At 46.5% G+C, this 135967-nt stretch overlaps 5 protein-coding genes across 8 annotated transcripts in view; 3 read left to right on the plus strand and 2 right to left on the minus strand.

Moving 5' to 3' along the window:
* Positions 1-14300, minus strand: part of ABL2 (ABL proto-oncogene 2, non-receptor tyrosine kinase) — a gene marked incomplete at its 3' end in the record, with an annotated part of 45266 nt that extends 30966 nt beyond the window's left edge. For all 4 annotated transcript variants that reach the window (XM_082003226.1, XM_082003225.1, XM_082003224.1 and 1 more), the window contains exon 1: positions 13691-14300. In XM_082003226.1, the coding sequence (XP_081859352.1) occupies positions 13691-13865 (175 nt within the window). In that variant the 5' untranslated portion in view covers positions 13866-14300. The remainder of the gene's footprint in view (positions 1-13690) is intronic.
* Positions 14301-33749: 19449 nt separating this feature from the next.
* On the plus strand, positions 33750-58675 carry SOAT1 (sterol O-acyltransferase 1; the record flags this gene model as incomplete). Its single annotated transcript, XM_082002918.1, has 15 exons — positions 33750-33873; positions 42054-42112; positions 48140-48288; positions 48382-48441; positions 48892-48999; positions 50741-51023; positions 52199-52277; positions 52986-53067; positions 53777-53822; positions 54993-55122; positions 55506-55603; positions 56092-56190; positions 56691-56826; positions 57630-57775; positions 58619-58675. 15 exons carry the CDS (start codon positions 33750-33752, stop codon positions 58673-58675), a joined length of 1656 nt encoding a protein of 551 aa, XP_081859044.1.
* A 3693-nt stretch (positions 58676-62368) lies between these two features.
* Positions 62369-83036, plus strand: AXDND1 (axonemal dynein light chain domain containing 1; the record flags this gene model as incomplete). The annotated part of the gene is made up of 23 exons (XM_082002729.1): positions 62369-62396; positions 64357-64541; positions 66101-66186; positions 67313-67369; positions 67489-67594; positions 68331-68452; positions 68967-69107; positions 69544-69648; positions 70276-70396; positions 71002-71103; positions 71673-71725; positions 72693-72756; positions 73154-73456; positions 73547-73568; positions 76138-76351; positions 76959-77052; positions 77740-77948; positions 78529-78625; positions 79522-79632; positions 80464-80607; positions 80748-80876; positions 81880-81971; positions 82835-83036. The coding sequence occupies 23 exons, from the start codon at positions 62369-62371 to the stop codon at positions 83034-83036; spliced, it is 2787 nt and encodes a 928-aa protein (XP_081858855.1).
* A 4115-nt stretch (positions 83037-87151) lies between these two features.
* Positions 87152-94051, minus strand: NPHS2 (NPHS2 stomatin family member, podocin; the record flags this gene model as incomplete). Its single annotated transcript, XM_082002651.1, has 8 exons — positions 87152-87430; positions 88160-88238; positions 89059-89114; positions 89830-90033; positions 90904-90986; positions 91295-91367; positions 92238-92341; positions 93775-94051. 8 exons carry the CDS (start codon positions 94049-94051, stop codon positions 87152-87154), a joined length of 1155 nt encoding a protein of 384 aa, XP_081858777.1.
* A 1862-nt stretch (positions 94052-95913) lies between these two features.
* TDRD5 (tudor domain containing 5) lies at positions 95914-112544 on the plus strand (the record flags this gene model as incomplete). Its single annotated transcript, XM_082002730.1, has 12 exons — positions 95914-95921; positions 96483-96721; positions 97764-98168; positions 98965-99092; positions 101305-101355; positions 101509-101729; positions 102612-102818; positions 104442-104508; positions 105467-105667; positions 106927-107175; positions 109140-109289; positions 111505-112544. The coding sequence occupies 12 exons, from the start codon at positions 95914-95916 to the stop codon at positions 111814-111816; spliced, it is 2238 nt and encodes a 745-aa protein (XP_081858856.1). The 3' UTR covers positions 111817-112544.
* Positions 112545-135967: the final 23423 nt, after the last annotated feature.

The following is a 135967-nucleotide window of genomic DNA, read 5'->3' on the forward strand; positions in this document are numbered from 1 at the left end:
TACTCATGCCTCTCGCTTATCTGCGTGATAAAACACTGTCTTCCTTTTATAAACTTACTACCCTTCCAGTGGGGGGAATCTAAATAAATAGCATTAGCTATTAGAAAACAGTTTTCTTAACTGCAGTGATTTTTACTCATGTCAAGATCTCATTTTTTTAATATTTAAACAAATATGGTACCTCCATGGGGAGAAATAATTTTCTTCAATTCCTGCATGCCTGCATTCCTGGCTTTAGACCTGGCATCTTTTGTCTGTCAAAGGCAAGGAACTGGGGAACAAACTGTTTCACCAAGAGCACAGAAAGTCCAATAGGAAGACACTGTGCTAACAGGGCAAGAAGGAAGAGGGCCAAGAAAGCAATAAAACACAAGGAAAAAACAGGAAAATTAAGTTATGCAAACAACAGGATAAAAAGCACACAAGAATTAGAAGGTCCTGTACATTGAACACCACAGAAAGGAACTGCAGGGGCAGAAAGTAGACTTAAGGCAAGGAAAAGTAGAACATCAGGATATAATAGAAAATGCCCACAGTACAGGGTTGAATGTTACATAGCAAAGAAATAGCATAACAGAAAGACTGGACTAAGCTGCTTTGCTATGATTTTTACCTGTTCTTCAGATCAGATATAGCTCAAAATAAAAATACAGGCAGCTGAGTAAGAACGCTAAATGCTCATAGGAAAGGAAATAGTTGTTCTTCCTAATTTGTCACCAGCACCAATTCCTGCACATTCAATTCCGTTTCCCTTTAAGCTTCAGAAAACCACACTTCACGTGGTATTCACCATGGAACGACATATCTCAGCACACAGGATTGTTTTCTAATTTCTAAAAGCACAAGAGCAATCCCTGGAATGGTAACCTTCAGTTTGATGACAGGAAGCACTGCTGCACCAGAGCAGTTTATTCTATATACTGAAGCCTGCTTCTCTATTAGCAAATCAAGATGACAGTAATAGCTTTTATGGCTTCAAAAATTACAAGCACACCTCCCTGCAGGCTCAGGGGGTGGAGCATAGAGAGTAACTGTGTGAAGAGTGTTTTAATCTTTCTGCAAGAGGAAATAATGGATGGGTGGATGTAATAAAGCCAGATGCCAAGGCCTGAAATACACATAAGATCTCAACAAATAGTAACAAATTAGGAAAGTGCAAGGGAAGAAAAAAGGAGAGCTATAGCATACCAGAAGTCATGCCTTTGCTTTTACATGATAGTATGCAAGACAGGAAGTCTGGCTTGGTTGTATTTTAAACAGATTTTCACATCTCCTTTCGAGTAGTCTGTTTTAGGGCTGATTAATGTGTTTCTTTTAATGTGGCCTTTCATTGACTAGTACTAAAGGGAATGATAAGTGACTTTTGGAAAAAACACAAATGCATCCCAATTTACTCTTAACTACTACCCCACAGCTGAGCAGTCAATGATGAACACAACAGTAGTGTCAGGTGATCTTATTTTTTGTATTTACATGCCTAAACCCTAAACACCAGGTTTAGGATCTCTTTGCAGAGATCTTGTCTCCCAGCCAAAAACCCAACTGCATGAATGCTTACTGCAGTTCACTCTTCTGTTCGTATCGCTCTACTGCCAAACAACCAAACACAGTATATTAAAGTTCTCTATCTGTTGCTAATTAACTGTAGCTTCAGTCTCTTTATGGAAGTTTGATAAATAACATTCAGCAAAGCACACAACGTTGAGTTTACATTTCAAGGCAGGTCAAACAATTAACACAAACACTAACCTTCTTTCAGACCTATTATCATGACACAAGTGTTTTGAAATACAGGCTAGAACCACAACAAACACATGTTTCTCTAACAGCCTACACAAAGAGACATGACTGAACATTTAGCCTACAGACAGCTTTTCTGTGTTTATGCAAAAGTTAAGTCTAAACACCTCTGTAAAACATGCAAGCATTATTGCCATTTTACAGATAAGAAGGGCACAGAAGCAATAAGAAGTGTCTCTTAATTTGAGGGCTCAGACTACCCAGAAGAAGTATCAGATTTAATGTCTTTTCATGCATGAAAGGTTGTCTGCCTGCTTACACATAAACAAGTTGGAAAATCTCTCTTATTGGCAGATGAAGTTATCTAGGATAAAGCCCAAAAGGAACAAAACAACTAAAAAGGAAGCAGTTCAGGTCTTAAAGGCAAAGCAAAATAAACATGTATTCCCTTAAAACTTAAGACAGCTACATCTGCCTCTTGATATGTGGATCTTGCCTGCTTTCATAAATCAAGTTACTTAAAACACTCTTCACTGTAACACAGTAACGTTGAAAAAAAACCCAACACCCTTCACTTTTCCTAACAGAAAAACCTTTTAGCAATGGATAAATTTAGTCAAAGCGTTGTAGCACCCTCTCGTGGTAGGCTAGAAAATCATGTTCTCTGTAAGTAGCTGCAATTGATCCTTCTACCTTCTTACTTTAAAATTCACACAGCTTTCTGTGTTCTGCCCAGACTCCCTCGCTAGCTAGTGCTGCTCAGCATGAGATTTGTGCTCTTTCATACTCACCTGCTCCCCGCTGACAATGCGGCACGCGTTTCAAAGCCTGCTTCCCTGCTCAAAGATAACAAGGTGAGCTTTCTGTGAAGAGGGAAAGGCTAAAGAAAGCAGAAAGGCTGTCTAAGAGGTTCCTTCTAGTCAAGTGGTATTCTTGTTCAGGAACAAAATACTTACTGGCAATGCCTCATGCATACCAGCTGCAGTGTAGTTCTGTAGCAGCTGATGCACAACAGAAAACACTAATAATCAGCACCTGGGGATACCATTCCCCCATGTGTGAAGCAAGAAAACTAGCACAGCTCACCTGAGTCTAAACATCCTATAATTATGTTGCCTTAAGGCATGCCAGTTTCCATAGCCCACAAGGCAAGTGAGTATAATACCAGGGCTAAGTCCATCCACCTGTGGCTGAGCAGGTACTGAGGCCAACTGAGCTTTTTTCTAGAGCTAGGCTGTACATAGAAGCAGTTATATGCTTTGCCACCAACACCTAAAATGAGAAAAACATTTTATTTAGCAGAAACACTAACAAGGCAGGCAGAAAGTCACTGCACCTCTACTATCATGGTGCAAGCTCATGTGTTGATAGACACATACCAAGTGTCTTATTCAAATTTAGCTTAACCATCTGACAAAAAAATAGATGGAAGCTATACAGACTTATTCGCATCAGAGTAAGAAAGAATTAGAACTACTCTCCAAGACTACAGGCAAGCTTAGGTTTGACAGACTTAGGCATGTGGGCTATTTCAACTTCTCAAAGCATATCTGTACTTCTAACTAGGTGATAAAGTACAGGAATTACCACATAATTAAATGACTCTGATTTAGAGGGCAATGCCCCCTTTAAACATTTTACCCCTAAAGAAGTTAAATATACTTAATTATGATAACCTAAAAACAGAAAAAAAAAAAAATCTACCAAAACAGATTTAGTACTGTTATGACAAAAGCAAGAATTAAACTTGCTAGACTTCTGTTTCACAGGATAGCTATGGCAGGCTACTCAAATCATCATTTGAGCATCTACTGATTTTGCACATCCATCCTAAGCCATCTAATGCACCTCTGGAAGAAAAAAATACGAAAAGTGGGCTAATTGTTCTTCTGTAGTTCATATCAGACTCAAATTTATTAGGTTATGCAAAACAATAGATCTCAGCTTCTTCCAACATGAAAAATCAGCTCCTTTCTCACAGCTAGGTTGCAATCCTTAATATCCACTTTTTGAGATCCTGAAGAAAAAACTAAGTATAGGTCAAAATACTAGCACTGCAAGACACTAGATACCATTTTCTCATTTATTTTAAGGATCTCTAGACAAAGCTTTTTTAATCTGATAACGTACCTCTGCTTTCTCTGTTTACTCTTGGAATTTAAAAAAAAAAAAGCCATAAATCAAAACTAAGTAAAAGCAAAAAGTATCATCCTGAATTGAATAACAAGCATGTAATTTATGAGTAGCGGATAAGTACTTCCCTGTGCTTCACTGCATAATTGGGCCAGAGCACAGGTTTCACGGTGGTATCAATTACAGAAGCACTGTTCATCCCTCCCCAAGCTGTATACATCTCTCTGCCTCAAAAAAAGACGACAAAACCTACCAAAACCCCACTCATCTTCCTAGTCAGGAGAAAGCGTAAAGAATTCTCCAGGGCCTGCAAGAGAGCTGGCTCTCACAATTTATGTTACTGACACAAATGATAAAGCTCATTGTGGCTTACTTAATGCCAATCAAGTCAGTAAAAAAGCAGCTTTGAAAACACACCAGAATTGAAACCACAAAGTGATCAAAGAAACAACTTTCAAAGCATCTGTTCATGGTCTTGCCTATACTGCAGCCTTAATGCTTTGATCAAGGTGCCATTCTAAGAGTAACTTTACCAAGTCTCAACTCTATTAATATCAACAATATTCTAAAGAGCACAGGCAGGACGTTCAGCAATTTAAAGTTCAAGTTTTAAGAACGTGCTATTTTAACTTTAGTATCTTAAATCTGAGCCTGACAGCTGCCAACTATTAGACTGAAGTTTTTTATTTGCTGGTTTATAGATGAAAAGATGAAAAAGCTTAATTTATAGGTGAAAAGGAACCACAGATCAGCTCTCAGACAAAGGATGCTGTTTCTCTCTCGCTTGTACTGAAGTGAACTGTGGACATAAAGTTTTACAATTCAAACCCGTGTTCTAAGAAAAAACTGCATTAAACACAAGTGGTAAGTCCATGCTTATGCAGTCCAGCTCAGGCCAGTATAAGCTTGAGTTCTGCTGCACCCAGTGACTTAATGGAGGAAGGAAGCTATGCCACTATTTCAAGAGGTTAAGAAGAGTCCATTTCACTCTTCCCAGATGACATAACTTGTATCAGCTTTTAAAAAGTTTTATAAACAGACTTTTTTTATTGCTAAAACAGTCACCATAGTTTCATTAATTTGCAAGTTCTGACAGATTGTTGGACCAGAAATAACACTTTAAAATTACTTCTTTTTAAATCCCTTCAAGACTGATCCAAATAATTTTTCTAGTTTTCTTCTATTATTAAGTACATTTCAGAGACATTAAAATATAGCTGTATCTTGTCTCTACTTCTGCTCTTGGCTCTTCTGAGCAGCAACACAAAATTGATATTCTCATCAGTTCCACAGGCTCCCACAGGTTTCTGAATAGCAGCAGTAAAACTGAACAGTCTTGTTAACTCTGTGACACTGCTGGTTAGCAAAATGAACCCTGAGTAGCAAAGGCTTCAAAATAATCTTGAGAAACTGAGTTGACCCTGTAAGCTAAGGAAGGCCTCATTATATTAATTTAAACTCCAGCTTGGGTTTGAAGGGTTATCTTCACAATCTAGTGGCTACAAAATTAGAATGTACAAGTGGCTTTGCTTTTTGTCTAGAAAACATACCTGTGCTCTGTAAACACCTTTTAGACCCCTAATGTTTAGGGTAAATGTAGGAGGTAATACTAATCTACTCGGATATGACAAAATTTAAGCAAGCTTCTAAGCTAGGCCATGTTGGTGTGTACACAGATTTGTGATGAGGAAGTGCTTCCTTGCTTTGCAATTCCTCTATGTTCTGCACAGGCACACTACTCTCTAAAGTCAACTCGTCCAAAAATTATGGGTCTAATTGAGTATGGAATCTCAAAAACAGGAACACTTCATGAGCTATGCTACATACTACCACCATAATACCCAATATTAGTATCATTTCTTTCAACTAGAAGCAAGCCTGACAGCTGTTTCAAAATTAGCCATGGTGCTGAGCACACTTAACAAAAGTGATTATTGGTATCTTCTGTCAACCCACTGTAAATCCCACATGTGAACTCTAAAGATTGTGTATGTGTATTCACTATTCAGTTGTACTTGATTCTGCCTCTGGTAAGAAGGGAACAGTAGTAGCAGATCTTGTTGGTGGGTTTTTCCTCCCCAAAATGAACAGTCCTGCAAATTAACATTTGGTTGTGCTCTAGGAGCTTGGAACTCTTCATCTTTTTGTGCCTGATACCAGTCATCAGCTATGTCAGCCCGGAACTGGTCAGACAGTTGGACTAGATGATCATCGTAGGTCCCTTCCAACTGAAATAGTCTAGCCTATGTGGGGAAGCCCCCCAGGCCGTACGCTGCCTATTACAGGGACATCGGTGAGTAATCCACTTCTAACTTACCATAGATCAGTTGAGAAAGCCCACCTGTCTCATTCAACAGTTCTAAATATACCCAAGACTGTATTTTAAAACGTTATCGCCAAAGCTGAACAGTCAAAATACAGTCTCCAGTATGCCGAAATGCACTATTAGGGAGAAGCTGCAAGATCATCTTTTACCCTTTCCTCTTTTTCCAGTCTTTCCTTATTCCCGTTCTTTCCTCTCCAGCATGTCTGTCTTTCTGGAGATACTCTTCTCCGTAGTTGTTCATACTACATATCCTAGTTGAGATGATGACAAATACGAACAGCAGAGACATGCTTGATGCTATGTTGTTTGGATTATTGTAGGAGAAAGGAAGGAGAAATAGACTGGGAGGTGCATAGGGTCACAAATCCAGAATGTTCTCATCTTCCCTGTCCTCTAATTTGGTTCCTAATTTAACCTCAACAGCAGCAGGAGATGGTTCCTATACCTTTGCCATATACAGCTTATAACAAGAAGCTACTTCAGTTTCACTTTAGCATTAAATAACAACAACAACCAAAAAACATCAAACCAGCCAGGAAAGAGCCCAAAATCCAAACCAGTAACATTAACAAATTAAAGGATGAGGGGATGCAGAACTGCCCTATAGAAAATTAAGTTTTCCTTCACCGAAGAGCTACTTTTCTTACATAATTGTAGTCCCAATTCTCCCATCACTATTGTCATAAAATACTTTCAAATCAACATAAGTGAAGCTCCAAGTTTATTAGCACATTAGCACATTTCTAATGGAAGTATCATAGTAAGATTACGGAGGTAAAATGTTTGGGAGGGAAGGACAGGAGAAGAGGAAAGGAATTTCTGAAAAGGTTCAGTCTTAAAAGTAATATGTTTAAATGGCCTTTAAAGAGCACTAGAAGATTGAAATAAAACCAACTCAATTCTTAGTGAAGTATTTCTGTTCATCTTTGTCTCCCCCTCAAAAAAGGCAAAGTTATTTTTTTACTGTTTTTTGACATTCCTGTGCTGATTTGGCTGATACTGAAAGCCACCTATTAAAACATTAATTTATACACAACTGCAGATAAACAATCATATTGAGAGATGCACATGTCTTTATAGAAAGCCCACAAAGCACATGAAACTTCCTAAGCAGATATGGGTAGTATAACTAAGCATTGTTGTTGTGGTTTGCAGTGTTACCAACAGGAAGCCTCAATGGTTTTGTAACAGTCACTTATTCTAGAGAGAATAATCTCGATGGATAATACCAAGATAGGCCTTTGAAATAAAGTATTTCATAACCACAAAACCAGAGAAATGTCAGGGATGATGCAGTAATGGTGAAAGAACCATTACTTAAGACACAACAAGTCAACTATGTTACCCCACTCAGCACAAGCTTTTGTTTCTTTCCTGCTGTGTTGAGGCAAGGAGAGACTGCCAGTGGTCTAAACAACTATGAGGAATAATTCTTTACCAGTAAACACTCTTCTGAATGTTGTTAAGAAGGAACCTGTATGCCTACTTTGCAGAGTCACCTGGGCCAAGGTGATGGTCAAGGGGTCATTTGCACTATAGCTACCAAGCTTTGCATCACTCATAATTACATACTGTTGAAAGAACTACTAACCATGCAAGCAGTGATTTAGGATATCAGATTCTGAAACAGTTATAACGTAGGCGAGGCTTTAGGCTGTGGTCATCCATCCCTGGCTTTTTGAAATACAACTAGGTGAAAATGAACTTGGCAAGTAACTAAACAAAACCAAACTACATTGCTTTTAATAACTTTCACATGCATCCCTACTGGAATAAGTATAAACTGCTGTTTCTTGTTTTATATTAGTTGGATTTTAACAGTTTCTTATGAGTGTGAACTAGTCAGCTGTCAGCGGTATTTAGAAGACAGTTTAGGGATAATAAGTGTAGTTGTCACAACTTAATGTTTCCACTAAGAGAAATGGGCTAGAACAAATCATGCTAACGATCATCTAGCTTTATCTACAAAACAACCATCTAAAAAGTATGATTTGACTTCAGCAAGGACTGGTCTGCTTTAAGAACAAACAAACATGACACATGCTGAAGTAAGTGGGTCACAGAACAGGTCACTTCTCCTGAACACCAGTGAAAACATGATTCCAAGCCTACTGTCCCAGAATCTGTAATTAGTACCAGCCATAAAATATTCCTGAAGCCAACCCTGCTACAGCATCTCTAGGAGAGAGTCCAACTATCTTCCAACTCTAATTACGTGAGCTGTCAGTCCTGCTAGATTAAAAAAGATGATTTAAGCCACTTGTGACAATTTGCTTTTGTGTGCAATAGCTTACACATTCACTTTCCACTGATTTGTTCACTTGGCCATGTCCCGATTTCCAAAAAAAAAAACCTACAAATTTTTTTTTGCAAAACATTGCACTTGCAAGCAATACCAAGTTTGTGAAATATTGCTAGAACAACTTGTACCACACCATCTGCTGCATGTGGAGAACTGAGAAACCAGCCTGGGCTTTGAAATTTGATTTTTAAGTTAGTTCTGACTAACATCTTTTGAAGTAACTTCATTTCAGTCTTACCTTCTTTAGATTATGTTCCCCCGCCTATGTGAAAAGGACATAGGAAATATACACAGGCCAGGAATTATAACAGATCAGTAGTCTGTATTATATCGTCCCTTCCATCAAGTTGGTAAAGTCCTCTCATTTAAGAAATACAGTATGCAAAAATCCCAACTTAAGACAAGGTACGAAACTGAGTACTGAATGCAACTGAATCTGCAGGAATAATTTAGGTATCATTGAGAATGATGCAATAGAGAACATGCCTGTAATTTCATGTTCTACAGGAGATGTTCCTCTAGACACTTAGCTGAACTATCCTTTATTCCCCAAATAATTAGTTAAGAGTTATTTATACATTATGGTCCCACAAGATTTCTGATTTACAGTACAGAGAGTCAGGCAATCACTGAATACAGTGATTATATTCCATCTGCAGAGGGCATTTACTGACAGGAAAGTCTGCGGGCAAGTAGCTCTGGCCCGAGCTTGCTGCATTTCACTGGGATGAAAAATAAAGAACATTTTAGGCAGACCACAAAGTGCAGTTGTTAAACTGACCCTATTTTCTCTCCTTCTTTCCATTTTCCTGCATCCAGCCCTTCAGTTTCACTGAATTTCAAAGGGATGGTGTTATTTATGCTTCTTCCTATTTTAGAATGTTTTTATCATGTGGCATAGCACTCCAACTGCCTTAGGGGAGCTTTAATGATAATTTTATTTTTAAAAGTATAGGCTTATCTTGCCTGACCTTGATGCACATAGCAAAAGGTTGCTAAACTCCTCCTCTAGAAAACAAAACAGGGAACAAATGTCCTGTGCCTGCTGGATCAAAAGCTCAAGTGTGGCAAAGCCTTCTGCTACCCCAAAATATATCACCAAGGCAACTGTGGCAGTATTACAAACAGGTATTGCAAAGGCTTCCCAGCCAGGATTTAAATAATCTGATTTTCCTGCAGTATGTTTTCTACAACACTCAGCAACTCTTTTCGGAGATGAAAAGCATGCTAACACCATTCCAAAGAATATCTTGGTACAGTAGGTAGTTATCACTGCTCTTCAGAAAGAAAATTAGAGCATGTCACTGTTCAAAGGTCATACGAGGAGCCAAGTACAACCCATGCAACTTGGAAGTTGTTGGTTGTCATCAGTTGTACCCCTTCCCTCAAACTAATGAAAGGATAAGGAGATAACCTACTACCCTGTTCTCTCCCCTATTCCTTCTCTGAAAGGGAAAGCAAGCTCATCCTCTAATGGCACCACGTACTTCTTTCCTCTTCTGGTTGCACTGAACTGTAAGAATTTGATCATAACTAGTGTTCGTTCCAGATTCTCCCTCTTGAGTTGCTGTCCCTGTGGTACTAGTCAATGCTGAGGCAGTGTACATGGGATTTACACTCTTCCTTTCTAGTACATTACTAGCAACCAAGATGCTTGATGATCCATTGCTTGATTTTATAAGTCACAGATTACATGCTAGGAATGCTGGCAATGGGGCACTTTGAAGGGCTAATTGCAAAAGACTGCAAAATCCATGACTAACTTTTGCATCTCAGAGAATTCTGCTCCATGGCTAACACCAGTATATCACCTTGCTTAGGACTTTTCTGCTCAACTTCATAGCAGTGCTCACAGAATTCAGTGCTATGGTGAGCTGAAACCCCCAGGAGTCTAGGGGTCTGTTCTCATGACAGAATACGGAGATGCCACAATGCAGATTTCCCTGTTCTTTCTATAAAGCAGAAAACATCTTCAAATTCCTTGCTTCTTCCAGAAGTACATCCTGAAGTAGGTAGTGCCTGTATACCTGTAGCACTTCTACACAATTGTGACACAGCAAACAACCTTGGGACAAACTGGTTAAACTCAATCTCCCGATTTTTCAAGGACCACTACACTTCAAGTTAGTCACATAAAAACATTCATCTCAGGTTTTTGGTAGCCTAGCATTTTACACTTTATTGATTTGACACAAGCTACAGGATCGTTTTTTTCTTCAAAATCCTGTAGCAAAATGGGTCTGAGGCTGGAAACATTGTTTATTTCCGTCCTTTTCATAAACAATCCAGAAGAAGCAACCCCTCAGAATGAACTTTGGCAAGAGTGCTCAGTAAGGTTCACGTCAATCCTAGCATAGTATAGTATGAAATCTGCCAACATGAGCTAAGGCGAGGACTTACACCTGCAAAGGTCTACCACAGTCAACATGTGGTCTTCCACACATCAATCAACATATCAAGGAAAGCCAAGGAAGGTAAATAATCAACACTCATCCTTAGACTGGCTGGTTTAGTCGCTGGTCCAAGAGGGCTAGCCCATAATCCTGTGCTTTTTCCATCACTTTTCATACACTGTGAATACACGTCCTAGAGACAGGATGGAAGGCTCAGGTTCAGAAAGAAATGACTACAAAAGAGGAGTCAGGATCAAGTAATATCGCCAGCAACCACTGCGTCTCAGGTTAAGTAAACCAGGAGAAAAGGTCAATAAGTGAAAAATAAGAATAGAAGTTGAAAGAAAAAAAAATTCTCTCGGACAAGGGGAGTCAGAGTCACAAGAAAACAATTTCTGTGAGAAAGGAAGCGAATTCCAGATTCAGGAACACGACAAAAATCTTTGGTTATTGCCCAAGACAAGTATTTAAATCCAAGTATACAACTTTGAGTAGCATTTGGTACAGATTATTAATAGCAGTTGTTCACTCATTTCCAGTAAAATGTGCATGGTATCAGGGAACAATTTGACATGGCTGAGGTAAACACCAAGGTGGGATGGGAGTTTGAAGACTGCCCTGAAACTCTCAAAAACTCGATTGCCAAAAAAACCCACACCCTTTACAGACTCTAAAAGAATAAAAAGCTGTATCTGATTTTCAACAGGCACATCTTCCTTTATAGTCTGCAAAGAAAATAACAGAAGCAACAGAAACATAAGTAAAATGATATCCATTACCTTACTGCTGAAGCAGATAACCTAAGCAGTATAAATAGTAATTATTTTAAAAGATACAATCACTGTTACCACAGAGAAATGTCCTTTTTATACGCCGCTGAAGTTTTATTCAGAGCGTGATGGCTTCCCAGGCTCATTCTTCTTTGTAGGTCTAGGGAAGACAGTGCAGAAGGGCTGGCAGAGCACCTAATTCATCTATTTGGTGTGCATGCATGCTTAAGAAAGCTCTTTCTCTCCGTTTCCCTGCCACTGTGTGTAAATAATTCTCCCTACCTTCTACCTTTAAAATTTAGTAGGGTGGAGGGAGGAACTAGAAGGATTTGTTCAGGATGCTGAACTAAATTACTACTAAAACACACAGCAATAAATGAAAAGATGCACTTGAGTCAGTCTCCACTGTGTTATTCTGAAGTAACTACATGTCCCCACATGCTGTACCGTACTTCCTACAAACGTCCTTTCTGTCCTTGCCTTGTGAGAGCAAGAACCAAATAGTCATCTTGGTACCAAAACGCAAAAAGACAGACAGTTTGTCATTAGCAGGAGTGCTCTTGACTGCTAAGTCACACTTAGCAGTCTATACATCAACTTTGCTCTGCTACTAAAGACTAAGACTTAGACTTCAGCATACTGAAAGAAGCAGGGTATGTGCATAACTTCTGAGATCTGTTCCTAATGTTGTGAATTTACAGTGTTCATCTATTATAGTAATGTTTTTGCCAAAGTGCTTTTTAAAGTACAAAAATACAAAGATGACAGAGTAAAACATGAAGCTGATGATATTATGGTTGAAAGATGCAATAAAATAGTAACTCTTAATTTTAATTGTAGTAATAGCAGGTCAGGCATTTCAGCAAGCATGGAGTTCTGTTTTGGTTTTAAAACTGATACTGAACTCCCTGAACCCAAAAGCTGTGATAACACTGAGATTTTTAAGAACCAGATTTAGTGCTGCGCTCTTGTTTTGATAGATACTTATGTCTCAGCAGTCACAGCAGATGATATTTACATTTAGACTGCTAGTTGCATGTTCCTTAATCTTTTTGCCTACGCTCATTCTATTGAGCAAAAGAAAATATGTATTGTCAGAAGCAGCCTTGCTCTATAAACACTGACATCTCTCTCCTGCCTAACGCCAAACCAGCCAAGCTCTCCATAGCAGATTCAATTCTTTAGGATTAGAGGTGCATCCGCGCATCTATTCTCAACATGTTTGTCAAGGCAGACACGTTTCAGTTGATCATACCTTCCAAAACTTGTGCATTACATCAAGATGTTGCCAAATAGATTTAAAAAAAAAAAAACAACACAGTTAGAAAGGGGAATTTGAAGTTGCAAGGTCCTCCTAAGAGACTACAAAAACTAATCATGTTGCATTAAACATTTCTGGTATCAGTTTACAGCAATAAGAATAGAAGTGGATAGGCAAAAACTTCAACTGAGAATCAGATGGCAGCTATAATACCCCAGTCAAAACAAAATCGTTTGCTCTGTCCGGAGCTATATAGCAACAGAGGCTTATAGATTTAGAAAGGCAAGTTATAAGCACCTCAGTAAACCGAAAGATAAAGCACATGTAACGTTTACCTTTGTAAACACAGCTAGGAACGGCCGCAGTGACAGCCACTAAGCACTGCAAGCTTTGATTCCCGGGGGTGCCACCTCGCTCCTGCTGTGGATGGCGGGGAGTCCCCGTCCCCAGCTCGGCGGGAAGTTTCTCCAGCCCCGAGCTCGCTGCCAGGCTCCGGGCTGGGCCGAGGCAAGCATCCCCCGGGACGTGGCAGCGGCGGCAGGGACTGGCCCACTCTCCCCGCCAACTCCCGCAACTCCCTCCTCCTCCAATTAAACCAACAATAACAAAAGAGGGAAGGGAGGAAGGGCGGCTCGTTCCCTTCCCCCGAGCCCCCCACCCGATCCTCTGGCGGGAGGAGAGCGCAGGCGGGCAGCCCCCCGCCTCCCCACCTCGGCCCTTCCCTCCCACCCGCCCGGCGGCGCGGCCCCCGGCCCGGCCCCTCACCGTGCTGGGTGAAGATATTGAAGCCTCCCTCGGCGGTGCGCCCGGCCGCCTCCCGCCGGCGGCCCGCTGGCCTGGCCGCGCTGCTCCCCCGCAGTCCCCGCGGCTGCTGCTGAGGCGGCGGCTGGTGCTGGAGCCCGGCGCCCGGCTCCCCGACGCGGCCCACCTGCTGCCCCATCGCCGCGCTCCCGGCCGCGGCCCTCGCTCACATGCCGCCGACTGCCGCTCCCCGGCCCGGCAGGCGGCCTCCCGCTCCTCCCCTCGGCGCGGCCCGGCGGCTCCCGCCCGCCTCGCCGCCCCCGCGGCGCTCCGGCCTGGGACTCACGGACTCGCCCCCTCAACCCCCGCCGCCATCTTAAACCACAGAGCGCCGGGAGAGAGGGGACAGAGCGGCTCCCGCAGCCACCTCCGGTCCTCCGAGGGAGGCTGCCCACCCCGCCCCCGGCACAAGTCGCAAGCAGTCACACACACGCGCGGTCGCGCAGGGAGGGTCACACGGGCGGCGTGGCCGTGGCGGGGCTAGGCACAACGAAGGCGTGTGCACAGACCGGGGCTGAGGAGCAAGACTCCGGTTTGCTTGCCGGATTGCACCCTCGGAGGGTCCTCCCATCTTGGCCGGGATATGAAGCCAGGTGCAGGCGACCTAAGCGAAGGCCGCGGCCCCGAGGCTGCCCCACTCATGGCGAGGCTGAGCCCTGGCCGCATGAACACGCTTTCACTGTATGCTAAAGCCGGGCTGGTTCGCCTATGAACTCAAGCAGCCCTGAGGTGTGAAGCCAGGGTCACCTACCCGGCAGCAGAAGCAAGCGGTGATGGGCCTGTCCCGAGCCCTGCGCATCTCCTCCTCTGTGGCTCTCCTCCACCTTTTGCTCTCCTGGCCGAGGGCATGGAGGGAAGAGGAAGGCACGGCTGTATGAATAACATCAGGCATGTTGGTGGCCAGGTGTGGTTGGCAGCAGCGTCTTGTCATCAGGTGGCTGAACGTACGCTGTTCTGTAACTAATTGGTAAACTGTTGTCTTTCAGCTTCTCTAATATTGCTCTCCAATCCAAAGCAGAAGGGAGGAGGTTTCATCCTAAAAGACAACGGTGCTTGTTGCAGTTTAGAGGATCTAGGCACTTGGAAGTATTTCGTTCTTCATATGAGCTCCTGTTGCAGCAATGCTTTGGCAATGTTGCTTCATTGTGGATAAGCCACAGTGCGCCTCATCTCAGGTGCCCTCCCCACATCACTGAGAACTGACACAACAGTGACAAACTGGCTTGGTAACACTCGGAGCCAGCCAGCTTCCAAGGAGCCACAGCCACCTGTGGCTGGAGCAACCCTTGTGTGGCTGTCCTGGGGTGGGGAGATGAGTGGAGGCTCCTCTCTGAGCTCCATGAAAGTCAGCTTTCTTGCATGAAATTCCTAGCAACAGGAATTCTAAGGTCGTATTCTACCTTCCCAGGGTCATGAGGTGCTACTGAAATGCTATCTGTACTGTCATGCACTCAAACTGCGCCTTGCTGCAATAATAATTGTGTCTAAAATAGGGGTGGCTCATCCAGCTGGGCTGGGGTGTACTCTGACACAGGCCGGAGTAAATGGGAGTGAGGAGCACGTGGAGCCAGAAATGCCTTAACGCACTAAATTAATTGACTAAGACCATTGGGAAGATCAGGAATTACACAGACTTGCTAATAAGACACAACAAAACAAGTTCTTAAAATAGCGCTGGAAACTTCTGGGGTGTAGCAAGGGGTCCGCATTGCCAAGTCCAGGACCTTGTATGGGCATGTTTATGTGTATATGAGCAGAGGGTGTCTCTGCAGGGTGGACAGTCTCAGGCAGAACTGGCCCACACGGGTAAACTCTGCAGTGGAGATATTTCCTGGTCTCATTCCAGCTAGAATTTGCAAGGTTTGGCATTTATAAATGGTTTGCCTTGTAAACAAAATATATGTTCTCTGGAGACTGTAGAGAGACAACAAACATAGAACTCCCTCGTGCCATTTGCAGTTGCCACGTAGGATAGAACCACTCTTTTAAAAAACAACAGAAATAATAGTATTTTTCTTTCCTAATGCCTTTTACTCGCTGATCCTAAGGAACTATCCAGAGGAATGCCATTAGCATTTTAAAAGAAGACGCCAGTGTCAAGAGACTATTATACATAAATGCACTAAGGAGAATTTGGTTTAAACACTGTTGTTCTTCCTCAGATCTCATGAAAACCCTCATTCTCTCTACCAGCAGCTTGTGCACACATAGCAGCTCATTTTGGGTTACGTTAATGTCTGACTGCATGGAGCTGGTCTGACAGACAGAAACATCTTAACTGGGGATAGAGTCAGACAGGGGCTTTCTAAAAAGGCCTATTGCAAGGGGAAGAGGGCTGCAGCATGGTCACCATTTGCTATTGTATAATAGTATTTTAAGACCATGCTGTACCCTATTAAAAAAGCTTCAAAACCAGTGCCCCAGACATTGCTGGTTGTGTGCTAAACAAGCCGTTCCCACAGACTGTACCCCACTTGGTCCTCTCAACAACGTTGTTTACATGATATCACATAAACACAGGGTGCCAAGCATTGGTTGGCGACCACTCTTCTGGAGTCTCTGCTAGAAGAGCAATGGCGATATAAACAAGAAACTCCCCAAACTGAAAACGACTCTGCGCTACTGAGTCACCAATGACACTGAGCCACACCGTTCCTTATTGGGGGCTAATAAGTATTTACTTCACAGAGTGTCATGGTTATTAACCGTGCAGAGATTACAAAGTGCTTTGAAGAGGTAAAATCTTCAATGCTACCTATTATTATCAGCTATGATGTTATCAGCCTCATGTAGTATCAGCAATAGGTTCTTTTTCAGAAGGTAATTTCTTTTGAAGAGGTCTGGCACCGTGCATTAATGAGGCATCAGTAACAGTTACTGTCCTCTGGCGATTTTGGGCTTCCAGTCAATCTGCCGTCTCATGAGCTGTTCAAGTAAGGCATGAAAAGGAGCAAGGAACAAAGGCAGCATTGAGGTTACAGTAATGTGCCTGACGAGAAATGTGATATTTCTAGAAACATTTCTGAACTGACTTTAAATATTCACCTTATATCCATTTCTTGAAGCTTCTTCTAAGCACTGACAATGCATTGCTCCACATCCACAGCGTACTCCAAAAATCACACAATCAAATAATTGCTGGCTGAGCAGTCTTATGTGCTCAGTATTACATGTCACAAGCGTGCTGCTGTCATCTGCCTGAAGTATGGGTTCTGTGGCAGAAGAAGCCTGTGGACAAATTGGAGACTCCTGAGCCTAACTAAGTGTTGAGTCAACTGGGCAGTTCCTATTTGTAACTTAGGAAAAATTAACTAGCAGTACTCTGTCGGTGGCTTGAAAATTAATTCTAGGAGTAATCTTTGTTCTTATTCCAGCTCATACACCTTCTGTGTATCAAAGCTACACTGAGAAACAGATTTGTGTTAAACATTTGGCTGGTATTTAGGACATGGATGGTATTAGTTAAGGTATTTGTTAAGTGCATAGAACAACAGAGACCTGATCAAGGTATTTTGAAAGTTCTCGAGAGTAAGGGATACATGTGCATAACATGTCAGGATTTAAACGCTTTTGTTGCAATACCAGAACAAGTTATGGAGCTCAGGATAGTTGTAACTCCCCTGGGATGTCTGCAAAGGCAACGTGTAATGTCCACTAGATGGCCATGATTGCTGCTCAGCATCCCTCTAACACCGTGGACTTCACCTTCTGGAAAACCAGGCAGCCACCTCTTAGGTTCTGGGGAAAGACATTTAAAAAAAAAAAAAAGAAAGAAATTTAAAAATCTGATAAAGGCTTCATGACACAAGGCTAATTACTCCTGCAATAAACGTTGAAAGCTTGCAAGTGCGGAGCCATTTCAAAGAATAATGTCGTTTCTTGGTGCAACATGTACAAGCGACAGCTCTTAAAATGTATTGTCTGCACAGATCTTTCATGGCACAATAGATAGCATTTCAGTGTTGTCTTAAAGTTATTTCAAATCATTATTATGATTTAAATTAGAATTTATGTACAGTGCATGCAAGTTAACTTGGAGTACTCACGTGCCTGTTCAATGAAAGTCTACGAACATAAAAGCTTTCTGGGGAAGTATGGTTTTCTAGCAAGTTTTGCCCAACAGGACAGAAGGGTTCATGTGCAGCTCTTGACAGATGAAATTTCCCCTGTTAATAACTGTTCTTTCTCTCACCACAGCTAAAATAAAAACTCCACACACACACCCTCCCCCAAATGCTGCATCCCACCACCCAACTCAGCCCTTTCCTCAGTGCGACCAGCCTTGTGTTATCTCTTTGATGCTGCTTCAGCATTATCCTCATTCAAACCACTCTAGTCTAAACGTTGACATCTACCGGGAGAGCAAGCAAAGGAAGGGCTCTGTGCGGAGGGAGGAAAGGGCCTGGGTGTACGGTGATGTAGCAGAAAAGATGAGTGTGTCTGTGTATAGAGCCAGCCAGCTCACTACAGCATCTCGGGCACCCCAATTCTTCTTTTATTTGGTCCTGTTGTTTTGTGTGAGGTATACTGTGTAACCAACCATCCTCACGGATCATAACTGTGCAGCTGGGCCTTGCGTACATATCTATTAACTGTAAACAGTGACACATTAACTGCGCTGAGGTTTTGCATGAGCTATACCTGTCATGGTATAAACCATAATCTTTCCACAGCATCCTTCAGAGTAAAGCCAAAGGTGGGGTGGCATGGAATAAGCAGATTAGAGCACTTCACCTGCAATTGTTTTCTTCTCTAATATATTTCTGTAAGTACTACAGCTGCACCGCCCTTCCCAAGCATCTGTTTAAGGCATGAAAGGTTGTAGAAGAGTATGCTAATAAGAACATTAAGAATGTTGTTTGTTTTCCTTTTTCCCTAGAAAATGTTGCCTCTACCAAACAAAAACGATGACAAGTGTCTGAATCTGCTGGGAATTGCAAATTAGTACTCAGCTTGCAGAGCGTGATCACTGATAAAGTACATCTGCTGAGGTAAATATGAGGTCCCTTGACAGCACTGGTGATGATTCAGGATTTTAGGCATTTGTCTGCAGGTGGGTCAATAGGAATGTTTTTTTCACCAGCGTTCCAGGGTTGCTGTAATTCATGTTTAGGAGCCTAATTTTTTTGGATCCTAATTTGAAATCTTACTAGCTCATTGGACAGCAAGGGTGTTCTCTGGTTTGCAGATGGAAGGTTTTCTTCATATGTTTTCTCTCCCTGAGATGTTTGTAGCCAGACAGCTGACACTTAGATAAGGGATGGCAAATGCTTTGGAGCACAGTGCTATACTGCAGTACCTCCATCAATGCCTCTGAGACCAATCTTATCCCACCTTAGATTCCTCTGATGACTACTGTACTGTATTTGACTTAGAATAACCACCATGATAGTCCAAAACAAAATAAAGGTTACATTAACCAGAAAAAAAAATCCTTATCTTCTTTTTCTAAGACACGCAGCTAAAATAAGACGGAATTAGAATCATAGAATCATTTAGGTTGGAAAAGACTCTGGACTTAGCAGTGCTTCCATTCCATGTTCCTTGCTTCATGTGCTGGTTTCCCCTTATATCTCCTTCACCTTCCTATCTTCTTGCCTCCTCACGCTGTCACTCACACTCAGAATACTGTGCCAGACAGTGAGTTCCCGGTACCTTCACTTCCCTTTTCTAAGTCTTACTGAAAACCTTCCAAACTTTGTGTCTTCCAAAGTTGCCCTTGTTCCAATAATTAATCTCTCTGTGATTGCACTCCTGGTATTGTTTTGAGTTGTACACACTTCTGAATTTAGGCTTTGATCTTGTAAGGAAGCCTGAGGGTACAACTTTTTGCAGGATTGGTGCTCTGTGTTATAAATTTAGGATGGCAGGTATCCAGCCTTGCTCTGGACCACTTCAGTAAATGCCTATGTGCCCAGGCCATGAATGGTGTCATGCTCTATGCAATGATCCTAAATAATTAAATCACTTTTTAAAGTCAAAGTTTGGTCTAAAATATTGTTATTGTTTCATTCTACAACGTCCAGATAGATTCTTCCTTGGCAGGCTTTTTTATTTAATTATGCAAGAATTGTAAGTGATTACTTTGTCTTTCAAATGACATTGTGCTCCTGCCTTACACAGCTATATAGTATTAAATATCCCTGCTTTTCAGATTCCAGCTTTAATGTTATTTCTTTAAAAAATGCTCAGTAGCATGAAACTACTCTAAAGAAAAATGTAATTGTACAACTGAAGCAGGAGAAAGCATTAGGGTTTTGTAAGATGTTTCTGTGAACACATATGTATGTGTGCGTGCACAGAATAGACTGGTAACCAAGAGAGAAGCGTGTACATTTGTAACCAAATCTCACTTAAATTTAAAACTTGCTTCTTCTGTTAAATGTGCAAATATTTCCATTCTCTTTGCAAATTCTGCCTCTCTGCTCATTACCAAACCTTTCAGAAAAGACATAAGCCCAAATCTTCCTCTGATCAGGCTCTTAATATATTTTGTGTGGTCTTTATTTAGACTGTAAACTTGCTGAAGTAGGAAATGTCTTATAAAAAAAACAACTTCACTGTCTCATTTCACATCCAAATTCTTCTCCCATACCAGCTGTGTGTGTTTGCCTAGCAGCAAGTCTTCTGTTAATGAATGACTTGTTCTCATTAGCTTGTCAGGCTGGATATGTAGCCTGTAGTTCCTGCTCATACAGAGCAGCGCTCCTTCCCTTGTAGCTTCTGGTAAATCAAACAATGAGATACACAAAGCCTTCTGTCTCTGAGCCTGACCTTTGTACTTTTAATCATTAACTAACACAGAATGCCAAAATAAAGTAACTCGCTGGTGGTTAAATGTATTTAACATAAGCAGAGTCCTATGGACTGCCTGGTGTGGGAATCATTGCAAGCTTTACAATCGGCTGCCACTCTTAAGCCTTCTTTAAAAGAGGGGAAAGTTAATTTCCTGATGAGCAGAGGCAAAGGAGTTGCACTTGACACGTTTGTTTTGTGAAGCTGAGGTCCAGAGTGGATTCTCTGACACCTTGGAGGTTTTCGAAATGAAGCCCTAAGCAGCCTCATCTAACTTTGAAACTGGCTGTGCTTTGAGCAGGAGATTGGACTCGATGGGCCTTAGTGATCCCTGCCAACTTAAATTCTTATTAGAATAAAGTTGAGTTCATCCACAGGTTTCCTTCACTCAGAGCATGAATTAAGACTCTGTTCTCAACTAGGCTGAATTTTTCACAAAACTCAGAAGAACTGAATATTTCTGGAACCTGTCTCTGTCTGATTTGCATAAAATTGGCCAACAGGTTCAAAAGTTAATGGAGGTAAAAGACAAATGGGCCAGACAGAGAGACACTCCCTTCCCCACACACATAGGACAACTGTATAAGCCTTGTTTTCTTAAGAAAACTTATTTTCCCTTTATGTTTGTGCAGAAAACTTGTCAAGTGTGCATCTAATGAGGCCTGAAGTCATGCTACATACTGCCAGCTGCAGCCAACCTGAAATAATACCTCCTCAGAGCCAGCAGCACATTTCATACAGCTGAGGTATTTACTGTGCAATCTGAACTATGCAGAGAAGTTGAGACATTTAGGAGTCAAACCCGGGCATCTTCTTTCTGATAGTCAGAGATGATACCGTTGTGCTCACACGAGCGTATGTTTAAGTCTGCCTGGTGCCTTGTCTGTCTCTGCCAGCAGACATGGGAGTATGTCTGTTACCTCTCTGTGTTGTCCTCAACTTTCTCATACCCGAGAGTGACGGAAAGGGGAATTTGACCTCAGCGTGCTAGAGCCCGCCTGGCTGTCTGCCTTTCCCTTTTTGTCTGCTCTTTCTTAGGATGCAGTCACACTACAAAATTACCTTGAGTCATCTGTCTTGGAAGTTTTTCCCATGGGTTGCTTGTGATAAAGGGCAGATACACTAGGCACTTTAATAATCTGTGCTACTAGGGGAGATGCTGATAGGGTGTGAATCCACTGTGGGTTGTACTTGCTTCTGAGATTTCTGTCTACCTGAGCCAACTTCACATCCTTCCCCAACATCTCTTCTGCAAGGGACCAGTTTTATAGCTTCAGTTCACAAAGCTTGCCGGATCAGCCGAGAGACTCCTTTAGCAGCCATGGCAGCAAATTATTCTGTTTCCCTTTCTCCCAGTTTGCAGAGAACACACCGATCTTCCTCTGCTTCTGATGGCCCTGGAAAACATTACTTCTGTGTTCCTGGGAAAGAGCTTCAGAACGCTTCTATTTTCTGCCTCACAGGGAAGCAGAAACTGTGAAATTATCAGCATCCTCTGTTTGTATATTCCCTGGAGCTGTTATACTGCGCAGTCTGAAACAGAGATCCGGCCTCAGGGATTTGCGAATGATGCATTCAGTCTCAGCATGGCACATGCTCATTCCTGTGGAGTTACTGAGTTAGCATTTATAGTACTACACTCTTCCTCTGAGTAGATGAAACCCTCTGATTTTCCCTCAGCACTGAGGTCTTGCGCGTTGGATTCTCTTCTCATGACAGCTTACTTGGAATGTCACCAGAAAGCTTTCAGCCTGGATCCTTCCTCCTAAAATCATAGACTACAGTAGCATCATGCCAGTGATTCTCCTATAACTTGGTGTCTGATCAGCAGGCAACAGCAAAATGAGGTCTTGTTAGACACAATTTCAAAATAATAAAACAAAGACTTCTGCGCTGAAGATGAGTGGTTGTTGTTGTGGGCACTGGAAGCCTTTTGCAACTGTGTGAATAAGCTCATGAATAGGAAGCAAGGAGCAGGTAGCCGGTGAGGAAAGCACAAGCAGAAAAACTGTGGCAAGTGAGCACTGCTGGTTGTCTTGATGGTGCTAACTTGGGTCCATACTGTAGAGAAACGGCAGTGGTAAAGGAGGAAGGTTGGTTTGTCAATTCATGTTTCTCCAGCCACTTTATGCAATGAGGGAATTTTTTTGTGTGGACAAGGGTTGAACTAACAGGAACACTTTTACTATATTTCATATTAACTTGCTAGTGAAGACAAGACCTCTCTTGCATGACCTACATGCCTGAACTCAGAATCCCTCTCCTGGGCCTGCCATCTTCAGATTTAAATCCTTTAAACAAGCTCAAGTTTTCATCTCCTCATCCATATTTCCAAAGCATGTAAGCCTCAAGGCACTAGGCCAACAACCGAATAGTGCTGAGCACAAAGATGTTTTTGTAACCACATCAACTCAGCCCAATGCAGATCAACTGCAGCAAACCCTGCAGATTGCTTCACTACCTCCCAGTGTAGTTCCATTATAACCTCCCATTTTTGCTAGTCCTCAGCTGATACCAAAAGTTCCTCTTTCAGCTTTGTAACTCTGACTCTTTTTTTTTTCTTTTTTTTTTTTTTCACTTACAGTGAAATGCTGTTGAGAGCTGCCATAGACTCAGCTGTGACATAGATCTATCTGAATTCAGGGTTTTGGAAGTGTTCCCTCATGCTTGTCATCTCCTTCAATAAACACTGCATTGTACCAAGTCTGTACATTCTTCACTGCTGTACTTGTTGCTATGGCCAGAGGTGCCAAGTTTCAGTCCAATTCTTTTGGGAGACTAGACAGAAATCTAGATTTTCTTTCTGCTTTTTTTTATGCTCCTGGCTCTTACGTTGTTCTCCCTTACCATCACCCAAAACTTCTTTCCAAGGCAAGAAGGTTGGAAACCACTGCCCTCTCCAGTCCTTCAACTTGTATAACCACCAGCGGTGCCTCCTTGGCCTGAATCATTGCAGAAGAGAAGTGAACACATGGATGGATTCCCTCTTTGGCCAGGTGTTTCCAAAATCAGGGAGAAGCAGAAAGGAACAGATGGGAATGGCCTTGAGCAGAGATGAGGGAAGTTTTTGGCAGGGGAGCTACAACACATGGCATTGTCGATCCGTATAAAGCTTGGGAAAGGCTCTGGCAGAAGGGAGAACAGCAGGACGTACTGCCTCATTGCCATGGAAACAGCCAAAGAGCTGGCTGGGCAGATTTAGAAATGTCTCCTGCTTGGGACTACTTTTGGTAGATGTCATCTGTCTTTGCAGAGATTAAAACAAGGTGGAAAAGAGGAAATGTCCGACACTGAAAGCTGAAAACATGTTTTCTTTCTTAGTTTACAATGGAGAGTCAATCTTCCATGGCTTTATGAAGATATTTGTTCTCCTCTGAGAACCATCCTGGTTTTGATGGGGATTATTTTTCCCCATATCCTCATATTTTTGGGGGTCTTTCATAACAAAGATCAACCACTTTTAGCATTCTAGCTGCCATTTCAATGCTCCTAGACTTCTCCATGGTGTTCCTCATGTGTCTTGCAAGCACACTGGCTACCTACGTGACATTTCTGTGTAAGATCTCTCCTTGATGACCCTAAGGATCTCATAGTCCCTCAAAGCGGCTGATCTGTTCTCACTATAGCACCTCAATGTTTTTTTCCCCATACCTTTCAAGTCTAGCACCTTTCGCACAGCCTCATAACATTCTTTTTGAAGACAGTTTAAAAGATTACATTAAATATATGTATATATTACAGCTTGTATATGAAAGCCCTGCCCTAAGAACATGCTTCTGTTTCTACAGCCGTGGAAATCTCTCATATTAGAAAAGTGAAAAGGCTGATTACTGCACATAGGAAGTTAGTAGTCCCCATAGTCTGCACTTTGCAAAGTACATAACAGGCAGGACTGTACCTGCAAACAACTGCCTTGGGAATCATCCTGGACCAGTCATTCCATAAGCACGAATTCTCTTCCATGTCCATCAGCAGTCAGCACGTTTATACTGCAACAAATAAATGGGAGACAACGAAAGGGTAGAAAATACTGTCTTACACTGCTTTCTCCACCTAAGCACCTTAGCAGCTATGGGGAGAGCAATAGCAAACTATTTTGTATCTACCTAGGAAAAAGAGAAAGGATGCACATTTTTATGAAATATGGAGAGGAAGAGATTACTACTACAGAGTAGTAAGTAGTCATTAAACGAGGTGTAAAATCTCTACTCTTCAGGTGACTCAGCTGTCTTACCTTCACAAGGAAGGGTCCCAGCTGTGCGACAGAGCTGGTAATCTGTGGGGTCACAAGGAACATGTACAGTTGCTACTGTAGGAACGGGAACGAGGCGCTGGCCAAGTTCAGTGCTGCGTTCCACAAAAATATTTAGAAAGCCCTTATAAGCAGGAGAGTCAATACTAGTAACTAGACCTGTTCTGGACCTAATTTCTCTGAAGTCACTCTTTCAGGGCTTACTGCACATTTAATGCGGTATGTTCCTGCTGAAACAACTTCAGAGACATTTGCATTGAGGCAGCTCAATATTTTCATGCAATTTTAATAAGCAGCAGAATATGCTGCAAAATAAATCTGTGATTGGTTTGAGCTGGTGTCACAGGGAGGGTGATTATAATATATAATGTGGTTGGGACCCAGGTGAAATTGTTTCTGAGCCTAACAGAAAGCGAAGGCTGATATGTCGCAGAGAGTAAAGAACGGTTTCAGAAAGCACAGTTCAGCTTAGCAGGGTTAGACAGTAGTTATACGTGTACAGAATACCTTCCATGATTTGACGTTTAGCCAGATTAGAAGGATCTTCTCCTTTTTAAACATACTGAAGAAATAACCTCCTCCATTTAAACAGACAAAACCCCCAACTATTACACCAGCCCAGCTGGCAAGTTTTATTCTATGACATTCTAAATGGTAGGGAAAGGAAAAATTATTTGCTCCTCAAAATATGATGCAAGTTTCCCTTTTCAGCAATGGAATCACAGCCAGTAAGTTGGCTGTTGCCACCTCCCGCTTGGTGGTGGCAAGAAGCTCAACACTTGAATTTCTGAGCTTGGAGAGCAAGCCAGAAACCTGATGGCTGGCTGTAGGGCTTCACTTTCTTTTTTTTCAAGGATGATTTCAGTAGCAAAAAGTGATGTGATGTTTGAGTAAGGATGTCACTGCCCTCTGCCGAGAGAGATGCAATTGTTTCTTTCCGACTGTTCCATCTGCCAGCAAACCCAGCAACTCCATTGCTTGAAAAGTAACTGCATGAGGAATGTGCTCGCTGAAGTCGGAGTTTAATTCCTGCTGCTTCTGTCTTTTCTCCAAAGTTTGCTGATCTGAATCTCTTTCACCAAATATTTTGAAAACGCTATGCCCTATAGAAAGTAAAGAGGAGCAAGGGTAATTACACACAAAATCTTGATATGATGATAGCAGGAACTGTGAAAACTTTAACCGGAGCTTTTAAAAAGCTATCTTTATGATTTATAAACATTTCAAGCATCCTCAACAATGTGATATCTGCTGGAGCTAGTTTTCAGTTTTCCTGCCAAAATTCAATCATGTATTATCAGATCAGCCTGAAGTCCTCTACAGTTTAATTTTTTTTTAACTGCAGCACTTGCGTGACTGAGTTTTGGCCTTAGTCTTACATCCACAGAATTTTTTCTGGTTATGCAAAAATGGAAGCTCATTCATTGCTACATTTATAATCGGCTTTACATTATAGATCTAACAGTAGTGTCATTTTGTTATTTTTTTAGAAAAGGAAAAAATTTTAGTGAAACAAGTAACAATATTTTTAACCACTTGAGGGAGCGCTTTCATTTATACATTAGGATGTTGCTCTTGTGCATACATACTGGGAAATTATAAACCATACTTTTAAACAGCTTATTACAGGAAATACTGCTCTTTACTGAAATATGTGAAAGTATTGAGGCTCTCAGGTGACTGACTTTAAAGCCCAGATAGAAGTTTTAATGCAATGAATCATTCTGGTCAATAAATGCAGGCATCAGAAACAGACACAGCTACTTACTCCCTGGGCTAACTAACACCGAAAATATTAAAATAGAAAATAAATTAGAGTTACGCAGAATTAAAAGTAGGCAGCGCTAATCACATCTGTTTTGCAGCAGTGCCAAAAATGGCAGGTGGGAACAGGACCCGGCACAGATTTTATAGAGGGGTTGTGAAAACCTCAACCCTCTGCCTCGCCTCCCTGAGCAAGCACGTATGCGTTAGCAGCAAAGGCTTTTCTTTATGCTCCTCCTGAGCTGATCATCACAAGGCAAGGCTCAGCCAGTGACCACTGCATCAACCGTGTCTGCAGTCACTGGTCAAAGAGATGGTATATGATGTGCATGTGAGAGCTGTAAATTATTATGAAGAAAGAAAGAAAGGAAGAGAGAAAGGGAGAAAGAAATAAAGGGAGAAAGGAAGGAAGGGAGAAAGAAAGAAAAAAAGAGATAAAGAAAGGAGGAGAGAAAGAAAGAGAGAGAGAAAGAAAAAGTGAGAGTGAGAGAGAAAGAGAGAACGAGAAAGAAATGGAGAAAGAAAGAGAAAGAGAAAGGGAGAAAGGGAGAAAGAAACAGGGATGAAGGGAGGAAGAAAGGAAGAGAGAAAGAAAGAGAGAGAGAAAGAAAGAGAGAGAGAAAGAAAGAGAAAGAAAGAAAGAGAGAGAGAAAGAAAGGGAGAAAGAAACAGGGATGAAGGGAGGAAGAAAGGAAGAGATGAAGAAAGGGAGAAAGAGAGAGAAAGAGAGAAAAAGAGAAAGAAAGAGAGAAAGAAAGAGAGAGAAAGGGAGAAAGAGAGAGAAAGAGAGAAAAAGAGAAAGAAAGAGAGAAAGAAAGAGAGAGAAAGGGAGAAAGAGAGAGAAAGAGAGAAAGAGAACGAGACAGAGAGAAAAAGAGAGAGCAAGAGAAAGAGAGAAAGAGAGCTCAATCAGTCAAGTTGCTGCCTGGCACTGGGTTGGTGAGAGCAAGTGAAGCTTAAGCAAAAGGTTGGGGTGTCAGGGCCCCAGGTTCCCCTGTCAACAAATGGGCACGACCAGGCAGTGATTCAGCTAGGAGTGCTCAGGGGCAGTTGTGGTTAGGCAATCATTGAGCAATGCAACTCATAGGATTAATGTTAAACACTCTAGAAAATCAAGATTGCAAGCACCGCCGTGACAAGCTGAGTAAATTATGTAGCTGATGAAACAGTGCAGCAATTTGGACCGGTGAAGACAAAAGCGGACGATAGGCGTGAGTGGTGGGAAGCAGGTGGAAATGCCTTCTTCCAATTTCTTGTGTAAAGGATGGGAAGAAAGGTAGAAAGAGCGTTCGCTTTGCTTTTCACCCTCGGTGAGCTGCGGGCAATCAGCCTCTAAAGAGGAGAGAAAGTAGGCTGTGAAACAGCTCTGCTAGGGAAAGAGCGAGAGACCAGGGAGATGAGTGCTTGTCACACTGCACTGCTTTGGCCCGGGAGGTTTGCCAAGAGATGCTAATAAAATCTGGTAGCACCTATCCACCACCTCTTGAAGGCAAAATAAGAAAAGCAAACTGACTAGGTCTGAAGCTTTTCTTTCTGTTAAAGGTATCTCATTTCCTACCATGCGGAGTTAGGGTTTTACGAACTTGATGAAACAGTTTCATCAACAATTTATTGACCTTTAAGAAACTTTAGGAAGGGTTTGTTTGGTTTTTTTCTCTTTTTTTGCTTTTCCACTTGCTCACCCAGATCATGCTGGCACCACAAGACACTCCAGTGTAAATAGCTAGCACAGCATTTTCAGCATGAGGGCACCAGTGATCGTGTATAGCCTGACCTGAGAGTATCTCTAAGCAGCATTGTGTTAAAATCGACTTTGTAAGAACAGGGGCAAAGTTATGTGAAAATTCCTGGTGCTATCACCCATGCAGCTATTTGCATTTCAGCAATGATAGGATTTTTATTTTTTTCTTTTCATTTTTACAATAGTTTTCCTATTAATCATCATGAAAGATGGGTGGTGGGATAGTAGTGTGAACACACATCACAAACTAAATCTGTTTCAGACTTTTTCACTCAGTGGCTCTGCTCAGAGTCTCCACAGATTATTTAAAACAACTTCTGAATAGTTCCAGCAGAGTTACACATTTAAGAGTATGTCTCAGGTGTGTGTTGGTCAAAACAAATTTGTTTTATTACCAGGTCTGATAAGGTGCAATGTGATAGAAATGTTTTAATACCCCATCGTAGCTTCGTACCTTGGTTTGGGACAACCTTTCAAGGTCCACCTGGGTACGTATCGTGCATAGCACAGCCCTGAAGTCATGAGAAGGAAGGACACGTACTTGCCGGTAGGAAATTAGTGGCTTAGTTCTCCTCACTTTGGGAAAACTTTCCCATTTACGTGGTGAAATGCAGCTACTGAGAGGTTACTAGAGTTTGTTTGCTGGCAACGTGTTCCTGTGACTCACTGTCTGTTATGAGCCTGGCTCTGCCTGGGGAAAGAGAGAAAGTGAGGATGCAAACCCCAGCCTTTACCCAGTTTTTGACCCTCTGGAGTACAGGCTGGGACTGGAAGGAGACGTCTCCAGCCAGGCCCCCTGCTCAGCACCCCCCCCTTACCGGTGAGCTGCGGCTCACACTCCCTAGGGTTAAACTTGTGAGGGTGAACACCCCATTGGCACAAAACCCCCCCTTCTTCAGTGGCAGGGTGTGCTACTCAAGTCAGCAGGCACTCCCATTTTTACTTCCCTTTAAAAATACTTGCCCTCACTCCCACCAACCTGTTTGGAAGAGCCTCACTGGGGAGGACGCGCGTTTGTACCAAACCCTGGGCGCTGGGGGAAGCGCTCATTGAGCAACCCCGCGTTCCTTCCCAAGGACAAGGACAGACGAAGCCGCTGGCTCCTCCGGGCCTCCCAGCCTTGACTTGTGTGTCCTCCCAGCTTCTTGAAATAAGTTTCCCTTGTGCCGTGGGCTGCGGGGAGGTGGGGGCAGTCCTCGGCACGAGGGCAGGCCTGCCTGTGGGTGCTGACTGAACCCACCCGGGACCTTGGGCTGGGCAGTCACGGCCATCCCACGCCCCAGGGGTGCAGCGCACCTCTGCCTCCGCTTTACTTTGTGCCTCAAGAGGCCCGGGATACGGTGGTGGCGAGCGGCCCCGTCCCGCCACGACGCCTGACAAGAAAGCTGGGGGGGGGGGGGGGACGACGACGACGACACGCGGGGAAAAGGCGGGAAGCTGGCGGGGGGGCGCCCCACGTGCGCCTCACGCGCCACCTCCCACCCGGCTTCCCACCGCCCCCACGCCGCGCGCCCCCGCCCCCTGCCCCCGCGGAACGCTTCCCAGCCAATGGGCGCCACCGCTTCTCCCCCCTCCCCCCCCCCCGCCTTCCGCCCCCTGCTTCCCGCCTCTGCGCGGTGACGTGCGCGAGTCCCGGGTAGAGGCCTTGGCGCGCGGGCGCGCGGCTGGCGGAGGCGGGAAGCGATTGCGGGAGCCGGCGCGCGCGGCAGCAGCAGCAACAACAACAACGGTAGTAACGGTCCGGTCGCCCTGAGGTGACGCCCCCGGCCCGGCCGGCTCTGTGGGAGCGGATTCGCTCCCTCCCTCCCGCCACCGCTGGCTTTAGGCCCGGCCCGCCGCCAGCGGCACCGGCTTCCTCCCGGTGCAGCGCTGCTGAGGCGGGGGAAGCTGTACCCGGAGCCCTTTCGCAGGCCCCGGGGGAGGGGGACAGCGCTCCGCAGGCCTCGGGGCGCCCTCAGGGCTGGGGCTGGGGCGGGGGGAGGTGGGGAGTGGGTCTCGTTGCTGACAGCGGGCACCGCCGGGTAACACTTCCGCGCGTGTTTCCAGGGAGTTAGTGGAGAAGGGAGCTGAATTCGTGGTCTCGGGTGTGCCCGGAGTCTCGGCAGTGCTTTAAGCAGTTTCCATTGCTATCTGCATGTTTTGGTCTTTTTTTTTTTTTTTGTCTTTTTTTTGGTTGTTTTTCCCCTGCTGAGTGTTTTTCGCGTGGCGGGTGAGCTGTGGGATGACCTTAACTTTGTTTTGGTACCTTGTCGCGAATGAATAATTTAGGCCGCTTAAAGAATCACGGCCAAAGATAGCAGAAAGCGAATGATTTTAACATAAATTTGTAAAAAGCACGATTTAACAGAATTCGATGGCAAGGTCCACTCTGTTACTTTCTTAACGTGGAAAAGGTGTACAGAGAGAAACCAAATTACAGTTAAATCAAAATGATTTACTCATATATCAAATCGAGTTGATGTGGATATTGAAAGAAAGTAGAGGAGACCCTCCCAGTGAGTCACAAGGTTCAGACTGGACCAAAATCCACCCTTAGTCCCAGATTTGGTCAACGGTTTATGACTAAGGTTAGGTAAGGGAAGTAAAGAAATGCCCTCCTGTTGAGTCACGAGGTTCAGAGTGGACCCCTTTGCTTTCTAAACTCCTTCTCAGAGAGGAATCTAGGTGCAGCTGAATCCACTCCTAGTCCCAGACTTGGTCAACGGTTTATGACTAAAGGGATGGGATATCGGGGATTCTGGTGTAGTGACACATGTTGTGCTTGCTGTAACTTTGGGACGGCAACAATGTGATACAAAATAAAAGCAATCAAATTCACTAACAATATTGAGATAAATCACAGTATCGAATCATATAAAACTTAGCAGCATAATAAACCTAAACTTCCTAAGATTCCTTAATCACACACACCTCAGTGTAGAGATAGAGTCATATAAAGAGATGTAGAGAAAAGAGACAGATATGTGCAAAGGTACCTATTAAATATCCCCCTCGAATTCAGCCAAATACTCATGTCGGACGCTTTGCGTTGCTCAACAGGTGCACAGTCGAGCCTCTGAGTTGATTGTGAACTTGAGGGTTCACGGACTCTTGAGAGGTGTCCCGCGCAGAGGGAGATGCTGGTTGCAGCCCGCTGCAGTCCAGGGGGGCTCAAAGGGTCTTACTTGGGACCACTATTTATAGGACTGGGAGATGATTGACTTTAGACATCAGTGAGTTTCCACAATCCAGGCAGGTGGTTTCTCAATGGAGATAATTGATTAGTTCTGTTCTTGTTCTGTACCTTGTTTAGGTGATCAGTCCCTGATACACTCAGTACTGTTCTCCTCCTTGGCTACACAAGAGTGCTTGGTATGGTTGAGGGACTCTCAACTGCCAAACCCTTTGTTCAGAGGCCAAGGCTTGTCAGGTAACTTAGAGCAGCCCAGGTAGAAGGTGAAGGAGGCAGGGGGATGCACCACCGCATACCTGCCTAGTTCATGAAGAGCTCTGCCGATACCCAGGAGGTAGCACACTGGATCTGCTGGTTCACACCATGCCCAAGGGCCAAAGGAAAACCTTGGAGCTCTGAAAGGTGTTTGGGATAAGATTATTATTTAGCATAAGCAGTATTGGAGGTAGAAAATATGCCCTCACTGTGCTACCAAGGCTTTTGAAATGCACAGATGTACTTCCTATACCTAAGGCATGCTTATAATTACCAATGTTTCAAAAGGGAAGGTGGGGAAACTCAAGGTTTCTGAGACTTCTTACAAGTACCATAATGCAGTCGTGCCTATAAAACTCGGGGAGTTTCTGCTGGGAAATCTGATAATGGGAGGCATTTGTGCTTCTAGATGTTCTGCAAGTGCCCAGAGCAGGGTGTACAGAGTGACTATTTACTAATTGTGAGGAGTGATTTCCCTCAGTGAAGAGGATAGTGAACATTTTGGAGTTACCCTGGCATTGTGTCACAATTGATTTAGTTCTAGCAGAGATTAGAGGGAAGGTTTGATGCCTTCTTTATGCACTGATGTTCTGATAGTTGCTTAGGTACTGTTATGTTGTACCTCTCTTTATATGGAAACTAGACTAGGAAAATTTTTGTTTTCATACATTTTCCCCTAGCACAGTTCTTGTTTTGGTGTGAGAAAGGCTTTGTTACCATCACATAGCCTATCTGAATTGAATTCATCTTTAAGTTAATTGCTTTAACTTTTTTTTTCCTCTCATGCATGATTTTTTCCTCCCCTCATCCTGAAACACTTTATTTTTAACTCCTTTCTGTTAGCTTCCCCCCCCAGCTGTGGTGCCCAAAAGGAGAATGGTAGACTGCTCTACTGGAGGGCCAAACACAAGAAGCCGAGACCTGAAAACATCTGATCATAAGTCTTATTTCCCTGTTCCAGAAGTGCTGGCCTCAGTATTCTGAGGAAATCCATCCTTAAATAATTATGGTCTGCCTTCTTAGCTTTTCTACAAGTACATAAATTTTCCTTGCCTGCCTCTAACAGCTCATCTGTGCTGGTGCGTGTATTCTGTGCACTAGCAGCAAAACACGTCTGTTTAAGAGTTTGTGCCAAGCTGAAAAAAATGTATCAAAAAGGAGAAGCATTAGTTTGAAAATCTGGTTACGTGCACGCCTTGTGCCCTCCCATGCTATTTCCCGGGAGTCCAGTTCTGAAAATTGTCCCTGGTAGTAGCTACATCTCCGAGAGCTGCTTGAGCTGAATTTCTTGGAGAGTGTACTGGAATGTCACTTTGTGACCAGATCAGAATCTCCTTCTCCCCTGCTTAATAACTGAGAATTTTTTGTTTTCATCCTGGCTGTGGTGCTTCAGGTGTTCCCTACTAGCAGCTCTGTCCCCAGCAGTGACCTTTGTCATTGAATCTGGTGTGGTTCAAACCTGATTCTCTCTTCCTGTTTTTCCATGGTTTGCAATGCAACTGTTGTCTGGCCAAGTAGAGTACAAGGATCTATTGAGGAAGCTGCTCTTTCAGTAAGCACTGAAAACTTGACAGGAAGGGGCTTTGCTCAGGCAAAATAATGCGGGTGATTCTGCACAGCAAACCTGCCAGATCTCTCGGAAGACAAATTTTGCTGTCCGACTGACTATTGGCAAGCACTTGCCAGGGCTTTTTGGCCTTTTAACAATTTCACAAAGGCTTAAGTAAGTTTAAATACTTAGAAGGTCTATGGGGAAAGGAGGGAGCTGCGGGGAGGTATTTTGGTAGTGGTGGGTGAACTTGCATGGTTACTTTGTTCCCTTGCTGCTTGTAGCAAGGGAGAGGAAGTGTGACCCGCAGTAAATGGCTAATGCAAGTGTGTGCTTAATTTCCCCTACCCTTGCTCTGAATTCATAATGGAGGGAAGAAAGTCTAACTTTACAGTAAAGAAGGCTATGTAAATTTATTATTGAACAATTTAAAGAATAGATTTGTTTCTTTGTCATTAATTATCTGCTATACTTTTCTGGTCTAGCTAGGCAACAATGGCAGGGGAAGACTGTGTAAGAAAACGCCAGTCTAGCTCCACTACAACCCGCAAGACCCCTGAGAATGAAGAAGTGCAGAGGAGACATGAGAACGAGAGGTCATTTCAAAACTCAAGCAATGGTGAGATTCTTTTGCTCGGGATTAGTTGCATCTCTCACATGTGATCTCCTCTAAGGTGGCCTTTCTAGCTCATGGCTCTTGCCTCTTTGCTCTTTCATTTCAGCTTTTCTGCTCATAGAAGGGCTGCCTAGGTGAAGCTCCCTGTGTACCAACTACACTTCTTCGGCAGGTTTAGGTTGTTTGGAGTGCTGTCCTGCAGAATTTTCCCTTGGGGGCTGTGTACAGGGATCTAGAGTAAAGAAAGTGATTGATTGTCACAGGAGAAATGTGCATGGTGAGAAGGAGAGGTGTTAATGCTGTAAGTGGTGCAAATGCATCTTGACAACAATTTTGAGTAATCCTGGTAAACGCTTTTTCTGAGGGCTTCATCTTGTTCCCTTTACAAGCTTTAAGTATGTGGCTTCCTCAGGATTGAACAAAATGGTCTTTAACATGTTGGCTAAGCTGATGTATCCATCCTGACAGACAGGTGGAGGTAGGATGCCACAAAGAATGATTCTCTGCTCCTGAGGGGCTCTCAGTGTCAGAACGGCTCCCTTCTATCCAGTCTCAACCTTGGCTGCCTTGAAAGGTGTAATAGAACAATAAATAGTTGGGTTTGTATTCATTTATATTGTGGTCACCTTAAAAGTAACATGGCTTCTAGCTGGCTTTGTGGAAGGGTTGCTGCTTCCTATGTCCTGTCCTTTGATTTGCAGGGACAATTGTGGGGCAGCTCGAGTGGTTTTGCCTGTGGACTGTATGAACACTGTGACTGTCTCAGCCTCCTGGGTTATGCTGTACCACATTCCAGCCCAGTGATAAGGAGGTTAGCAAAGAAATTGCAGCTTGTTTCCTTTCTCTTTGGGAGACAGAATAAGCAAAAAGCTAAACCAGTTTATCACAATGTGCCACGCGAGTTTAAGTTCCAAAACCCTGGTGCCAGTGACTCAAGGAGATAATTCTTACTGGTACGCTTCTGAATATTGTCGCTATTTCATAGTACTTCTTTCAACAGAAATGGGAGTTGGAGCAAATTTAAGTTTAGGACAAGTCAGATTTCTTCTTGCAAAAAATACATTGGAGAGGAAGCCATCCCGCAGACTACCTAGAGAACTGGGATTTTAAGCTGTTGGGGTACCATTGTTTTAATTGAATCAAATGGAACTGTTCCATTAATGCTGTTTTGAGAAAATTGCAAGGAGTTGATGGCTATTGGAATACAGTTGTGATGGGTAGAAGTCTGCTTCTAAACCCTTTTATCTATGGAAACCTCTTAACTGTTATGCATGAATTTGAGTTCTTGCAAGCTTGCGAGTGAAGAATAAATATAGCTGTGATAATTAGCACTTTATAGGTGGGTGTGCATGTCTTTAAAAGCCTTTCATTTTAATACCTCTGGGATGTGCAGAGGTACTCGCTGCAGGTGAGATACTGTGGGTGCATGGCAAGTAAACATTCTGGGATAGGTCTCTTGTAGGTGTAGTGAGCTTTCATGCGTGTATGTGTACCCGGTGGGTTGGCTTAGAACAATGCAGTGTGTTTTAATATGGTACAAACTGCAGTGAAGAACAGCAAGGGCAGCTGGGAGGAATCCTGGTTAGTTAAGATTAGGTGCCTCACCTTCCAGGGTTGCTGCCAATTCAGCAGAAGTGCCAGAATGACTTAAGGGTTACCAGTTTTTGCAGACTCTCTTTGCTCAGCACAGTGATGGGGACAACAGGAATGCCACAGGGAGGTAGGAGGCATGAGTCTGATGCCTGACCATTTTATAGTCCCAGGAGGGAGATGCATCCCTCTGGTTAGGAATCCGTCCGTACAGTGGGGTTAGACCAGTGTCTTTGTGGCACAAAGGCTGAAGCTTTACAAAGCTGAAGTGTTGACGTGATCCAGACAGTGGCCTCTTTAGGTAGTTCAGCATGCGTAAGTAGGTAGGGCTTTCTGTCACAGCACAGCAGAGGTGGAAGAATTTCTGAAAGGGAGTAGCCATAGACTTCTTTTCTTACTTTCTTTTGTCCTTGATGTTCACTTCTGAACAGCTGTTTCTAAGGCATTAGTCCTGATGTATACAAAGGCAGCATGAGGCTGCTATGTCTGGCAACATCCTCTTAACATCTTAACAGTGGGTGTTGTGCTGTATTTTAGACAAGATGCATGGTTATTGCAGTCAAGGGATTCTCACCTGCTCAAGACAGTATCTTGCATGCAAGTAAACATGTGGTGTCTTTGTTGCAATTATTTCTGTAGAAAAAATAAATCGCTAATGTGATTTCCCACCCTTGAATCCTCCCTGATTAGCAAACACAATCTGCTTTTTAACTTAATGAGCTAATGTGTCAAGGGCCAATTGACTTGCTTCCAGAAGTGTGTGAACTTTCTACAGAAACTGCTAGGCCATTAATCCTTTCTTCATTAAAACTCAAATGCACTGGCTGATCTGAACTTACTTAGAGGAATAATTTTAATCCATTTCTTGGCTTTAGAGCTATATTTAGGTCTGACTTTTCCATTTTGTATAGTTTAAGTTATTTTGTCCTTGCCTCATCAATGCTTCTGAAGAGTGTGTCATTGCTTGTGTTCTAAGACTGAATAGTTTGTACTCAGGTACCCCCAAATTAGTAGCACGGTGGAAATATTCATAGCTTTGAGATTGCCAGAAGAACTCTTCCGTCTGATGTGTTTGTAACTAGTATCATTCGTTCTGTAAGCTGAACTTTAGTCTCATATATCACTTCTCCTCCTTGAATTGGCTCCGTAATTAAATTACTCATTTGGTCCTGGCATAGAGTCAGCAGGTGATCTAGGCAGCAATAATCCCCTGTCAAAAGCCGTGCTTCCTTAATAAGATTAGACTTAGATGTTTTCAGATGGAGATACATAAATAAATATAAAACTGTTCTGCTTAATGGGATATTGATATCGGGCAGTACTGGTTGCAGGAAAACTTACCTGGAATGAGGATAATAGAAACTGCATGGGCAGATCTTAAAAGGTTAGAGAGGATATGGCTCTTAAGCGTGCATCTGAGTGCCGCCAAAATGCTAAGATTAGAGCATTCAAAACAGTAAAAACTGATGGGTTTGGAGTCTGCCCTTGTTTCCTCAGAAATCAGAAAAGGATTAGAAGTGTCTCCAGAGACAGATCTGCAAACAAGCTGTGTGGCATATCTTTGTTTGCTGTGAGTAAGCCTGTTTAGTAACCCCTCTTAGAAAGGGGTTGTTATCTTCCAGTGAAGAGGTTATTATTGATCATTCTCAGTGGAAAAAGTTCATGAAGTTGCATGAATTGTGTGTGTGCCTACTGATAGTTGTAGGAGGAGGGAGCTCTGAAACAGGGAGCAGTTTGGAAAGCTTTAGGGTTTGCTGTCTGACTTAGCAATAAGTGTTCATTGCAACAACAGGCTATTTCTTACAGATTAATAAACTTGGGTTTGAGCTGCTTGAATTGAGTTTCTTGGATGTGTTCCAGAGAGATGGATCACACAGAGCTGTCTTGGCTGAGACTAGGTGGATTCTGGTAATTTTAGGCACTCATGTTTTGCAACTCACAGGTTTGGAGAAGGCTGAGCAGTTTCTTCTGAAGAGCCTGTGGACATACTGGCATGGCATAGAGAATGCTGGTGTTTCCTCCTGCTAGTGAAGAGGCTGTTTGGGTCCCATGTCCCTGCAGACTTGACTTTTTAACTGAATTCCTTGCCCAACTGCAGGGCAGTGACCTATGGCCTGTGCATTCTTTAAGCAGATCAGCTGAGCTCTGGGAGCAATCTAGTCATAATTTGCCTCTATTTGCTGAGTGGCCAAATAGCCTTACCTTCTGACAGGGTAATTTTATTAGCATCAAATCATTAACATATGTTGTATTGTACCAGATATGGAAGACTTCGCCTCTTTACAGTAACCTTGCACTAGGTTGGCTTTAACATCGCTTTTGTTCAGATAACATCTTCAGTGTTTTTAGAGAGGGAGCCTTTGAATCCAGATATCTGACAGTAATGAAATCCTTCTGCCTATGTTGCTTTAACCTCTTGAATGGGAAGTTGTCTGATGAAGAAATAATGAAGGTAATATTTTTAAACCCTTTTAGAGAAGGGCAGTATTGGGTACAGTTTGTATCTGTAACTTTCCATGAAGATCCTGAAGCTAAACAGATCCTGACATCATTAGATGAGAATGCATCTGAACCATGAGTGGTGTGCTTGGTTGTTCTGAGAAGTGTCTTTTTTTAAGTACGTGTGGCAATAAACTGAAGTTCGTTCATGTGCTTTTCTTACCTTTTCTGCAAAGAGGCATTTTTGTCTTGAATGCTGTGCAGGGATTTAGATCGCATTAGCCTTCCTGGGTTTTTCTAACTGCTCAATAATAAACTTACTGCCACAGTGCAGGAACAGTTTTGAGTGGCAATGGCTCAGAGTGCTGGGCTGCAGGCAGCTTCTGTGGCTGGTGAAGTCATTATGGGCTGGAACTGTAACACTGCACACAAGCCACAGCTTTACTCACATGACTTATGCCCACTTGTGGCCCTGGTGGTAATCACAGACTCTATCGGTTAAATAAAATGAATGCTGTTGAACACAGTTAATTTTTGCGAGCTTGCTTAATAGGGTGTTGGCTAGTGTCTTACGTAGAAGCTGTTTTTGTTGGATCCCAAGCTGCAACACTAACAGATGGTGTGAATGGGATGCTTCTCTACTCATCTCAAATGTCACTTATCTGTAACATGTACAAGAGTAGGTTGAAAAAGGGACAATGACATCTTTTAAGAAAGATAGTTCATAAATCTGTTGTGAAACTCAAGTTGCTCAAGTTTTCAACAATAAGAAGCTTTCTCAATCTTCAGGTGATCTTTTATTAGCCTGGTTTCCTATGGAAACAAAGCTTACATTTAAATTGCTCAGGTTTTTTGTCTTCTGACTTTTGAACCTGCTTTGAGTTTGGGCTGTGCGGGGGTGTCGCATCCTACAAGTTTCTACAAGCCCAAGACAAGTGGTCAGCCAGGTAAAGATCTTATCAGTGTCTTTGGGAAGTGAACACAACTCCCATTAGGTGAAAACTTCTGCCTGTAAGCAAAGCTCTTTCAAAGCAAACCCTGCTTCTGTCTCCTGTGAAACTTGCTACTATTTCATACTGGCCTTCAAAGATGTTCTTCCTCATGACTTTAAATATATTTCCCATTTTCTTAAGGCGAATCCCATCTTGCTTTAAATGCAAAGATGTACTTATGCAGCCTTGAGTCCATTTTTGTAATGATGTTGCAATCCCAAAATGATACAGGGGGATCCAGTCTTCATTTTCAGTGTCAAAGGAAAATGAAGATTTAGACTTCAGCAGTGCACAATTGTTTTTAGACTCCAAATCATGTGATGATTCTCTTCTCGAATGACCTCACAGGACATAAATAGGAGCTTGCACAACAGAAGATGAATGATTCAAGAAGATGATAAGTTATGCATTCTCTGCTATCTGCCTTGTGACGCAGCCTGAGTTTATGGGGCGATGGAACAAAGCAGAATGAGTTGTTTTGGGGTAGGTTTTCTTCTGCAGGAGACCCTTTGTTCTGGAAAAGAAGCAACAAGCTTACCGGTGGTTTTACTTTGTTTTATGAAATGCATATAATAAACATGGAGATTTTGATTTTAAAGGCTTTAAAAGATGCTGTGTTTCTAGTCTAGTCTGTGCATGCACACTGGTGTGTGGGTGAATAAAGTGACAGGAGAGACACTGCATACAATTCAGCAATTGCAGTGTCAGCAGGTCAGAGACTGGCCTCATTTCCTGTACAACCGTTAAAGCTGTATGTAAGGTATCTGTAAAACTATATCCATCTTTAAGGCCTTGTAAGTCAAAAAGGGTGTTTTATTTCCAAAGTGAGCCACTCCTGGGTATTTATAATAACTGAGGCTTTAAATGCAAGATCTGACAGGAAATACGTGGTCAAAGCAGTAGTTATTTATTTTTAGCTTAGCTTACAAAGGAAATAGTGCAATCCCTTAAGTCTCATGTGTCCTTCCCTCTTTGGCTGCGTTGAATGGCTTCAGGCAAATTTGATAGAGTCTTGAAGACTGGCAGCTGAATAAGAGACACAACTTCTTAACTTTTTGCAGGAAAAGGTTAGTTGTGCTTTGAGCTCAACAACTCTGGTCTGCTTTCTAGTGGGAAAGTACAAGATGGTACTTAGCATAGTAGTAGTGGGGGAAGAGGGCTATGAATGCAATTGCGGAGTGGCATTGTGAGGGACTAGAGCCATTGAGATGATATGAAGGGGATACAGTTCTGTGGCTTGTGGAACTGGTTGAGTGTTGGGTTTTTTTTTTTTTTTTAATTTATTGTGAGGGGGAGAGGAGAATCCATTTGAGACCCGCAAAGTGCACAAGCTGAGTGGGACAAGGGACTCTAATGGTATCTTACACCCTTGAGTTAATTTCCAAACTGCTGCTGTTCGGCAAGTGTAACAAGCTTAAATGCTGAGGTAATTTTTTTGTCTCAGAGGTGAGATGCTTAGCAACCAGGAATTCTATTTTTGTAAAAACTTATCTTTGCATGCAGCCCAAAATTCATGGTGTTACACAGTTTCTTTGTTTGTTGTTGCATTACAAGGCTGCTAAGTAATAGGCTGTTGTTGCTGGTCTGTATGTAAGTCTATAGCTTGTGTACCAGTTTTTATAGACAAAAACCAATCTTTCTGCTCCATTGGGGGGGAGGGTGGAATTAAACGCTAATAACTGAGCATAGCTTCATTGAAGATAAAGTTTCTTGTTTCATTTAACTCCTCTCTAGTATTTGAATTGGAGTCATCTCTGAAGCAGGTCTATCTAAACTTCTAACAGCTGGTTGCTCATAAGAGCACCCTCAGACTAGTGTGCATCAAAGAAGCACTTGCTTCTGTTAACACAGTGTGCAGTTTGTGTGCATAGGCTGCGCACATAGAAGGAGGAAAAGACAAGCAGACTGCATTATGAACCGTGATATTACTATGAATCTGTCGTTTTGTCACACAGCAGAACACCATTGACACCTCTCCTGCAAATCTGTTAGCTCATGCTTCACATGTTTCCAACATTACTAAAAATCAGTTCAGTACCCTCTTTTTCTAAAAGTGGTAATATTGTCTTAGATGCTGAACGTGCGAGTTGTAATGCTAGCCATGTGTTGCTGTGTACGGTACTGTTGTAGCTAGAATTGCCAAAGAACATGCACAAGGCAAGGTTTGCTGCTACCTTTTCACCCTGACTAGTATTTTAGGGGTGTGGATATTGCTGCTTTAATCTTGCTTTTCCTTCACATGCAAGACTCTCTGTTTTAAGTAACTTTATCTTCTGTGTCATAGTTCTTATTGGGAAAGTGAAACACCAGCTGGCTTGCCAGCACTCTAGAACCATTGCAGACAAACCTTGTCTTAAAAGTCAACTAGTCTAAAATGTCTGATTTGTGTATGCTCAGCTTGATGTAATAGAGGCATCTCAGATGTTTATAGTTCTTTATGCAAAAGAAAGGTGATGTTTGAGGCATTACATATGAGCCAATGGTATTAGTAATGATAAAAGTCATATGATGTTCATGGCATGGTTAGACCTGACTGCTTGCTTGAGTGATGAAATGCTGAGGAATACAGCCAGACTGATATCTAGGACTTCTCCTGGGGCATAAAAGGAGTGGGAGTAGCCAGGTTTGAATGCTGGTTAACTTTCCAACTTGCCACTTAGCCTGTCTTCAGAGCTGGTTATGTTATTTACAGGTAGTTGTGACTTGACTGCCTTGTCTATTGAGAACATAGAGACCTCCAGACAACCTAATCTTACATCTAGTTCTCTGCGCGTAAGATAAACCTCTGATAAAAAATCAGCACTCTTGGATATGGCCTTCGAAGGGTTGTTCTAATTGCTGCTTCAAGGCTGAATATGTTTAGGGACCTTGGGAAGATTTGCAGAGTTGCTGATGGAAAATAAAGCTTTCAAAAATCCACCATGTTATCAGCTGTTGACTGCCTTATAGTGCTGTGATCCTAAATGGCTGTTTAAAATACTTAGTCAGAGCTTATGAATTTCCTGCAGCTTAGTTTTGAATTTACTGGGACCTTATTAGAAGTCAGAAGTGCTAATGAAAAATCAGCGACCAAGCTGCTGTATGTTGTGTTTTCTGTGTTTTCAGACATGCAGCTCGCATCACTGAAAATGCAAATGTTAAATATTTGCTTTCCTTCCTTAGGCCGGGTTGATGTCGACCATGTGATAACAAGGAAAATGCAGCTAATAGCAGAAGCTGAGGTAAATACACTCTAATGGTTGCTTGTGGGGAGGAGCGGGATGATTGACCCTGAGTGTCTTTTAGAGAGTCACTAGTCCTGGAACACAAATATCCCTCTTCAGTCATAGCTTGAGCACGGTGACTTTTATACAGCCCTCTTTCTCTCCTCCTCCTCTCTTCTGACTTTGCACAAGAGAGGTAGTATTATCAATAGCCGTTCTGTCTTACTTGACCCCAGTATGTTGAAGTCCAAAGATAAGAATGAACTTTGAGGCCTGTAAATAGAACGGAACTTCCTTCAACACTAAATTCTGGCAGTGTGATTATCAGCTAGCCTGCTTGCATGTTTAGTCTTTAAAACGCTCTATGTCCTGTTATCCATTGAGTAAAGGGCAGTGTGTAAGCTGTATCCCACAGCTTCTGTTGCCCTGGCTGTGGAGATGACCTTCCTGAGCCTTGGTCTCACTCTTTTTGTCAGTGAACAATATCCTCAAAGAAAATAGCACTGGATATTTCTAACATCATCTGCATCTGTGTGACCTGCCATTATCTTAGCTTATGTTAAGGTGATTTATGCCCAAATTAAATGCAGTTAGCTAATAATTAACTGCACCCTCCTTGTTAACCATTGTTTTGTAGCACACATGTTCTTCAGGGCAAATCGTCCTGCACTCTTGCTTCATTTTGTTGCAGAGAATTCCACGGTAAAGATGAAGTAACCTAATTGTGCCACGCTTATGTGAATATTAGGGAGTGGATACTTATAAGACAGAGAAAAATATCTTGCATCTTTGAGATGTTTTCCTGTTTAAAAGCATTTTTTCCACCTCTGTAGGTGATACGTAATTTATAACAGATATAACTAAAGTGTATTTAAATGTCTTCTGCAAAGGGTGTACTGCTTTTTGTGCTGAAACTCTTAAAATTCAGCACTTTAGAGGGATAGTCAGCTCTGAATTTTATTGTGTGTTGTCTCCTCTGAATGATTCCTACAGAGGACATGATAGAGCAAGCCTCATCTTTTCTCTGCAGATAAAACAACCAGAAATCACTGTTGGCAACAGATGTTTGCATGAGAAAACTTTGACTGTTAAGCACACGTAGCTTTGTAAGTTCCCTGGAACACTAGTTGGTTGCAAGGGTACACCTTTATCTTGGATTTCTTTCTTCAGGAATGTCTCATCACAGAATCACTAAGGGTGGAAAGGACCTTCAAGATCATCAAGTCCAACCATTAATCTAGCGCCACCGTGTCCCCTAAACCGTGTCCTGAAGCACCACATCCACACGTTTTTTGAACACTTCCAGAGATGGTGACTCCACCACCTCCCTGGGCAGCCTGTTCCAATGCTTGACCACCCTCTCGGTGAAGAAATTTTTCCTAATATCCAATCTAAACCTTCCCTTACAATGGGGAGTTACAATGGCGTAACTTAAGGCCATTTCCTCTCGTCCTATCCCTAGTTACTTGGGAGGAGAGACCAACACCCTCGTCGCCACAGCCCCTTTTCAGGTAGTTGTAGAGAGCGATAAGGTCTCCTCTCAGCCTCCTCTTCTCCAGACTAAACACCCCCAGTTCCCTCAGCCGCTCCTCATAAGACTTGTGCTCCAGACCCCTCACCAGCTTCGTTGCCCTTCTCTTGTTTCTAAATTTTTTTTCCTGGGCCACCAGCTTTGAGACACTCTAGTTTGTAGACAAAGTGACTCCTTACCTGCAAAGAGAACTGAAGAAAACCAGCAGTGGCACTTTAATTATTGAAGTTTCTCCCACAATGCAGGGAGTTCAGGTTCTAAACCCAGAGGTGGCTTGCAAATTAGCTTAATGTGCCTCAAAGCTACAATAATTGCTATAAGGCTAAGCAAAAATGTCCATCTACTGCAAAAGTCCTGAGAATTCCTGGAATGCCCGGCCCTTTTGTTGTATGAACCACTGAATAAAGGCTTGGATTGCAGTTTACCTTTCAGGGGGTAGGTATCTGAGGTCTAGACAGATGCTTGACTTCTGAAAAGTGCTGGTCACTGACAACTCCCACTGATTTAAAAGGGGATTTGTGGGTGCGAGGTGTTGTTCATGTATAAGATGCCTTCATGCATCTGCAGTCCAGTCTGAAAATCTAGTCCTTTGTTCATCCTAAACTGAGTTGAGAATGGTGTGTTCTGTCACTTGGTCAGGGCCGGATGTTGTCATGTTTCAGTGACTGAAATTACTAATCTGTCAGATGAGTAAAATGCTTGGGAACTTCAGGAACTTTAAGCAAGCTACAGGGGTTACTTCCCTCAAATTTCTGTGACTTCTAATCAGTTATTGACCAGCTTCTGCTTTTTATGGCATAGCATTCTTTTCATACTTGCCTCCCCTTTTTGGTTTTGTAATGATCTGATTCTTTTGTTTAAAACTTAATGGTGACAGCTGAGTGACCTGCCCAGTTCCTTGCTTGAGACTTCAAGCATGCTTTAGGCAACTCTTGGTTAAGTGCTCTCTGGGGGAAACTACAACAAAGCCATCTGCATATCTGTGCCCTGTTCTAGTGAAGGCTGGTGGGAGGTGTGTTCTCTGGAGTCTCATTTCTTTCATGACTAGGTGGAATGCACTTGGCTTATTGAGCACTAACAGTTACTCTGGCAATTGCTCAAGTAGATTGCCCTTTGAATGGCAGTAGTAATAGTTGATAATATAGCACGATATGTTGTGCAGTTTTGTGGTACGGAATTACAATTACTGTAAGGTCTGTGCTCTGGCTGTATCATGTTTTATTTAATCTAACGAGAACTGACACCCTGCTCTTCTAATCCAAACACATGCATATGTTGATGTCAGCCCCTGAGGGTTGTATTGGGAGGAGGCTAACTCATCAGACTGCTAACTGTAAAGGGAAGAGGTAGTTTAAGGAAATAATTTCTGTTAAACTTGCTGAGAGGAGATCGGGATGAAAAGCAGGGGAGAGTCTTTAAATAAAATGACAAGTTTTGGTAGGAATGAATAGTGCTTTGTTTGGCATGGAAATCTGAGCACTCCCAAGAGGAGCAGTAATTTCTATTTGACTTATTTTGGTATCAATATGTGCATGCATGCTGTAAAAGCAGGCTGTGCCAGAGAGCACGGGTGTATTCTGTTACAGGTTGTGGTTCCAAAGTACCCAAGTAATTTTTTTCCCTCCTGTTTTTTTTAAAGGAACAAATCCACATCTCTGCAAGAGACAATCATCTTCTCTGCCTTCCAGAAAAACAATAACTACGAGTAGGCAGCCCCTAAGAGCTTCTGTTTCATTAAGCACTGGTGAAGCTTGTTTGTTCTATACTGGCAGCTGCCAAATAGGGCAAAAAATGTTTTTATTTAGTTAAATATTAATCTCCTGCTTCCCCTACTGCAGCTTCTGTTTCAAGAGATCTCTTTGGGTCTGGCCACTGTGAAACAGGAGTGTAGAGTTCTGATGCATCTTGACTTCAGGGTCATTTGGGTTTATGCGGTCTTCAGATTATCTTGTATTTACTGCCAGAGAGTTAAACTTTCTTGCTTGGATGTTGTTGCATTAGACAGCAGCATTTTGTAAGGACACATCTTCTATTAATATCTTTTGTTAGCCTAAAAGCTTTGCTTCTAGAGGGGGCTTTTTAGCTTAGTCTTTTTTGGGTCTGCTGTATAAAATAAATCCAAGCATGCTTGAAAAATGAAGGCTGTATCATGGATGACAAGTATCCATCAGTGGAAATCAGACTCCTTAAAACATAGCTGTAGAAAGAGGTCTGTGTAAGAGGCAAACATATCACTGCTGCAGCTTAGATCTAACAGATCCTGTTTCAGGTATCTGGCTTTTCCTTCTTTTCTTAGACCTTGTCTCTGTTCCTTTTTAGCAAAAACAATGCTGCTCCAGCTTTCTTCTGCATAATAGCTAAGCACTGAAACATAAACACCTACTGACAAATGAGCTGCTGTCACTAGTGCCTTTTTGAGGAAGCATTGTTTTTGTGCACAAATTCTAGGCTCTTTCTTTCCCTCCTTGAAAATGGATTTCTTGATTTTGTTACTTCTCAGCCTTAAAGGTTAGAAAGTAGGTAGCAGTTGGTAATTCTGAAGGTCATCGGGGAAGCATGTGTTTCTTAAGCAGCTGATCAGTAGGAAGACTGGATGAAATAATATGTAGTTATCATGTAGAAGGACTTGGGCCTTGAATCTGGACACAAACGTGAAAAATCCCAGGCAAAATGATGGTCAGACAAATATTGCCAATAAACACTTGCATAAAAAAACCAAAACACAGTATGCAATTAGTTTTGAAGTCATTTCTTGAAACTTGCCTCTCTCTCCTGTACTGCAGATGATGGCTATCTGGCAGAGCATTCTGTAAAGGCTTACGGTCCACGAACTCAGGGGTTAGCTTTCAGCCATGCTTCATCACTAGACTCAAGTATTGGTAAAACCATTTGGTATCTGGAGGACTGAATGTTAAGGAACTAAATTTTCAGAAACCTTATAAATCACTATACTGTAAAGTGTCAGAGATTTTAGGATCTTTATGTTCCCAAGGTTCTCACTGAAATACAGTGAACACAAGTTGCCTTTTTTCTTTCCTTGAGGGAATTAATTTTGCCTGCTTTTTTCCTAGTCATAAGAATAATGCTTACGCCACAGTGCAAATCGCAGGATCCTCTCTGTATATAAAGAATAAGAGAATTTGCACCACAGCAAAAAGCTCTCCAGAGCTCAGCGTAGCACTTCCTGCAGAAATAAACTTTGAACACTTTATAGTGTCAGTTTCTTCTAAATGCATCTAGCTTTAAAAACTCTGCATGGGGTGTGGGAGACTTTGGTCTTTTAGTCTCATAACATGAACTTTCAATAGCAGATCCAACTATGTTGCAGACAGGAAAATAGAGGAATGAATTACACATGCTAGTCTTCAGGCAAGACAAAAGGGATGTGAAAACATCTTAGCACTTTACAGTCTGCCTTTTGAAGGTGAATTGTAGTCCTTGTCTGGATAACTTACTATTGGGAAGGTTAAGTAATGCTTTCCTTTCTAGAAAAAAACTTCTTTATCAGGTGAAGCAAGCAGTCAGACTAAGGTGGCCTATGCTTTATCCACAGCTGATTATCTCCTTTTTTTGCACTGTATCAGTGCATTTTTCCAAAAAGATGGTAGAGATGGGGATGCTCATCCTTAGAAGTCATGGTCTCTAGTAAATGAGATGCTTCAGAAGTTGCCTTTGTCTAATAAACTGAGAGAAGAAAAATATGAATAGGCTAAAAATGGCAAAACTTTGTCGCAACTGGCTGTAATAGAAAAGATAACCTGTATAAAGCTGTCTGAAGAAAACGGAGCATAGGAAATTCAACTGGGATATTTGATCCCCTGAATACTTGAACTTCAGTCTTGCAGCCTACCAGTTTTGTCCCTCTCACTGCTCAGTCTTAATGCTTAGTAATGCTACCTTGTTGTGTTGCTTTAGTGAAAACTTTCTGTGTGTTCTGTAATTTCAGTAGTACTTGACAGGTTTTTATTCAAACAATGGTAGCGGTGGAAGGGTAAATTTGGTCTTTCTTCCTGCACTCACTTCATTGAGATCGCTTCTGCGTTAATGCATGAAAACATCAATGGTGATTGCCTATCCTCAAGCATGAAAAGGTCCATTTTTCCCCTCAGTAACACTAGATGGACTAAAAATTAAATCTTGTTGTACTTGTTTTGTATGCTAAGGATGTAACTAGTTAAAATTGAGAAATGTTTTCTGGTGCTCATGTATTAAGTTCAGCTCAACCTTCTTGGCACCATAAAATATGTGAAATGCCTGCCACTCCAGACATACATGTGAAGATCAGTATGTTTACTTTGCCCCTCTGTGTTGCATCTGATAGAGAAGATAAACATTATTCAAAGTCCTCTGGCCAGGATAAGCTTGTCCAAGTTGGCTCCAACTGCTGGCAGATGGTACAGGAATGTTTTCTTGATGTTCAGCTCTGCCCTGTTCCCTTCTGTCCTGGAATATAAATATTTTATGAAAATGTATCCAGAGAATTAAACAACTTTCTGCTCTATTTTTGCTGTCAGCAACTGAAGCCAGCTTTCATGAAGGAAGTGGACAGTCACTTCACAGAGTTTGTGAACAGTTTGGTGGCAAAGTCAGCACTCCTGGATTCCTCATCTTCAGCCTCCCTCTTCCCGGCTTCCTGCTCAGAGAAGGAGCTGCACAAAGCCAAGTAATCAGTTTTAAGCTGTTCCTATAACATGGTTATATTGCCTGGAAGCCTTATTTCCTTCCTTGTCTCAAATGTTCTCCTCTTTGTTTGCAGGACCTTGAGGGCCCCTCCAGAACATGGGAAGATCTTTACTGCCAGGAGGTCCCTCTTGGAGTGAGTAACTTAACTTCATGTTTTCCATTTAATTGACTGAAAACATCCTTGATAGCAAACTAGCTAGCATTTGCTTTGAGGTACTCACATCACCACCACCCTCACGGTCTTATGTTCAAATCCATTTAAGCTTCTCTGTTTCTTTCTAAAACATGTCTACTACAGCTTGCAGGCTTCCCAAATGTAAACCTTTATTACAGTCCTTTCAGTACCAGTAAGATAATGGCTAATTATCCCTTGTCTGATGATAAACCAAGGAAGTGTAGACAGGCACCCAAATTGTCTTTCACTCAATTGTGAAAGTGACCGAATTGTTACTTTCACTCTTCTGAATTGGGATGGCAGCGATGTCATGTTACCTTACCATGAAACACTTAACATAACATACTAACGTATGGAGGTGTGATGTGCTATGCAAATGGCCTGACAGCATTTGAATCTCTCCTTTAGCGAACTGTTTGAAGTGAGTCACATAAGGACGATCTACCACATGTTCATCGCTCTCCTCATTGTCTTCATCCTCAGCACACTTTTAGTAGACTTCATTGATGAAGGAAGGTAAGAATGTTTTGGAAAGACAGGGATGAGGGCTGGGAAATCCTCTCTTCCAAAGCACCGGAGGTACATGAAACAGCAGAATAGTTCAGAAAGAAGGGAGAATCCTTCTGTGGCATGTTATTGGAAGGGGGGTTTTCAGTTTGACAAAATATATTCTGGAATTCCCGCTGAAGGGGGTATGGTCATTTCAAATCAGGTAGATAGATGTTAGGAAAATCCTATGGATTGGTGCATTCTGTGAGAATTAGGGCCAACACAGTTGGGCCTGATGTGCTTAATTCATTACAAGGCTCGCAAAAGGGAGTGGTCGTCATTGAATGTGGACTGCTTTAGTTGAGTATCTTTAACGAAAGGTAGCTTTCAGCTGCTTGCATTTGCTTAAAGGACTGTATTTAGAAAAACTTAAAATACTTCAGCAGTCCTTTCTGTGTTGAAATGACAGTTCTGGAACACTGTACTTGTGCTTAAATAAAAATAGCCCTTTTTGTTTTTCCTGGGGGAAAAATCTCAAGGGTATTGGCACGGCCTCTGTTAAGATCGTGCTTTGCAGGTAGCCACTTGTGAACAAGATTGTGAAAGACTGCTTTCCTCGCACTTGTTGTTACTTTAAATCCTGTCTTTTTGGCAAGTTGTATCCCATGTACACAAGCAGGATTACATGTTTATCTTGATGATTATCTGATCTCCAGTGTACAAAACTAGAGCTTTATCTTGATTATAATCGTCTCTCTTGTCTAGATATAAGAACAGGCTCATGCACTATTGAATATTGTTTAGCTGATCCTAACTTAATAGTTTATGGACATTGGGGGTGAATAAGTATTTACTTCTAAAAATCAACTAATAGGTCTGGATTCTCTGATTACTCTTAAAAAAAAAGTAATCATTGCTGTGTTCTCAGCTCAATCTGCTAATTTGGATCAGTTTGCAGTTGAGCCTCCACATGAGAAAAAATTGTGTTGGTGTACTCTCTACTACCTTCTCCTCTGACTTTGGTTTAGAAGAGCTGCTTATCTGTAGGAGTAAGCTCTGGTGACTTTGATAGCAGTAAGGTTAAACATCCTTTTGTTTATATCCTTGTGTTTTAAGCTTGATTATGAAATCAAGTACCTGATGCATGCCACTTGGACCTATTTAGACTGACCATCTAATGACCCTAAGCCTTTTGGGTGACTTGTAAACAGAATCCGTGTGGAATGCCTACAGTTTTCACAAAGCAAAATTAAATTAGGTTAGAGTACTAGATACCTCATGCCTGTAGAGGTGGGAGGAAAAGCCTCTTTAGGTGTTAAACTCCTGGGAAGAATTGATTCTTAATGTACTAGTGATGATGTCCTGGGAGCATTCCCCAAAATCTCTTTCGGACCCTGGTTCAGCAGTGGATTGTTTAGTCATGTGCTTTTTCTTAGCAGGGATAAGCTTGAGCATACTCTTAAAGCACAAGCTGATCTTAAAGATGTGCTTAAGCCCCGTGGGATATGAAGGTAAGCTGTGCCTGACAGCATTGGTGGCATGAGTCCTTCATATCTTATTTTCTGATGTGCTTGTGGGCAGTCACTTAAATCTGCCACAGAGATTTTCAGCTCTGTTTCTGAGCTGAAAATTGCCACAGTCACTTCTATCTAGACTGTCAAACAGTTATGATTCGGAAGCTTTGCATTCTGTAGCCACTTAGTGGAGTAGAAGTATTTCTCATGAAACAATAGATACTGAATATTGTCTCTTTCCTTATGCCTTCTAGGCTGGTCCTAGGATTTGATCTCTTGGTGTTTGTTTTTGGGAAGTTCCCAGTCGTCTTCTGTACTTGGCTGTGCATGTTTTGTGCCACAGTTATCGTTCCATACAACCTTTTTGTCTGGTGGGCCCAAGGCTACTGCAGTTCCTCCCATCGTGTAATCCGCTCTCTCTTCTATGGGATGTTGTTCACGCTCTTCCAAACAGCTGGGCTTGGACTTGGACCAACCTATATTGCTGTATCATATGCACTGCCTCCGGCTTCCCGCTTTATTGTAATACTGGAACAGGTAGGTCCCTACCCAGTATCTTTGAATATGTTGAATCTTGCTTTCAAAATGGAAAGGGTCCTTTTTCCTAAGGAGTCAAGTGTTGGTTTTATTCATTAAATTAAGCCAGGGCTGTGGATGGCATTTGACTTGAAGACAGACTTACATGCAGTGAGTCTAATGAGAAAAAGTAGATAGTAAACTTTATTTTGACCTGGAAACCACTTGGGTTTTTTACCCTGTATTTTAAGACTTTACTGTGGTTTTTTTCTGAACATATGTCAAGGCTGAAATTCTATTTATTTCTAGTTGTCTTTTGGATGCTAAATGCTTAAACCCAATTTTAAGAACCTGTTGTGCCATAGTTCACAAGGAAGCTGTAACATTTCTCTTAAAAAAACCAAAAAAAACCCCAAAAAACAAAAAAAAACCCCAACAACAAAAAGAAACACACATCCCACAGCCCCCCCCCCAAAAAAAACCCAAAACAAACCCCTGCAAGTACATAGTCAACAAGTGGTGCCTTTTTCTCTTTTTGTTCCCAAGAAGCAACTGTCTTTGCCTTGTAGTCAGAACTTTATTAAAAGTGGAATTTTCTTTTTCGGAGGAAGAGAGGGAAGAGTGCAGGAGTGTGGAGGACTGGTCAGACCATCAGGTTAAAACAAGGATGGTCAATGATTAGAGTGTAGGCATGAAGAATTGACTTTGGACTAGCCTTCCTTTTGGTCTTTTGGGGACTATTTATGTGTGGCACCACCTTATTCCAAAGTAGTGGTGATTGCTGTAGAACACATCTAACTTCAAGGAGTCAGTTTCAAGAGTTTCAAACATACTGGCCTATTGAAATGGATAGTGGGGGGGTTGGTTGGCTTCAGTCTTAAGTTAATGTTAATTGGCTAGTGACTTACTGGTGTGATTTGGAGTCCTTGTGTATGCTGTGGTCCTGCGAGTGTAAATGAGATGTGTTTTGACTTTCCTGAGTCATGATTGTTACTGCATATTTGACCTTGCAATGTTTTTAATTCATGTCAGTTAACCAGACTTTTGGGCAGAGGAAGCAGCGCTTTCCATGTAAAAGCGGTGAAATGGAGAGAAACCAAGATGTTGAAGGTGTTTCCCTTCAAATGCTTGATCCAGTCTTGATTGGGAAGTTGAGAAAATGAAAACATTAAACTGATACTCTCTTGGTCTTACAGGTTCGTCTTGTTATGAAGGCTCATTCGTTTGTCCGGGAGAATGTACCCAGAGTCCTGTCCTCTGTGAAGGACAAGTCCAGTGAGTAACTTGCCTTGCTCTTTTTTGGCAGCCGTGCATAACAAGCTCTTGTTTTCCCTCCATTGCTTTGAGCTGGCCTCATGAACTAGAGAGAGAAAATTTGAGTAGGTGACTGGATGGGCAGGTGATGAGGTTCTAGGCTGGCCTTCTGCATCATAGTTTCAGCTATGAAACTATCCTGAACCTTTTCATTTGGTAATAGGCAATGAGCTAGACTGTTGTCCAGATCTATGTCATCTCCGTGTCTTGAGCCTTTCTTCAACAGGACTCCTTATTTCTGCTTTTAGGAGCAAAAGGTGTTTTAGAGGCTGCTTGCACACCTCCAGTTCAGTGCTGTAGTTGAAATGACAGCAATTGTAGCAGCATGGATGCTCTTTCAGCAAGGCATGCCAGAGCTGAACATGAACCCACATGTTGATACAGGCCTTGCAGCTTCATCTTCTCTAGGAGGAAAGGAAATGTGCTATCAAGGTGTTAGCACTGCACTACCTGTTAGTCACCCTCACTTGTTAACTATGCTTCATGGTGGGCAACTCCATCTAATAGGTCTAGTTTGTTTTATTTTCTGCAAATCCCATACCTTTAGTTCCAGACTGACAGCTTTTTGAGGTGATAGGGGTTGTATGTTGTGAAAGGGTGCTGGGGAAATTGAACCGTTAGTAAGCAAAAAAATTGCAATGTGTTCTTTTTTCTCTCCCCTTCTTCCAGGCACAGTACCTATTCCTAAAATTTCTCAATACCTGTACTTCCTCTTTGCTCCCACCCTCATCTACAGAGACAACTATCCCAGGTAACGTGAGCAACACCAATAGAACATTAAAGTAGTCTAAAAACTGAAGCCAACGTTAAGCATTCCTGGATGTGATTTATTCAATTTAAGAGTTAGGCCTTTCATAAAGATGTGATAAAGTCAGTAACCTGGCAAGGGCAGGGCTTGGTCATGAAACTCACTCTAGCACTAATAGTATTTTGACTTTACAGTTCTCGTTTTACTTCTTTAGGAATTGCACTTGAAGTGAATTAAGAACTCGCTGCTGAATATCTAGTGATACACAGTTCCTGCAGTAGGCTTGAGTGTTTTATGTGGCGCTAAAATAAGCGGCCCTGTCTCTTGAGTTTGAGGAGGTAGGCTGAAGCCTTTAAAACTGGGAACTCCCAAACTTTTCTCTGCTTTGCTGGGTTTCACTTTGATAGTGTCAAGTCAGCAATCCTTTATGTGACTATTGGGCAGATCACCACCGCCTACGTAATTGCATAATGCTGCCCTCCCAGATACTTTTCCATTTATGGAATTGCTGTAGTTGACCTGCTGTAGTTGAAAGTTGAGGAACTGACAATTTGGGCAGACATCTCTTGTTGGGCATCAGGAGATTAAAAGCCACGGAATTCAAAAACCTGTTTGTTTTTTTCCAGAGTATAGGCCAGTAAAATCAATAATTGAAGGGAAGCTTTTGCTGCTTTGAGGTCCTATTTAGATACCATGCATTCTTTTTTCCTAGGAATCCCGTGATAAGATGGGGATATGTAGCTACAAAGTTTGCACAGGTGAGTAGTGAAGCTTTCTGAAGAATGCACTTTCCGAGTTCATCTAAATTGTGTTACTAAACAGTTCTCCCTTTGGCATTAAATCACTGTTTACTTGGTATGGACTTACCAGAAAAGAATACTTTTTAGTGACTAAAAAAAGAAATAGGGATCTTGCTGCAGTAATGGTTGTGTCCAAATTAAAAAAAAAAAAAAAAAAAAAAAGTAAATCTTGCTTAAGTGAGCCTTTAGACTCCATTCCATACAAACAAAAGCTGCACATGTATGTGTGGAGCAATACCCATGCTCTGTCCCTCTTTCTTTACACTGATGTACTGTAACGCACTGGCGTTTGAGGAGGTAGGCTACTTGTCTGCCGATATTCAGACCAATTTTGAAATAATGAGGCCTGGTGTCCAAATCTTCAGTGCTTACTTGAGCTTAAGGTTGACCTGATCTTCACATTTCTGGACGTGAGCTTCAATAGCTTCTCATGGATGTGTTTGCAAGTAATGGCTTTATGTGGTTGAAACTTTTACTGTCACACAAAGCATTCATGTTTTAAAAAGCAAAACAATATTTAAAAAGAAAAAAAAAAAAACCCACAAAAAAAACCCCAAAGCATGAAAAGGCCTTTGGCTGCTTGCCCCTTGATAAGAGGGTGACAAAGCACACACCTGGCTTAGAGTATTTAAAGCAGTGGCTTGCCTTTTGACCTCAACTTCCAGAACATGGGTTTATGAGCCAGAGAAAGGCTGAAGTGGTTTGGCCTGTAAACATCTCCTTTGGGATAAAAGAAAAGTAAGCTTTAATATTAGATTTAACTACAGTAAGTATTTTTCAGTTATTTCTGACCTTGTCTTGGACCTAGATCACAGGGTACTTTCCCCGCTTACTTTGACATTGGCATAAATCTTTTGTGTCATGACTTCTGAGTTGATAGGACTAGGAGAAACTTAGAGCTGCTGCAGTAGAAAAGACAAGCTGATTTCGCTCCTGGCTGTCAACGTGCTACAGAGGTGGCTGTGGCTTACTTTCTGCCTGGACCCTTAGAGAAGTTTATTAGGAGCGTTGTAAAATAAATTATCTTGACTTGTGTTGGCAGCTGCTGTTCCTCTCCTAGAGCTGTCAAGTGGTGACATGTTAATTGTGCATTTCTCTTAAGGAGTCAGACTTCTGGTTTTGTTCCAGGTGCTTGGTTCGCTTTTCTATGCCTACTACATCTTTGTCAGACTCTGCATTCCTCTGTTCCGCAACAGTAGTCAGGAAACCTTCAATCTTCGAGGGCTGGTCCTCTGCATCTTCAATTCCATTCTGCCAGGTAAGACCCATACATAGTCACCCATGAATCTGGAAGAGGTGGAAGGGAGGGGAAGTGCTTGGTATGAGATGCATTCACGACAGGCAGAGATCAGCAAAGGAGGTCTTGTGTGCAGACTTTAGCGTTATGGTGTTAAACTTTAGAGTCAGCAGCACAAAATAAAAGCTTGGGTTTGAATTTTAAGCCAAGTTCTAGGCTCTGTGGCAGTATTGCTGTTGCCCTCTGGGGTAAGCATGGCCTGGTAGGTGAGAAACTGAAATACTTTTTTATATAGGTAGCACAAAGCTCATCTGTGTCAGTGCCTATAAGAACAGTCTTGATTGTGTTACATGCTCTTGCTTACAAAACACTACAAAACCGGTCTGAATCTACCTTGTTTCTAGGTGTACTGATTCTCTTCCTGGTTTTCTTTGCATTCCTGCACTGTTGGCTCAACGCATTTGCTGAGATGCTGCGCTTTGCAGATAGGATGTTCTACAAGGTAGGAAGCAGGAGCTATAGTTTATAAAGCTTCTAAAATTCATTTTCCTAATGAGAAGGAAAGAGGAGGAAACTGAAGATTCATTTACCAAACAAAGTATCCACAGGGTTTTGCCTGTTTTATGCTGCTAGGGCTTAAGTTTGTTGCTGTGCTGTAGAACAAATCTGATTTCTGCTTGGCAGTCTGAATTGTTTTTAAGGTGATATACCCTGTGCACAAACAGAACCAGCCACCAGACCTACCCAGTAGCTCTGTTAGCACTCTTTTTATTCTTTTGTCATTTCAGCCACTGCAGTTTGGGATAAAACCAAACTTAGATATACAGAGTAGAATGTTGAAAGTGCAATGGAAAGCATTATTTCATGGTGCAACTTGTTATATTAGCTTGGTATCATTCCAATCAATATTTTTCAACTTGATACCCCAGAAAAGACCTGTAGAATGTTTTATGCTTAATTAGATTTCTATTCTTTCAACTGTGCTTTTAGGACTGGTGGAATTCCACTTCCTATGCAAACTACTACCGAACCTGGAACGTGGTAGTACATGATTGGCTCTATTACTATGCCTACAGGGACTTCCTTTGGGTGAGTAACAAGCAGATGTATTCTTTTGTTTTGTTAATTAAACATTTAACTACTGAGCAAGACAGTACAGTTGTCAAGACGCAGAATCACTGTCCATTGAGAAGCACAAAAATGCCTTGCCTCGGCTGTTGTGGGTGGCCACTGTGCTTTTTAAGAGATCCATTGCTCATTTCCAAGTCCTTAATGGGTGCAAAATGTGGGTCTGAGACATAGGAATGTAAGGATTGACTCAGTCTGAACTCATTTTGCACTATTTTGATGAGCTATGTTAGATGTTTCACGAGTGGGTTCAACCTGAGTACTTATGCAGGATACCAGAAATATGCCTGAAGAAAAACACCTAAAATCTGTAAAGCACTTAGCATTTCATGTATGCCTCTTGGCTGGAGCAGGTACTTCTTAGCTCAGGTAAAAGAACAAACCAAAAAACAATGTTGAAACAACCAAATTAGAAACATAGCAGAGTAGCTTATAATACTTGGTATTCTTGTCTCTTCCAGTTTTTTGGTAAGAAGTTCAAAGCAGCAGCCATGCTATCTGTCTTCACAGTATCAGCTGCCGTGCACGAATATGTTCTGAGCATCTGCTTTGGCTACTTCTATCCGGTTCTCTTTTGCCTGTTTATGTGCTTTGGAAGTAAGTTCCCAGGAGAGAGTATGTGAGTGGGTTGTGGGTTTTGTGGCTTTTTTTTAAACAAGCATGCTTTGCTCTTCTGGTGTCAGTTATCCTTTAGGCACTAACACACAGAACTCTTGTTTCAAGAGTCGCAACTGTGGGTCCAAACTTTGTGAATGGATTTTTGCAGACAAGTGTCTCAATAGATATATGTATACACACAGTGGGTTTGCAAGCTTGGGACTTATAGGAGCAAAGTATGGATGGGGAGGGAGGGGCAGAGAGAGAGAGAGACTGCTGTTCATGTGACACAGTACATATTTTAATAGTGCTGTTTCCCCTTTGCCGAGCCTTAGCTGAATTGCTGTATGTCAGCAGGTTGGAAGTCTTCCTCTTTAAAGTCATAGCATAAGACAAGTATTACTTTGCTCCTGCAGCAAGGAAGAGAGCCCATTTAGAAGGTAGAGCTCTTGCACTTCATTTGGGGTTTTGAGCTAGAATGAGTTAGAGGGCTCTAAAACTGTAGGCCACCTCTGCGAGCATGTCTTGGTCAGCAGTGTAACACAAACAATATCGATCCCCAGAGGCATACAGCTGGGCCGGCTTGTTGGCAAACTTATTGGAAGTAAATGTCAAAATCAACTTGTAGTATTTGCTTTACCGCCAAGTGTGATCAGATTTTCTTGCACTATACTGACCTCACAGAGCAGCCTTGTTACTCCAGAGATTAAATGGAGGGAAAGATCCAGTGAAATCAGTTGATCTTTGATACTTTAATCTTGTGTTTGTTTCTGAACGATGCTTCTCATTTCACCTCTTTCCAGTGGTCTTCAACTTCATCCTTAATGACCGTCGGAAAGGGCCCATCTGGAATGTGATCATGTGGACTTCCCTCTTCCTGGGCCAAGGTGTCATCATTTGCCTCTATAGCCAGGAGTGGTACGCCCGCCAGTACTGCCCTATGGAAAATGTGAGTGACTGACCTTTCCTGTGAGATAACTGACCGTGCAAGTGGCTTGTCCTCTGTTGCTGTGGGGACAGGACAGAAGTTAAATGGCACAAGCCTTTCTGGCAGTATGCAGTATCAGTTCATTAGGAGTTATTTAGTCTAGAAACTGCCAAACAAAAGTGCTTTCGTTAGTGCTCTTTCTGTGCTGATAGTACTTCACTACTTGGAAACTGAGGGTGTTTTTCCCACATTTCTGAGGACATAAGCCGCTGCTTGCGAGTACACTGCGCCATTCAGGCTGCGTGAATGGAACTGTAGCCCTTGTCCAATGAGGTCAGGAGAAACTTTTCTAAGAGGCCCACAAAATCTGAGCCTGTTGTGCCTCTCCCAGGCTAGAGTGGGTGGCAGTGAGAATTGGTTGCCTATAAAGGGTCAGTTTGGGGTTTTGTTGGTGTTACTTTCTCTTACAACTCATTTTCTTGGTACCACATTCTGTTCTACATAAAACTTCTTGCTGTCCTGACTGACTTCAGTTTTAAACAAAGGTATCCTCAGGCAAACTCTATTTTAAGTTTGATTCTCCTCACTTAAGTGTTTGCCATCATAAATGACTGGCTTCTTAATACTATATGCTACTAGATGCAGCATTTACCTGATGTATCAGAACTGGGGGTAAGGTGAGTGGCAGGCAAACAGTTTGTGGTTGTAGCTACACTTCCATGTGCTGTTTAGTGAGGATAAGAATAGGGTTGCAGAGTGTAGAAATGCTGTTTGCTTTTTCCTGTTAGGGGAAATTTGACTTCAGCAGACTACAGCTGGTGCTGTTGACCTGTGACTAACTTACTGCCTCTCTGTGTTTTGCAGCCCACGTTCCTGGACTACGTAAAACCACGCTCGTGGTCATGTCATATGAAGATGTAAAAATGGTATCCTCTGGCCCTGTCATCGCAGAAAATCAGAGTTGTCCTCCAAGTATTGGACCAATGACCTAACTCACTACGGACTTTTTCTAAGGGAAGTTGTGCCTCCTGATTGTTGGGGAGAAATGATAACTTTTTAAACATTTCTGAGGCAAACCAGTTGACCTGGGTTGCAACAGGCTTCACAGGCAGCATCTACTACATGCTGTCTCACTTTGAGCCATTTCCATGCCAGTAAAACATTGAGCTGAAGGTGGAGTCTCCAGGAATCCTACTCATCCAGGGGTCCCCCCAAGTTGCTGCTCTTCTGGACAATAGATAGGCTAGTCAGATTTGCTGGTAGCTCATTGTTGGGGTCCGTCCATCTTCCTTAGCCATTCTTTTGCAATTTTTTTCTCCCTTTTGGTAATGGGACAGCTACAAAACTTCTGTTTGTGATCCTGTTTGCTGCTATGATGTGGACAAGTGGCAAAGCAACAGGATATTTGCCTCCTTACTCTGAAGATAGCCAAAGTATTCCTGGATGGCTTTGAACTGCATTCTATGTACGTTGGCTGCCTACAGATTTAAAATGGGCAGAGGAAGAGGGGATTGTCAGTTTACTTGTGGCTGCATTGGAGAATCAGGTTCAGAAGCAGGACATAATGTGTACAGTCTTTATTTGACTTTTTACACTGAAAATTTATGTTTTCTCTGTATTCATTTAGCTCCCAACTGACTTAACAGCATTTTTGTTCTCTGAAAGCGCTTGTGACTTGAGGAGTAGTTTGTCTTCTAGCTCTTCCTTTCTCTTGCTCCAGATAACCAATTCTTTTGACACAGTTAACTTGCAAAAGAGCTTTTGCTCCAATTTGGCAGGTGCTTTAAGGTATACAACTTGTTAAGGCTTTGTTTAGTGCAAAAGATTTGAAATACTATAACCCAACTGTAAGAAAACGCAATCGACTTTACAGGTACATAGTGTGTTCCCATCTGAAGTGGCTATGTCCAGTTCAGTATGTCTGCACGTCTTAGTGCCTCTTGCCAACATCTCTTGTAGCAACTTCTAACACTGTCACTGGGAAAAGAGGGTTGAGCCAGCGGCTGGAGTCAGAGCTGCTTTTTCATCTGCCTGCATCTGCTGGTATGTCAGTGAGGACTTCAGGTGAAGATCAGTGTCCTAGGTGTTGTCCTCCTCTCTCTGAAGGGGTAGGACATCGTCCCATACACACCGCTGAAGGGAGAGGCGTTACATGAATTTGGTGTTTCAGTATCTATTAGGCAGAGTCCCCTCAGTTTCTTTGTTCTGTCAGATGCTACGCATAAAAGGGAACTTGCATAGTACCTGGGTACATATCTCTCCAATTGTACTGGAACTGCAGCTCCCATTATTGGAGAGGGAGTGTCACCTGATGGAGGTACCTTGACTTTTGTCATGGGGATTTCTGAATAACTCAAATGTTCTTTATTGGCATTTTTTGGTAACAATTTTTCTTTACTGACCTAAAGCCTAGATATTTGATACCAGCAGTATTGGGACTGTTGATGGACTTGTCTCCCAATCCACTTAAGACTGTCTTTTGGGATTCTGTTTTTACTAACCTGGGCCAAAAGTAATTTCATGAAAGCTAGGTGATACTTAAACTCTTCCAGGTTTTCAGTTTTCTATAAGAAGGAATCCTGCTCTTCAGAAAGGACGTTGGGTCAGGTCAAATTTGCCAAATACAATGTTTGCGTATGTGGCTCTCCTCTGAAAATATCTCCTGCTAGAACTTGTTTGTGGAAACAGTTCGGTTAATTTCAGAGGAAGAGGTTCATGTATATACTCAAACTTGGCAGTATTGGTATATAAAATCCTGAGAATGAAATGGATTACTTTATCCCCATTCAGTTTGATTAATCCTACATTTTTCACCATACCTTTTATGGGAGGAAGGGACAGAAGTGCTGGAGCAGCTAAGCTTCCTTTTTGAAAAAACCAAAACCAAACAAAAAAACAAAAACCCCCACGCTTTGGCCAAACAGCTTTTGTCACCTCCTTAGTATAGGGTGAAATTCAGTCCAGTACTTTTTTAGTTGTGGTGCTCAAAACACTTAGTACAGATGTAACTGCACTCAAATAGGGTGTGGTGGATTAGGGACTCTATTGATTGTCTTGATGCCTCTGTCAGGTCTTGCAGCTGTCTCAGTGTTGCCAAAAGGAGATCAAATCGTGGCACTTGGTGCCAAGTTTTGGTATTTGCCTTGCAGCTAGCACTGTCATATTCCTAGTAAAGAACATTAGCATCTATTGTGTCGGCATCCTTGCTGTTTGAAGCCTGAGGGCTTGAGCACCTGGCAAGCAAAAGGCAACCAGAAAGTGATGCTCAGCTGTAGTCTTAGTTTTTGACACGTTGAGGTTTTTAGCCTTGTAGATCAAGGCATCTGGCAACTGTGCTGTGAGGGCATTAACAGTTTGGATTGCTTTCAATTTCATGGGTTTTTTTAAATTGCTTTTGAATGTGGGCTTATTTTCATTTTCCTCAAGAGTACTGGAGGCGAAATTCTAAGTCTTTTGCACATTGCTTGTTTAATTAGGGTTAATTATACTATGTTTGAGATTTCTTAGGCTGTGGCAGCATGGTGTTCTGGTCAATGATGAGAATGTGCCCTTTTACAAGTTCTTAATAATAGTATACACTGTTTCTGTGGTTCTTTCCAACACAAGAATTTTGCAGCTTAATTCCATGGTAACTCAGTGCTGAGATGGGAAGCCTCCTGCTTTGGAATGGCAGCCAATACAGCTGCAGCTCCTTGCTCAGTAACATCACAAAAATCAGTATTAATATGGTGAAATGTGTCCCGGTTTTCATGCAGTTAACAGTTTGTTCTCAGGAAGACTGAACCTGTGCAGAGTCTTCACGCCTAGTACATCCTTTCTGTTGGGATATTTAGCTTCCAGCCTTCAGAGGTGAAGCAGTCCTGCATCTGAGCTGCTAACTGTATGCTATCCCGTGACAGCCGTCTGAGTAAATAAAGCCTGTGCTACGTGCTATGGTGGGAGGGGGGGAAATCCTGATGTATTTTTTTAATCTGAAACAGCATGGCTGATGTGAGTCAGCCCACCTGCTAAAGGAAAACGGAACTGTTTGAGCATCCACCTTCTGAACGTGGACAGGCTGGAAGGACAGCAGTCCAGCGGGAGCTGGGAGCAAGCCCACATGCTCTGCGGCATCGGGATTATGAGCCGAGTCACTGCGGTACCTCCGAGCCAGCCGAGCTCAGCCTCGACTCTGCTCCCTGTGCTTGCAGCTGGGGCCGAGAAGCCATGGCTGCCCCTTCACCTGCAGCAGCAGGGGAGAGGTGGCACAGGCAGAATACAGCCCAGCAGCTGGTGCCCTGTGCGCCCGGGCGCTGGCACCAGCGGTTCCACATATGCAGCCTGTACAGTCTTCTGTCACGCCGAAGAGCTGTTCATAATCTACTATATTACAGCAGTTGAAATATATTTTGCTATCAAGGGAGGAAAAAAAAAAATCGCCTTGGCCTTTTTCTTCTCTGAGGCTCCTGATTTGGGGGGGTGGGTTGCAATAGGGCATAGGGGAGTGGGGCTGGGGGCAGCGTAAGACACGTGGGGTTGCTCTCCTGGGTAGGTGGTTGCTGTGCGGAGAAGAGCTGGGGCTGGGGAGGGAGGGAGTCTTCCAGAATGTGGGGAGAGCCTTGTGTTTCCGGGGCGATGGAGCCACAGAGGAGCTGCACAGCAGGTATGCAGAACCCATCTGCTGCTCTGGGGAATGGGGAAGTGGCCTACCTTGGGGGTCTGGGGGCTGCAAGCCAGCAGGTGTGGGGTGGCCTAGGGCTGCCTGTGCCTCCTGGATGGGGCTGTGAGTCTCCTCCTTTCCAAGGGCAAGGTGGGGAGAGGGATGGAACAGCCATGCTGTGGCAGAGCCAAGCCTGGAGGGCAGGGAGGAGATCCCCTTCTCTGGGCGTGTAGGAAGAAACTTCTACACAAGCCCTTCTTCAGGTCTTAAAAAGAAGCAGGAAACATCAGAACTGAACACCAGCTACGATGAGTCAGGGTTTTATGTAGTTTTATAGTCACCGTATTGGCCATCACATCTTTGGTAGAGGAGAGGATGTCCTTGGAAGGGCTGGAGAGGAGCGCAGGGAAGGAGCTGATAGCTCTTGGACCAGACCGGAGTTTCTAACCTTTCCCAATTTAATGCATATTAAATTGGAGCAACTGCCAAATATATAGAGAGTTGGTGATTTCTGCCTTTATTTTGGCCCTGAAAAGGGTTTGTGTGCCAAGAACTTCATGTGATATTCTCCAGCTGTGTACCACATGCTCGAAAGTCAAGTCTTGCCTGTCGTCTTAAACTGTAGCTGCTACAGAACAGTGTCATTAATCTTCCCATCCTTTCTGATGGGAATATCATGTACTGCCAGAGTTCTTAAAGGGGGAAAAAAAAAAGTTTTCTTCTGTCAGATGTTTTTAGCAAATTTTTGTGTTTTCTTTCCAAGAAACTACCTGGCAAGATTCCTCATAGATGATACCTGCACCCATCACTGTATATCTGAAGGCAAAAAAATGTAGTTAACCTAATTGGAAACCATGGTACACAACGATAGAGCTGCTAAGGAGGACAAAAAGTTTTAATACTTAAGAGCATTTATAAAGAACAATATATATGGGCAAGACTAGTGGGGGGGAAAAAAAGGCTTCAGTTGAGAATTTGTGGACATTAAAAAAACTAGTGGAAATATTTTTTTCATTAGTAAGATATTGCTGAGAAGAAAAGGTGGTAATAATTGGAGAAATTAAAATCGAATTAAATTTCTTGCCCTGTTAAATGTATAAAAGAAGCAGTTGCTCTTAGTGCAGTTTGTAGATGGAAAAACAAGCATCCCTGTGGAGGATGTAGCAAAGCGTCAGGGGCTTCTTCCTAGCTGATGTACCTCGTGTCAGGTGTAAAGGGGTTTTCTTCACAAAAAATAATAAAATAAGCTGTTAACCCTGAGAAGTACAAAACGTGGGTTTAATTCTGTTTCCAGATCATTTGTTACTGCAAATTTCCTTGGCTAAGCATTAACATAAAAGAAACCTTCACCATGCCCACAACTGGAGCGCCAGTTCCTGGACCAAAAGCTGATGGGAGGAAATGGAGTGGAATCTGGCGGGCAGGCTGTGTTGGTGAGGACCGGTCAGGTAGGACCGAGCTGGAGGCTGTGGCGGTTGTATGTCTTGCTGTCCGTCCTTCCAGTTTCCCTTGAACAGTGGAATGCTTCTTGGCATTAAGTTTATTGCCTTTATTTAGGCAATTGCTGATATTTTAAGGGAATTCATAGCTTTGCAGAAAGCTGACTGCTCCCAAGAAGGGAAATGGCTTCGCAGAAACATGCAAACTTTAGCTGTTTACAGCATCCCTTGGCATTTGCGTACCCCATAGTTTCGTGCAGTTGTGCGACCAGTGCTTTATCTCCCATAGTTAGAAGGTAGCTGTTGTTTTAGGCTTTGAGGTCGAACAACTGCTAAAAATGGGATTAGCTGCCTGTGGTTTAGGTAGTTGATCCTGTTTTGGGGTAATGGATTAGATCGAGTTGGTGCTGTTTTGGGGTAAGACATCTTGTTTTTCTCAGCTCTGCATTTTATCATCGGTTTTGCTTTCTCTTTCACCAGCAGAATAAATGCTGTTGAAATGGTTCTGGTGTGATATCTTCCAGAGATCCACAAGCTGAGGGGTCATACCTCAAGGATGCTTGACCACATCAGGCCTGTTTCTTCCTCCCTGGAGCATAGTTTTGTTCCAGAAGAGGTTTTCCGAAGCCTGACCTGCGCGAGCAGTTCTCTCTACAGCCCAGAGTACTTACGGTCCCCTCAAACCACCAGAACCCCAATGGGCTTCAGGGTGAGTGTGTTTCCGTCTTCTCCCATTTTCTGTCCAGAACAGTCTCTTCGCTGGGGGCGTGTGTTCATTCCCTGGGCAAAAGGAAAGTGTGCCCACCTCATAAAATAAATTTATCTTACATTGCTTTTCTCATCGAGCCATTTGATGCAGATCCAAAATGTCATCTTCCAATGCCTACAAAAAGTGCTTGCACCCTGGTGCTGCTGTGATGCCCTTGGAGAGGCTGTTTTGTCCATACCGGCTTCTTTGGCCCAAAGACAGAAATAACGATGCAGAGCTTGTTTAGACAGCCACCCTAATCTCTCCCACTCCTCGAGATCTTTCTTGCGAAGAAGTGACAGCCATGTGTGCCTTGTCTGCAGGGCTGCCTGCAACCCCCAGATCGGCTTTGGCATTATCCTAATCGTCGGAGCAAGTTCAGACACCTGACAGACAACCCTGTCAGTTTGACGGGCGCTGGAAGGTAAGCAAAGAAGGGATAAGGAGCCGAGTGCGATGGAAAGACGTTAGAGCTGGGAACACGGACCTAGACCTCTCCCTTGGTCTTTTTTTATGGTAGGTGGCTGTGCTGCCTAATGCGGCTGGATCAATGCACCAGCTGCCCCATCTGAGTTCAGGCTGGAGAGTTTTGAGGGAATAATAAATAAATGAGTTGCTAAATAAGCAATTCTTGGACCTATCCTTCCAAAGGATGCCAGGCTGGCAGGGATGCTCTGTGATCCATGATTAAGAAAAGCAGTTCTTCTGGCTTTAATGGACTTAGCAGGGAATAGCTTTACACTTCTTTGTAAATAAGTGATGCTTAATGGCACTAGGAAGTGAGAGATGTTTTGCTCTTTATCAGAGGTTGGATATGCATGCGATAGGACATTGGCAGACATGAAAAATGAATAGGCAATGCAAGGTTAATCTGCCTAAAAACCATGATCTCGTCTGTCTTTTTTGGCCCAGGGAAGTCCTGGTCCGCGAGCCTGGCCCCGGGCTGAGCAGAACAAACCCGCACATGGCGTGGGCTGGCAGTAAGGGGACGGGGGGCTGCCTGCGGGGTGGGGCAGTGAACGAGCTCTTCCCCTCCATTTCAGGGATGTCTCTTACCTGTGTGACATGGCGACTGGCCAAGAAGCTAAGAAAGCAATGACTGGCAGAAGGTCTTTTACTGAGAGTTGTCGGGACTGGAGAGGGAGCCGTGGAACAGTCCCATGTACCCCCGTGAGTGCTGCCGTTCAGGTGTTTTTCTGTGTATCACTACCTGGGAGAAGAGAGGTCCTCATGCATGTCCCTTGACATTACCCTGGTCCTAAAACTCATCAGGTTCCCTGGCAGAGCCCCCGCTCCCCCGATGCAGTTCAGTGTTAGTCGTTTCAATCTGCTTTCAGACGTAGATTGTTTCTGTCGGGCTCTGGGTGGGTGGAACGGGAAAGGGAAAAGCAGCGTGAAAAACCACTACTTCAGCTTCCTTCTCCCAGCGGGCAAACCTGTCTCCTCTTTGTGAAGGAACCGGGAGTTTGTTTATGTCTTCTATGCTGATGTTTCATGCTCTCTCTCTTCTCCATCCCTAGCAAGCAACCCTAGCAGATAGTCTGATCCCCAAGGAATTTCACGTCGTGAAGAACAGGGGAGTTTTGCCCTTGAAGTACTTCGATGAGTGAGTGATTTCTGGTTTACAAGGGTTTGCCCTCAAGTGTTCAGAGCAGAGGGATTGATAAAGTGATGAGAGGCTGAGGACGCTGCCCAAATACACCTCTTGCCCTTGGGAAGGGGGAGAGTACAAAAGGGAGGTTGTGCAAACCCCATGCTAACGACCAGGCTACAGATAACCCTGCAGAGCAAGGTCACCCTGCTTTTCTTTGTCCCTGCTGGTTCGGGGTGGCTGACAGGGAATTTCCCGAACACTAGTACTGCTTCTCAGGGAGGGGTCAGTAGTTGGCCATGAATGTAGAAGCTGAAGAAGCTGAAGTCTGGTTTGATCCCTTGAGGCAACTTTTGGAAGTTTTTTGCTGTGGCTTCTTTCTTTTTATTTTTAATTTTGATTAGTTTATCTGTTTTTCTTTTAGAATTGCTTTTTTCCACAAAGCTGGGCAAGCTCTGGGTAGCTCTTACTCTCACTTTATGCTTGTATAGACCTGCTAGCATCTTGAATCTGACCACTCGGGGAGGGGGCGGGGGGTGTTTGTGATTGTTTTTTTTTTTTTCCCCCCCAGGCTGTGAGTTTTGAATTAAATTTACCAGGCCTTGCCCAGAAAAGCTACTGAGACTTCCCTTGGACTCTCCAGCCAACTTACTAAATTTAAAGGAGATTCTTTCTCATTGTTTAAGGATTAAAATACTAAGATTAGGAGTTAAATCCTCACAGCTTCTTTGCCAACATGATGTAACAGAACACCATCATCTTATTTTGATGGTCTCCTGTGATCAGTCTCTGTGTGGGTGTGATGCGGCTATGTGGTGCTCTTCTGGCCCCACCAGTAACTTTTAAATCCATTGGTCACTTCTTAGTCAAGTACTGTGAGAGGGCTTAAGGGAAGAAATTTCGTACAAGATTTGTGTCGTTAGTACAAGAAGAAGTAGCTCCAGCTGGGGGAACAGCTGCAGGAGGTCCAATTCTTACATATTGGCTCTGGATGCTGCCACTGAAAAACAACCCTGTAGACCTTTCTCTGCCTCTCCAACTTTCATCAGCTTGTACATGGGACAAAGAGATTGAGGGAGAGAGTGGGATCCTGTAGCTAGCACTGGAAGGATTCAAGTTCTAATGTTTGTGTTCATTTCAGTAAATACACAACACTGCTTGAAGACCGCGAAAAAAACCTACGGCTGTTCCCATCCATGTAAGTACCTCCCTGCATGAAGTTGTTGTTGGAAAAAACAGCTGTTTGAATTTCATTTCCTGGGAAAATACCACAATATGCTATGCAGAATAATGATGTGTCTCCTTCTGGTCTGTCAGGAAACCTTCTGGGAGGTTAGAGGTCATTCAGCTGATGGAGGTGATGGACAGCATGTTGGAAAAAGCTGGAGTAGACAAGCTAATCAGAGTAACAGGACCTTCACAGGTGGATAACTCATTTGTACCCAAAAAACTTTCTTGTACCCACAAAAATAACACCCTGTTCTCCCCTGCTGTGCTTAAGGTGCCTCCTAGCAGCTAGTTTCTGCCCAAGCCAGCTGTCTGTAGGTCCTGTAGATTTCCTCTCCTGAGCTTCTGTTCATCTTAATCTGATCCACGAAGAACAGAGTTAGCTTGCTGGTGCAGGAAGTTACATTTCTGGGAAAAAAATGCCAGAAAGGAATGCATTTGGCATTATTACTATGGAGGAATGAAGGCAGTAGCTGTCTCATCTCTTCGTTGGGAGAGAGGCTGCTGTGTTACAAAGTGGGCTATTGGAAACCTTCATACACCTAAAAAGCAGATGTCAAAGAACATCTGTACCTTGCTTGGCCTCATTTTCTGTCAGTCTCGCACAGTAATGGAGAAGGTTTAAATGGATGGGGAAGGATTTTTGAAAAATGTAAAGCATTGCCTCAGCAGGAACTCCAACTGGAATTAGCAGAAAAGCTCCCATGATGTTGACAGAACGGTAGTTAGGATAGTGCATAACATGTTCGAAAACGAACCTGTGAATGCATGGCTGTGATGGCTCTTTCCCTTCTTTATACCTTTAGTAGTGTTTTGTCCTTAGAGGGAAACCTCCCTCAGAAGAAGTGAGAGATCTGTGCTAACCTCTGTTGTTAAAGGAGTAGGCTTGCCAGGCTCTGCAAAGATGTGATTTTTCTTGCCTGTTTTTCCAGCTGCACAATGCGCTGGAGCTGATGAAGGCGGAGCAGAACATCTACAACATCGTTTTCCATGAGCTGATTCGTCAGGTCAGCGTGGACTGTGTGGAGAGAGGACAGCTGCTTTCAAAGCTCAGGTCATCATTAGCCAACCACCCTTAATCCCTGTCTTGATTTATGGCAGTGTTCTCTAGGGAGCAGAATTAGCTATTGCAGATTGTCCTCATGTCCTTGCTCAGCAAAGCTCGCCTGTCATGAGGTAATTGGCATGGGAGCTGATGCCAGGAGTGAAATAGGATTTCCCTGCCTAGTTAACAACTGGGACTAACGAGCCTCTGTTAGGTAACCTGGAGCTTGAAGTTGGTGGTACTGTCACCATACTTGACAGTGTGGGCACCTTACTGGTGTGACATTCAGTGGAAGTTTTCACACATAGAAGAGCTGGTACTTCCCTCACGGCCAGTGATCCCATGCTCAGATTTACCACTACTTGTAGCAATTAAATTGTTCCAGAATGTTTAAGATCCCCGGTCTAAACACTCAAAAGATTGCCTTCTAGCTTCCTCTGCAGTGAAAGGAAAGCACCTTCAGGTGGGGTAAGAGAAATCTACACTCTCAGGTAAATATCCTTTCTCACTCTTTTTACTGCAGGCAGAGGTACGTGGGTCTCCTGGAGCGGATTCCTGAACAGATGAAGACCCTCTACAAAAAAATGATGGCACAGCAGTTGGTCGACAGACATATTACAGAAGAACTACTCTATTTTAAAGAATCTGTAGGACAACTGGCCAGGTCTGAGTCCTGCCTGATCCTAAGAAATTATCTCTATGCCCTAGGCTTAGTCCATTGATTTTGTTTGGTTTTCTAATCTTCCTCCCATAGGAGCAGGAAGATAGTGTTACAATTTGAAGCAGAACTACAGGGACCACACTCGAGCCTCTTCGCACTCTCACTGAACCCTCTTAGTGCCAAATAATGTCAAAGCCACCTCCTTTCCTTAGCACACTGGAGGCTGGTTGGTGCGGGACTGCAGAAAAGGGTTGCTGGAGCAATGTGTGTTCATGGGAAGAGGAGGTCTTCAAGATGCCTTTCACCCCCAAACTGAGATGATTGTGTTGGAGGAAGAGAGCCCTGCATGATAGTGTAGGGCCCACCAGCCTGTGTCTGCCAGATTAAGAGAATTTTGGGTTAGGCTAAGTTGCAATGAGTCTGTTCCCTGCTGTTTCAGTGAGCTGCGTGAGGTACGAGAACATGACCGCAAGGTGACCAAAGAAGCAGAAAAAGCCCAAGAGGAGCTAGCCGCAGACATGTGGGAGGCTAAGGTGAATGCAAAGTAAGTTGCTTTCAAAGTTGATGTTGGGAGATTTTTGCAGCATGCTGGTTTCATTCTCTTGATGTTGTTGGGACGGAGAAGTGAGGGCTGATTTCCTTCTGCAGAAGAGAGCCTGGCTGTTTATGAAAAATGCCATTATTTTGCTATAAATGCTAAACCCCTCAAAGAGATAGAAAGATGTTGAAAACGTTTCTAGTTTTAAGTCATGAAAGTTGCATTTATTGCTCAGGTGCTGGCATTCCCTTTTCTTCACCCCACATTCACAGCTGGTGAGTTCATCATAGTGAAGCAGAGCCTGCATCTCTGAACTTTTGGTCTGTGGACATCTTCAGATACCTAAGAAATCAGGGATTTAGGTGGCTGGTATCAGAGTTGTGGTGAGTGCTTAGGCACACAGATTCACTTACAGAGATTTGTATTCATACTGAATCCATGCCACAATGGGAATATCAACAGAAAGGTGCTGTAGGCGCTTGGGGAAAAGGACCTGTGGATTTACAGGCTGTGCGGGAACTGAGGAAGGAAGGAGGGAGAGGAAATGTCTAAGAAAAAGCTTCAGGAACTTGGAGAAGGACAGTAAATGTGAATGAGAAACAGGTGAGCATATTTCATTGTCTTTTCTTCTAGACTTTTGGAAGAGTATCGGGAGTTATATGAGCTACAGAGAAGACGACTGGAAGAGCAAGTTCTGCTGCTAGCCCAAGAGAGAGACATTTGGAGCTCAGCTGCATATGACCTGGCTCTGAAGGTAGGTGCCTGAGATCTGTGATGTGCTGCAAGGTATGAAACATCAAAGCTAGCAGCCTTGTTCCAAGAGCAGATTTCAACCCAAAGAACATTTTTGTTCTGTACAATTGGGCAGTAACACATCTCACACCTGCCCTGACCTCATTTCCTGAGATCTGTTGTATTTTTCACACATGTTTGGTTTTTTTTTAAATGGAAACCAGTTAATTCGCACAGCATTTTTTGTACAAATCTCCAGGTTCCGTGCAGGAGGAACTTCTGTGAATGAATCTTTCCATTCAGCAACGGGTTTGACCAAAAAGTTTCCTATTCCTTATAATTTAGAATATTGTATCCAGATTCCATACACTTCCTCACAAAATATCATTCTTGGTTAATCCTGTGCTTCCTTGTTTGTGTGTCCCCCTTTGCGATCTCCTACTTTATCCCATTTAAGTTTAAAATCTGTTAGCAGAACTTCTGGGGCTGTCCAGGAGATCAGAATTTTATTTGTAAGGAAAGTGGACCCAACTGCTTGAGCTCCATTTCATTGATGGCAAAGCTCCTGTGTTAATGTCTCTCCTCTCTGGAGAAAACAGGGCAAATAATAATAATCTTTTTTTTCAGATAGTAGACAGAAACCAGCTCATATTCGTTCGCAGGCTCCATGTCAGTGGAAAGATGCTGACCAACGTTCTCAGGCATTTCATAGTCCTCTTGGCCTCAAAGGTAGGGACTTGCCTGGGATGGGTACCTGTTCAAGGTGGTTTATGTAGCGCTCTGGTTCTCAGTTAAAGCATTTGGTACTTTGGCTGTTATTTGAACTTTCAAATCTTCATCTAGTTTCAAATGAGCATTAAAATTTGAATGTGTTCACTCTCTGCTTTTCTCTCTTTATTCCATGTCTCCTTTTCTCTACCTCAGAATTTTCTTTTTTCCCACATTTCCCCCTTTTTTTTGTTGGCTTTATTCCCTCTCCCCGTTCCATATCCATAACACCAAAACAGATCCAGGCTAGTGTAATTTTGGCCTCATAGTTATGGGGCTGCACGATCTCTTGGTAGCATACAAGCAACAAGGAGTCAAGCGCTCAGTTCTGGCATGCTTGGGAGGGTAAGCCACCCTAGTCCTGTCTCAAAGGGTTTGTGAGGGCTGTGCTGTGGAATTACAGACATTTCCCAGATCTCTGATATGTACATATCTCAAAATAGCTAGGCCAAAGGGAGAATTCCTCCGACTCAGATCAGAACAATCACAACAACAGTCCCTTTTCCCACCCTCTTGCCCAATGCCTGCAGGACACGGGAGACCTGGCTGATCTGCAGGAAGAGACCGAGCAGTTCAGGGAGAGGTTGGGTCATGTTGGAGCAGAAATAGAGCGTTCTGAGGAGTCCAGCCACAGGAAACTGCAAATTGTCTGCAGCAGCTTAAACAAGTGGCTTCAGTGCTACCGTTGCAGAGACTCGTGAGTGGCCCAGAGGGACCGGGGGTAGCAGTCAACTCCCTCAACCTTTGCCTTGTGACAGTAGGTCTCACCAGCCTGGTGCAAAGCATGCATGGACTCTCAGATGCGGCGAGATTTGGTGCAGGGTGCACATACATCACTGCTCTACTTTCCTGCTCAACATACGTGTTTTGATAATCAGGTCCATAACAGTAACTCCGTGATGCAGTGGGTCTGTGGTTGAATTCAGTGGAGCAAGGATTGTACACTCCTGCTGTGAACCAGAGTGTCCTTTTTGCAGCTGTCAGTGCTATAACAGAATTCTTCTATTTAGTTTGGTTCATTTTAACTTGAATGCAAATGCATTAATGCTTCAATAGAGCATTCAGTTCTCTCATGTACAGATACATGAGACTTCAAGACATGTGATATTTCAAATCCAAAGTCATTTTGTATGTGAAGGTGATTATATTTTGCAGGCTTTTTTTAGTTCAATGTGATATGTTAAATAAAACAAAGCATAAATGCAAGTACAAAAGGCAGAAATATACACAGTGTGTGCATTAACAAAAAGTATCACTTTATAGATTTCAATCATAGAGTTAATATCTGAATTTTCAATATGTGCTTGAATTTGATTTTCATCTTTGCTGGAAATATATTTTAACTGACACCCAGTGTTTGTGTTATGTTGAGTGAGAGGAAAAAAAATCTCTGGTTGAGTAGAGCCTAGTGGCTTTTAGTTGTCTTTCAAGTTACAATTTGTATCACAAACTTAGTATGCATAGAATATCTATCTCGACTCTTGGTTTTGCGTTGGCTACTAAAGGAATTTTTTCTCTCAGCTCTCATCCCTTCTTTCCCACTGCTTTAGCTCCTCTCCGATGAATGAAAAGCTACTGGATGAAATCCTACAAGATATCAAGAGCTTGATAAATGTAAGATTTTGGGGGGTTGGACATATTATCAAGTGGTATCTGCTTAGCAAACTACCACATTAGCTGAGCCCCAGCGAGCATCTATGCCCATCACAAATGTGAATGAAAACACATCAGCTCAAATCTTTTGTCCTGAAGCTTAAGGTTAGAGTCTATACATGAGAAGTTATAATTGACCAATACCATAGTTCAGTCAGTGCATTAAACTTAGTCACGCATTTGAGCACTGTCTGACCGACAGCTCTGGTGACTGATAAATGATATTAATCCACAGAAGTGGTCAGAATTGTCACCAATAAGTTTCCAACATATTGTTCTATCTACTCACTGTGACGTCTTTATGCTGATGGATTCCTCACACTTCTCTTACCTGATTTCCATCACCTCTCTGCTGCAGCCAAGGGGTAGCCCAATTTTGGGGGGCATGGCAAGCTTGCTACTTTTCTTTCAGATGCTAAAAGAAGACTTAGAGCAGTATGAAGGGGAGGTGCATCTAAGAAAGGCCGAAAGTCTCAGGAGTACTGCTAGCCTGCAGGAGCACTGGACGGAGCTGGGACAAACAGTGCTGAATCGACACCGAGACTTTGCTGGAGCATTGCCTCCACAGCACGCTGCCCTGGAAGAAATAAACCAAAGGGCGTGTGAACTCTACCACCAATACAATATAAGGATAAGTGGGAACAATGGTAAGGAATGGCCAGTTTTGCAGTTCAATCTTTCCTTGGGGATGCCAGGAAAATAGCAGGTAATAAAGGACAGTTGACATAATCTGTACTGGCTTTTTCCAAAGCTGAAGTCTGACCCCCAGATAGGTATTGGGAATCGAGAGCATTCAAGGGATAAACTCCAAGAAACTTGACCCACAGCCACACGCAGAAAGAGTATCTGAAATTTTAAACGTGATACAGTTCAAAGAACATGCAATGCAGACATGACACAGGGAAGTCATGTGTTATGTTAACAGGGAGTGTGGGCGGTTTGTGATTATTTGGATAATTTATGGAAAAGAAAATAAATGTAAAAGGAAAGAATGGATGTTTAAAATGCAAAGTAAAACATCACTTTGGAGATCATTAACCAGATAACACTGTCTCAGAGGGTAATACTTTTTTTTATTACCTTATCACTAATGCAAAGTTATCTTAATCTAGGTATTGAATTATCCTGACAATAAAGTATGGAAATAAATGTTTTCTTTGCTGATATAAGGCTATCATGTCCTGTGTAAGATAACAAAAACTTGTTGGGTAATTTGCAACTAACCTTCTCAACCTTTGCCTCTGCCAGACCTTGACTCATTTCTGATTTCAGAATTCTTTCATCTCTGTTTTTTGAATCATCTTATTTTCTTTTAGCAGAATAAAACTAAACTGAGCCTGTGTTGTCTGGAACTGCTACTCATATTTGCTAAGCTGTTTCTTGTACTGTCATCTTATTCTTTCACTCTGGGTTATCCTGTGCTTTTCCCTACATTACCTTATGCTACATGTTATATTTCAGGCTACTAAAGGAGCCAAGATAGAATGATAAGTCTGTCCATCCTAAGAGACAGCTAAAGGAATTAAATATTCCCGGTAGTTCTTGTTAGAAAGTGAGAGAAAGAAGAAGGAATGGGGCCATAATTGTCCAGATACCAGCACGGCAAAAAGTTAACAGCAGATTGTCAGAAGCCTCGATACTTAGTCATGATCTGAACAAAGGGCTAGGCAGCGCAGCGCAGACATCCGATCCAAAATTGTTTCAGCCAGTAAAGTCCAGAAAAAGGGATTTTTTGCTTATTTTAACAAAGGCTTTGGGAACTGGACCACAGGAAAGGTATTCTCTTGATCCGTACAAGGCAGTGTATTTTGAATGGCTTGGATTAATTTTTACATTGTAATGTAATGGCCTTTAAGTGGAAAATACAAGGAATCCATTCTCTTTACATTGCATCTTTGGTAAGAAACAGTGAAAATTGAAGAGATTATAAAGGATAGGTAAGAGACAATACTGATAACATGGTGATTTTGACCTGTAAGGCACCGGTTACTGCACTCAGTTACCTGAAGTATTTCTCAGTTACCTGAAGTATTTATTATCTTGCAAGATCTGATTACCTTATCTCAAGTAGCATGTGCCAGAAATACAAAGGATTTAGTATTTGATGACAAGGATTAGAGATGCAGAGAGAACAATGAGATATGAGATTGTTTTAGACAGAAGATATAAGAGAGGACTTATATGAAATTTATAAGGTTTGGCTTAAGGTCTTTGCTTAGTCTTCCTTTACCACCTCTTAAAGCCTTCACAGCTTTCCTTCATTGTGAGAATAAGATGCTTTTGATTCCAAAATTGGCACTTGGGACTAGAGTGACCTCTCCAGTTAGGTCTTCTCTTTTGCTGGGGACTTGATTAAGTTTATAAGATAAATGCAATGACACAGCCAGCCTTCCCAAAGGAAGCCACTATATAATAAGGATCCAGAACACTGTATAAGGCCTAATAGGGCCAAATCACACATAAGCAATCAGAAATGACTGTTCTCCCCCATTGCATGCCCTTCTGGGACCCACCTCTTTTCTTCTTTGCTCTTAAGCTGATGCTGCATGGCAGGAAAATGTAAATAATATCATTCCTACTACTTCTTCTTGCCCTCCTGGTCATTAGAAATTAATGCCTGGTTGTGGGGCTCCCATAGTGTACTCTGAAAGGCTCCACCCTACAAAGGGTAACTTTCTTTTCTTACCAGTCTGCACATCCCAACGCTGCTTCATGGCACTTCTCCCAATCCAGAGGAGAAGTTAACCAGCTCTACCCCACAGCTGTACAGTGGGGAAACTGCACCATGCATCAAAATCATTAAAATACTAAAAAAATTGTCATCACCTCCGTGTGTTTAACGTGCCATCTTTGCTACAAGATGTTGCAGAGGCCAGGATTTAAAGAAAGCTTAAACATTGGATGTCAATAGCAAGCATTATTACATTTCAAGCATATTCCCCAACAGAGAATATCCATCAGCACATGCCAGATGAGTGAATGAACAAGTAATTTATGACCTTGTCCAGGCATTTTGCACATCTGTGCATACTGTATCACCTACATCTTTGAAGAATCAAGTTGTAACTGCAAAGCTGTTTTAAAGAGAATTACATTAAGCCTTTATGCAATGAGGCAGCCGCATCTGCCAAGACAAGAGGGAAAGTCAGGGCTTCAAATCAAGCCCATTTTCTTTCAGGTTGCTTTGAATTCAGTGCTTACTAAGCAGCTCATTCTTAATCCTAAGTGTAGCCAGTTCCCACATAGGCTGTTCATCCCCTTTGGCATCCCTCTCTGAATTCAACTTTGTTTTTGTTGGCTGAAAGAATTGTAATTAAAAGTCTGTATTTTCTTCCCCTGCAGGCACAGCTAGGTTTTTGACAGCCTTGGTGAGAAGTATGGAAGACTGGTTATTCAAGGTGCAAAAGCTGAAGCGAGGTTCCGGCATGCACGAAGCTGACCTGCAGGCATTTTATCACAAGATTCCTGCGTGGCTTGCCCAGGTGGATGCAGTGATGAGCTGCATAGGCTCCAGCCAGTTGCATGAAGCTGGGAGTGATAAGAAACCGCATTTCCCGTAAGGACAGAGGTGTTAATTGTGTCCGGGCTGGCCTTGTACATTAAACTACACTCGTAAGAAAACAGAAACGTTCTTTTGTGGGGACCCTGGCACAGGAAACTGGCAGTGGGATAAATGTGATCAGCTGAAGTATTAAAATGATTGGCGACTGCCTTTCATTTGCTTTGATTTGGCAATGTATGTGGAAACAGCTGGTGGCTTCAATAGCGCTCCTGGAACATCACCATCTCCCCCAGAACTGCCACCTGTTTTGGAAATCTTGACATTTGAAAAAAAACTGAAACATGTGATTCATTTACAGTCAGTTTTGTGGGGGCCTATTCCTCTTCATGGTGCTCCACTGTCTATGGTAAATATCATCAAGAAATAAATCATTTGCAGAGCATATGCATACCGTATGTGTAAGAGATTACTTGCAAATGCCAAGTTTGCCCACTACTATAGCATTAACAAAAAAGTCTGTGTCGTGTTTCCAGCATAAGGTGTACTAAAACATGTCGTTTTCCTTGAGTTGGACAGCAAGAGGTGTCTTTGAGACAGGAGATCCTCGGGTCTGTTGCACTAGAGGTCACTTTGTTGCTGGATTTCTGTTTGTTTTTTTCAGTGTGGTACCTAGAGAGTTTTTTCAGATGATTCAGCGATGGGTTCTGTCCATGAATAATGAGACTGAGAAAAACATCATGCATCTTAACAAAAAAGTAAGTGCAAGCCTGAAACTGCTAGGGATAAGAGCACTATATCTAGTATTTAGTCTTTCCTTTCGTTTCCATCTGGCCAGAGCACAGTTGTGAGGAATGCTTGTTTCTCTTTCGACACATTTTTCCTGTTTGAGTTGCGTTGTGGCTTTTGTCTTCCAGCCAAAGGAGCAGAGAACTCCTCTAAAAATAGCTGTAAGGTCTCCTATACTGTGCATGAACACAATTTTATTGTTTCATCTTTAGCAAGCATTTCCTCTGGAATAACACTGGTATTTCCCGTTCAGAGAGCTGCTGTGGCTGCTAGCTGCCTGTGGTTTCACTTCTTTCTCCCAGGATTGTAGACTAGAGGCTCTCACTATGCATTTTTTAAATGTTCTGTGAATGTGGTGTATGATTTTTGGTTTGTCACTGAATTCTGGACATGAGAGAGCACCACATGGCTGATAAGCAGCATATGATACTAAACAAGAACTGGGAGAAAGATAGATCCATAGTAGGAAAAGACGTGTTCATAATGGGAATGAATATGGGAGAAAAAAATGGTGAAAATAAATGTTTCTGTCATTAGGTCAGTTTGCAAATTGAATTAGGTAGGACATTGACTTACGTGCAATGCACTGACTTCAGACCACTTGGCAAGACCAGTCATTTATTACTGGTTTAGATTTGTTCTGGTGTTTTTTGCAGGTGACTGAACTGCACAGAAACCTGACCCTGTGGCTGGTGAATTTGCTGAGACACATGACAGCAGATCGCTTGTCCTGGGAGTGTCCCCAGCAGCAAGAGTCAAACACCGAGGTGGATGAGGAGCTCAGACTCCTGAGGGCTTGTAAGCTGCAGCATGGAGCTGAAGAGCTGGTTGCAGAGATGGGCAATCTCTGTGGTTCTATAGTCAGGTATCAGCAGAGATTTTCAATTTCATCTAAAGGGGTTTTCTCAAGAAAAAATGCGTAGTGTGCTAAGAGATCGATCATGGCAAGAGATCCCATCAATTTGGTTCTTCTTGGATATTTTTCCAGGTTCTAAATGGGCCTTACTGGAATTTGTAGGTTCCTAATAGGACAGGAGCACCTAAGAGAATGGTAGTGCCTGCTTTATTCCTAGTACTGCTATAAAATGTGCTGGCATCTGTGATTGCATGGGCTCTGCCCACAGCCCTGAGGGTGACCCCTGAGGATGTAAGGGCAGTACAAGCAGTGAGTCTGCAGTCCAGCTCACCTGGAGCAAAGCCTCCACCTGATTCAGGATCTGTGCTCACATGTCCTCTGTGGGTTAGCACAGCACTGGCATGGACAAGCTGTTCGGCAGGTTGTTGTGTGAGTGGAACAGACAAGGAATGCTCTTCTGGAGACTTCTCTAGTGCAGAGGTCTACAAACAACTCCTGTACCTTGCTGATAGCAACAGGCTCCCAATGGGAGGGAATAAAGCATTTGAGGGCACTCCTGCAGGGCTGATGACATTCTGTGTCTTTATAGCTCCTGCCATGAGATTGTCAGTGCCATTGTTCGAAAGAAACGGTCTGAGATGGATCCAGAAGCTGATTTTGAGCTGAAGGAGCTGAATAAGATCAAGGTAAAAGGTGCCTGCCTTTCCAGCTGTCTAGGTCTGGGGTAGATGAGATTGCATTTGCTTTGTAAAAGGTCAAGAAAAATGTATGTGAGGGTTTCAAGAAGGAGGAAGACTCCTGCTACTCCGATGGATTACCCTGGTCCCCCAAGTTTCCTACTGACTCCACAGTCCTGGAAAGCAGATAAACCTGGGTCAGGTCATGTTCCGTTTTAATATTTTCCTTACCCTGTTTCAGGGTATGTATGTAAGTGCTCTCCTGTGAGATTTATTTCATATGAGTGACAGTAGATTCACCTCTGGTTCAAAGCTTGTCAGAGCCATGTACATCCAGACTTGAGTGGTGCTTAGGAGTTCCTGGAGGTACTTGGTGCAATATACCTTTATGCAGACACCACTGAGATTTTTTGCAGATGACCCACCTGCCACCTGCGTATTCTACACTTGCACGTAAAGCTCTTAATTGCTACCACTGTTTAGCCAAGCTTTGCCTGTGCTTTGGAAATGTGAGATGTAGACCCTTCCTGAAGGGTTCGAAAATACTTGTGCTTCTGTTCTGCATTACCTTAGCGAGCAAAAAATTAACCCCTGGGATTTACACTCATTTGTCCCCACATGGGCTGGGGCAGTGGCTGTGACAGAGATGTTCTGCACTGGCCTGAGGAGGAGCTTGTTGAAGGAATTAGCTGGTGGGAGTGATTAGCCGGTGACAGATGCCATGTCTGAAAGCTTGGAAAAATGTATCTTCCTTTGTAGGGTGAGGATGGAAGGGTGCAGATAGGTCTCTGGAACAGATAAAGACAGAAAACTGGAATTATTTAACTGACTGAATGAATATGAGAACATCTATTTTTTTCTTCTGAATAATTCCTGAATAATAATTTTCTGTTATGTCTTCCCAGACTGAGTGCTGTAATTGGATTCAAGCATGTAGTCTTCTCCTTTCAGAGATCAAAGGCACTCCAGTTTCCTTTCTGGATTTAGAAGAATTGAGAAACCTCTTTGGATCAGAGGTATTATAGAGACTGCATTTGCTGTTCTAGGTTGAACCAGTCTGAATGAAGATCCGCTTCAAAACTTTTCCTTAAGGAAGCAGCTACAGCTCAGTTTGAGGGAAGGTTTAGCACTCAAAGCGGCAGCTAGGACTATGAGGTGTTATGACTGTAAACTGATTAAAAACCACAGTGCTTCTTGGGAGGGCAGGTCTGTGACACAACCAGAGATTCAGTGGAGCTAGACGGCTTTACCCCACTGGTAGATCAGTTCCCCATGGCGTGTGATAGCTTTTGCTTCACCCATTGGGGTGGACTTTGGCTGGAATCACAGTGGTTGCCTTGCCCAGGAGACCAGGCTGAACTTCTGGTTTAATTCTTTATGTGGTTAGATGGACATCTGAGACTGCCTGTGACAATTATAGATGTGTATTACAGATGGTTGGCCTGGTCTTGGTCTACTTTCATACAAAAGAGGTTAAATTCAGATGATGAGGAAATTGATTTAGATTTATTGTCTTGAGCAATTTGTTTGCATCAGCTCTGAACTCAACCCCCAAGCAAAGTGACATTGTTCATGACTTCCAGTGCACAGCCAGTGCTGCCTCCCTTCTTCTCCCTGCCATGGCCTATACAAAGCAGGTATGCCACAGTGGGGCTGCTTATGTAATGTTCAGTAATTAGCATATTCATTTGTGATTTGAAATATATTCATACTCAGGACCTCCTATGTGGCTGGAGTCCAAGTCTAAATATTTGCAAGAGGAAGTTGGAGACCTGCTAGCTTTGCCTAGGTTATTTGGATGGACAAAGGGAGCATGCTACTAACCCAATCTTTACGGTGCCTTACAGGAATTGCAGTTGAAACTTAAACTTAAGGATACTATCGTTGCTTCAACTCGGGACGAGGTTGAAGCTGAAGATGCCAACAGCAATAGGAAACCCGTAACAGAGGACGAAACATCAGAAGTAAAGGCGGAAACTGCTATTATGCAGGTGACTGTAGTAGCCGCAATATGCTACTTTCCAGCAGGGCCTTTTTATTTATTGCTTGGTGTATGCTATATGAAACATGGCCTTGAATGCCACTAGGCTAGCAGTATCTCCTATTTCTTGTTCCTTTTCTCTCTTGGCAGCAGCCAGGTGCTGGTATGGATTATCTGACTGAGGACAATGAAGCTACTGCAGACCTGATCAGATATGTAGGGCATGACTCCAACATCCACCTGAAGTCTCTGAAGTCAGACATCATTTCGGTTACAGGGGTAGGAGTCTCCACTGCACCAATGGTTTTAGCCTGTTGGCAGAGATTTGGAGCTGGGTTTTTGCTGTCTACTCAGACTCTGTTATGAGACTCTCTTTAACACTTGTGTCAGACCTGCTGGGGCAGTGCAAGGTGCCGGTGTTCTCACTGACTCCTCTCTTCTTGCAGTTTTAAATAATCATTAGCACAGTTACCACAGCCGCAATTTGTCCTCCTGACCCATGCATTACTGCCACATCCCTGCCTTTGGGATGGTGCTCTTTGGTAAAGTTGCTCTTCAGAATTCATAGGGGCCTGCCTTTAGCATTCATTCCCTGGCCAATCAGTCATCCAGAGTGGAGCCTACAGGCACAGAAGTTGTGAACCTTTAGCAAACTGTCACTGGATTGTCCCACTCCTTAAGCATGCTGCATTGCTGAGTGTGCCTTGTCCTTCATGCTTTAGAGGTGGGCAGATAGTGCAGAGTGACAGTGGGAGACACAGGAGTGTTTCTTTATGGACTTTGATTTGTTTTTCAGAAATTAATCCCTGGAAATCACAATTAACTTCCAAAGCTTAGAGTAGGACCCTTTTAACAGTAATTTTTACAGAAAAACCCTGGTTGTCTTCTTCAGATGAAGAAAACTGACTTATGCCTGTTGGATGCTGTGAGGAGCTGCCTCTTTCTGTTCTCAAAATGTTATTTTGTTGGTTTTTTTGCTCCTGGTCAGGCTACAGCCATCTCCAACCTCTCTAACCCAGTGAATGCACCAACAACACAAAACTATGAGCCAGTAAGACTTTTATGTCTGAGCCAGAAAAGCATTTTAGTCTATTTTTAATGCCAAGATTGTTTCAGTGCCTGAATTAGCCTCTGATTTTACATGTCTTGCTGATACTGAGCTCTTGTCTGTGTTGTGACTGTGCACTGAGACACCAGCACCAAACCAGGCACATGCCACAGATGAAATGCAGCATTATTGGTTTCACGTTCACTTACAGAAGGTTTTTCTCTTCCCAACCAGAGGGAGATGACTGCTACCAAGTCGTCGACTCCCTTTTCTCAGAAAGAGTTTGAAGCTCTGGCAACGCTGGAACATCTACAAGTGCAGCTGCTGTGAGTACTGGTCCTGTGCTGGACGCATGAGCGAGGCAGGGTTTCATCCCAGGCAAGTGCCTGTTCTGCTCTCTGATAAGGTTCTGCTTCATCCGATATCTGTTGGCTTAATTTTGGGTTTCCTTCCATTCTGATTGTCTTGGGCCGTTGACTGTGATTTATGTTAGCTGAAGACATGACCCATGTCAGCTCTCCTTCATCTGTGTGCACATTTTCCATTTTGTGTACTCATGAGGTACATTGTAGAGGTACTCATGATGGTTTTCTGCAAGACTTCTTAATACTTCAGGTCCCGTTAGTACTTCCAGAGTGCTATGTGAATGCAGCTATGTGCTTCCAGGGCTTGCTAGTGCCCAGGAGCCTGTAAGTACAGCCATGCAATATTGTGCCTAAGTGTGGGGAACACAATGAAAGGACACCCAAGTGGCTCGTGCAGAACTGCATTAAGGTTTGTGTTTGCTAATTCTTCCATGCTTAAGTAGGCTTGAGCATTCTGAATTACATTCCCTCACACTTCTTGTTTTGTCTGTGAGCTTGCATTATCCAGGGTAAGCCTATCTCATTAGCCTTGCTAATAGAATTGACTGTGCTCTGTATTTATCCTTGCACAATGAAGATCAGCATCTCATCCTTTGATAGCAAACTGAGTTTCAAAGTTACTTCAACTTGCAGGGTTTACACAGATATGCCATGAAGTCCCTTATAGATCTTTTAAGAATGCCCTTCTCTGAAACCATAAATGTGTTTTATAGAGTCAGTCAATCCTACTAAATGCTTCAGCTTTCTAAATCTTTCTTTTAGGTATCCTGCCAGCAGTTGCTTATATTTCAGGTTTCATCATTATCTTTGCTTCTGCATTTCAGAGAAACAGAGATCCGTGCTCAGAATGCAGAGGAGAGATCTGAAGGTCTTGAAGAGAAGCTGGAAGAAGCTCTGCAGAGAATCAAAGAGCTAGAGAGTGAGCTGGAGAAAGTCATCCCAGAAGCAACACACAAAGAAGGGCAAGGTCAGGAGAATCAATATTCTGAACCCTCTCTTAGACTCAGTGAAGGAAGCAATCTTTGAGGGCACCTCATTCATCTCCTGTTTAGTGCAGGACCCTCTACTCCTGGGCACATCCTAGGGCTTTGTCTAGACTCTCTGTCAGAGGCCAAGCAAGGAGGCTTTTACCATGACTCTAGACTGGGACAGAAAGAACTGCTGAATGTGGTCTGTTTTTGAAAGACGGTAATTTTGTTTGATTTTGACATATGACACAGCGTCTATGTCTAGGAGATCGTTGTAATTGGTTTCATCTTCCTTGTGAGTATTCCCTGTTACAGTCAAGATCTGTTTAGGATCACTGATTTTGGGGTAGAAAAGAAATAGTTTTCCAGGTCCCTTCACTCTCAGAGGCCACAGACCATTTGTGTTTATAGCACAGGACATTACTGCTGTCTCCAGGAGTTATCTGAACACTGCTGACCCACTGATCTTTCCCACAGAGTGTGGCACGGTGTTCCTTAGGTTGCATGTTTGTTGTGGGAAAGCATTTCCTTGTGTCCTCTCTCAACTGAATCCGCACAGATATAAGAGGTGGAGAAGGAGAAAGAATGGAAATTAAAACTTATTCCCTTAGTCCTTCAGTATATCCTATCTCTTTGACATCAAAGTGGGAGGAGAGGCTGATTTGTTTAAGAATGTGGTACCTTGGGCACATTTTTACTCTGCAGTATTTTTAATGGCTTTGGTTTGTTGTTTTGTTTTTCTTTCAGAAAACTGTTTCCAAGAAAGCGTCTCAAAAGTCAAGGCCTGTTCAAGTCCCAAAGCATCTACCTCTGACCAGTCCAAGGGATCCAGAAAAAAGAAATATTAAAACAATGTCTGGGTAGTTTCTTAGTGCCCATTCATAGTAGTATTTCACCCCCAATGCATTGCCTTACTCTTCATCCACTACCCCAACATCTCTGCGCCATCTCAGCAGTTATGCTGTTGTTCTAGCTGGCTCTACCACTTCCACATTTGTCTTGCTTGTCCTCTACCTCCTCCCACAGCTCTAATATGTTTACAGCTTGTCTTCCTTGTAATACCATTGCTACCTCAACTTTCTCCTACCCTCATCTCTCCTGCCTGCATGCCCTCCTCCCCTCGCCCTGTACTTGACTCCTGCTCGTGTTCATCAATCTCTTCTTGCTGTCTCATTCATCCTCAACCCTGTTGGATGATGCAAGTTGTTTGCACCTCTTTCCTCTCGTATCAAGGTTTTTTTTCTCAGTGCCAACATGGCCTGGTTGTGTATCTGATAATGAGTACCTCCTTCATCCTCTGGGCTTCAGATGATCTAGTTACCAGCTGACTGATTAGGAAGAAATTGTACAGAATTGTATGGACAAATTTTTGTTCGTCTTTGAATTTTCTTATTTTGAAGGTTTTGTCCTTCTTTCATGAAGCCTGAAGCAGCCTGAAGCTGTTCGTGATCCTGAAGGTCTTTCTCAAATTGCTGGCACAGGAGAACTGCCTGTAACCAAGCTCAGTGCACTGGGATGGCATTTAAACATTCCATCTCCCTGGGATTTCTGTGATGTGTTTGGCATCCGAGCCCCCTGGCTGTACCCGTACAGCCTCAACGGGCCAAAGTGCTCAGTGAGGTGGCCACCCGAGACTTCTGCCTCTGTTGGGTCCCCAACCCAGGGCAGTCTGTAGAGTTATAAAGTTCTGCAAGGCCAGCAGACCTGCCTGGGTTTGGCGTGACTCTGCAATTTGACCCAGTCTCAGCTTGGAAGAGCAGGCAGTGAAACTATCAGGAATCACATCAGCTCAGACAAACCCTGCCAACTGCCTCAGAGTAAATTTTACTTTGGAAATATCATATATCATGAATCTGGAAGTACATTTTAAAATTATGTTTTCCTTCTGCAAGGTTTTTGAATGTAGTATCTCCTGAAGGTAAAATGACAAGTTTCTGCCAGCTCTGTATATGTAAAAGAGAGAAGATCCTGCTGGAACAAGGCACGCTCTTTGGAACTGAGAATACTCTTAGCTATAATTTGCTTTTTCTGTAACTGCAGGGAAGTTACATGCTTGAAAAAGCTGAGCGCTGTAAAAGCCTGACTTCTGCAGATACGAGTGCAAACAGGGTAATGCATGTGCCCTGACGTAGTACTGTGTGTCTCTTGACAGTCATTTCTCAGGCTAATTGTTGTTCCTTTGAGACGTTATCTGTTGAGGTGTTGGTCCTTGATGAGCCAGGGAATCTCGGTCTGGATGGATCATTTTACACAGAGTTAGAAATGCAGCCAGAGAAGTGTTCAGAGAAAGGTTCATTTGCAGCTCACTCTCTGTGGTATTATGGACTTTTGCCCTAGGTTGGGAAAGAGAGGCCTATTCCAGCAGCATGAGAAATAACCAGAACCAACCTTAGAGAAGTAACTACGCAGCTCATGTTCACCAGTGGAAGATTATAGAGCTGTTCCACTTCCCAGAGCTAGTTTTTCATGACCAGATCCCTACTGAGATCTATTACAGACACACAAGCAGGAGCCACAGCCGTCCCGCCACCCTCTTCTGAGAGGGTTGCAGTGGCAGAACGATTTAGATGTGAGGTTACATCTGGAGCTCGGATGCTCGTGTGATCACTGAGAAGTTCACCAGTGGATTTTTACCACTTCCCAGCTACTTGTAAGGGGGCTGGTTTGCTGGGTGTCCTTGCCGTAAAAAGGCTGGCAAATACTTGCAGAGTTAATATTATGGGAGCCCTGAGTATTGAGAAGGGGACTTCAGAGAGCTGAAGGGGCTCATTCAATACAGAATACGTGGTACTTAGTGGAAGTGGGATCCTTGTCCTTTGCAGCAGTATTAAGCCAGTACCTGCAGGCCATCCTGTGCCAATGCATGTGTTACCAGTAGGCAAAAACAGACTGAATGAGTGAAAATGCAAGCGTGAGTGACCCCTGCTAGGCACATGCATAATGGCCCACTACTGTGTGGGCAATTGAGAAGGGCTGCAAAGTGCCCTCAATCTTGGCCTCTACAGGCCACCAGGAGCAGAACGTTGGACCTGGGAATAGCTGTGCAAGAGAGGTCTGCTTTGGAGCAAGGGAAGATGCTGCAGGTCAAGTAAAAGGGCAAGAGGTGAGCTGATGTCCACCCAAGGGGCACCAGGATCAGAGAAATCAAGTGCCGTGTTATTTCCTTTGACAGTGGTCCATATCTCTGCCAAGGGAAAGGATTGCAGTACCTGTAGGTTCCCGGTCATTTCAAAAAGCTTTTGGCAGGAAAGATCTATAGAAGTTTTGAGGATTATAGGAGTTTTGAGGACTTTGTTCCTTCGCTGTGTGTGGAGGTTACCAAGGCAGCTGCAGCAGGCAAAAGCATTACTGTTCTCGAGGCTCTCTGCTGGCTCTTCCCCAGATTCCCCCTTGTCTGCTCAGTGGGAGCTGGTTAAACTGTTCAGAGCTGCCCAGCAGCTCAGATCTTGTCCTGCCTCACCCCCCCGTGGAAGCAAGCAGCAGCACAGCCTGGCTTTCCTCTGCACAGCTGATGTGCCTTGCAGGGAAGTGCCAAGCCATAAAGGCTGCCCTTTCCTCCTCCTCCTTTTCGTCCTATTTCAGACTAGGGATAAACACCTTGGTTGCCCTGTGTATGTATGTCTGTGTGCATGGGTGGTGATCGAAACCCTATATCCAGGACCATGCTGTGGGACCCAACTCATTCCCTCGTTGCAGAACCATCAGGCTGGCAGCACCCACCAACCTGCCTGCGTGCTGAGCCCCTTCCTGTTCCCCCACCGACTGTGGGGCTCCCACCCACCCTGCCCAGCCCTTCAGTTTGGGGAGGGGAGCGTTTAAGTACATAGGGGCTAGTCTGTCCTTCCTGCCCAGGTAATGGGGCAGGATGGATCAGACTCCAGCGGTGTAAAGGTGCATCTGGCCCTGTGGAGGGGAAGCGATGACACCTCTCTTCCCTTCAACCCCCTGCTGACACACGTGCCAGCCTTGCTCCTTGTGCTCTGTGTTTTTCCCTTTCCAAAACAAGCAGAGTCTTCTTTCATGTACAATCCACTTTATATGACAGGCCTGGGCTGCCTTCCCTCCGGCCTCCAGACCAGGACCTGCTGGTGGGCTGGCAGTAGGCTGGCCTTCTTGCTCCTCTCTGAGCAGGACTGACCAGGGGCAGTGTGACAACCATTTCCGGGACACCTCTTAGAGCATGGGTGAGTCCTTCTTGTCTTTTGGGCTTTCTGGGAGCTTTGTGGTGTCCGTGAGGAGGCTGCTCACTGCTGGAGGGCTGTGGGTAGCTGGAGAGACCAGGTTCATGGCATCCAAAGGCAAGGGCAAGATGAAAGCAGCAGGTTTCTCTGCAGTAAGGGAGTGCAGTGCGTGGAGGTAACGGAGCTGGGCGGCAGCAGGGGCACTGGACAGGATCTCAGCTGCCACCCGCAGGGACTCAGAAGCAGCCTTTTCCCCCTCGGCAGCAATCACCTACCAAGCAGGGGAATAAAGAAGGTTTCTGTGAGGGTGGAAGTATGGGGGCATGGACTGCTCATTACGGAGGGAGGTTGCCAACATGAAATTCCCAGGGACAGTGTGATTATTAAACTATTCTATGATTATAAGACTCCTGTTGTCTGAAGATCATGGTGTGTACTAGACCTCTTGATGCTCCCAGAAGTTTGAGAGCTCATGTCTAACTTGTTTTTACCAGGCCCATCAGGGCTCACAATTGGGCATACCCTTGCTGCAAAAGCATGGGAGAGGGCAGCCCCCAGGCTAGGCTTGTGGGAGGGGTGCTGGACACCAACCTTACCCAGGCTCTTGAGTAGCTCAGTGCAAGGGATGGAGAGCAGCCTGGGCTGAGCAAGGTCATGTGACAGTGGTGACAGCCCTGCACTGGGCTCCTGGAGGAGAGGGAAACCTTGAGGAAGAGATCCGCATGGGGATCACTGTGGGCCCAGGGATAACCCCAGACCTTTTTGTGTGTCTTTCCGTCCTCCCTGTAGGACAGGTACCAGATCTGGCACTCCACTGGGCTGGCCCAGTCTCTTGCTGCAGCTCCCCTTGCTAGACACAGCTCTTGGACAGGAATTAAAGGAAACATATCTTCCCAGAGCTGTATCCTTGTGTGGCATGTCCCAGGGACCTCAAACCAGGGGTGGGAAAGGAGGGAGGGATGCTTTGGAAGGAGATGAGAAGTATTCAGAGCTGGCATACCCGCACTTTAGCCTGTCTCTGGGCCTCTGCTTCCACAGCCAGGGACTGCCGAACTTCAGCAGGCAGCTGCACGTTGTTGCTGTGGTAGGAAAGGACAGGGATTAGCTAGGCTCTGGGCTATCCTGGCAGCACTGGATGGTCAATCTGAGGCTTGGAATAGGCTCATCAGTCAGTCTCTGCAGAAGAGTTCACTCACGTTCTTTGCTCCCTGGGTGTCCCTCTTTGTGTGTCTCACTTCAGCCTTCTACCTCAATTCCCACCCATCTTTTCCAGCCTGGTTCTCTAATGACCAGGCTTGCATGATCACTAGGCAGCAGAGAGACCTCTTCTCTCTGTGCCTCTGAGGCTTGAAGACTAAGCTCACTCTTTGTGAGACAGCAGAGAATCCACTGGGAGACTGCTCTTAAGACAGGCACAGGAATTTCCTTCTGTTCATAGATTTACTCATTCATCACTTGGCTCTCTCTTCCATGGCCCTCTACGTGATGAGCAAGTCCCACCTTTCTGCATGGGCTTCTGAGTGATGAGCCCAACCCTACTAGTGCTAGGACCCTGGGACCTTTGATCTAGAGTGGGACACAGAGGGTTTGGTGCTCGCTGCACCTCTTGGGCTACCAGAATTGGGTGCAAATTCTGCCTGCAGCAGCAGTGAAGTGGTGAGGAGATCCCAGCTAAGGATCCAGGTGTCAGTGCAGGAGCAAACACAGTCTTCACATGTGGAAGTTTTAGATGAGGGAGAGGCTGAAAGGGACAGGGAAAACAGAAAGGAGAGTGGTGAGGCTCTGCCTTCTGCAGAATAGCTGCAGGGAGAGAGCCAGAGGCAGGAGGAGGGACAGGCAGCAGTGACAGGTACTCGCAAAGGGCCAGGGAAGTCCCCTCTACCAGCATTTCCTACCTACATTTCTGTTCTCTCCACTTTGATCCCCCAGCAGCCTGTGACCGCATCCAAAGCCACCTGTGAAGAGGAACATTTTTAGAGCATGAGGAGAACACCCAGCCTTGGCCTAGGCCCCTTAGAGGAAGTAAGACAGTGCAGGGATATTAATTCAAGGCAGTTAATTGCAGGACTGTAAGGCTGATTTATTAGGTTTTGTGTGCTATTGTGTGAGGTCCCTCAGAAATAAAATTACTTCCCTCACTTCCTATTTGTGTTTGCCCCAGGGGTTTAGCATGATTTAACTAGTCCATATTGGTTCAAGCGTGGAACCAATTCAGTTCCATAGGAAACATTCAGCTCCCGACTAGTATCTTCACGTATGTGTGTCATGGCCACAGAGAACTGCTGCTGGAGATCCCATGTATACTGGGTTTATGGCATCTCACCCAGGCTGCAGCACACATTTGTTGTGAGAATCTCCTCTCTGGGGTAAGTACTGAAGCTGGGGGATCACAAAGCACTGATGAAGCTGCTGTAAGTGGTTCCTTCATGCCCCTCACACTGTGCTGTCTGCTACTCACCACGGCTGCCTGCAGTGCCCACATCCTTCCCCTAAAGTGATCCAAGTCAAAAAACAGAAGAAAAATCCCCCATTTTTCTGTGAAGGAGACACATGTTGTTATTGTACCTTTCTGCAAACCAGTGTGTGTGATTTAGAGGCACTGATCACCCGAGCTCCTTTCTGGAGCCTCAGTTCACCCCTTGCTCTGCTGTCTCCCCCCTGTGGAAGCACCTTTATCTCCTGGCTGATGCTCTTCCTCTCCAAGAGAAGTTCAGAGAAGGCTCGATGTGCCAGGAGGCGCTTGGTGGTGGTCTGCACCAGCAGCTGGATGGCACTGGAGATGCTCGTCAGAGTGGTGAGGAGAAGAGAGGCATTCTCCAACCGGTAGTAGCAGACTGCATCTATCTCCAAGGTAACCATGTCTTTGGTCACCACCTAAGCAGAAGACATAACGGGAGATGGAGCTGGTTCTGACAACTCTAAGGTAGCACAGGAAAACGCACAATTAAAAGAATTATGAAAACTAGCTGAATGGTTAAGTCTTTGTAATTTCCACCTCTGCTACTGACTGAGCTTGGGTAAACTATATAGCCTCTGGATCTCAGTTCCCTCAGCAGCATCTTTGTGTCTGTCTCCTCAGTACAGCCTCTGGGCTAGGGGCTGTGAGTAGGTCATCATCCTATGCTGTGTTCCCCTGCCCACTGCTGCCTGGTCCGTTCCCGTTCCGAGAGCACAGCTGAGGCATGTGCTCGCTTATTTATCTCCAGAAGGATTTGCTGTACACCATGGAGGTGAGCCTGCAGATGCTACCAGACAAGGACAGTCCTACTGGCAATGCAGCAGCACAGACAACACGTCCCATAAGGAGAAGAGGGGCTGTGGCTAGGGAGGGTGCAGGTTTAAGGGTTAGAAGTAAGGGTTCAGCACTTTCTTCCTCCCAGGTTTGTACAGGAGCACAGTATCACCCTGACATCGTTGTAAGATCTTAGTCTGAGCTCCTGTCCCCACTGCGTGCACTCCTCAGTGTGGTCGGTAAAAAAACCTGGTCTGGTATCTTTGGCCCAGCCACTCCCTATCGGTGTATCTTACCACTAAACCTTGTCAAATTGAACAGGATTAAAAGCAGTAGTTTTAAAAAAGAGGAAAGTTCACTATGGTGAATTTTTTGCCTTCCATTTTCTGAGGTGTTAGGCTTACTTTGAGATGTTTTTTCACATTTTTCTATGGAGGGATGAAGGCTGGAAGCATAAGGTGTAACATTAAAGAGATCCAAAAATTAATATAAAGAGGGGGTGTCAGCCATACCTGATGGAAGGGGATCTCTAGGGTTTTGAGGCGGAGGTCTATCTTGTGATATGTGTCCAGACAGGGAAGGAAAAAGAAAAGGCCTGTGGGAGGAACAGAAAGGCAGCTGGTGATCATCAGAACCACAGAAACTGCCTCTCCTGCTCTGGAGAGCAGGGGAGGGTTTGGCATGCAGAACTACGAAGGAACAGCAATACATAGGCTCGAATTCTGAGGCTGCTTCAGTGATGGGAAAAGCCATTAGAAGCTGCTGGCCCTTAAGAGGAAGGGAACAAAGACATCCCATCTCCTGTCTTGCTCTGCCTGCTTGGAGGGCACCAGCATGTGAGCTTTGGCACAGCATGAAGAAGAGGAGCAACATGGCTGGAGGGAGCTCAGTAAACACCATTACCAGGCCCTCTGGCTCTGCCAGGAAGGAGACGCCCAAGTCGGAAAACGATGGCTCTCTCATATTCCCGCACTACCTGTAGAGGGAAACAAAAGCTGGGCTGGAGAGGAAGCTGTAGGGCCGGCAAAGGGGCCTCACCAGTACAGACGAATGTCTGTTCTGGGAAGCCCCTTTACCCCACAGAGAACCTGCCTAGAACTGCTGGCTGGCCTTGTGTGTGAGCAGCATCTGAGCAGCCCTGTGCCAGCCGGAGATTTGGTGGGAGTAGCCCATGTTACAGCTGCCCAGGGTTTCCCAGCATGAGGCCAGCATTCTGCTGCCTTATAGCCTGGCCAAACTTGAACACCCTGAGCTAAAGTTTTGCATGTTAGTTGTTTGCCTCCAAGGGAACCATGTATTCATGTGCTCACACATGTAAGATCCGAGCCATAATACTGACACTTTTGTTGAGAACAAGATGCACGTGAAATCTCCTGAGAAGTGTGACTCAAAATATGCCTCTTTGTAGCTATGCTCTAAATCTGAGGAAAGGGGAGGAAGAGGGGAAAATCTGCTAATAATGCAGAGATCAATCTCTCAAAATTTTTTATGCAGAACCTATTTACCCTGCTACTGCAATGCAGCCATCTCTGGGCTTGGCAGGCTGAAGATTATGTTTGAAAGTGAACCTGCTTTTTTTTTTTTTTTAAAGAGAAGCCTAAGACCCTGTCTGCTGACATTGCAGCAGGAGTATTTGATAGGCAGTGGTTGGACCCCTGTGCAACCCTCTGCGGCAGCAACATGTGATAAAGCATAAGTCAAAATTAATGGTGAATCAAAGTGTAAATAGGGCCTTAGACCAAAAAAGCTTTACGTTCATGTTTGACACGTGCTGAACCAGTGGGTTACGTACATCCACATCAGACACCAAATACTAAACCTAGAGAGGCCCCATGACTATTCTCACCTTCATGCAGAACCAGACAGAAATGGGGAAGGTCATTACGACGAACAGGAAAGACAAGATGGTCAGAAGCCACTCACAGATGCCCAGACCTGGAGACTTTACACCTGGGGAGAAATCCAGCATGACTGTTTTAGGAGAGGACTGCTCCAAAAATACCGATGGCCTGACAAATGCCTGCACAGATCAGCTTCAGCGTTGTCCTTTGCCTAGATCCGGTGTATGCGAACCATTTGGCTCTCTCTGGAGCTGTGTTAAAGAATACTCCCTGCCCCAGGTGGCCAGGAGCTGCCAGGATGGACTGACAGATTTTGCCTCTGTTTTACTGGTAGAAATTGAGCCAGGCTTCTTCATAGTGCCCTTGACTAGAGACCAGCCTTTAGCTTGAAGACCAGTGGCTACCAAGCAGTGTTGAAAGGCTTGGAATGGGCAACTTGTTGGCTGAACTGGAATCCCAGAAGCTTATCTGCAAAGATAAGCTAATGGCAAAGAGGAAGATTGTAAATAAGAGTTAGCTTTCAACATGCACAGCCTGAAGTGTCTTTCCCTATTAGAGCATCTCAGGTCCTTTTGGAATAGGATTTTAGTGTCATCCCAGCTCCCTAAAGCAGTGGGACTAAGCCACTGGTGCTGCTGAAATCTCCCTGTGCTCTACAGAAGTCACACCAAGGTGCTGGAGGCTGACTGGGGTGGTCAGCCCCAGAGGAACATTACCTTCTACATCTCCCCAAAGTGAGTGTGGGTCATCTTGATCTGGCTGCCTTTTGTTGTGCTCCTACCTGAGGGAAAATCTGCAGATATGGCATGAAAATAGATAGATCACTTCTGGGTGTAACTAAACCCAGGGGGTGGACTCTGCTTTCCAGCAGTGAAATTAGTATCCCCACATCCCTCCCATTTTGGATCCCTTCCAGCCCTTCCATCCCTGCTCCTTTGCCTTTGGAGCTCTCTGCAGAGCCACCAAGTCCTGAGAGAGGTTCAGATCCCAAGAACCTGCATGATCACTATAGCTCCACAGCACCACTCACAAGCTGGGATTCCTGTAATGGAGGCAGAAAGAAGCAGTTGTGAAAAATTAGTTCCCAGGGAGACAGGAGCAAGTCTGAACCTTCGTGTCACTCTAGGGCAGCAGAGCTGCTGACATGGAAGCACAGTTCTGCCCCGTAGTGCCGTTCTTTGGGCTGTGAGCTGGCATTAAGGCTAACTCCATCCACCTAAAGAAGGACAAGCAAGAAAAAGAAGAGAATAGAACACGAACAGAACTGGGGAGCAGTGAGCTGAAGCATGAAGAATGCTGGGGGTGTAACCGCTTGTTGCAAAGTTCATTGCTTTGCTAGACAGTGCTGATCAGCCCGGACTAGCTGCAGAAGCTGGCTGGGAGGCTGGCTGGGGTCTCCCATATCCTGTCCTGAGGATAACTACATTTCTGTGCAAGGTGGGTGTGATGATGTTCAGCGCGCAGAGAGCAGAGTCATACTGTGACCCACACATGATCAAAAAGCCCATAGCTTTCCATCCCCTTCCCTTCTATAAGCCATACCTTCCTCTTGCCGCTCGCTGTCCAGCAACGCCATTGCCTCCATTTCTTCATCAGATATCACATCATCCACATCCACCACCGTGGATGTGTGCACCCTACCATCAGTCCCTGCGGTGCTCTTGATCTCCTTTGCTTTGTCATGCTTTATGTCTCCCCTTCCTCTGCCAGCTTCTCTGCTGCTCTCCCTCTTCTCTCGTTTGCTCTGTGTAGCTGGGGACTCTTTGCGTCTCCTATGAGACTCCCTGGAAGAGCTCCGAGACCTCTTATCCATCCTCATCTGTGCCAAGGAGCATGCAGCTGCCTGTGGGAGTAGAATGAATTCGTGCTTGAATTTATTTCTGCAGACAGGAAAACCAGGCAGGGGAGGAGATAAGGGGAGGTGTCAGATTAAGGAGGCTTGTTTCAAGTTTATCACAGGCTTGTCAGATATAATGGACAGTGAAGTGAGCAAGCTGTTGCCCAGCTGCTCTCTGGAAACCCTTTGGCAGCAAACTCCCTCTCTCTAGGGTCACCTCACATTTTGGCAGAGGGGAAAATTAGCTGGTCCCAGTTCAGCCATGAACTTCCCTGAGTTGCTGCAAAGCATGGAGGCCATTGCAGGGCAAGAGGTGTTGAATCTGTCTCCTAAATTGCCAAAAGAGTTTATGCCTAAAATGCCTCCTCCACAGCAGGAGCATGGCAGAGCAAACATAGGAGCTTTTTCTTTTCATGCCACACAGCCTGCGGTGACATCCGTAGAACTCCCTGCAAGAAACACTTTTAGAGAGTTTTAAAGTCACTGACTGTATTAAAGAAACCAGCACATGGATAGAAATCATACTATAGCAAGACAAGGCTGGAACATAAAGCGAAGACTTCCCTGTCAACGGGGCAAGTGCTGAGCTCAGGGGTGCCTGGTCTCTGGTGTGGAGGAGCGGCTGGATGGAGCCGGCAAGCCAGCCAGGGAGGCACTGCTCTTGTTTTTTTATGGATTCCTGTTTTATTAGAGACTTGTGGCCCACCCAGAGTCAGGATATTGCAGGCAGGGAGGGCAGGAGCACCAGCTCCCTACTTTCTCAGCTCTGTTGTGCCGGGTGCCTTGTCAGCAGGTCACTGGGGAAGCGATGGATGGAGAGGGCTAATGGCAGAGAAAAGTTAGGCGGAAATGGGGCATAATTAATAAATTTGTACAATGTCTGTGTTTGCTTTGGAAGGGCTCCAAAAAAAAAAAAAAAGAAACCTTTTTCACTTTGTGTTTATCACTTGGTCGGTGTGGGGCAGGGGGAGATGGTCTCCAGCTGCTGAAAGGGCATGTGGCGTTTTCAGCAGCAGCAGCAAGCAGTGGCTCAGGCCTGGCTTTGGCCGGGCGGCATGGACTCCAGTTGATTTCTTGTCAAAAGCACCACGGCATATTTAACACCCGCAAACTTGCAACTTCCTGGTTTTGTCCGATGTTTAATTCGACCAGCAGGTCCTGACTCCTCTGGAACGGTTTTGGCTGCTACCTCAGGACAAGGAGATGCTTTGAGAGTACGTGCTGATGGGTTTGCAACCTTTGCCATCCCAAAATCCGCAGCCTCAGCCCTCCTTGTCATATTGAAACGTATCCCTGTGTGGAAATCAACTCAAAGATTCTCAAATGACTGTTATCCCTTAGGAAATGGTCATTGCAACGCAGTTTACCATGCTCTTTGGCCTTGGGAAAGCCACTCAGCGTCTCCACTGTCCACTTTCCTCTCAGATGCAACTAAAAGATATATGACTACTCTTAATAACGTCGGTGTTTGGGTTTAAATACCGTCACCTTAAAGGAATGGGTCCTTTTTTGCCCGTGGCTCTTTTGCAATGCACTAACTTTTCCTGTCAGAGGGGAAACACACCTAACATTTTCACTGAGGAGAAGGCAGCGGCAGCAGCTCCATGCAGGCCCCGGGGCTCGGTCCCTCGGCTGCCCGCCCGGCCACCGCCCGCCCGAGCGCGACTGCGGGGAGGGCGCTGAGGGGAACCATGGCCACCTCCCCTTCGGCCCGCTAGGCGGCGCCCTAACGGCCACCCCTGCGGCAGCGCGCGGGGGTACCGCCACGCCCTCGCGCCCCGGAAGGGCGGGAAAGGGAGCGCGCAGGCGCACGGTGGGGTGTGGCTCGCGAGCGAGGCGGGAGGATGGCGAGGTGGGTACGGGCGGCGCCGGGGGCGGTGGCGACCCCCTGGGGTCTCGGGAGGGGGGTCCCCAGGTTGTGGTTTAGGGGTACAGGGATCTCTTTAGTGGGCAGTGACCCTGTAGAGCGGGGGGGGAATCCCCAGGCCTGGGCTTAGGGGTCTCTGTGAGGGGCAGTGAGCTTGTGGGGCGGGGGGGATGCTCCTGCAGCAGTTTAGGGGTGCAGGGAGCTCTGTGGAGTGGTAGGGTTTGTAGAGGGCAGTCCCTGGGGCGGGGGCTTAGGGGTACATGAAGCTCTGGGGATGCAGTGCTTGTAGGGGCTGTGGTCCCATGGGGACAGGCAGCGAGTGCAGGAGGAGCCGTGATCTCAGCTGGGACAGCGGGTGCGTAGGTGGCAGCTCCAGAGGTGCAGGCAAGGAAATACAGGGGTTTGTAGGTAGTGGCTGGTGGTGAACCTGGCTTATTGCCCTATCACCCCACCAGCTTGCAGCTGCTAAGTGGTAAAACGTCTTTGGCCTGTGTTTGAGTAGCTGTGGTACAAGTTGTTTTCTGCTTGCTTTTGTTTGCTTTTTAGTGTGGACACGTCAAAGCAGGCAGAGCTTATGGAGGTGCTGAAGAAGGAGGTGAGATCGCTGCTAATGGCTGCCAAAGAGGGATTAACCCCAGCACAACTGGAGCAGGAGTACGTGACCATGATTGGCAAACCTCTCCCTCTACGTGACCTGGGCTTCCAGTCCACCTTGGAGCTGGTAGCAGATATGCCTGAGGTTGTCAGAGTCTGTCCTTATGAGAAAGGCACTTTTATCCTCAAAGGTGAGGTTTTGTTTCCTTACAGGTGGAGGAGTTGTTTGGAACCGCATACTGGTATGAAGGGATGCTCCAAAACAGGGATGTGCAGGATGAGTTCCCTGAGCTGTAGGTCATATGTATCTGTTATTCTTTTTCTCATATGGCTCAGTTTAATTTCTTGTCCTTGGTGTTTCTTCCTGTATTTTGATCTGCCTTTTAATGCGTTTCCACTCTTTCCTCCTGAAAAACTCATACAAGGTTACAGTTATTTTTGTGCATTTTGCATTCTGTACTTAGTTTAGAAGCTGCAGTAACATTTCTTGTGGGTACACTAGGACTGGGTAAGCTTCGCTTTTCCTGTAAATGGAGACTACAGCAGGAGCCAAAACCAGGGATGGGGTCTTTCAGGAGAAGCTGTAAACGTTTCCCTACCTGGCCCCATGGAAAGTTTAGGCTATGTCAAAGAGCCTTTTTCATTTTCCTTTTCTTTGGGGAAGAACTGTGGAAACAAATAGTAGGTGCAAAGAGTTGACTGTGGGAAGGGTTAAATGATTTATTTTTAAATTTTTTTAGAGTGTTACAGTAAGACAAGAAAAAGTTGTTTAAAAGCATGGCATGGAAAAGACCTGGGCTGCTCTTCAGGGAGACATTGCCTGAGCGGGTGGGTGCTCTGTAGTGGGGCTTTACTCTGATTCTGGCTCAGGGGGGCAGTGAACCGTTTACTCTTTTCCCAACAAAACTCACAGCAGCTGGGTTTCCTGTTGTGATTCTGTAGCCAAGAATTTGACCCACCTTCCTACCTGAATCTGGATTTATAGGGATGAGGGTGCAGTTTGGTTGTTGGCTGTTAAAAATGGTTCAGTCCACTTTGCAAAGGGAGAGGAAAAATTGTTGCCCTGCTGGAAATCAGACAAGTTTTAGTGTGATTGTTTTTGAAAAGAGTCACCTGCTTCTGAAAAGGGTTTGAAGAAAAGGAAAGAAAGGAAAGAAGAGGAGCTTTGCTTGTGTAGAGTTTTTAATGGTTCACTGTTTTGGTAGTCTAATAGTTTATTTCTTTTTGTTGTAGCAGTTGCAGATGAGACCACCAAAGCAATTGCCAAACTGGTTGCCAGACAGAGGAGAAGTGCCAGGGCACGGAAGAGTGCTGCTGTGAAGGCAGATGCTGCTGCTCCCTCTAAGAATCCACAGAGTTTCCCTGGGAGGGGCAGGGCTCCCATCCTGCCAGCAACCGTGAAGGCTGAGCTGCAGGATCTGCTGAGTTCCTCACCACTTCTGCTCTTGGACTTTGATAAGGCCTTCTTCAGACGCTTTGGCCGGGCGTTCCAGTACACGCAATACGGATTTTTCTCCATGTTTGAAGTCCTTAGAAGCATGTCTGATGTCATTGCGGTTGAGCAGACAAGAGCAGGTTCCTTGCTGACCCTGAAGAAGTACCGGGCAAGTGAGATAGAGAAGGAAGAGATGCCACAAGGTGAGGTGTGTTAACTGAAAGCATGTAGCTCTCGCAAGCACTGTGGCCAAGCAACTGTGTTTCAAGTGGATGTTGCTGCATTTCCAGTTGCTGTAATAGTCCCAGTTCCCCTAGGTTTTAGCACAGAAGGACTGTGGGGTGCTGCAGAAGCAGCTGTCACAAGGGAGTTGTGTTGGTAGCAGAGAGCTTAACTGGAAGTTTTCGACAGGTTGCCACCATTTTTTGGTGTGGGATGAAAGAAGGGATGTTTAGCCCGTTCAGAATATGGATTTGCTGAATGTGTGTGTAGGAGTGGAATGTCTAGTCATTCCAGGCAATAGATAACACAAAAATAGAAGGATCTCCTGAACATCTGCTCTGCAGGCTGGTTAAGCCTTTCCGATGCACTTTTTGAGACTGAAGGTTTAGCACTAGTCTGAAAGGCACAGGTACAATGTTCCACAAAAGAAAACAGGAGACCACAGATGTCCTCAGCGTTCCTGTAACAGCTATGAGTGAAGGCAGAAAATCACATACAGTTCCTGCCAAATTCCTGGCTTTTCTGGGGAAAATTCATTTTAGCATCTTTCTAGCCATTGATTTAACCCTTAGCATGCTTACAAGAGCAAGTGTGTTTTGGTTTAATTTATTAATACAGTGGAGGATGCCTTTCAAGTGAATCCTCATGACTGTGGTGGCTGTGAATACTAAAAGAGATGAGGAAAACGTCACTGGTACTTCCATACTTTCATTTTCAGATGTCTTCTCTTTCTGCTTAATATGTAAATAAAGAGTAACAGCCAAATTGTCTTTACAGCAGCACCTGCAGTTGAGATGCCTCCTTTGGAACCCAGCTGTGAGACAGAGAGCTTCCACCTGACAGCAGAAGAGAAGTCAGAGCCAGTGGAAACACAAGCAGTAGATTTGGATGATGGCCTCAAACAAGTAAGTGGCTGGATCAGTGATCTGTAGCTTTTTCAAGTCTTAATCGAGGGGGCAATAATCTTTTTATTGCTTTTGTTTCTGTTGACTTTGTATTGTTGATGCACTGCTGCTTCCAAAAATTTTTGTACCTGTTTTAGATGAGTCTGGAGGTGACCAGACTCATACTGACCTGGTATATAGCTTTATATGCCATCCAGCCTAGGTCTTTTTCTTGTCTCTTTCTGGTTTTGAGACCTGTGTTACAGGTCATCTGAAGTCAGTTAAGCATCACCTTGCTCCCTGATAATACTGGTGATACCTTTTGGTGTACTTGCTTGTAACTGGACTTTAATAACTTTGTTCTGAGACTAGCTGTGTGGAATTTCCTCTGCTGCAGTAGGCAGGGCTTAAGTGTCAAGCAGCTGTAGGACAGCTGGGGAATGGTCCTCGGAGATCTTGATTCCTGCAATCTCAACTCTGCTATTCAGTTGGACTTTGAAAATTTTGATTTTTTTGTTTAGCAGTGTATTTTTAGAAAGGGATGGAGCAAACCGGTGCAGGGGCTCTGAACTGCCAAACCTGATTGGATGAATTTGTTTGTGTTCCCTCTAATTTTTTAATTTTGAGCATCTTTAGGCCACCTTTTTCTCAGGAAAATCCACCTACTGAGAGTTATTTCCTCTGCCAAGCTTGTCTTGTGGCTGTATGCAACTGTACAGTTGGAGTGCATAGGCAGGGAAAAGGTCCCAGGAATTCTTCCTGAATTTGAAGTTTTGTGCATTAATGAACTTGGAAGCCTGGGACTCTGAGTTGGACTTTGTGCAGCATTTCATAAAACATACCCTTTAGAGATTTTTGGCAGGCTGTTCTAATCCTTTAAAGAAATTTTAGTTTGGTGTGACGAAGCCCACAGGGAATTCCCCTAGATCAAACAAGTCTGCTTGTGGGAAGGGTAAAAGAAGGGGCATAGCTATTTCTTGCCGCCCTGAGCAGAAGGAAAGGTGTCATCCACACCACTCTTGGCAGCTGCCAGTCTGGCTTAGGGCGAAGAGTTAGCCAGTCTTGCAAGCCATACCTCTTGTAAGCCTAGTTTTACAGTGGGTTCTGTGGGTTTATCTTTTTATAGTTTTAGTGCTTTTTTGTAAACATGTTTTTAAGTGCACATCTTCTACATCTTTCACAGAAATGTCTGTTGTCCCTACCAATGTGTGAACTAGATTATAAAGATCATGTGTTCCCATAACAGTCTGATATGAAGAGCATTCTCAGAGCAAAATTGTCCCTTAGAAATGTCATTATTCCCAGGCACTTTTTAGAGGAAATCCATGAAATGTAAGAGTTTTTTAGCGGTGATGCTGCTGCTTAGGCAAGAATTCCCTCAGTTGCTGTTTAACTCAAAAATGTTAATTCAATGTTGTAGTCAAAATTTTTAACTAAAAAAAATTTCAAGGGCATTAGTCCTTGCTCAGTCCACAGACTCTCATTTCTTCTTTAAAAAATGGTTAAAAAAGCCAGTATTGCAAAAACCCATTGTTTGCAGTTGAATTTAGCCAGATAAGCAATGGGGTGTGTGCTGGAAGACTAATTTCCCATGTATTGTCCAATGTATAATGCAGTGGTAACTTGTAGCGTATTCATGATGAGTAAAATTGAAATAATTTTGTCTTCTGATCACTGGAGGTGTGCTGTTCATTGGCATAAAAGATAGCTCTTAAGGTAGTGAAAGTAGCTGATGCATGATTAAGGTTCCCATCTGCGCTAGTTTAAGTGAAATAATGTTTTCAGCAGTTGAATAACACAAAGTTGTAAGCTATGCTAACAACTCGTGTACAAATTTGTCTAGAGTGAGAAAAGAACAGAATTTGTAGGGGTTTTTTGTTTTATCCTTGGGAAATAGCTCTAGTGTGTAAGTGAGAGATATTTGTGCCTTTGTCACTTCTGAATCATTTTCAGATAAAGTTTTGCTGGTTCAGTCACGTACTCTGTCATGGTCACGGAACATAGAAATAGCATCTTTTGGGTAAAATCTGACAAACAGGCGGGTTGTGATTGGTTTGGGGTTTTTTGGTGTGGGGTTTTTGTTGTTCTGCTTTTTTAGCAATAGCCACTCAATACTTTTGTCTAAATATATATGACATGACTTCAATTCCTCTCCTTTATTCCTTGCAGGAATATATGCAAGGTATTTTTTTGCACCCCTTTTTACACTGGAGGGAAGAAAGAAGGAAGGAAGGGAGAGAGTGTGAAAATGAATGCTTCTATCACAGGGAAAGTTTTAATACAAGTTTGCGAAATTTGTTGGGATTCTCTGGTAGTCAGTAATTCACAGGTCCCCAGGAAAGCAGAACTATTTTTTTACCTTTAAGGAAAGGCCAGTCATGTGTGTTCAGTGCATGACAAGACACTTGAGTGCCACCTTCCTCTTATCCCTTTGTAGCCTCAAGATTTGGAGCAGTCCCTGCTAGCCAAGTTGATAATGACTCCAGAAATCCCCCCAGATGCTGTTCTGGACAGAAGCCTTTGCAGTTTACCACCACTGGAGAGAAGGTGCTTGGTGGGAGTCTTTGTGGAATTCATCATCTCTCCTAGCCAGTTCTACATCCACATCTGCAGCAGGGAAGCATCTGATAAACTGCAGGATATGATGATTGAGATGAGGTGCGAACATGCTGTGCTGATTCAGTACTACTGCCTGTTTTGTGTGTGTGCGCGTGCTGAGGGAACAGGACACTCAGCTGTTAGTTATGGTCACTGCTGGCTTGATTACTTGATACAGAGATGCCGGTGCTGTACTGAATAAGTAAGGTTAATAGTAATTCACAGTAGTTTGGCTGTGTCCTGGACAGCCCTAAACTTTAAAAGCCTGGAAAGGTTATGGAAAGGAACTTTAGGGTTCCTTTGCACCTCTCTATTGTCTGTACTACTGTTGCTAATGTGCTCAGTTAAAGCTTTTACTTCCATCTCGCAACACTTAGCAAAAAGCAACAGGTAAGAGGCCTTTGTTGTACCTGTATTTGGAAGCAAAACCCCATCAGTGGCTTTGTGTCAGTTACATTATGTATTTGGGATTCTGTTCCACCACGACAGTGCTACAGTTGCCGTCAGTTGTGTGCCAGAGTAAATGCTTGATGTCCGTGGGGCACATGTAAGTGTGATTACAGACTCTGCAGACACATTCTGTGTATGTGAGCCAGTACTCCAGAACATGGTTCATAAGAAGCACTGACGTATCATGATAATGTTAAAAATTAATGACTAGAATGACTGTATTTAGCCTCTGATGAATCCCCATTAATTAACTTTTTGTTGGACCCCAAGAATATAATTCAAATGTTAGAAGTTTGGGTTTGCGGGGTTTTTTATTGTCATTTCAGTTTAAGTGTGGCAGAACAGAGATGTAAAGGATCTATTAAAACAGCTCCTGAAAATTCATGTCATGGGGACTTTGAGAAATTGGGATTCTTCTGAAGCCCTGTATATTTCTCTTTGTTCATCCCCTGCATCCTACCAAGCACAATTTCTCATTGTGATCTTTTGCAGACACTGTTACTCAAATAAACTTGTTTCTGATCGCTATATCATGCCTGAGTCTTCAGTACAGCCTGGACAGCTTTGCTGTGTAACAGTCTCGAAATGGTGGTACCGCGTTATCATCCATCGTGTGATCAACGACCAAGAAGTAGAGGTGTTCTACCCAGATTACGGAAACCTCGAAATTGTCCGGAAGTCTTGGCTGAGATTCCTCAAGTAAGTAAATTACAGATGGGTGGCAGAATTGCTGAATGATTGAGGTTGGAAGAGACCTCTGGAGGTCATCCTGTCCAACCTCCCTGCTCAAGCAGGGCCATCTGGAGCAGGCTGCCCAGGACCATGTTGGGACAGTTTTTGAACATCTCCAAGGATGGAGAATCCGTGACCTCTCTGGTCAGCCAGTTCCTGTGCTTGGTCACCCTCATGGTAAAAATGCTGCTTTCCAGCTGGTCAGCTCCCAACATGTAGTGGTGCCTGGTGGTGTTCCTCCCCAAGTGCAGGACTTTATTGAGCTTCATGAGGTTCCCGTCTGTCCATTTCTCTGTCGTGGCAAGGTCCCTCTGGATGGCAGTATGACCCTCTGGTGTATCAGCCACTCCTCCAGTTTTGTATCACCAGCAGACTTGCTGAGGGTAGACGCTCCCTCATCATCCAGATTGTTAATGAAGACATTGAACAGTATTGGACCTAGTATTGACTCCTGGGGTACACCACTAGTTCCTGGCCTCCAACTAGACTTTGTACCACTGATCACCACTCTCTGTGCCTGGCCCTTCAGCAACTTCTCAATCTACCTCGCTGTCTGCTCATCCAGCCCATACTTCATTAGCTTCTCTATGAGTATCTTACAGGATGCAGTGTCAAAAGCCTGACAGAAGTCAAGGTAAATAGTACCCACTGCTCTCCCCTCACCTATCAAGCCACTCATTTCATTGTAAAATGTTGTCAAGTTGGTTAAGCATGACTTCCCCTTGGAGAATCCATGCTGGGTGCTCCCAGTGACCTTTTTGTCCTTCTTGGGCCTCGAAATGGTTCCCAGGATTAGTGGTTCCATCACCTTCCCAGAGATCAACGTGAGGCTGACTGGCCTGTCTTTCTTCAGAAAGACATCCTAGCATGCAGCTTTCCTAGAAAGGATCTGGGGGTTTATTCCATAATGGTGCTTTGCAGGCACTTCCTTGCTTACATGTTAATGCTTCAGGTGACATTGTTTAAGACCTGTTTTGCTGATCGCTCTGAGCGCTTTGCTCATCGGCCCTGTCCGTCACTCCCTCACAGTGACTTTGGTCTAAATCCTCTCCTGTTTCTGCCTTCACTCCTCAGTCTTTCCTCTTGCTGCTTTCTGTCACTTCGGGGCAAGCTCCCTAGTCCTCTTTCCTGGGTTCCATGAGTGGACATAACATCCACCTGAGCGGACATCAGTCCAAGTGGGATGCATTTGCATTGTCTGAGGTACTTGTTCTCCTCTGCAATTCAGTACTTTTTCCATATTTGCTTCTTCCCCCTTATTTGCCTCTATTTGTGCCTGGCCGTTGGCATTCCTTGGTTCAAAAGTCATTGCTCTCTGTCCATAACTTTGTAAGGGGTTTTGATGGGAAGGCAGAAGGCAAGAGAAGGCATAAGGGACCAGTTGTTAATGCTGTTTCTGCTGAGCGCATTATCTGGATATGGAGTGTTTTCCAAAGCTGCTGTTGGGTTTTAGTCATAAGTGCAAAATCCAGTACGTGCCCCTCTATTCCTAAGCTGATCTTAAAAAACAGAAGAGGAGGAAGTTCTGCTCTTCTGCCCGAGTTTGCTCTGGTTTTGCTGCAATGATGATGGCTTTGTTTTGTATTGTAGGTGGTGCTACTTGAAGCTCCCTGCTCAGGCCATCCCATGTTCCTTGGCATGGGTAAAACCCATGGAGGTATGTGTTCTCATGCAGTTCTGTTTATTGATATACGTATGAGAGCTATCAAGTAGAGGTTGGTTTTATATTCTGTTAAGGGCAAAGATTTGGATTAATCCAGGTCCCCATGGATGTTTACAACAGAATTGCTGCTCTTACATTCAGCAGAGTATGACTGTGTAAGTCTGTTGTCTCTGCAAGTGATCACCCTTCCTCTGTTTTCCTTCTCATCAGAGTATTCTTACTTATATTGTTGCAGAAACAGATAGCTACTGTTAAGCAAATGGTCAAACTTGTTTCTTCCCCTGCCAGTAGTTCTCCAGGGTCCTTCTGAAGCCTTGGTAGCTCTAGCTCTCTGTTTTAAAAATTTCCTCTGTGACGGAGCTTTAAGGGAATGGTTTAGTGCAGTCAGCATAGCCAAAGAATTGTAGAGGTTATAAGAAAGTTCCTCTGTGCTGGGAAACCTCTTGGTCAAGAAGCCTGAGAGATACAATCTCTGAAGGAAAGCATGTAAGCAGAGTTGCTTCTTCTGTGTTTTAAAGACATTATTTTTAAAAAGTTATTTCCTCTGCTTTTTGAGGGTTAAAGAATCACGGTTCTCATTGTGGTGAGGCTTAGCAGCTTGTTAAAAGCGTTTGACAGTTTTATAATCGCATGATTCCAGGTTTAAAAAAAATAAACCAACAAAACCCAAACAAATAACCCCACAACTGTATTTCAGTCAATTGTGATAAAATCACTGGTGAATGCCATCAAACTGTGTTTGGAAATTGGTGTTTAGGGTGAAAGGGCATTGCAGGTTTTGGGGTAGTTTGATTTAGTGCAGTGCTGGGAAGCTTGTCTGCCTGACCTCCCTGTATTTGTCCCTAGCCTGACCTAGCTTAATTGCCTTTTTGACAAGTACCCACAAGGGAAAGTCTCAGACAGTGGATATTGGTCTGTTTATAGTAACTTGACATTCTTGTTTCTTCTTCAGGGTACGTGGTCCGATGCAGCAACTCTCCTATTCAAGAAGCTGTGTGGCTCCAAGCTACTTGTGGGCATCGTGGATGAGTACGTGAATGGCATTTTGCATCTCTTCCTGTGCGACACATCCACTGAGGAGGACGTCTACTTCCACTGTGTCTTGAGAGACAGGGGATGTGCTGATGTCTGTGGAGAGAACATTCCTTCCCAGGTCAGGAGGGAGGCGAGTGCTGCTGAAAGGAAGGACAGGGAGAAGTTTGGTCGGGTGCTTGTAATGGGAAGATCTTTAGCTTGAAGCAAGTAGTTTTGTGAAGAGCAAAATTGGTATTCCCTGCTTTCCTGTAACTTACCATTTTGTGATGGCATCCCATGGTGTCTAACTCTATGGTGAGAGCTTTCTTTTTGGTTAAGGTGGAGTCTGATGGTGCAACAGAGACATTTTGGCTTTGTAGAAAAAATTATTTTCATCCTGTCTTCTAACAGTGGATTAGAAAGTTTGATTTTATTTTTTTAAGTTGATTAGGTTGTTAGAAGTGCAGATTCATCTGAAGCTGGCACGCATCTTGTATAAATAACACAGGAAAGTAAAATAACTATAGATGTTCTGAGCATAAGGCCAAACTGAGAGGGAATTGAGAGATTGTTAAGAGATATGTTAGTTACTTTGCTACCTGTTGTTATAACCAGCAAAACTTGCTGGAATTAAATTGAGGCCCCTGATTCATCCACACAATTAATGAGAGCGAGTTGATAAGACTTTATTGTCTGACTTAGAGTGCTACGTAGTTGCAGGGACAGTTGAGTGAGGAACAGTATAGTTAAATAAATTGGTTTGGCCTTCTCAGCTCTAGGCATTGAAGATTGGTTATGCCATTAACAAACTGAATTATGAAAATGATCTTGGTTTAAAAGTCTTTCACTTTCCCAGTGAAATGTACGATGTCGGACAGTGTAACCATGGTAGATTGCACATTGTGCCTGGGACAGACGTTCAAGTTGTAAGCCAGTGTAGAGAGCATTTATGATTTAGACCCATCTGTGTCATTACCTGAATGTCTCGGCCCACATTCAGTAAGAACTGTGTGGATATGAAAACCCTTAGAAAGGTACTGCCACGATTTTATATCTCAGCAGAAAATCAGGCTTTACAGCCCACAATGTTTGCATCGTTGTTTTATTCGATAGATGCAGAATGCATGTTTTGGCAGGATTAGATCCTATGATTGTATTTTTGCATGTGTACATCAAATTTTGGGGAAGGGAGGCATTGCTGAGTAATTTTGTTGTTGGAGGGAGGGGAGTTGATTTTCGTAATGAGATAATTTCTGCAAGAATTTGGAGCTAACTGGTGGGTGGTGTGCTGCTTCATAAAACCTGTTAGAAATTTGGTGAATCCTTTTTGTTCTTTGTGGTGGTTACAACATGGGTTTCTTGACTGTACTGGGGGTTTTTTTGTTTGTTTGCTCCTAGGGATTCAAGGAACTGAATCCTTCCGCCTTGTATGTTCAGCCCAGTGGAAAGCAGGAGAATGCTGAACTGGTGGAGCCAGACCTTTGCTTGCAGCAGGAATCTCTAGGTGCAGATAGTGAAATACCAACCTCAAAGTTGGATGGGGATGAACTGTGCGACCAGGTGGGAGTCTGGCCGTGGTGTAGCTATCATTCGGTGAAATCAGCTCCAGGGGTCAGTAGGCATATCTTTAGTCCCATGCTGGTTTTTGTAGAGTTGGGTTTTTTTGCTTTTATAAAGAGCAAGAAAAAACATAATATAAAAACAATTACATATGGACCATAAATAGATCTCTAGCTGCTTGTCCTCTGATCCCTTAGTAGACTTCAGGGAGTCTGTGTGCTCAGTGATTTCTCTAACCTCCCATACGCACCATAGTTTTTCAGTTAGAGAGAGAATGGACTCTCAGAACTCAGACCAGTACCAGATTCTCAAGATCAGTTTGACTTAGCACTTTCATGTTTTGCACCCCTGGGAGCCAAGAAGTGTCATGTTTTCCTCTCGCATGTCGGGTTTGGCAAAGGATGTGTAATAACTCGGGGTATCATTTAAATGCAGGAAAAGACCAGAAGAACTAGTGGTGTATTATTTGCATTAAGGGTCTTGCTTGTTTAAACTTATCTGAAAGGAAGGCGATTTGCAATCCTGGTTGTTGCAGGGGTTAAGGTTGTATACGACTACAGTTTTATTAAAAAGATCGCTCTAAAGGTGAATGATACCCAGGTCGGGATACTGCTTTACACCTTTGATTTCAGAGCATGTTAAAAAGAGGAGCCCTTTGGTATTTAACAGATGGAAAAACTGATGAGCAGAGGGGTTAAGCAGGGAGTAAAACCCAGGTCTCGAGTGCAATCTAATGTATTATTGTTAGAAACACCAGGAACACTTGTCTACAGGTGACTCTCTCTACTTTTCTGTGTTATTTAAATTGTAGTATTTTTGTGACACATTTTACTACAGGGGCTGAAGCACCTTTCAAGTAAATGTCAGCTGTTGACATGTTCAGCTGTGGGCCTGCTCCTGGGCTGTTTTTCTGACATTTCTCTGAAATAGGATTAAAAGCTAGTGTAATGTTGGTAACTTGTAAAGCAGTTATTTTACCTAGGTTTTGTTTTAGCCAACGGCGTTTCTGTGCTACAGAAAATCTATATAAGCTGTATATCTTGGATATTAATGGCCTTGCACAGGCAATATACCATCTGAACTGAAGGACACAAACCAGCATCTTAATGTATGTACTTGGAAGAAATCATGACAGACTGCAAACCTGAGTTTATTGTGATTTCTTTTTTTTTTTAATGGAAAAAAATTGAGAATACCCTAACTAGTTAACTGTAGCAAGATCCTTTTGTGTGAATGTTAGACATAGCTGGTGATTTGGAGACTAGAGGAATGTAAATGCATCCAGGTTTTGTCATGTCTGATTTCAAGGGTCTTATTAGAATCCTTTTCCAGAAATTGCAGTCCTGTAGGTCTCTCTTTGTGTAAGACTTTAAAATTTCCTTCTCTGCTGTTCTGTTTAGCTGTCCAAAATGTTTCCTTTTCTTCCTTGGTGCATCACTAAGATGATAATCAATGACAGTTATAAAATGGCTCAAGATGTTTTGAACTGGAAATGTGTCTTGGAAATGTGTCTCATATGACACTTGTTACTGCTTAGCTAGCATTTTCTGGTAACTCCTCTTGAGCAGTGAGGAACTCCCTTTGCATTGTCTGATCTTAGATTTGCCTTGTCAGGATTAACAATTCCCCCCACCCTTAAGTGCAAAATGGCTGGACACGTGTGTTGTGTCAGCTCTGCAACGTTAGGACACTTCACCATGGTAGAATTTCTCAGAAGGCAGCAAGCAATAACCAGAAAACATTGCTTGACTAAAACTGTACTTTCCAAGTGATAAGTTTTACCATGGAGGAGGGAAGTTAAAGTGACAGTTAGTTTCTTGCTCACATCATTTCCTGTCCTCCCATGTTCTTTCTGTCCTTTCCAAGTAGCCCAAACTTCTCCAGACAGAAGTGTTAAAACTTCTGAGCGGAGCAGGAAAGCTCCTTTGCATTTCTCTCTCAGTTAATCTCTGAGGGTTATCATCTGATTGCTCTGTAAATTTGCCCCAGTGCTTCCTGCTGCCTTCTACCCCCACTAGCTGTACCTCCTCTTGCTCTGTCCATTTCCTTAGCAATGGCACCTGTCTGGTAAGAAGGAGACACAGGATGATGTGCAGCCGCTTTTGGATGAAGTGAGTGTGCCAAGAGCAACAAACCAAGACCCCAAACTTGCACAGGAGAATAGAAAAGAAACTCCTACAGAGCTTCTGGCAGTGGTTAAGGTAAGGGTGTTTTTCTCAGCTATTGCTGTTGAGAGGTGTTATTCTTGTTTTTACATTATTTGAATAACCCTTTGGTTGCTTTGACATGTATTTTTTTTTTTAAGTGACTGGCAAAGAAATAACGACTGGCCTCTTCCCAAGTTAGGAGGGCAGGTTTGGGAGCGTTGTGTTTTGGGCTGTGCTTTGAGGCATTGTGTGCTTCTTAAATAGTGTTTAATGATGCATCTAACAGGGCCATCTGTGTGGTGCAAACATGCAAACACTCTGCTCTGGGTTCAGCAGGGAGCCAGTATCACTCAGGATTTGTTGAGCCGCAGAAGGCATTGCAGAGCTGTAAATGGGAGTGTGCTGACAAAGTTTTGGATAACCACAGCTCCTTACACATCTAGAGGTTGATAGTGGCTGAGACAAAACTCGTTCTAGAAGGATGAGGGGAAAATTGGTTCTCAGATAGTCTAGAGCAGAGCTGGAAGAATCAGTGTGTCTCAGAGATGTTACCTGAAAAGGGATGGAGAGAAAGCAAGCTAGGAAAAGGGACCTTGAGAGAGTGAGAAAAGGGGAAAGCAAGTACAGGGATAAAGTACAGAGATGAGATGGAGGCAGGTGGGTAGATAGCAGACTTAAACACTGCCCTGCAAGCGTTTAAGTGTTTAAACTGTGTGAGTTTCGAAGCCTAGGAAACTCCTAACTGGATCAGGGAAGTCCTGGGCACGTTTTCTGTCCCTGGCTGTGGTCTCTGTTACAGTCTGTAGCAGAAGTGGTAAGAATTTCTATTGAAAAGGACCACGGGATGAAAAAATAATCCTGCCTACGGTCATTAGGGGAGAAAAAATGCATGTCAGCTAGTTATGAGGAGAGACAGGAGGATTTCCTTTCTCTGATTCCTGCTCATCTCTTGGCCTCAGGATTTTATGGCACTTGCAGCATCACCAAGCGGTATTCCTTCCTTTTTGTTTTCACTGCTTGTGTTTTCCTTTTCAATGGTGGTGTTCTTAATTGTGTGCATCAGGAGGAAGCGTAGATACTGCCTTACTTCCTGCCCCTCGCAGCACTCTCTTGGGGTATCCTGTCTCTTTTACCTCTTCTGTAAACTGAACAGCCTCTTTTTAAAATTGTTTCCATCCCAGCTTTTCCCGATGCTAACAGACATTTTTAGTGTCCACTTTTGCACCCTGTCTGTTTCTGCTTTGCCCTGGGGTGGCAGTGACACTGCCTGCCCCCCAACAAGGATAGCATGGATGCCAAGAGGAGATAATAATCATCTTTTAACCTTGTTGTTTTTTTTTTTTTTTGTCCTAACACTTGTATTTTTTTTACTGCATGTTGGGCAAAGGTTTTCAGTGAGCTGGCGGTATCAAGCTGAGTAGTTGGTTAACTGGACTCCAGTGATGCCTGTCATTCAAAATTATTCTGTCTTGGCATCCTGTCAGCGCTAAATTTCTGCTGCCCAGCCATGTAGCTCTCCTTGCTGCTTCAGGAGTGCCTCATGGTCTCCTTGTGGGGGACAATTTAAATTGCTTAAATCTGCTGTGTAAAACAATTGTTTTGTTCTGGGCTAATCCTCTGAACACACTCCCACCCATGGGTGAAGTACCTCACCCCTTCTGAAGATGGATGCCTTTCTTCTGCTGCCTTGACAACAGAAGAAGCCTAAAGAGCAAACACCTAATTTTTGAACAGCTATGGTTGGGCAAGGTGAATTGCTGCCTGTCTGTCATTTCACCATTTTTCTCTTCCATACTGAGTTAACGAATACAAACATTGGCTGTAGTCCCTGTCTATGGCTGAAACATGGGTGATCATTCCTGAAACTTAAGTTTAATTTGTATTCTTAAGCAAAAATGCAGTGGGACTTCCTCCGACTCAGTTCCTGCTCCCTTGCAGAAACTCCCTCTGTCATTGCCATCATTTTTTCTGCGTGGGGCTGCTGAGAGATGAGCCAGCTGTTAATTCTTTGCGAAGACATGGTGATTTGTATCTTGTAATAATCTGTCACTCTTTTCAGCTTGCTGTGCAGGAAAAGCTGCTCTTTGGCCAAGGTTGTGAGTAACTAGGTTTTTGGGGGTTGTTTGGTTGTGTGGTTTTTGTTTAAATCATCCAGTTGCTGACATTCCAGTTCTTTATGAACTTTGAGACATAATAAAGATCAGGGCAGCTAATGAACCCAGTGTGCACTAATCACAGCCTCTCCTGAGTTTTTTATATACATTTGCAGACACCTCATTCTCTTGGAGAGTCCTCAGTGCCTGCTGTCTTATTCAAGTCAGTGGAAGACTTTTACACCTCCTTTATCTACTCCAAGCAACCAGCAGAAATGAGACAAGATGACCCTGATCAGATAGAAAGATTTTCCAACAAGGCCCAACTTCGTGAAGCTGTACATCCCTCTGTTCTACTTATGGCAATACCGTTTATGCTGGACAACCGTAACAGTACGAATAGATTTGTCAGTAAAATTAATCACAGCAGAAAGCTGAGCAGTCTGTTACTGTGCTATGAGTCTTTCAGTCACTGTTGGGTATCCTAGGCCTGGTGCTGCTTCTTTGCTAGAACAGATGAAAATACTGGTATTTCTGTGGGATGGAGACGCGACAATAATAAATGACTGGGTGCAATGCATCGGTTTGACCTTTGTGCAGCAAAATGGTTTTCTAAATGTTTAATGGGAACAAATGAATTAAGGGTTATTTCTCTCACTGATTTTTTTTTTTGGTTATCTTTTCTAGACTTTCTGCTGCTTTCATGCAGAAGTCTTTGTTTCTCCACTCCGTATGTTAGCCTGTGTTCATTTCATACCAAGAGTCTCTCGATCTCCCAACCATAAGGGACAAAAGCTTTTTTTTTTTTTTAAACCTTGTAAGGTCCCTGTGTGGGTGTTCGTCTTCCATCTTCCAAATGATGAAAGAATTTACAACACCCATACGAAAGCTGCCCAATTTATGAAGTAGATTGACTTGCCAAAGGCAGTGCCTGTTTGTGCCTTGGAACAGAGCTGTTTGCCTGGAGCGGAAGCCCAGTTCTCCAGACAGGAGCTACTCAATTCATATCTGGTTTCCCACCTCTGGGGAAACGGGTGAGCACTTGGGAGGAGAGGGAGAGAGGCTCTTGGATTATACCATGTTGGGCTCATCAAGTAGGTGTGCAGTAGAAAGTCCTCTTGCCGTGACCTGGTAAGGTCCAAGCAAAAGGGATTTCAATCTAAACTGGAGCTCTTAGAGTTGCCAATAGAGATACCATCTTTCTTTTTTGTCTCCCTCCTTATGCAGATGAAGAGAAAATGAAGAACAAAGACCTTCCCGGGAGTCTTGCAGTTGGCCTGTGCAGTGCCAGCGGGCTGTCTGACCAAAGGCCATCTCAGAAACTGTGTGTCCCTCCTACTACGCTATCTGCGGTGTTGGCAGCTGCACGCTTAGCCACTTCCAGTGACTACTTCCAGTGGGCCCCAAGCCTGAGAAAGAAGGTGTGAGAAGAGGGGAGAAGCTGGAGCAGCCGCTGAAGAAGGCTGCTTAGAGCAGCAAAGGCCCTCTGTATGACTGTGCTGTCATTTTCTTTGTTCAGAAACGTTTAATCCCTCGGAAAACTTGGAGTCTGACATCTCCTCAGACGTGCCCAGTACGTGTGATAAATGTTATTTTTACTTTCAGGAAAATAGTTTGATTTTGTTGTACTGGTGGTGTACTGATTTATCGTTCTTTAATATAACAGTGTTACATATCCTTTAAGTTCAGGAGGGGAAAACTGGCTACCTATCCCTCCCTCCTGTGGTACACAAGCAGTTTTGACATTGTGTGGGGAGATGTTTTCAGGTTTTAATGCCACGGATGCTCTACACACTCCTTGCTGTTAGGAGAGGCTGTTGTATCCCAGCTCAGGCCTCAGTCTGTGGGAGTGCTGGTAACTTGCAAAAAGAAACCTCCCTCCCCAAGAAAAAGATGCTGCGATTTGCTGATGAATTAGGATGCTATACATACGAAGCGTCAGGAATCCCACGTTACAGATATCGAATGACATCTATAAAGAATCCAGTGAGAGAAAGCTTGAAGCTTGACATTGGCCATGTCTATGTAACTCCTTGCCTGTGGCCAGAAATCTTTGTGGGCTTGAGTTTATTAATGCAGAGAAAAGCTGTGAAAATAGAAGTGCCCTGGTTATGAATGCTGGAATTCAGCTGGTTTGCTGCTGCCTGGACTGTCCCTCAGGTCTTCAGGGGCTTCAAGGGCTGCTCTGTGCCCACCTGCAAACACACCAGAGGTATGCTTCCCTGCAAACCACCAAGAAAAGCTCAAGACAGGGTTTAACATTAATACTGGAATGGATAAAATCATAAGAGGTTTATTGGTTGGACTAGATGATCTTTAAAGCTGTCTTCCAACCCAAACCATTCTATGATTCCATTGCTGTTTTCTTTTAATTTCAGCATTTAGGAGTGGTTTTGGATGTGAAAGGGGAAAAAAAAAAAAAAAAATTGCTGAGAGAGAGAAAGAAAATATGGGGCTCATTAGGAAATGATGGTCTGGAAAGCTAATGAAGGAGATGGAAGCAGAATGGTGAGGAGCTACGGCTTGAGCAGGGGCTGTACAACCCCACGGGGAGGTTCAGAGCTTCAGGCCTTGGGCCGGGGCGTTGCATCGCACGTGTTTGTCGTCTGGCGTAGGGAGAGACTGCAAATGGATCTGAGCTCGCTCGCAGCTGTCTGGATGATGGAGCGCTTGTCCGCAACAGCACCCTTTCTGCTGCGCGCATCCCCTTGGGTTTCAGGGAGGTGAGAATGTGGCCCAGGAGCCCCCCAAGTCCTCCCCGGGCTGCAGGAGCTGTCAGCCTGTCCCTGCTGCTGCCAGGTCACTGCTAGGTGGTAGCCGAGGCCAGCTCTCGGTGGCTTGGCTCCCTTCAGCCTGAAACCCCTCTTCGCGGGGAGGGGAGGAGCTGAAGAAGACCTGGCTGCGTGGGCAGCATCCCTATGCCTGGCTGGAGGTGTAGCCGGGGGGTTTTGGGGACAGGTCCCACCGCTGCTTGGTATGGGCTGTCCCAGGAAATTGGGGATGGGGAGATGCTGTGGGGCTCCAGAAGGGGGACGGTGTCGACATTGGGAGCTTCCATATGTGCAGAAGGGGAGCAGGCAAATTCGTGGGAGGGAGCCAGCATGCGTTAAGCAGCATCAAGGCATCCCCCATGACTTGGGAGCTCCCTCATCTGACAGTTTTTGGAGGGAGGGAGCATATTCTGGGCTATTTCCACTGCGCATCGCCCTGTTTGGACGCTCTCTCTGGGTTACCCGTTGGAGGCAGGGTACAGGGCTTTGCTGCCATCCCCTGTACCTTTTCTGATGCTTAACTGGTCAGATTTATACTTTTTTTTTTTTTTGTATGAGTTTTTGCCAGTCACATGTTTGTCTGCAAGTGTTTGATTAGTTTTCCACACCCCTTCAATCAAGATAAAAGGTGTGTGAAGAACTGAGCCTTAAATCCTGAGCCAGGACCCCCTCCAGCACCAAGGGGGACGTAAAACCCACCCGGAGCTGCTCCCCTGATCCAGTGTGATCAGGGCTGATCTTCCCAGCCATGTGGTGGCATCAGCAGCTCAGGTCACATTCCTCATGCCCAGTAGGTCCCGGTTTGTACATTTGTTGTTTAAGGCAGTGATAAAGAGAGACGCCTCGGGGACTGGAAAGTGATGCCATGTTTGTGTCCCTGCTCCAGGGCATCACCACGCCGGTGCCAGGCCATGGGGAAGGAGAGGTGGCTGTGCCGCGGCTACGCGCTGCAATATTGGGGTAAAGCTGGTGAAGTTCAGAGGGACCCAACCCCAGCAGCGGTGTCTGATGAAAAGGAGGAAGATGTTCTGCCCTGCGACAACCTGGTCTCTGCAGGTGTCAGGTCCCTGGAGGGGCCGGGGGTGCCCCCATCCTCCTTGAGGACCTCCTCCATGGAGCATCTCCATGGGGCGCCGGGTGCCCCTTGTCCTGGGGCGTGCGTGCAAAGGGAGAGCAACTTGGGTGGAGCTGCTTTCCTTTCCTTTGCCCCCAGTTTCCACCTTCCCCATAGCTATGGGGCGGCCGTGCTGCCAGCAGAGTTTATCCGCTGGGAGTCCCCGGGGGAGAGGACCAAAATGTTTAGAGCAAGTTAAAAATTGAAAGGTGGCGTAACTCTCCCTAAAAGCTGGGATTAAGTGAAACGCCAGCGAGGTGTGCGCTCCGGGGACTTGCTAATGGACTCGGGCGACGTCTGGGGTCAGGTGGGAAGCGGGTGCTGGCATTTTGGTAATGGAAACATGGGGTCCCCTCAGCTCCTCAGCTGGGGCCATGCACGTGAGAGCGGAGCTGGACCTGCACCAGCTCAAGAAGGACCCTGGTGCCCCCCCGAGTGTGGGTGGGTCTGGAAAGGGTGCGGAGTGATGCTCTGGGCAGGGGTTTTGTTTCGGGGGGGGGGGGGAGCTATGGAAGAGTTTCTCGAGGTGTCTGTGAGCAGCTGCCAGGCTGTGGCAGTCATCGGATGCTTTGAGTTTTAAACGGGCTGTCAGGAAGCATTTGGCTGGCAGGGAGGAGGCTGGAAAATGACGGCTCGCTTCGGGTGAGCGAAGTGCTGCAGAGGCGGCCAAACGCTGCCTTCCCATGGGCACCCCGGCCCGCAGCACAGCTCGGCGGGAGCTGAGGCTGGGGTACCCGAGCGGCACGCCGGAGACACGGTGGGGGGCCCAGGCTGACCCCCACAGTGGCTGCTGCTGCCGTGCCTGGTGCTCTCAGCGTGGTTGAAATTTTCCAGATGGATGCATCAGCCCATCCCCTCCCAGCCTCTCTGCACTTTGGGGTTGACCCATGCTTTGCAAAGTGGGGTGCAATTCAGTGATTTATTTGGACTTAAAAACCAAAATCGAGTGCTTCTGACCCCAAAAACCTTTCTTTTTTTATTTTTAGATGTTGTTTTCAGATGGAAATTGAATCTTTTCCTGGTTTAGGGAGGATAAAAGTGCACTCAACCCTGCATCAGATTGTTTCACTTGACCCACGAGTAAATGCTTTTATTTCCTCTGACCTGGAAGGATTTCTTTTTCTTTCCATTTGGCAAGAAAAAGGAAAAAGCCAATTCTCGGTACAGGTCACTGCAAAACAACGTCTTGAGCTGGAGCTAGCTTTTCAGCCCAAGCACTGTGCCAAAACCCATCAACTCTTCCCACCACTCCCGAGTGCATGCGCCGGTCCCTGGAGTGGCTCCCTTTTTCTTGCTGTAAAAAGCCCCGCTTTCCCCTGCATTTCGCTGGGAGCAAAAGGCTGCGGAGCGGGAGGGAGAGCGGCCAGGGGCTGCTCAGTTTTGGATGAGCAGAGGCTGGAACAGTGCTTGTGCCTTGCTGGCTTTTCGGAGGGTGACTTAGCATCCACCCCCGGCGTGTTCCGTGCAAGCTAACACCGCTTCGTCTCTGCAAAAGCCCATTTGGATTGAGTTTGGAGGAGATAGTGCATTTTAGTGCTGAGATATTCCTGTTTGTGGGAAGGAGGGTGAAGGAGGCCTGGGGCAGCAGTGCTGCTGGAGCATCCCTTGGGTGGGAAGCGTGGTCAGCGCTGCCTTTTAGGTGAACCAGGGCCGTGCCCTGGGGTGGACGGGGCTTGGTGGAAGCTGCGAGGGTCTGTGCGCGCCCTGCACCACCCCATCCTGCAGAAACGGGCTCGAGACATTCTCCTGAGCACCCACTTGCATCCGAGCAAGTGCTCCCATCTCTGGCTTGGACCCGGCTGCTCGGGTGTTGTTTCCAGCGTCAGCGGCGCTGCTCCAAGCGCAGCACCCAAAGGAGAGGGAGAAGGGGTCCATCCCCCCAGTCCTTGCGGGTGCTTCGCGATGCCTTGAGCCTGCAGGCAGGGAGAGGAAGGGGCGAGCAGCACGTGGCGTGGGCTGCTCTGCATCCCAAGTTTAGGGCAGCAGAAGCACCAACCAACAGGGACCAGTTGGAATTAGGGCTGTTGTTGGTGAAATCCCTCACCGGCGCTGCCGGGGCGGAGGGGAGATCACCTCCTTCCTTTTGACAGTGGGTTGGCGGGGCAAGCGAGGAGGGCTCGGGACGAGCAAGGTTCCCCCCCCAGCCCTGCTGCCCTCGCCCTGCGTTTGTGTGGGCTCCTCGTCCCCTCCCCGCTGCCAGGAGGTTTCTTTTCTGGTTCAGCTCTTCCAAGGCAGAAGCTGATTGCAGAGGGGTTGCGATCTCACTTGTGCTTTTAGTCCCACTGCTGTCAAGCTCCATTAGGAGGTTCGGCATCATCTCGCTACCTCTGGGGCCGGGCCGCTGCTCGCCCAGCCTGAAACGAGGACAAGCCTGGGCTACGCTGGAGCGGGCAGGGGCCGGGAAGGCAGGGATGCTTTAGGGGCACCGCTGCCCCTCCTGCCCTCCCCAGCACTTCCAGCCATCGAGAGGGCTGCGAGGAGGTGTGAGACCAGCTCCTTTTGGTGGCCCGCCCACTTTGGGAGCAGGAGGGAGAGGAGCTGGGGTGGCAGCCGGCACTCTTCACGCCAGGAGTGCGGCTGCATTTCGGTAACCCGCTCACGACCTCCCTCTGCTCCCGTCGCAGCACGTGCGGCTGCGTTCACGCTGCATGCAGCTGGGCATCCCTGCCCGCGCTGGCGCGTGCGGCTCCCGGTGCCTCAGCAGGAGGTGAAGCAGCCGGAGAAGCTGGTTGCGGGACGGGGAGCTAACGGGCCAGAACCTGGGGCTGAGCATCCTTCCCAGCCTCGCAAGATGGGCTGCACGGCTCAGCAATGGGACGGGAACGTGCTCTCGCTCATCCCTGCCCCAGCCACCGATGCCCCGCGAGCACCTCCCGGGACATTCCAGGGTGCCAGCGTTCCAGGCACACGTGCCACGGGGGGGTCGAGGGCTGCCCTAGGGCCAGCCCAGCTCGTCATTGCTCTCCTGAGCTTGTTCGCAGCAGTTTTGCAGCCCCGTCTGCCCGTGGGCTTGCAGCTACCTGGGAAGGAGCTGATGTATGATGAGAGCATGAAGAAGGGCAGGGAAGATTGAATACAGACGGCTGGAGCCCTGAAGGTGGCTGGGTGGTCATCAGGGTAACATCTCAATTCTCCCTGACCTTTCCACCAGCTGTGCCCGAGGAGAGATGCCCTTGGCCACCCGTGCTGGGGCTTGGCCGGCTCTGCCATGTTGATTATGGCCAGAGCATGCCTTTGAAAGGCTTCTGTTGCAGCCAGGGAGGCTGGGGAGGGCTCTGCTGCAAAAAGAAAGAGGGGAGAAAACCTTCCCGGGGCTGCCACCACAGTGGAGGTCGTCAGCCCTGCCCTGTGCTGGGGCTTTGGGGTGCTGATGCTGGTCGGGGTCAGGTTAGCACCTCTGCACGCTGCGCTGGTGGCTCCTGAGCCTTGCTCTGCCCAGCGCGCGAGCCTGTGCCACATGGATGGCCCAAGGCTGATCCCTGGGAGGATTCTCCGACCAAACCGCAGAGCTTCCCTTACCATGAGCCCAGAGAAGTGGTCAGTGTACGTGTGGTAAGGTCACGCTTGGCTGGAAGGAGTTAATTTTCTCCGCTCTCTGTCCCTCCCTCCCACTCCCCTGAGCATCAGCGGGCTGCGGTGGGCTTGTCCCCACGCCCAGCCTTGGCCCTGTTTGGAGCTGTGTGAACCGCCAGTCCCGCGGGCCATGTTTTCCCTACGAACCCAACGCCGTGGCCATGCCTGCAGCAATCGATGAGCCTCTGCCAAGCCAAGCAGGGCTGCGGCTTGGCAGGCGGAGAGACCCCTCAGCCGATCGATGCACCGCGCGGCCCGAGGACGTCCCCGGCTCACGTGAGAGCCGACCCGCGTCACCTCCCCACAGCCCCTCTCCCCTAACCGGGGGCTCTTCCATGGGCACCAGGGCAGGGCAAAACCCCCAAGGGCTTTTCCTTGCTGGAGAGCCCCGGAATGCTCACACAGTGCAGCATTTCGTCCCAGTGCTGGGAAAAGCTGCTCGGCTCCATCAAATATTCAGACTTTCTGTTTGTTGGAAAGCGGAAGGAAAGATGTGGCCCGTGGAAGCACTGCACCCACTGTGGCCTGGGAAAATCCTGCCTCCCCACGGGCGCTGGGCAAGTGGGGTAAAAATTGACGGGGGTTTTTAATTTCCATGGGCACTGCCATTCTCAGAGCTGTCCCAGTGGATACAGCTGGTGGTTTTGCCCCAAATGTTGTCCCTTTCCCCACTCAGAGGGGCTTAGGAGCATGCAGATAAAGCCCCACTTTGCACATTTGCCACTAAACAAGGAAAATAACTAAGACAGATGGTGAGCAGCCAGCGGCTCCTTAACCGGGCATTTAAAAATCACAGCACGGGGTGAAAAAAAATCTCCCCTGACTGCTCCATATGTGACTTTAAGTGGCTCATAAATCAGAAAAAGCAGCCCTGGCCCAGGGCTGGGAGAGCCTGCTGTGTGAACGCCGGGCAGCCGGGGTGCTTTTTGGGTGCCTTGCTTTGCACGTGCCGCTGCTTGCGCTGCCGATGGCTGCGAGGGCCCCTTGGCACCGGGGATGCGCGAGGCTTGTGCACCCCAAGGTGCTGCACGGGTTTCTTCTGTGTAGCTTCAAGCGCTGCATCTGGGTCCCCCGGGGATTCTCCCGCTGCCTCCCGTGCCCTCGGGCTGGGGGTACTGAGCCAGCTCAGAGTCAACGTGGCTTTTGGGCGAAGCTCTTGCTCCCAGGCTGATGCTCCGGGAACGCGACGGGTTAATACTACGCTGCTGCCTAGTTGCGGTGGAAAGCTGTAAACCCCCAGCCGGGGAACATTCATTGCTTCTCTGGATGTAAAATACACAAGGGCTGAGCTTTAATGCCATTTATCTTTCTTTGGGAAGGAGGCAGCATAACTCTCGCGCCTAACGACATTAGCGGAGGCTCGTTCTGCCTCTCCCGCAGCGCAGAGACGGATGCCGCCGCGGCGGGCAGCCCTGTGTGTCCCCGTGTGTCTCGTGGGCAGCCCTGGCCCTCGCCACGCAGGTTGGAGCTCCTAGGTGGTCGCACGTGATGGAGAAGGATCCTTTGTTTTGGGAACGTGACCTTCCTTGACCAGCTCCCAGGGGGAAAACAACCATCTGCCCCGTTAAATGGGTGCGCAGGTGCCTCGGCGGGGCTCTCCTCCAGCCCACCAGGGTGGGGGGGTCCCTGCAGTCCCCTAACCATCTCAGATTCGGGGGGATGCAGCTGCACAGAGACCTCCTGTGACACTGATGCATGGGGAAGCGCCGTCCCCGGGTCGCAGGATGGGCGCATCCCCGGCCGGCGCGCGGCTCGGGTCCCGCGGGGCGGTCAGGGCTGCTGGGCAGCTCCCGCTGAGCGTCTCTTCTGCCATCGGCTGGGTTTGCTTCCCAGTGCTTGTGCAGGCAAAAGCGAACCCACCCGGGTGTGTAATGACTAATCCACATCTGGCCGGGAATGTGCTGCGGAGGGGAAAAGCCGTGCGTTAACCCTGCGCTCCCCAGAGCCCTCCCCGGGGAGCCGGCAGGCTTGGGAGGCTGCGGGCACGTGCTCCCAGGGCCACGCTGGGAGGGAAGAAGGGGCGGCGAGGGCATCGCGGCATCGCGCTGGGACGCCGTGACCTGCTCTGGGCCTGCTCCTGCCCCCCCGGCCAGAAACGCGGGAGGGCTGAAGGTTGCTCTGGCTGACTCCCAAGGTCCTTTCCATGGGCTGATACCCAGCGTTCACGGCCCAGCAGCCCTTTTGTCTGGAGTGCAGCGGGCGGGGAGATAGCGTCACACCTGCGAGGAGCGGGCTGGACGCTGGCGGCGACGGCATTTTGCACCATCGGGCTTTTTCCGATTGATACGGCTGCTCCAGGCTCCGCTAAAAATTAAAAGAAAAGCAAGATCCAGCGTAGAACAAAATAAATTCCGAGGCCGGCAGCTGTGGCTTCGGCTCCGGAGCATCCCTGCGGAGTGTTTCGGGCCGGTGGAAATGCTTGCCTGAACAGGAAGGAAATTATCGATGTGCTGAAGTGCAGGGGTGTAAGGTGTAGTAGCGCAAGGGCACCCGCGAGCGCCGGGCTTCGGGCACGCTCCGCATCCCTGCAGCGAGGCTGTGGCTGCTGCGCACGCACGCGGAAGCCTTGCAGGGTTTGCCTGTGCAGGTATCGCTGGAGAAGGACCTAAACAAGGACTCGCTGCATTATTTAGCTGAACGTTCGCCCTAACAAGTGCGGGAGTGAAGTATCAGTGTGCAGCAGTGAAGTCTCTGAGCTTAGATTTTTTTACAAGAGAGGAAAACCAGAAGGAAATAGAAGTATTTTATGGTTTTGTTTTAAAACTAGTCAGTAAAATCCTTTTCAGCGGTGGGAAGAAGGAGTCTCACGAAACGCACATGAGCTTCCCAGGCTGATATGAGTTTAGCTGCAATACTTATAAGCCTTAAAGTCAATTGTACGTGTGGGCACTGCAACGTCCGAGCGCTGCGGAGGGTGAGATTCTGGCAGGTTTACGATCCCAGGATTGCCAGGGTACCTGCGTACCCGGGGCCCGAGCAGGCTGAGCTGCGTCGAGCCGTGTGCGGTGCCCAGGGCGGGCAGATACTGAGATGCCAGCGAGGCAGGGAAGCTTTGCAGATGCTTTGTGTTTCCCTTGTCCCGCAAGAAACTGAAAGAAGAACTTGAAAAATATTTTGGATCAAATCGCTGCTCGATTTACCCGCAGCGCTAACCCCAAGCACTCCAAACACGCCAGCTGGGCTTCCCAAACCATGTGTTTTATTTAAAACCATATTGACTGAAAAGAACAACTTTGGGTTTAATCTTCTTCCCCGCTGCGGAGCATCTGGCGCTCCCGTTTCCAAGCTTTTCCCAGCCACCACGAAGGTGGGAATCCCACCTTTCGCGTTCTGTTTGGTGCCCTGCGCGCTACTTTAAACAACAATGAAACGACGGTAGGAAATGTGGCTTGGGGGGAAAACATGAGACCGGCAGCGAGATCACGCAAGCTGATAGCCCTGCTTGCTGGAGCGATGCTGTTTCACGTTCGCTTTGTCGTGATCTTCTGCAGCGCCCGCCTGCGTTGGGCCGGAGCCACGGGGGTGATGGAGGAGCGCGGTCCGGATCTGGGCAACCTCAGCCCGGCGTTAGCCAAGTGGCTTCTTAATCCCAAAGAAACTCTTTTCCACATCCATCCATGGAAACGGCGAAATGTCAGTTCCTGAATGATGCCTCCCGCGGCCCTGGCAGCGCTTTCCGAGGGGAGAAGCGGCTCTCCCTGCATCCTGGGCTGTCATCGCCTCCTCGCAGCCTGCCCAGAGCAGCCCAGGAAATGACTTTCTCACTTCTCCTGGCCTCCTCCTCCTCCGTGCTCGCCTGGACGTCTCTAATTCACATCCCTCCGGCAGCTCTGAAGCCCAGCCGCAGAAATACTCCGTGTACTCGCTTTTCTCACTCGATGCTTCTCCGTATTTACCCGCTCTCTGAAGTGCTGGAGTCGGTAACGCGGATTTCTTTATCGGCAGGGGAATAGGGAGGCTTCCCTCCCGGCCCGGGCTGTGCGCCCCGCGGCCCTTCGCCCGCAGCCGGCAGGCGCTTAGATCCTGCGGCACGGAGGGCGAGTGCCGTGACAGGATCCACTTATCTCGCCTTCGCGTTTCATAATTCATCCTGCCCTTTTGCTAAAGGCGCAAAGCCGTTTGCATCCAAACGAGCGTTTATTTCCTGCCGGCTCGGCTCTGCCGCTGGGTCCTGGGGAGAAATCGGGGGCTCGGGCTCCTGGCACCGGCAGCGAGCAGCTGCGAGGACTGGGCTGCAATAACGGGGAGAGCAACCCACGGCCATCGGGATGCCCTGACTGACGGCGAGGGTGGCGGAGGAGAAGGTGAGTGGTGGTTTCTCCCCAGCTTTAGAGCTTGCTCCACAAGGGAGGAAAAGTGGTGGTGGTGTCCCTTACTTAAAAATGGAGAAACTGAGGCACAGGGGGGTTCAACTGACTCGCTGTAGCGGAGGTCTTGTGTTAATCCCACCAAGCTGCACTGCTTTGCAGTGGCTCTTGTGGCCCTGTAGAGACCGAAATCAGAGAGAAACAGGCAAACACATGTTCTCCTCACACAGTAATCCTCACGCTCGCAGCGGTCAGCTCGCGGTGCAAGGCATGGGATTAGATTATCTTTATCGTAGCTCGCAAAGGCGAGCGGCTCTCCGTTTCCGCAGGCGATGCCAGCTGCGAGCCGCACCTTCTCCAGCTTAAACTCTTGGTTTGGAGCTTCAAAGCTTCCCACAGCGGCTGGAAACGCTTACTGGGGGCAACACCTTTCCGCATGCGTGTGTTCGTGCCTCCCCAGTGCCAGCATGTGCTTGGGGCCACGCAGCGACGGGCCGAGCTTCCGGCAGAGCGGGCAGTGCCATAGTGCCGCCGGCCTCGCGCCGGGAGGCCGGAGTACGCTAAAGGTCGTCTCTGTTTTACAGAGACCCGTGGGGAGGGGGGTAATCTTGTTTAAAAAATAGTGGGTAGGTTTGGCATCCTCCCCTCCCCGCCCCGGCTCATCCCTCTCGCAGCGGTGCGGTGGGTTTTTCTCCTGGCTGTTTGCTGAGGCAGATCCCTGCCGGTGCTGGCGGCCAAGAAGGGTGTCATTCCCTGGGACGTGGCGGGATGAGTCAAGCCGGAGCCCCCAGACCCCTGGCACAGGGCCGAGGCAGTGGTGGCGGCGGCACCGGGGACACTGATGGGGCCTGGTGTGCCGAGGGGGGCTGCGGGGGTGCCCAGGGCTGCTGCAGGACATGGTTTGGGGGATGCTGCAGGTTTGATACTGCCTGGGGTGCTGCAGGGCTTGGCTTTGGGGGTGCCCGGGGGGTGCCCGGGGGTTTGGGGGTGCTCGGGGGATGCTGCCGGTGTGGGCTCTCCCGTAGGGAGAGCTGCAGGCACTGGGCTGTAGGCTGGGGGGGGCTTGAGCGGGTGCACCCCTGTTTTCCCCACCGTGGGGCAGGCGCCCGGGGGGCTGGCGGGGGGCGGCTCCAGCCTGGCTCCCCTGAGGAGGGGTTTCGGGGGGCAAGCCCGTGTCTGAGCGCCCCTGCAGCAAACTCCGGTGTGGGGCCGGTGTGGGGCCGGTGTGGGGCCGGTGTGGGGCCGGTGTGGGGCCGGGGGGCGGTGCTCGGGGGCGGTGGCTCCGGCCCCCGGGCAAACTCCTCCCCCGCCCGCCTCCAGCCCCGCCGGCCCGGCCGGCCCTCCCGCTGCTCCGCTCCGGTCATTATTCTACTTCATATTATTTATTCCTATTGTCGTTACCTTCCTCCTCCGGTCCTCCCCTTCCTCCTGCCGGACCTGCTGCTGCCCGCACCGCTGCCTGCTCCTGCCCGGCCCGGGCACCCAGGTAGGGCTCGGGCATCCCGCTGTCCTCTCCCCCCGTCACCGCAGCCCCCGAGCACCGCAGCCTGCAGAGGGGTCGGGGCAAGGGAAAGGGTCTCGCTTGAATGTGGGGCTGCGGTGGGAAGGGGAGCCCGGAGGGGCTGGGGGGGCAGCGGGCAGGACGGGCTGGGGTACCTGGCTGGGGTGCGCCCAGCGCCCCGGGGCTGCGCCGAGACCCTGCGCCACGGCCTCGTCCGGGCGAAGCTCCGGGGTTTGTGCTTCCCCGCAAGGTCCTGGCTTTATTTTCCTCAGGGTCATCTGGTCCGACTTTGCCTTGAGCGGGGTTTGTTAAGTCAGCGTTAAGTCCTGTGGCTGGCTCGGGTGGGTAGGACGGAGTTTGCCCGTCTCTGGGCCCTACTTAACAGCCGGGTGAAGTTTTGAAAGTCCCAAGCCCGGGGCTCAGCCTCTCGCTCCCTCGGGGGGAGCCCGAAGCCTTGCCACTCAGCGGGGACGCGACGGCCCGATGAGTCCCCAACCTCGCTCCCGAACCTCCCCGCTGAGATGGTGACTGCCTTCGCTGAAGTGGAGGAAATCAAATCCTTTTGTTTATTCCGAAGGATCTCTGTTTTATCTCTCACAGTGCTGCGGTAATCAAAGAAGACCTGCGCCCGAGTTATTTACCCGGATTTGGTTTTCTCCTAAGGTTATCCTGGAGGATTTTATTCCCTCCAAAAGGGCATGTGGAAACATTTAGTGTTTTCAGCTGGATTTCATTTGCGTGCTATTGATTGTCTCTCCAGCAGAGAGATTTTCTAAGGTGCGGTGGAATATTCCACCCCAGTGGGGGCTTGTATTACTGGGGGTTTTTTTTCCTCCCTCTCCCAGCCTTGCCCCTCACTCATCCGAGCTGCAGGGTTTTCCCATGATGCTGTTTGTGGGGTACTGGGTGTACTGGGGCTGTTGGTTGGCATTCGGTGTCATCCCCCTGGGATCCGATGGGCTCTAAGCTGGGCTTTGCCAGGGAAGGAGGAGAAAAGGCTTTTCCTAGGAAGGGCTTTTCCACCTGTTGAAAAGCCGGGAGGGGAGAGCAGCAGTTGAATGCCGATCTCAATATTGTGGTGACCATCGGATCAGTGAGTCCGATCCCATTCCAGCACCGTCTCCGCTGGGATGCGAGATCCTCTCCCGTCTCTTTCCAAAGTGCCGGATTTCAGCCCAACCGCAGGCCTAAGGACAGCCAGCGCCGGCCCCGCTCTGCTCCAGCCCAAAAGACCCTTTAACAGGGTGGGAAATTGGGTGCGAAGGATTTTCCACTGGGCAAACCCTCCTCCCCAGAGAAGCGCCGAGCATCCTCCAGCCATTTTGCGTGGGAGCGTTTTGGGCGCGCGGAGCGACGGCAGGCCCGGGGCAGCTGCCTGTCTGCTGGGAAGCGTTAGGACGGGGCGTTCGGAGGAGCTCGGCTCCCGGCTGGAGCAGGATCACCGACCTTAGCCGCAGGCACTAACAGGAACACAAGAGCTGCTCCTCTTTCTGGGGTCTGCTTTGTGGTGGTGCCTCAAACCCGGTAGCCCCCAGGGCAAGCGGCAAACAGAAATAAGGTCAGGCCATGGTGTTCCCGTTGTTCCCTGCCCTGGCTGCCTCCCCATCTCCCCCTCCAGCCTCCGTCCCCGCCGCCCCCCATCCCTCCTGGTATCTCTGCCCGCCCGACCTTCCCCGTCGCTGCTTTCCCACCAGGATGAAATATTTATTGAGGCTCCGTTACCCTTGTTTTCTTGAAAGCGCGTTTCACACTTCATTTGCAGGAGACACTAAGAGACTTCATGGCGGGTTTTCCTTCTCGCTGGGCGCGTGTGATGGTGCGTGCTTGGCCGTCCCGGTCAGCCGCGCTCCTGCTGGATCGGGCAGCATGGGCTGGGTGAGGTGGAGCATCTCGAGCGATGGATAAGTCTGTATCCCCGCCGTGTGATAAATGAACTAGGGAAAAAAAAAAAAAGAGCCGGTCTGAAATCCAGCAAAGAGCTTAGCTCTGGAGAGCTGACGTGTGCCTGGCTGCGTTGTGCCTCCTCCTCACCCCGGCTGGGAGCCGGTGGGTAAAAGGAGTGTGAGTGGTCCCATAAAGCAACCGTGGGTGAGATTTTCCCATGGCTTTATGGAAAAGTCACACCTGGACCTGATCCTGGAGTGACTCTGCTTGGATTTACCCCAAAAAACAGGGATGGGGTCAGGCGCTGTGCCCCTGCGTCGGCCCAGAGCGATGCGCGGCTCTGGCTTTCCCTGGGTCTGCGCAGCCCGCGGGCTGCGCTCCGGGATCCCGCCGGATGGGCCATCCTGGAGGGGTGAATTGCCGTCGGCGTGGAAAGCAGAGCTGCGGCTGGGGACCCACGCCTGTCCTGTGGGGCGGCTGTCCCTGTGCGGGCTGTCCTCCCACGGCACGCGGTCAGGATCGTTGTGGGTACCGCGGGCGTCCGAATGGTGGAGCGGAAAAGGGGGCCCATGGCTTTCACGTGCCTGCGCGGGGCAGCTTGCCGAGGGGAGAAAGCTGCAGGTCAAGAACAACGGATCTGCTCCGGCTGCGTGGCTGCGAAGGGCAGGATGGGCTTCCCAGCGTGCGAACCGGTGATGGGGATCTCTGGGGGTCAGGGCGGCTGTGAGCTCCCGTCCCCATGGGCGGCGTGGCTCCCGGTGGGTCTGCGTCCCACCGGGAAGGACGGGGTACATGGGCAGAGCCAGCTGGGGCACCCAGAAAGGCAGAGGCAGACCCCAGAGCTCCTCGTGCGTGGTGTCAGCGGCAAGGAGGGACCTGGACTGGGGGGACCTTCTAACCTGGCTGGTTTTTAGCGTGACCGCTTTGTTCTCCCCCAGCCAGGGTGCCCCCGAGATGGGAGGAGAAGCCCGTCCCTTCCCTGTGCCGCGTCCGGCTCTCTGCCGGGCGACCTGCGGTGTCTTCCGCACAAATCCCACCCTGCTGAGCCCCGCGCTCCCGCTACGAGGTCCTTAAAAGCACAGGGGAGTTAAAATCACACGTGTCCTTAAGGCTAGGAGATGGCCACCCCCTGAAATAGCTGCCGGCCTGAGGCTCTGGAGATGGGCGTCCAAGCTCCGGGGCAGATCGTGCCGCCTCCCCGGGGCTGAGACGAGCAGCCGGTGGCGGCCGTCGCGTCGGGCAGACGGAGGCGGCAGTTTCTGGGCGTTATGGCGGGTAGGAGGAAGCGAGGAAGAGATCAGAGACTTTTCCTGGGTTGATTTTTGGATCCCAACCACGATGCCATGCTGCTCCAGAGCCGGCACCTGGCCCCGCTGTCTGGCCCCACCGAAAAGAGACAGTCTGTCTGCCCTGCGCTTCCAGGGAGGCTTTGAGAGCCCTCCCGACTGTAGTACTGCCGCACGTGGGAGGCTCCTCTCTCTGTATTGCTGCCTGAATGCAATTAGGCTTTAATGAGTCATTAAAATAAATCTCTGTTTCTACTCCAAGCGAACATGCCGGGGGGATGCTGACAGTTGGAGCAGCAAGTCTTGCATCATGCGCAGGAAGAGGCTGCGCTTCCCCGCGTCCTCCTCCCCGGGGCTGGGCCACGGCGCCCGCCATCTCCCTTTTCCATGAAAAAAGGACTTTTCCCGAGACCCGTTCAGGTTTGCAGCTACTGCGGGAGCGAGGTTAAATTATAACCTGTCCTAGGGTTGGGTTTTTTTGGAGGAGCGGTGGTCCGAGGGTTATCTGTTCCCTGATGCTGAAGGGCACCTGCCTGAATAGAAGTGGGCAGAGGTGTAACCAGCCCCGGTTTTCGGCTCCCAGTCTGTTAAAGGCGCTGGTGGCCATGTCCTTTTTAACCCCTATCTGGAGCTGGTGGGCAGCTGGGGGGGGATCTCAGCCAGCCCCATGGCTGGAGGGAGATGAACATCAGGCGAGCACCAAAATACGAAAGGGAAAGTGTGGTGCATGCTGACAGACATCCATATGGTCTTCCTAGCAGTAAATGGGATTTAAAGAGAGCTCACGAGCCAAGGAGGATGCTGGTGGCCTCTCTCCTTGTGGGCAGACACAAGGCTCATCTTCCTTCACTCCACCCAACTGTTAAACGGTCCAGTTCCTCCTAATGATGTCTTTGCTAATTTAATCCCTCCGCTGTGGCTGTCTCGCTGGCACGCTCGCAGGCAGGCAGGAGGGCAGATGCTGGCAGGACACGGGGGAACATCCCCTGCGTGTCCCCGGGGAGCAGCATCCCTCAAACACGCAGCCGCTGTTTTCAGCCACCGGCCCCACAGCTTCCCAGGCTGTGGGAGGGCACGAGTTAAAACCAGGGGTTGAGCAGGAGAATTGATCTTTATATTTTATTTTAACAAAACAAATAAATTGGATGACGTCGAGGCACAACAGGCCTGCCCCGGTGCGACTCGGGCAGCGTTGCCTGAACATGCCGTGCCAGGGGGGCTGAAGCCGATGGGCTTACGGAGGCTCCAGCCTCAGCCAGAGCTTTTCTCCCGGTCTGTGCTTTTGGGAGCAGAGCTTGCTGCTGCATGGAAAGGTTTTGCCCAAGCCGTGTTGCATACGTCGGGCTGGGAGGAACGGGGACAGGGCAACGAGGGCAGATCCGGGTGGGAATTGAGCAGAGGATTTTCATGGGAGTGATGGAAAGGAGGTGGGAAGGGCAAGGAGGCAGATAACAAGGTGGTGCCTGGAGAAGAAACTGTCCTGGGGGTTGTTTCAAAGAAAGCCGGTGAGAAACTGGCTTAATTAAAAAAAAAAAATCTCTAGTGGGAAACTTGCTGCTGTGCTCAGTTGGATCTTGTTGGGGATGCTCTGCGGGGATGCTCCGGACCGTGTTGCACGATGCCTCTGCTGGGATTGATCCTCCTCTTCCCATTTGTGCCTGGGACGAAGATGCGTTGGTGTCACTGCGTGCCCCGGTGGGATTAGCCCCGCTGGGGACCGGAGCGTGCACCTCCCTGTGGTGGAGCAGCGAGAAAACCAAACTGGGGAGGGGATCGTATCTCCACAGGGTGTGTTTGCAGCCCCCGGGGAACGGAGGGATCTGGCCGAGGTCTCCGTCCCCTTGCCCTGATGGGAAGAGCCCGCTGGTGTGAAAATGTGTGCTGAGGAGGTGAAGGTTTCATGTTGGAGCAGTGAGGGTGCTGGAGCAACACCCTCCCGGGGCTGGGAATGGACAGCGGAGCATCCTCGGGGGCAGGCTGGCCCCGTCGCGCTGCCGGGGAGGGTCTCCGGGCTGCGCCATCAGCAGGATCCTGATCCCTCACCTGGACCTTGCTCCGGCCCGAGGCCTCGGTGCGGGATGGCTGAAGAGCTTTTAGAGAGGTCCCTGCCGCCCCGTTTTGCTTTGCTGGTGCCTTCTCGCCTCTTGCTGGGCAAGTGCCGGGGCGCTGGCTCGCGAGGGGGAAACCCCCGTGCCGCGTGGGCGCTTTACCGGCGGCTTCAGTCGGCCGTGGGATGCGAACACCGAGGGAGACGTGGGGCTGGAACCGGGTAGCCCTTCCCGCTCCTTCCCGCGCCCGCGAGGACCCATCTCCCGCGCTGTAAACGCTGGGTGCTGCTGCGGCAGGGGGATTTAGGGGCAACGCGGGGTGCAAATCAGACCCGAGCCCTCGCTCTCCGGGCCGGCGTCCTGCAGGGATCCGCGGCACGGCAGGGTCCAGCCCGGGCTCCGGCTCTCCGCTGGCCGTGGCCGTGGCCACGGTCCCGAGCCTTAGCGCTCGTGTGTGGCAAAACGCTCTGGCTTTTTGGCAAGGGACGGTCTCAGCTGGGGCACCCCCAGCGCTCTGGCCCTCTGCGGCCCCGCTCCGCTCCCAGCGCGGCTGCTGCTGCCACGGCTGCCGGCGGCGGGGGATATTCGGGTGCTGGGAGAGGGATGGTGCCCGCGGCAGGGAAGCCGGCCAGGTCCTGGCTGGCTCCGCGGGGATCTGACGTGGGGGATAATCTCCAAAGCCCTTCCCCGTGCCACTTGGCTTGGTGCCGCCAGTTTTGTCCCTGGTTATTTTGGGACCGTGGCGGAGCGGCTCTTTGGCACGTGTGCCCGGGCTCAGCCGCGGCTTTTTTGCCAGGAGCCGCCCCCGGAGGGACCCCGGGCGCAGCGGCAGGAGATGAGCCATGTGGGTCAGGCCAGGGACGGTTCCATCCCGCGCCCCACCACGCGCTGCCCACGGCTGATGCCTTGCCTGTGTCCGGGGCTGCACCCACCCGCCGTGGGTCCCACCCACCCGCCGTGGGTCCCGGGCTGGGCTGGTCGGAGCCAGCGGGCGGGAGACGCGGGGGGGGATGAGGAAGGAGGTGTCGTTTTCCTGCGCTGGGTTTTAAGCCGTCCTGCGACGAGGAGGGGCTGCAAAGGGGGTGTAATTCCACAGGGACTCGCCTAGATCCCGGTGCAGCCCCGGCCACGCCAGGGGCTTTGCTGTATCACGTTGATGGGGGGGACGGGGGGGACGGGATGGGGCCAGGGTGCTTTCCGTGTCCCTCCGTCCCTACGCACGGCTCCAGTTAATCCACACCGGCAGGCGAGGCAGGATCTGAAGAGTCGCTTGAAGAGACAAAGGGCAGATGAGATGCCCAAGTAACGGGATCCTGGTGTAATCCACGCCTGAGACGCCCCAGGCTGCAAAGCCACCCTTCCTCCAAAAATCTGTGAAGTGCTGGGAGGTCTCCCCAGGACAGGGATGCGGATGTGTGGGTGCTCGGTCCGACGTGGCCGTGAAGGCGAATGCTGCCGGCGGGGAAGGTCTCCTGGGCTCCCGCAGGGCAGGATGAGGTCTGGCGTGGGACGGAGCGACCCTTAGTTGGCAAGAAGGTGTTTTTTGGCAGAGTTTGACGGCCAGGAGAGGGGATCTCCTGGGCTCGGTGGGTCGGGAGCGTGGCATTCGCAGCAGGAGCACAGCCCTTCGTGCCTACGCAGGAGCTGGTGTCCGGCTGGCGCCTTCCCCCCTTGAAGTGGTTTGATTTTTGTTAATTGCAATTAATATCTTGCCTTTTCCACAAAGCTGCTTCAAGGAAAGAGCTGGTTTCAAAACCTTGTCGGTATTTCTTCTTTCCCATCCCTCGGCTGGGGAGGAGCCGGGCTGGGGGAGGCGGCGGGGACCCCCGGGGGGCTGGTGCGGGTGGTGGAGGGCAAGTGAGGGCAGGCTCGCGGCGGGGCACGGGGTTTTCGGTTTTGATGACTGACTGCAAATCGCCAGAGCCTCAGCTGGGTGACGGTGTCACCTCTGTGACCTGCCTGTCCTTGCGGCGGCTGGGAGGAGCGGGCTGTCGGCTGAGGTTCCCCCCCAAAACCGCCGGGTCAGACCCTGCGCAGCTCGAGGCACCAAAGGGGTCACGGCACAAAAAAGCCTCGGGTAGGAAACGGGTCACACAAAACACCCTTTCTGCTGGAAAAAGCCTTTTTTTTTTTTTTTTTTTTAAGTGTTCTCTGCAGCAGGCTGAAATCAAAGTTTTCCCAACCGCCGCTGTGATTTCTGTCTGCGGGCTGGTCCAAACTCAAATATAACTCGGGCAGAACCAGCCGCGGAGCCCCGCGCCGCTCCCAGGGGTGCTACTGCCGCAGGAGGGAGTGGGATTGCTCCGGTTGCCCAGTGCCACAGGCAATTTTTATGCCTTAAAGATGCTTTTTCTTCAAGATATTTATTAACAGTATATAAAAAGTCAGAAGGAGCTGGCCCCGTCCCAGCCCCACCCCCCCCAAAATGATGGGGCTTAAGCGAGCTTATGCGCAAGGGTAAATCAAAGGAACGATTTGCAACTCCTTCAAAAAACCAGCGCTCCCAGCGCCGGGGCCGGCCGCAGGCGCAGCTCCCTGACGACGCCCGTGGGTTCGTTAATTAAAAGTTCAAAGGCTTCAAAGTGACCCAGTGGTTTGGGACTTGGGCAAGAAGTCCAGGGGTGAGTGCTGGGGCCGGGGGGGGCGGAGCTGCTGGGGGGCTGTCAGCTGGGTGCAGCCCCCCCCCGCATCCCCTTGCGTCCCACGTTGCCGTCGCTCTTTGGATGATTTTTCATTTGGGCTCGGCTCATTTGGAGGGGGTCTCCTGGTTTCTGCTCCCCCACGACTCTGCTCGTCCCCTTACGCCTTGCAGCGCGGAACATCCAATGTGCAATGAGTTTGCAGGGTCTCAGCCCTCCCCGTGCACCCATCCTGCCCCATGGCTGGGGGGTGGGGGGTGGCGGTTCTCGTGTCCTTCTCCCCTCACCGAGGTTTGCAACCGTGGATTAATCCACCCAAATCCCGCCGGGCTGAGCCTGTGCGGGGCAGGACGCAGCTGCCCGGGAGCTGCCCTGTTGTTTGCTGCCGTAATCTGTTTCGAAAAGGCAGCCCCTGATGCTGTTTTTTTCCAATTAGGCCCTGGGAGATGATTCTGGTAAGGCAGCGGCTGGGCTAATTTACCAGGCAGACATTTCATTGAATTAGCCCGTGAGCTGCAGAGCAGAACCGGGAGAGCAGCACCCGGGCTGGGGCAGGACCCGCCGGCGAGGTTCGGCATGAGGCTCTGCCCGATCCCAAAACCTGCCCCCGAGCACCGGCGATGGCGTCCGACCCTTGTCGGACGGGGAGGGTCAGCTCGGGGCTGGTGGGACGTGCCGGGCGAGGAAGGACGGGAGTTTCTCAGCTGGGCTGAGAGTGCTGGCAGCTGGCAAAAACCTCCCATCGACTCGCACACCGTGCAAATCTGCCACGGACGTCACGGAAGGAGAATAAATATAGAAGCCTGCGATGCCGCTCGTTCCCAGAGTCGCTTTTCAGGCCGTAACTTCGAGCTGCGAGGCGACATCAATTAAAGAAAATGTATCTCTGCAGCAAGCGGTTTTGCACGCCTGCCCGGAGGAGGTCGATACGGCCGGGGACCCTCCCTCCGCCCGCTCCCGTCCCCGCCGGGGACAGCGGGACGCCACTGCCCGGCATCTCGAAAGCCGGCGAGGGTGACGCAGTGCCGCTCATAGACATCCCGATTTTATTCAGCAACGGTTTGCGCACCCGTCCCGTCCCGTCCCGCAGCCGCGGGGCTCGGCTCGCAGCGCAGCCCGAGGCGTTTAGGAGACCCCTAAAAACGTCCGGCCTTTTGCTGGGATGGGGTGGCGGGGCTTGTGCGGTGCCCGAGCCCGGGGGCAGCTGAGCCAGCGGAGCCCAAAATGCCCCTTTCCCGGCAGGTTGGGATGTGCTTGGGGAGGGCGGATGGAAAATGGATGTGGGCTGATCCGCGGCGGCAGGGACGCGGCCGCTGGGGCCGTTGTGTGGCCCACGCAAGGGCTGGGGAAGGCTGCTCTCGTCCTCCTGCCCCTTCCGGGGCGTATTTACCTTATAATTCCCAAGACCCCAATTACTTCTGAGATTGGGGGTCGTCTTCCTTCCCCAGGAGGTGTTACATCCCCTTCTGCGTCCCTGCGGAAGAGAGCCGGGGGCTCTGTTTCATAGGCACAAACTGAGCAGAAAATGAACTGCGAGGCTGCCGGTGAGTAGGATTTGTGGGGAGGAGGGGAGGAAGCGTCCTCCTCTCTGAAAGCATCACCTTCGAAGAGATGAGAAAAGCCAGTGCTTCGCTTCTGGTTCGTTTTAATTTTCGCCCTTTTTCTCTTTTTTTTTTTTTTAATTAACCATTCACTATTGTAATAAGGAAGAGCCTGGCTCCTGCGCGGGGCCGGTGAAAGGCTGATCCCGGCAGTCCCAGAAACGGGAAGGCTGGAGATGGGGCATGTGGAAGCCCAGCTGTCCTCGAGGCAGCGCTGGTCGGACTTGGAGGTGACCACAGGGTCCCCAGGGCCGGTCCCTCCCTGCCCGGGGACGTTCTCCGAGGCCGCCTGCTCGCTCCAAACCTCGGGCTAATTGGATGCTGGTCTCCGAGCTCTAAATCAAATCACAGCTCCCATGAAATGAAGTTTTCTGGATGCGGACGGCCGCCTGCATCATCCATCACCGCCCGGCTCGCAGCACGTCCCTCTCGGGGGTTATCGAAGGTCAACGTTTGCCTTTTCCAGCCGCCGCCATCACCTTTTCCCTGTTAAGGAGGGCACCGGCGCGGTGATAACTCCGTCGAAGGCTGCCCCGTGTGTCCCCCTCGCCGTCCCCAGCGCCCCTCGCTTTTCTTTCAGGGTGCAGTTTGGTAACGGGGTGCCTGAGCCGAGCGCGTTGGTCTCTATTATTAGCTCTGCGTCGGGTCCGCTGATGGATGGAGATATTAGCTGGGTTATGGACCAGGTTATTGATTTCTCAGGGTTGGGTTGGGTTTTTTTCTTCCTTTGTTTCGTGTGCGAGAGCGGCTCGAGGAGGAGGAAATCCAATGCTGCGCCCGCCTTTTGGCTTCGTACAGGAACTTTCCAAGAGCTGAAAATCAATTTGCGGCAGGCAAGATCCCACACATCGCCGCCGCAGAGGGAGGAGGGTGGGTTATTTGGGGGGGGGGTGTGCGTCCCACGGTGACCCCCAGCACCCGCGTGGGCGAGGGGCCGGGATGGCTCCTGCACCCGCTTCTTGGGTGCTTCTTTTGCTGAAATGGCAGGTTTGGGGCACGGGATCCTGGCAGTTTGGGTTTACCCACCTTCGCCGTGCCCACCTTTCCCGCCGCGGGGACGGCGGTGGAACCAGCCGGGGTGGGGACACCGGGCAGCCCCCTTGGGCGGGGGGGACGAGCTGACGGTGGGTTTTTCTCCTTGTCCTCCCTCCCAGGGCTGCCGGCATCTCCCCATGGCCATGCAGCGCTGCCTGGCCCCGCCGGCCGCCCCGGCGCCGGCGTGACCGCGACCTCCTGCCTGTCCTTTTCTGGGTAGGTGCCCGCGGGGCGGCGGGGGGACGCTGGGGCTCGCCTGCCCCGGAGGGGATGGAGGGGAGAGCCCCCTTCGCAGCGGCACCTGAAACGTTGGCCGCTTGCACGATGAGGCATCTGCCTCCCCTGTAATTAATTTTAAAAGGCCAAGCGCTGACTAAGCCAGGCCTTCGCCCTGCGAAGCTGCGTGATTCATGAGCCACCGACAGCACAGCCTCGTCCTGCGGAGTATCTCGCCAAGCTTGGGAGATGCCTCCTTCCCCTGGTCCGAATTAAAGAAAAGAATAATATTTTCTTGAATAATTATTTTATTAAAGATAAATAAATCATCATCATCATCTGCAGGACCCAAAACGCTTTTTGCACCTCGCAGGGTCCCAGGGGCACAGGCACGTGCCAAGCCCCATCCCCACGGGACACGGCGGGAGAAGCAGGGCTCCCCACAGGTCCCAAATTGAGGAAAACTCTCGGGAAGCGGGGAACGGCGGGCGGGTGCACGGGGTGCCGTCGGGCCATGGCTAACCTCTCCCTCCACTTCCTCCAGGTCCAAACGCCTCCGTCACTGAACGTAAGTAGCGCCCGGGTCCCGCGGCACCGGGGCCGCTTGGCTCACGCCCAGCCCACCTTAGACCCGTCGGTGCCCCGCAGGCAGCCAGCGTGCGTT

Source organism: Phaethon aethereus (assembly GCF_964289735.1).
Source record: "Phaethon aethereus genome assembly, chromosome: 8".
Taxonomy (NCBI): domain Eukaryota; kingdom Metazoa; phylum Chordata; class Aves; order Phaethontiformes; family Phaethontidae; genus Phaethon; species Phaethon aethereus.